General features: G+C 38.6%; 5 protein-coding genes and 4 non-coding genes across 9 annotated transcripts; 8 read left to right on the forward strand and 1 right to left on the reverse strand.

Annotated features, from left to right (window-relative positions):
- The first annotated feature begins 458 nt into the window (after nt 1–458).
- On the forward strand, nt 459–17,483 carry mfsd14a2 (major facilitator superfamily domain containing 14A2). The gene is made up of 12 exons (XM_062428956.1): nt 459–666; nt 4,200–4,295; nt 6,750–6,812; nt 8,203–8,330; nt 8,412–8,526; nt 9,227–9,445; nt 10,196–10,309; nt 11,961–12,032; nt 12,286–12,398; nt 14,184–14,281; nt 14,517–14,674; nt 14,851–17,483. Exons 1-12 carry the CDS (start codon nt 583–585, stop codon nt 15,061–15,063), a joined length of 1,473 nt encoding a protein of 490 aa, XP_062284940.1. The 5' UTR covers nt 459–582; the 3' UTR covers nt 15,064–17,483.
- A 12,056-nt stretch (nt 17,484–29,539) lies between these two features.
- On the forward strand, nt 29,540–89,017 carry LOC133990449 (insulin receptor-like). The gene is made up of 21 exons (XM_062428772.1): nt 29,540–30,851; nt 42,183–42,731; nt 61,652–61,988; nt 66,242–66,381; nt 66,750–66,894; nt 67,255–67,469; nt 68,958–69,084; nt 69,639–69,892; nt 75,540–75,707; nt 76,940–77,138; nt 77,770–78,056; nt 79,391–79,530; nt 80,179–80,338; nt 80,760–80,859; nt 80,981–81,048; nt 81,837–82,066; nt 82,173–82,283; nt 83,968–84,127; nt 84,843–84,972; nt 85,563–85,697; nt 86,880–89,017. Exons 1-21 carry the CDS (start codon nt 30,749–30,751, stop codon nt 87,235–87,237), a joined length of 4,116 nt encoding a protein of 1,371 aa, XP_062284756.1. The 5' UTR covers nt 29,540–30,748; the 3' UTR covers nt 87,238–89,017.
- Nucleotides 89,018–96,497: 7,480 nt separating this feature from the next.
- On the forward strand, nt 96,498–100,903 carry LOC133990923 (small ribosomal subunit protein eS8). The gene is made up of 6 exons (XM_062429348.1): nt 96,498–96,547; nt 98,054–98,160; nt 98,426–98,525; nt 98,782–98,957; nt 99,664–99,793; nt 100,749–100,903. The coding sequence occupies exons 1-6, from the start codon at nt 96,544–96,546 to the stop codon at nt 100,856–100,858; spliced, it is 627 nt and encodes a 208-aa protein (XP_062285332.1). The 5' UTR covers nt 96,498–96,543; the 3' UTR covers nt 100,859–100,903.
- Nucleotides 98,206–98,314, forward strand: LOC133991294 (small nucleolar RNA SNORD46). The gene has a single exon (XR_009926998.1). It is a non-coding gene; the product is annotated as a small nucleolar RNA SNORD46 (small nucleolar RNA).
- LOC133991292 (small nucleolar RNA SNORD38) lies at nt 98,590–98,658 on the forward strand. The gene has a single exon (XR_009926996.1). It is a non-coding gene; the product is annotated as a small nucleolar RNA SNORD38 (small nucleolar RNA).
- Nucleotides 99,443–99,511, forward strand: LOC133991293 (small nucleolar RNA SNORD38). The gene has a single exon (XR_009926997.1). It is a non-coding gene; the product is annotated as a small nucleolar RNA SNORD38 (small nucleolar RNA).
- Nucleotides 100,363–100,431, forward strand: LOC133991285 (small nucleolar RNA SNORD38). The gene has a single exon (XR_009926989.1). It is a non-coding gene; the product is annotated as a small nucleolar RNA SNORD38 (small nucleolar RNA).
- A 4,554-nt stretch (nt 100,904–105,457) lies between the features above and the next one.
- Nucleotides 105,458–113,190, reverse strand: acadm (acyl-CoA dehydrogenase medium chain). The gene is made up of 12 exons (XM_062429289.1): nt 113,089–113,190; nt 111,728–111,836; nt 111,273–111,370; nt 110,670–110,739; nt 109,632–109,732; nt 109,053–109,133; nt 108,709–108,839; nt 108,477–108,585; nt 107,695–107,835; nt 106,921–107,016; nt 106,460–106,708; nt 105,458–106,365 (listed from the first exon to the last, which is right to left on the reverse strand). Exons 1-12 carry the CDS (start codon nt 113,101–113,103, stop codon nt 106,294–106,296), a joined length of 1,272 nt encoding a protein of 423 aa, XP_062285273.1. The 5' UTR covers nt 113,104–113,190; the 3' UTR covers nt 105,458–106,293.
- Nucleotides 113,191–114,834: 1,644 nt separating this feature from the next.
- rabggtb (Rab geranylgeranyltransferase subunit beta) lies at nt 114,835–121,551 on the forward strand. Its single transcript, XM_062428774.1, has 9 exons — nt 114,835–114,872; nt 115,209–115,316; nt 116,335–116,532; nt 116,958–117,063; nt 117,747–117,799; nt 117,897–118,007; nt 118,191–118,316; nt 119,078–119,227; nt 119,312–121,551. Exons 1-9 carry the CDS (start codon nt 114,870–114,872, stop codon nt 119,450–119,452), a joined length of 996 nt encoding a protein of 331 aa, XP_062284758.1. The 5' UTR covers nt 114,835–114,869; the 3' UTR covers nt 119,453–121,551.
- Nucleotides 121,552–144,179: the final 22,628 nt, after the last annotated feature.

The raw sequence follows: 144,179 nt of genomic DNA on the forward strand, positions 1-144,179 counted from the left end.
TATTGTTAGATTAGATCTTTGTTAATAAGTTAATTTTGGAATATTATGAAGCTTTTAAGCCAGCTGTTAGAAATAAACCAGAACTTCTGGCATGAATAAGCATATAGAAGATACTCTATCAAACCATACAGTACAGTCTATTGTTGAATTGTATTAATATTAGTTATTGGAGATAGCAGTACATCATGTACATTTCGTTCGTAAACATTGTCATCGCCAAATAAGGGATTTCCTCTTTGTTACACCGAACCCGCGGTGTGGCGTTAACCAATCACATTCTCAGGATCTATGTCATCGCCTTTTTTCTAAACCAATCAGACGCAGAGTTAGGACTTGCTTTTTGCTCAACCGACCAATCGTTAATCGATGTCGGTCGGTAAGGGCGGGACAATGTTTTGGTTCAGGAAGACGGGTTGAAGTGAGGTGGGGATGAGAAATCATCATTTGGTTAGCTCGCTGCTGGCTACCTGGAGCCGACTGGCGAGGTGTTGTGAGATTAATAGCAGGAATCTGTAGGTTATATTTACTTTTTAGTAGGCGCGACGATGACCCTCTGACACCAAGGATGGACATAAGTTAACAATGACGGGGGAGAAAAAGAAGAAAAAGCGGCTGAACCGCAGCATTCTTCTAGCAAAGAAAATTATAATAAAAGATGGAGGAAGTGTGAGTTAAATATTTATTTGTCTTCGTTAAACTGGCTCTCGTCCGCTTGAAGTTAGCCAGTAGACTTTTTTTTTATTGTGTATAATCGTTGGTAGTCGAAGCGGCGTTTTGTGTGTGTTTGATGGCTGATTAAATGTTGCCCCGATAGCTGGATGTTGATGCTAACGCGGCTAGCCTCGGCTAATGTTAGCGGCCTAGGCGTTTACACGTCAGCTCAGGTAACCTCAGCCATAATATGTCTAATAGGTGGATTTTTATTAATACAACACCTTTCTACCCTTTTCCAACAACTCAATTAACCTCACCGAGTATATTAGCTCATTTAAAACCAGCACTAAATATTCGCGTTATCTCACGTTTGTCCCTAAAAAAACATATTTACGTGTTACTGTGCATCACTGACGATGTTAGCCTGATGTGTGTTTAATTGGGGTTATTTGACACAGTAGCAAAACCCCTCCTTAATGTTTTAAGCTAATTTACATTTAAGCCAATTGTCTACCGTCTGGATAATTGTTGAAGAGGCAAAGTCAGATGAATTGTCAGACAATGTTAGCTTAAGTCGTAGTAGAGTTTTTTTTTGGGGGGTTTTATCATTCACGGGGTTTGCTCACGTTGGTTAAAAACAAGCATCGCGTTTAAAGTCAACATCCCCGGCAAGTAAAGTCAAGACTGCCTCTGTTAAAAGCCAACATCAACATTACTTATGATTTATACGACGGGGTTGACACTTTCTGGAAAGAAAGGTCTGTCTTAAAAACAACAGTACAGGTGCCCACTTGAACATTTAAACAGGTTTTTCATGTTATTATAATATCATCTTTTCCCCACGGACCATTAGAAGATCCCTTCATAATGCATTTAACAGTGTAAGTGATGGAGGCCAAAGTCCACAACCCTCATTATGTGCAAAAATGTATCTAAAAGTTTATTTGCAACTAATTTAAAGCTTTAACCATCCAAATTAGTAAAATCCGAGGATTTTGATGGAAATTATTTATTAACAATGTAAAAGACATGTAAATAACATGCCCAGCTTCAACCAGGAGGCATCATATGTTTGTAATGTATTAGTCAACACAATAAAGCCCAAGAGCTTATTTCCATTGTGGTCTTTAGTTACAGTCATTTTAGTGCCAAAGTCCATCTTTTTGTTACTGTTCCTCCATAGCAGCTTAACAGGGATACAGAACAATAAAGACTTTAAATTTGACAGATATCCACTTGATATGACTAAATGCATTTTTGCACAATATGACTGCTTTTTGTCCCCCATCACTTACATTGAAAGTACATTTGAAGTGGATCTTTTAATAGCCAGTAAATGGAGGAATTATTACAGTGAGGAAAACCTTGTTCACTGTTCATTTGGACATTTTGGTGTTTTAAGACACACTTGATGGGGAAAAATGGTGAACCTGCCCTTTAACTATTAGAGAGGACCTATGTTCCTGACACATTTAAACAAATTTCTCTGCTTCATTCACACCTGTAGCCCAGCTTTGATGGAGCTAATGTGATAATGTGATGCCCTTAGCTGGAAGCAGCACACTTCCTCAATAGAAAGATCAAAGAGGTCGCTAACTGACAGATCAGGGATACTGGGTATTTGGATAATTTAGATTTTTTTTCCTATCAAAATTAAGCTGTTGGCAAGACTTGAGTATGACAGGGCGGTTATAAATTAGAGTGAGGCATCAGTGTTTGGTTATGTAATCGACAGGACAGCTATGCCAAACATCAAACATACTAGAAACCACACAAAGACCCACAGAGTTGTAAACATAATGAAGACTGTTGTTTTGTTAGCGTGATGCTCTCGTCTTCCTGATGCAAATATCTCAAAACACCTGACATCACGTGGCTCTGCTCCAGCGAGGTTCCCTTTTTAGTTCAGATAATTCAGATAATTGTTATGGTTTTTAATGTGTTACTGCAGTCTCGATCTGACCACTCAGCCATCAGGATTTCATTGTCGACATCCAACCCCCTCCCTCCCCTCCCATCTAACAGGCTCCGATGCTCAGTGGTCAATAGCAAAATGTGTTTTCAAAATATGTGGTTGGTAGTGATCTCAGTAGAGAGGATATTGCAACATTCATATAGTGAGACAGTTACAGATTGTTCCTCATTTTCTCAATGAAGAAGCAGATGGTGTGATAGTAGACGTTATTAAGGGGAAAAGGGAGTGTGAGAGTTTATCAGAAAATTTGCTGTGTGCACACCCTAAGCGGTCAAACCCAAGTGTACTGATTTCCTGTAATGTTTTTCCTTCTCCACGTGGGGAAACATGATCGAGTAAAGTAGCCGCTAGTGTCTTTTGTTAAGTTAACCCTGGCCTACTTTTACAGCCTCCACGATTAATCTCACCGTGCTTCATTTCCTCCTAAAGATCTTGCTCAGCATTTACGCTCACTCCATCACACTTTCTCTTTACCTCTCAGACTCGTATAGATTTTTTACTGTGCTGCAGTGGAGTGACTTCCTGTCTTGGAAGCTCAATCTATGAGAGATACAAAAAAAGGATGTTTGTTTGGGGTTAAGAGTGATCTAGTAAACTATAGCACGTAATTATTTGGCTATTTTACCTGTTACATTAAACAGCTGGGTTCCTGCTGTATGTTAAAGTTAAATGAAGAAAATATTGGCTACACAGTATCACTGGCGTCTGGTTAAAATTATCCTCTTCTCTCACTTTAATCTGTGATTTTACCTGCAATTACCAACATTTGTTTAAATCAGAGTAAAGTAGTAATACCAGATACAGCAGATGTCATGCAAACACCTTAAATGCATTAATGTCATAATTACAGTAATTGTGACTGGATTAATAGAGCCATGATGTTTACTATGCTTTGAAAAGACTCGTCATGTATACAGTTTAGTTACTTTTTATGTTGCAAAGTGATGGGAAAAAAATTCAACGATTTCATGTTACAGCCGATCTCCTATCTATCCGCAGGATAAAATCAAGCTTTTGTGATTATTAAGCAGCTTGTAAACTCAGTTCAAAGGGGGCTAATCCAAATCATGAACATTTCCTAGTCAAAAATGTCCCCTTATAGTCATCAAACTATTTGTTTTTTTTGAGCATTTAAATCTATCAATTAGATTGTTGTGCACTCAGAGTGATTATTTGTCAACAAGTTTCAGTAGATATACACAGGAAATGTGAATTTCAGCTAAAAAGAGAAACATAAGTCACAGTAAAAATAATCTGATCAGTGTCATGCTACATTCAAATTTCAGGTTTTCCCTCATTTTACTTTATTCTTCCATAAATCCACCAGAAAACATTAATTTTCACGTCTTCTTATTCACTCTTACCGAACTGTGGGCTGTCTCACGCGATCAGTTGACGCACAGTAATCATTATGCGAATGCTGCCTTTTAAAGTAGACTACAGTTTAATGTTGGATCTGTTAATATGTTACTGTTAACATCATCATTGCTCCTCAGCTGACGTCCTCTCTGTCTCTGTCTGTGTGTGTCTGTGTGTCTGTGTCTCTCTCTCTCTCCCTCCTTCTCTACAGCCTCAGGGAATCGGTGAGCCCAGTGTTTACCATGCTGTGGTGGTCATCTTCCTGGAGTTTTTTGCATGGGGTCTGCTCACCACCCCGATGCTCTCGGTAAGCCCCGACTGATACAAAAACTCTTTTCACGTAGACGCACACTGTTATGCAAACCGACACAACAGTTTGCAATATATTCACACGTCGCCTACAACTCCGATCCCTAGAAACCTGGCCAAAAGAGGGGCATTTCCCATTGATGGGAATCATACAAGGCCCATCACTGTCTATGAATAATTGAATCCCTAATCAACCGAGCGCGGCCCTGGGTGAAGCAGTTTTGTTTTTTGTTCTTGCGTGCGCGTGTGTTGGCAAACGCTTTGCCAGGTGCTAATGTACTGAGAAATATGAAAAGGGCATCAAAACGGTTGTATTGTCTGAGTGCCAGTTCTTTGTTGAAAAGGCTTATCGTTGGAGGAGGAGGGGGTGGGGGTGGGGTCACTGGTTTGTGTTGTCAGGCCACACAGCACGGATGCCGGGCCAGGCGAACCATGCCACACATTCACCTCAGCAGAGAGGTGAGTTTCAAGTATTTGCTACAGGCAGTAGGAGCGGCGTTATTCACAAGATTTTCACTCCGAAATGCAACACGTTCGTTTGAAAAGTGACGCCACTAGAAAATCACCCTACTGGTCAATATTTTAAAAAACACAGATTATTGTTTCCTCACTGTTTTGTTAGTGAAATGCTAAGGTGACTCACAACATTCATACCCTTCATTTCAAAACAGCAGGGATTGTGTATTAATAGTTTTTCTTTATCTGACAGGAGCTTTTCATTTTTCAGCCAAGCTCTGCATTTATTGAATTCCTATCCAGGTTGTTTTTTTCTTCTTTTTTTTTTGCTAACCAGTTTTCCCTTTCTAACACAAAGTACGTTTAGTAGAAGCTGTTATCTCAAACATATGATGAGTAAACATCTGTGAGCCACATGATGTGAACCAGACAGGCTTATGCAATGCCTGCTTTTCAGCAGTGTCTTGTTTGAAGAGGTGGTTGTATGTGTAACTGTTAAGCATTAATTACCGAGTGGGGGGGGGGGGGGGGGTAGTTGCCCTGAAGATCCCTGGGCGGAGGCAGGATTTGCATTTTGGACTAATCAGAGGACGCGTGAAGATGAGAGGGGACTGCTTCACTGCTCCCAATGAGCGCCCTGCTTCATTAGTATCCAGCAGCAACAGCCTTCACTGAGCATTCACAGCCTGTGTGTTGGGTAACTGAGTCCCAGAGGAAAAGAGGGGATTCTTAGCCATGCCACAAGCTTTCCCTCCCGCACCCCAGAACACTAACCAGATCTTGCTGTTCAATCTCAGCCGAGCTCCTCTTGTCCTAAAGTAAACTAAGATTCTTATTCCCACACCAGTGTCAATGACACCGGTGAACCATATTTGCTGCACACTGACATTTAGACTTTGAACTGATAATTTCAGGGATTTTTAACCATCTGAACACCCGTTTCCTTCCTGCATTCCCATCCAGATAGATTAGGTATTAGGAGTACAGAGCCTGGCTGCACTTAACCATGTTACTGAGTATTGTCACCAACAGAAAAGTTCCCTAAATATTAGTTTGAATGTGTTCAAAATAAGAATAAAAAAAAGACCCCTCCTAATGCCATTATTTTTGGAAGTAAATTTCAAGAGCAACTTTTCATGTTTAAAATAATATTTGGTGCAGTTTTAAATGTGAAGTTTAATAACAAAACATTTCCCCAGCAAAACTGTTGGCCATCTAAAAACCAAAGAACAGATGTCACTGTGCCAAGTCAAATGTTGTAACATGAAGTTATATCAACAGATTTTTTTTTCTCTCTGAAATGACCCATCTCGTAGCTCATATTACCAGATCCTGATATCATGGTTGGATGAAGCCATAAAGTCTCTGTGGCAGTTTTACAGTCGTATTTACTAAACAATTAAATGTCTGCTTTCAGCTGAGCAGGTAAAAGTACTCAGTCAGACCTTTGCCTTTCTAGCATAAAACATGAATAATGCTTGTAACTTTGCAACATTTAGTACGTACCAAAACTGACCACTTTATCAGCACTTTTACTTAGTGTGGACTATTAGTATTGACGTAAGACCGTAAAACAGGTCAGGGAAGAGGTGGGGAGGGACTCAAGTTTGTGAGTGGTTACCTAAAACATTTAGGTAGTCTGTTGATTGTCACCTTTATGACCAAAGCGCACATGTGAAAATTACAGGATTTAGCACTCCCATGAGGAATGACAACCATTAGCTGCTGAGTGATTGTTGCATGTAACTCACTTTAATGGATCTCAACATGTGTGTCATGGCCCTGTGGACAGTCTGAGAAAATACAGAAAATATTTAAATATATCTAAACAATTTTATTTACAATCCTTCATAACTTAAAACATTTGATGTTTTTGATTAACTGTTTGATTAAAACTGCTGAGAAAAAACCCTGTAGGTGAAAAGCTTGAAAATGTGATGCCACTTAAGTGGATAATGTGTTATTCATCCAGTGTTATCTGTGTTTGTTCTTGCAGGTCTTACACCAGACATTCCCCCAGCACACATTCCTGATGAATGGGCTAATTCATGGTGTCAAGGTAAGAGACAACAGCACACACACAAACAGAATTAACTAGATTCAGTGTTAAGGCGCTTATAATAGCAACATAACGGTCACAGACACAGGCAAATTACCTAAAAGCAGTCCCACATGTTATGGAGGTTATCTCCTGTCTTTATTGTTCACAGTATCTCAACAGTGAGTAAAATCTATGTGTTATGTAAAAGGTAATGAACCGTGGAGTTAATCTGCATTTATCCACAAGAAAGAAATAAGCAATATTATAGATTATCTTTATCTGACAGTACAGAAGTCCTAATATATTTAAGTTTATTTGTTTTTTCTGGTCACACAAAGCCGTTAAACACACATAGAGCCTCTAACTTTTTGTGTTTTTAGTACTGCAGCTGTTGTCCGCTGACATCCTCCTTCAGCATTACAATTTTGACTTGTTCTTTGTTTGTTTTTTTGCCCATTGGAAGATTTGCTGAGCGTGTGTGCTCTTGTTCAGCGACGCCCTGCTTGACACTAATTCAGCTACATGTTAACACCTGCAAGCTGTCCAGTAACCACAGCAGGTCGCCCAGCTGGCCACAGAATAGCCCACCGAAGCTCTTTTTTGAGGGTGAAGTACCTCAAGTGCACCACGATGAAGAGATTGTCTAAAGATAGTTGAGGTGGACATGCTGTTAAGTGTATAGAGGATTTTTATTTTTTTAACTTGTCGTGATGTTGAGGACAAACTTTGTTGTTCTTTGATATTAATATTAACTTTGCGATCAAGAAAAGAACATAATGTAGAAATAATGTATAGATTATTTGACCGTCAAGATGGAAAAACACGTCATTATTTCAAAAACCAATAACAACATTTTAAGGATTATACGTTCTGACCTTTCATATTTGTCATATACTTTATTTTAAACCAGCAGCCCTCCACTAAGATCTATTGTTTTGTAACCAGCTGACAACAGATGCTTTGTTATTTTCGTGTTTCCTCAGGTTTCATGTCTTAAGTGGTTTGGTCATGTCAGACTTCATAACCTGTATCCAGGACTTGTTTTGACCAAACAATAAAGTAGTTGTTAAATTGACGGTTGCCTTTGTGTCACTGTGGCTTTAGAGCACAAACACAGCAGCCGCAGCTCATATGGTGAGCTTTAGGTGTGTGACTGGACTGGTGTTAATTTGACACTGTAGCGCCGGCTGTAAGGACAGTGTCATGCTTATATTATAGTTAGATTTACTACATGGCTCTCTACCAACCCTGCAGGATTTAAAACCAGCTGTGTTGGCTGTATGTGTCTACTTGAACCATTAGAGTGGAAACTTCACTCAAGTTATCAATTTTACAGCACTCTCTTTGATAACTACACTTTAACATTTTATCCCTCTCGTGCTTTTTTCTCTACTTTTTTTCCCTACAGGGCCTATTATCATTTCTGAGTGCTCCGCTGATCGGAGCTTTGTCAGACGTATGGGGACGCAAGTCTTTCCTGCTGCTAACAGTCTTCTTCACGTGTGCGCCCATACCACTGATGAAGATCAGCCCATGGTGAGTGTGCGGTTCTCAGTTGCATTACGACCTAAAGAGGTTTAGTTTCATTTCTGAAAATTGTAACTTTTCTTCTTTCAGGTGGTACTTCGCAGTCATCTCCATGTCCGGTGTCTTTGCCGTCACCTTCTCTGTGATCTTTGCCTACGTGGCGGACATCACGCAGGAGCATGAGAGGAGCACAGCATACGGTTTGGTAAGGAGATGGTTTACGAAAACATATTTTTAGTCTTTAAATACCACTTCAATGATTATGTAATCCCAGGAAGCTAATTAGTAGTGAAAAAATGATGCTTCTATTTTTAGATAGATTGACAGATAGATCAGTTCACAGCAGACAATTTGACAGAAATACTGCAACAACAATATTATAACTAACACACAAACTGACAAATATACCAAGAGGTCATTAATGTAGCTCAGGACTAAATTAAAAACAGCATATTAATACAGTTAATCAGTTATGAATAAAGATTCAACCATAATTCATAAACCTAATCTAACCTATTAAAGGCAATAAATATGAATTAACCAAGGCAAACAGGATGCATGTAAAATATGACCTCACTTATTATTTCACTCTAACCATTTCTCAGGAAATGGGGCCCAAATGAAAGAAAACTGCGAGCACCAGTTGCATACAGATCTCAGATGATACAAGCATCCTGTTTCACAATCGATTTTCACTTGCAAATTACGACAAATGGGACAGTCCTACATGCTCACGTCATTCAGAAGTTTCACAGTTGTGGTCACGGAAGTAATGTTAATATCACAATTATTTACTCAGTGGAGAATAAAAATAACAACCAACAGAGGCTTAAAGCCATTATTAAAAGATAAAAGCGTGAAAAGAATGATTAATGACTTCTCGCTCTGCTTCATCCTCCCTTCAGGTATCGGCCACCTTTGCGGCCAGCCTGGTTACCAGCCCGGCCATCGGAGCCTACCTATCTGTGACCTATGGGGACACTTTGGTGGTGATCTTGGCCACAGCCATCGCTCTGCTCGACATCTGCTTCATCCTGGTGGCCGTACCGGAGTCGCTGCCGGAGAAGATGAGGCCAGCGTCGTGGGGAGCGCCTATCTCCTGGGAGCAGGCGGATCCCTTCGCTGTGAGTAACAATGCAGCTCTATATTGATAATTCTTCCACGTGAACTCACAGTATGACCCAGTTTTATGCACAGCTTGACAGCAGTGTTTGTCAAAATCCGCTTTTAGTGTTTGCCTTGCATCATAACATATTAGTCTAGCTGACACTTTAAATTTAAGCCATTGAGAGGAACCTTTTACTTCACCTCATTTATAGCTAAGAGCCTCATGCTGTGAACACTCTTAACAATTCTGTAAATTATAAGCAAGATCAGGTTACAGACAGATTCTTTCAATCTTAAGAAACATCTCACTTAATCATTTCTTTCATTCATTTATCAGTTCCTGCATAGAAACTCAATGATGCATAACCAGCCCTCATTCACAGTTAAAGAGTAATGTTTAAGCTACAGATGACTGGAAAATAAGGAAAAGCAGCTGTTTTAACCTACGTTGTAGTGATCAGTGTGAATGTTTAGAATTTGGTCCTCCTCGTTGCTTAAATATCCATATTTACAAGTTAAATTAGAATGGTTAAAATCTTTTAATGTACAGATTATATCATTACTAGCCACATGATAGGAATACAGTAATATTGTCACAAACATACAGTAAAGCTTTGATTTGCTTACTTAAATGTATAAGCAAGACCGTTTCAATATTGACAGTGGTTACGGCAGGACTTTGAGTTTCACAGACGCTGTTCATGTTTTGTTTTCTTTACCCATGCAACAAGTTAAAGTTGCTGTTGCTGTTTTTTTTTCTTGGCCAGTCTCTGCGTAAAGTGGGTCAGGACTCCACGGTGCTCCTCATCTGCATCACAGTGTTTCTCTCCTACCTCCCCGAGGCCGGCCAGTACTCCAGCTTCTTCCTCTATCTCAGACAGGTAACAACACTCTGCTCTCCTCACTCTTGTGTTTCTCTTCACTCTGTGGGGTTACAGGGAGTGTTATTAAATGTAAAAATAGATAAAGGCTGAATTCGAAAAACCATCTGCCAAAATGTAGCATGTAAGATGCAAACAGAAGCAGAAATCTGCAGTATGCCAAAAATATCCGGATGTCGTATTAATTCAGGAAAAATACAAGTATATATCCAACTATTTTAGCTGTCCTACTGTGTCCCACAATGCAAAGTGCTGGAGCAGCTTTAAAATGGCGGACAGCAACACAGCAGAGATTTTGAGCCGGGCTAAAAACTGTTGTAATTTTTGCTTTATGACTGTAAATATGTCACTTGAGTAAGTTTTAATATTTTTCAGGCAAGACAGTAACATTTAGATTCCCAATATATGGTCACTTTATCTAAATATAACCTGTCTGGAAATTTGTTCAGACCTTTTTGGAGATGTGAGGAGCCTCTGAGTGGATTAGACCGGCTGGTCATCTCGACTGTTGCTATTAGCCGAGCTATTGTTTACTTCCACTTTCCAAACCTGGAAAAAGCCTAAGCCTGGCCTAGCATACTGCAAATTCAAATAGATTTAACAGTTTCCTACTGCATACTGCTATGAAAAGTACAGTATGTAGTACTTAATGTATACTGCATTGGTTGGTAATATGTAGTAGGCAGTTTTGAATACATCTAAGACATCGATTTATGAGATGTTGTTGTTTTTGAAAGTATTAATATGTGCATGTTGTATTTTGACACCTTCATACTTTTACCATCTGTGTTGCAAATGAGAAGCCGAAATTGCTTCTGGAAAGCTGAGGCGAATTATTTCAGTAGAGATGGAAGGGGGGGGGGTTTGCCGACCACACACTGCGACATTAGCTTTGGAAAGATTGGAAAAGCAGGTTTGCTGAGCGGCTTGTTTCAGCTTGTGAATAACTAAAGCAAATTCATTAGGTGTCTCAGCAAAAATGCTACCACAGCTGCAAGCAGCAGCCAAAAAAAAGCAATGCATTTTAAAACACAGGCAGCCAGAAATGGACAGCTTTAGATACATTATATGCTATGGTAGCAGCTGGTAGCTTTGAGATGAACTGAAAAGGCGTGTTCTCCTTTCCCAGCCTTCTTAGACTGATGGTTGTTTAGTCTGTGTAAACAGTCTCAAATGAACCAGTCGAGCAAGTCTGACACACACAGAACCTCATACTCTTTTCTGCCTCCTTGTGAAAGTAGTTTTTGAACATTGGGGCTAACATGACTCACCACTTCTCATGTCCTCTTTGTGCCAAAAGTGCTTTTATCATATATCTCTGTGTCCATTGTCATAACTTCTTGTCATATATCTCTGTGTCCATTGTCATACACACCTTGCAGCTGCTGCACTACTGCTGCTGCCTCTATTGAAGAAGATAAATGGCAGCATATTTGACCTGAAAAACAGCAGAAAAGACAAAATGAAAATCAGTTCTTATTGTTCTAAGAAGGAGTAGTAAACAGTGCATGTTTACAAAAGGCCACAAACAAAACTCCACTCTTCCATTGTGCTGTCAGGTTTTTGAGAGTGAGTAATGGGCGGTGTCTGGCTTCGCTCGTTGTTACCTGAATGTCCTAACCCGGTTATCTGATTGCTGTTTCACCCTCAGGTCATCGGCTTCACATCAGAGACAGTGGCTGCCTTCATCGCTGTTGTTGGGATCCTTTCAATACTAGCTCAGGTACTGGAAAAATACAATTACATTTAATATTTTAATTAGAATTATTTTATTTAGATTTTTTTTTTTTTGGGAATATTTTCTCAGTTAGTCAATCCATTGTTTTGTCTATAAATTGTCTGACAATTGTGAATAAAAAGCTTTCTTTGTTTGCCACAATACAAAACGTTTACTACATCATAACACAAAACAGCAGCAATTTATCATGTATGACAAGGTGAAACTTAGGAATTATTTTGCATTATTTTGTTCTCAGACGGTGGTGTTGGGCATCCTGATGCGTTCAATAGGGAACAAAAACACAATCCTGCTGGGCCTCGGTTTCCAGATCCTCCAGCTGGCGTGGTACGGGTTCGGCTCTCAGCCCTGGTCAGTAACACCTGCACGCAAACACCCTCACATTTTCATTACATTAATTCAACAGGATTTAAATGCTCCGGTGGGAGAACCAGAGATTAAGGGGAGATTAAAGGGACAGTTCAGATTTTTTTGAAAGTGCTCTGCTACTGTGGCGTATACATTGCCTGGCATGTGTAGGAATACAGAAGTTCTTAGGTTGAGAAAATGTAGTGACGATGGAAAAAGCTGTCTTGGCTAAAATACATTTTTCTTCTGGCCTTGTCCACATCAGCACATTTCTCAGCTTCCATGTTGGCACTCCTAAATCTACTGCAGTTAATACGCTTACTATGGAAAGCTACCTCATATAACCCCAGTTCCAAAAATCTGAACTATCCCTTTAAGAAATAGGCTTTTTGATTCCTGTGGGATCAAAGGTTTGGATCCTTCGTGAAATGTTATCAATGAGCAAACATGATTTTAAGTGAGGGAACCTAACAAAGCATTTTCTGCAGGAAGCTTCAAAACAAAAGTCATCGTAATTGTGCCTCTGACTCAAGTCAAACAGCCAATGCTTAACGTGTGCATGACAAGATTGATAATATATTACAAACTTTCTTTTAATTTAATAGAAATGTTTATGACAGCTATATCTGGTGAAAATTTTTGTTTTTTTGCTTTCATTTTATTTTTTCATTCAAAAAATATGAGAATTTGGAAAACATTTTTAAAATAGATAAATAAAATCTAGATTATACCAAACTTAATGTGGTTCAGGCCTCATTGTTTAGTCAATACATCAGAAACAGCCACTATATACTATTTCTCAGTTTTTAATTCATTTTTTAAGTTGAAATACTGTTCTGCAGTCTTGTCCTCTGTTGTTGTAATGCCCTTATAGACCACCAGAGGGGAGCATAGCCTAACACTGTAATCAGATAACCAACTCTTCAAAGGGTGATGATGACGACTAATATAGAAACTGATATTATTTCTTGTGAGGAGTTATAACATAAGAATAGGCATTGTAATTACTTTGGAATTTGAAATGTGAGATTTAATACATTGGAAAACATTAGTTTTTAAAAAAGAAAAGCTTTTTTTCAGCAGTACAGGTATTGTTTTTAAAAATGTTTATTCACTTAAAACCTGTAAAAATGAATGGTGTATAAGCACCATCCATAAACCTTAATTAAACTTTCAGTTTAATTTTTCTTTTAAGTGTGATCATAACAGCTTCTTGTGTTTCTCTTGTTGTTCAGGCCTGAAGGGAAAACGCAGTGCAACCATAATATCTATTGATTCTGTTAGAAACCATTCACAACGTGTTTGCTTGTTCCTCCTCTCTGCTGTGGTCAATACCCTCCAAATAAGGTTAAATAAAGGCCAAACAGGCCGTGTTTTATATTTAGGTGACTCTGTTCCAAGTTCACAAAAGGGGGAAAAACAGTGTCTCTGTCTTTCATTGACATAACATGATTTGAACTCTAAAGGAGTCACATGATGGTAAAAAAAAAAACATACAGCCTGGTCATTATTATTGTTATATTAACTTGGTTGCCAACAGATAATTTTATAAGCTGTGGTTTGATTACTCAAGTACTTTTTCACATTGTTTTAAGCCACACGTGGTTAAGATAACTCATGAAGTTGAAGCTAGAAGTCAGTTTGATTTGTAGCTTTATTAGTTTAGATGTTTACACATTTATATCTACTTGTGTTGTGATCACAAGAGAATACATTTTTGAGATAGCCTTTAATTCTTAAGTCTGAGTGTATAAATCAATTTTTCGAATTATGTGATGCTTGTTGCAGGATGATGTGGGCAGCTGGAGCCGTCGCAGCCATGTCCAGCATCACTTTCCCCGCCATCAGCGCCATCGTGTCCCGTAACGCAGACCCAGACCAACAAGGTGTGTTTCTCTTGATTAATGTGCAGATCATTTTCTTGATTGATTGTTTAGTCGATGCGATGCCAAAAAGTATCGAAAGGTCTTTAATTTGCATGTTTTGCCTGATTAAGTCCAAAACCTGAAGATATTCCAATTTATTTTCATTATATGACAAAGAAAATGGCAAATTGTGACATTTGTGAATCTGGAATCTTTTTTCCTGACCCTGTTAACGGTTGTATCTGTGTGTCTGTAGGTGTGGTCCAGGGGATGATTACTGGAATTCGGGGCCTCTGTAACGGTTTGGGTCCCGCTCTTTACGGTTTCGTCTTCTACTTGTTCCACGTGGAGCTGACCGACACGGACGGCTCTGATAAAGGTGCCAAACCCAACATGGTTAACCCCACTGATGAGGTGAGTATTAACACACAAAAAAAAATCACATTTAAGGAATTTGCACCGTACAAAAAATGGAATAATGATGCATTTAGTTTTTACAATACTTTTCATTCACTGTTATAAGACAGAAAATAAGAGTTATGATATTAAAGCCGTCCTTTGTCCCCCCCCTTCTCTCTATCTCTCTTCAGAGTGCCATCATCCCAGGACCTCCCTTCCTGTTTGGTGCATGTTCAGTGCTGTTGTCTCTGCTTGTGGCCCTGTTCATCCCGGAGCACACGGGGCCCGGCATGCGGCCCGGCGCCTATAAGAAGCACAGCAACGGGGCACAGAGCCACTCCCACAGTCCCCAAGGCAGCGGAGCGGAGGGCAAGGAGCCGCTGCTGGAGGACAGCAGCGTATAACCTAAGCTAAGGGGGGCAGACACCCTTCGCTCCACCCCATGACCCCCGCACACACGGACAGATACACACTTTTTTTTTTTTTTTTTACCACACGGACACACTTGCACCTCAGGCACACATCAGACTCGAGTGCAGCCAAAAGGTGTTTGTTTCCGTGTGTTTGTGTCCACGGCACAAAAGTGGGCGCTCCTTCCTCTGCAGCCCCCTTTTCTGTTTTAAACCAGGGTTTTGTGAGGACTCTTTAAAAGACCCTGTATGATGAGAGTGTGTTGAGTATTTTTTCGGGCTGCAGTGGAAAGGGGTGTGTGTATATGTGTGTGTTCAGGGAGTGACTCGGCTGAGCTGGACTCTAATCCTTGGTTTCTGTAAAGTGGCAACAGAGTGGCATACAACAGCTTGCCCCCCTCCTGGTGCAAACCGAAGTGATTCTGGTTTAGAGTGTGAGTGGGGTAAATCCTCATTGTTACTAAATCCCTTTGTGATTCTTCATATTCCTCTGTAGACAGTGAAGTGGCAACTTTTGTCTGTTTGTCCAGCAGGAGTGTAACAAACAGTTAGTTGCGCACTTGTTTAATGGTCTTTCACAAGCTAACTTCTGTTTTGATGCTTTTCATTGAGACTTGAGCTCCTGTTAAAGCATCCAAGAAGGGAACACAGTTCTTCCTCTGTATGCACAGCAACTGTATGCCTGTGAGAGGAGTCTCTGCAAACCAGTCTTGGAGACGTGCTGCCTAATTAAGGTTAGGATGGGTCAACCGGATCAGATCGAAACAAAATAACAGTTGGACTTTTGTCTGCCTGAGTATAATTTCTTTAAATGTCACACTTCTTACAGAGAGGAGTGTACGAGAGAGACCACTTTATTAGCTGAAACTGTTTTTCAATGTTTACTTGCCATTCTCTAGATTAGTAGTACAGTTTGGGTTGTATATTTTTCTCTGTTCCAACTGAAGGCTAGTTGTGCTTCAAGTTTTTATTCAAGAAACAAATGTTGCCTTGAAGTGACTTAATATAAACATATAAATAAATATATACATATACATATATATAGATATATCTATATATATACAGTATATATATATATGTATAGACATTACGTAACCTGTATGAAGACCAAGGTCTGAGAAGGCTGTAATCTTACACTATCGCTCCCATCGGAGCCGTTACAAACTTTTTATTCCTTTAGTTTTCATACCCTTCCTGTTACTTTGTTTCCTGACATTTATCACCATCAGGTTTTAAGGCTTATAGAACCATGGTTTTATTTTAAAAGCCTCTGGACCACTTCAAGCTAGAGTGTTGCTATCAGCACGGAGTCTTTGAATTAATATCATTAGGTTAAAACTAAATATCAGTCACACTGCGGTAGAAAACTCAAAGGTTAAGTGTGATGTAATGTGGTGGATGAAGATTTCTACAGTAGTAATTGGATATTTAGTAGAAAACGGTTTCCCTTATGTTTAAGCTGCCACGCAAATAGTTAACAGACACCAACGCGATTCACAAGAGATGGCAGAGACGTTTTTAGATGTGAAGCACCTCATCGAGCTGGCTTGTAACTCAAAAACTCACGTTTAGCAGGCTGCAGATTCTCCACCAGGCCAGTTTTACACACGTCAGCCTGTGGGCCACCTTTTGGAAGGAAAGTGACAGAAGTGTTTCAGACATGCAGATGTTGAGATGTTTATTTTACCAGCAAGGAGCAAGGAGCAAAGAAATATGAAGCTGCTACAATTTTAACAGATGCCCTAAATACAGGCAGTGTCACAGTTATTACAGCTGCAGTTTTATTGTTTTCAAAAGCAGATGTTTTTACATTTTGCGCCTGATGGCTAAAGTAACAAACAAATGAAGCATCATGATATCACAGTAACACCCAGTAGAAATTAAATCTAAAGCAACCAATAAAATCTTAATGACACTCAGAGCATTGTGTAGTTGTCCCAGCAGCAGTCATCAGTTAAGATTATCAGGTTAATTAAATGAGACAAAAATTAAATGCAAACTCTGAGAAGAAACATCTGTCACATTTGTCTGAAAGTCTGTAATTGAAGTTGCAGCTGCTGTTGCTTTTCTTGCCAGAAGGTGGCGCAGGTTGACCTGTTGGAGCTGCAGCGTCCTAACTAGAAGATTTTGGCTGCACCTTTTTTTTTTTGTCTTATTTTTTTTGTGGTGCTTCGCATCAGTGACACTGTGTTCCCTTATTCACATACTGTGTGTTCAGCAGCTGGTAAATTATTCATGTCGCAATTTGTTTGAAACAGTGGATTTCTAAAATGTCTGAAGTGCATTTAAATAACCAAATTACAACCTGATATGGATTAGTAGCTAACAGTGGGTTTTCATGCTGTTTGACATGTATTGGAACTGAAGTGTATGTCAGATATTTTGTGCCAATTATTATTATTATTTTCTTTTTTTTTTGGTTTGCTTTTTTGTACTCTGTGTGTGTGTGTGTGTGTGTGTGTGTATGTTTTGCTTGCGCACTTGATTGATTTGGATATTTTTTTTGTGTGTGTCATTTTCTCTTGTCTTAATTTCTTTGGCTGAAGATTTAAGTTTTAATGCTATTTTTTTATAGCCTTTTAAAACTTCATCCAGTCATTTTTAGGAATCTTTTCAACTTTTTTGTGGCTAGATCGAATGTCCATCTGTCTATATTCAGTCTCTTCATTTAACAAGCATTTCACAGTGGTTAGTTACATTTTGATGAGCTTCCCCCCCCCCCCCCCCAAGACTTGTCAGTACATCATAACAAAAAGTCACTGAATGTTCCAAGCCAAGCTGTAAATGTTGACCAAACCTTACCCTCAACATTTTGACTTAACCTGTCATAGCGTTTTTATTATTACAGAGGGGGTGTAACCCGACAGGAGGCCGTTGGTGTTGATTAAGTCTCTGAATATCATTCTGTTTTCTTTTTTATATATATCATTTATTGGACCAACACACACACACACAGGTGAACCCATGAATTCAGACCCTACATAAACTGGTAAGATTCTTCACCAGCCCCCATGTGCACTCGTACAGCTTCCAAGCAAACGACTGTAAATGTACAATCACCTGTACGTACAGAAAATGTATATATTTATTGCTCAAGGGAGACGGCCACCTCTTTGGTCTATTTGGTTGTATGGTGCGATTCTATATTTCTCAAGACTTACCTGCTAGCCACTCCTGTTTTTAGTACGATGTGGTTTGTGGCCTGAACCCCCTCTTTGTGTGCCTAAAATTAGCCAAGAAATGAGTATGGCAACATAAGTAAATGGTGGTTATTATGTAAATATGGGAAACTAATGACAAACTATTTATTAAAGGTTTATTGTACAATGCAATGTTTGAGTTTGCCTTCTGTTCATGACTTTTTTTCCCCCTAGTTTTTACCAAAGCTAATTAAGAGAGTGTAATTATAAGTGTTTAACCCGGGGTAACTTAAATCGAGTGGCTGCTAAATGAATTATAAACATCTAGTAGCTGTTAGCTTTTACACACTGTTCATAATACCGGACTAACTTAGTTAGCTGTTTTCTTAGTAATCCTGCCCTTCAGAGTTCAAAGGCAGCTCTTGTGATTTCCTCCACCCTACATACTGTATAAACCTAACTGTTATTAATGCAGACCTAAGCTCATTTTCTTTTTTTTTATTCTGAGCCCTTCTTTATTAAAGCCATATGGAGGCAGTAGTAAAGAAAAAAATCCTTTACAAGGCCTTCGCCCTGGCTTACAATGATGACCACAGATATGCATCATAAGCCTTTACTTTTGTATCAGGATGAAAATATTAATCAAGTTGAGAGGTTTATCTTAACGGTATTAAACTTTATTTATTTGGAGATTATCAAAACCAGATATTATAAAGGTTAGAATGCACATGCAATCATGTACATATGTGCAGTGAAAAAATTAAGCTATGATAATTGACGAAAAGTCTATATTTCTGAAGTGATCTACAGATGACACCGATTATACAAGTCTGAGTTTGTTGGGCAGGTTGTTCCAGACTTGAGGTGAACGAACAATGAAAACTCTTGCACCTGGACGTGGGAACAGCGGACCGGTTCCTGCCTGAAGACCTCAGACTGTGTGCAGCTTGGTGAGGACACGCAATTCAGAGATTTAATCTGGAGAGGGACCCTGAACTGATTAAAAGGTAATGGGGAAAATCTTCTGTGGTGGCCTGTGTGAAGAACATAAAAGGGGAGTAATGTCTTTTCTTTTTTTTATCAGTCTGGCTGATTTTATCTGTGTGGGTTTGTATCTACAGGATGAGACTGACAAAAACACACATCACTCACAGCAGCAGTTGTGTACTTTAAATATCCAGCAGTGTGAATTTCTGCACAGAAATGAAACAAATGGAAAATAATCAAAGCACAGCTGAATATGCAGAAGTGCAACATGGGAACAATCAGAAAACTCAATGAGCACACCATCTCACTTACTGCTGTAAAATGTCTCTCACACTCAATGTTTTCAAGTTGCACAGAAAAGCACAAATGTTCAGATACAAGACAAACATTTACATTTACATTTACATTTACAAATTAAATAAAACAACTTTCGCTGCACAGAAGACATTACAGTCATCCAAGCATGAGGAAATGAAAGCATGTATGAAGCATTCAGTGTCATTAAAGCTTGGAAACATGGATTCTGGTAATAACCCTGACCCTTTTTGATCGATGGCTTAACTGTTCTCTTTGAAATGTTGCTTTAGAAACTGTTGATTCATTTATGTTTTACTTTAAGTAACTTTACTACAATTTAAAACACTTTCATGTTTTCACATCAGTTTTTCTTCATCCAGTTTCCAGCTGCCTTCACATTTTTCCAACATGTGTGACTGATAAGTGAGTTGGTCTATTATTAGAGAATAATTAAATATATGACATGAGAGAGTATGAAGCAAGCATATTGCATCAACTGGGCCATTAAACTCCACTTCCTGATGAATTTGGGCTTTTGGAGCCTCAGTGCACGTGTGATTTACTCCCTGTCGTAAAGATCCCCTACTTTTTGAATGTTGTAGAGGATCAGACTTATAAAACATTAATAAAACATGCATTTTATTACTTTGTTTGCTGTTTATGCTTTTGCTTGAATTTACCCTGCAACCACGTGTGAATCATTGATGCCAGATGTCTGTTTCCAGACAGAAATCAACAGCACAGTATGAATGATGAGTGAATGAATGATGAGTATGGATTGTGGACTAAATGTATCAACTTGACAGTGTTAACATTGGGATTCATTTTTATATTTTTATATCATGGGCAGAAGGCGAGATTTCCAAGCACATAACATCTCGCTCGTCACACTTTTCACATGTGCTTACATGTTCCTACATGAGGTTTAATGGAGCGTTAACATCACTTTCGCTCGTACATTTGGAAAATGAGTCTGCCTGAACAAACACTTGTCAGCTACTGTCTATATAATGGGACATTTCCCACTACATGCGAACAACAATCTTTGCATGTCTGGGCTGTCTGCCGAACTGTTGTTCCCTGCTGCTGGAATATGATGATGTAGGCAAAGTGTCCAAGTGGAGCAGCAGGTGTTATGTGGTCTTAACCTAGGATAGAAGAGATAATAATAAGACTCTTAACCATAATCCATGCCCATTGTTTCCTGACAAACCCTCTAACAGCGCTGGGCACTGAGGTGGATTTAGTTACGATGGACTCATCAGCACAATGGGGTCTCTTATCGAGCATCGATAATCACTGACTACTGTGCATATGCTGGCATGTGGGCTTCGGTAATCCAACAGATAGAGGAAAAAAACCGACGACCGACATGCCGCCGTTTTATACACATCGTGTTTTTCAATTTGCTCCACACATTTGAGACTTGCAGACACATGTTTGACAGATAGCTTTTTTCCATGTGAAACGCTCACAACCTCTTGAAAGAGAAGAAGAAGGTGGATGCTTTCACTTGCAGCCTCCTGTGCTTGTAGCTACACAACACATCAACAAACGGCAGGTTCCAGCTTTCAGGGAATTAGGGCCGTGCAGCCTTGTCAGGATTAACAGCTCTCTGGCAGGGAAAGGATCGGGCATGTTTTAACAAGAGCAACTTTACTGAGCGCTTTAGATGAGGTAGCTTCTCAGATCACTTCCAAGGCACAAGTGTGAGTGCAAGAGCCCCTCTAGTGTTTCCCTGTAGTTTATTCATGCTTGTGTCGGGGGATGAAAAGAGGCCATGTGACTATTTGGGGAGCTGCTGGAATGTATTGTGATGCAGAGTCGCTGTCATAGCACATTTACTTTCCAGGCTTCAATTAGGTGCATGAGAGTGGAAGAGTGCTTACATGTTTGAAAACTGGCCTCCTGGACTTGGCTAGAGGCCATACGCAGGCCACAGCAGCGTTACTATAAATGTGAGTGCCCATTAACCTCAAAGAAGCAGTGCATCCATCAAGCCCTGCCTCAAAACCTGAAGTATTGTCTTTACAAACACTGGAAATGGCAGCAGGAAGAAATCTTTCTTTAGAGACGTACACCTCGAGTCCCACAGACGCACTGGGAAGGGGAAGTGGGCCCAGTGGTGGATGTCCCAGTCGGCCCTGTGACACGGCAGCATCTTTTCCTGCGGTGGAGAAACGTAGCGTACTGGCGTCTAGGAAGAGCCCTGGGATGAATCATGTGTGAACCTCATTGTTCTTCCAGTCAAACAGGTCTGTGTGAACTTGGGTTTGTCACTAACCCCTGCCACATTGCCTGTGTTCCCATGTTATATATGTGCTCCTCATATGACTTCCTGGCACATGTGGTTGACGATTAACCCACGGATAGGTGTGGGCCTCTCGGTACTGAATGTCACACACACAAGACCTCTCAGGACACAACACAAGACTTTTTTTCCACTGAGGTCACACTTTGGGAAACATTACTCATTTAAAACTCCTTGTATTTACGCCTCTGATATCTCTTTTACTTCTTTCAGATACAGCCGACTGACAAAAATAACAACATAATAAGTGAATCTCGTAAGAGTGAGTCAGGCCTTTGCAACAGCCTTATCACTCTGAACCCTGACCCTCTTGTTTTTGCTGTCATATTCAAACAGGGTGCTACCTACATACCTATTTACGCTGGAATAAGCTAAAGGTTACACTGTGACGTGTGATCATGATTAATACTGCTGCACGAAGCAGAAGCCTGGAGAATGGCAGAAATTGTAGCTTCAGGCTTTTATGTGAGAGCACTTAAATATCTCCCTGCAGTGAGCTGATCATTTTAAGCACATTTATGTCATTACTCGGAGAGACACACCATAACTAACACACCAGTGCTGTGCCTGTGAGTGACAGTACAGTTTTAATCACAAATCACATCTTTATTTTACTTCCAGCCACTTTATACAGGTAATAACTTCTGTCAAAAGTTATACTGAACAGTTTTGAATTCTCTATGTGCCTCAACATAAGCTGATATCCTCAGGCAGAGCACCTGTAGTTGTACCCTGGTCAAATTTTTTAAAAGGATAAGCTGGTGCTGTTTTTGTCACTGTCAACCAATCCTATTAAAAGATACAAACCAATGTGTTATTCAGTCTCTCAATCCTTCCCTGTTTACGGCACTCAATTACAAGCCCATTAAAGATGTAAATCTTCAAAAACTTGTCACGAATGAATAATTTTCATAAAAGTAATGTAACATATGAATACAGTAATATCTAAATGTAGCAGTTTATTCTTTCTATTTATATAAAAGTGTACACATTTTTTATTACACCTCTGTTGTCAGTCTTGATTGTTTTACTTCGTTGTTGTCGTGTAAACCACTTAGGAAAGAGCTTCGAACTGTAATCCTTTTTGATGTCAGTGCCAAATTCTAAGTCCCTTTTCAGGACATGCATGTCTGCTTATTGTTTGTCTTCCTGGTCTGATTTCCTGATAACATTGCTTGTAAAAGAAGTGTTTTTGACAGCCAACATATAAATATTGGATGCCTAAGCTTCCGTGAAGGCACCACAAAGGAAGAGCATTACAACATAACGACAGCTTTGAAAGGAAATCAAATGTCTGGGAATTGTAAACTGTGCTGGTCTGAACAAGTTTCCAGTCTCACCAGTACTGCTTTGGGAACAGTGTTGGTGTAATAAGGTATGCATTAGTGTTTGATTTGTTGATGGGTTGAAAAATGGATGACCATACAGCTCATTAACTGCAAATCATGTATATTTTAAAGATTTTCTGACCATTTTTTGATGCAAAATGCATGTAAATGCTTCTGATTTACCTGAATTTGCTGTACAGTGTGATATAGCATATTGTTCAAACTTCTTCAAGCCAAGTTGTATCCATCACACTGAATATCAAGTCTATATCAATTTTTTTTGGTCAATGTTACATGATTGCTGTGCAGTAATTAGATTTTGATGAAGAAATTTGCAGGAAAAACTCACAGCATGTTGCAAAATGGTCAGCTGTAGTTAGGTGTGCATTGTAAAAAAACAAAACAGGTTAAAACATACAAATTACTGGTATGTTTGAAAGGAATTAACATTTATCCTAAAATCAGATATCTAATAAACTCTCCTTGTAGCTGGAGTTGATTCCAAAAACCATATTGATGGATGCTGTCCGATCTGGCTGGTTGATTTCAGCAGCCACCTTGACCCCGATGCCATGCCTTTCACCTTAACCACAGACACTATGGCCATGTTGCAAACGTTTCAGTGGGTCTGCTCCACCTTCAAGTGTTCCAACAGTCTGCCGTGACCCCAGCAGAGGTCAGGATTAGGAGGTCGACAGGATTAGGAGTCACATTTCAAAAACAACCCCTTTTTTAGTCCTTGGCAACAGCCTACACTGTCAGCAATCAGATCATGTGTGCATGAGTCATTTGTTTTTTGTTGATCTTAGCCTCAATAACACATCAATAGTTCTCAGCCATAATGACCCTAATCTGATCACAATAGCTCGGAGAGAACATACCTTACGTAGCGGGGTGCGTAACTGTTTTGGCTGTACTGGTACTGCACTAAATTGCAATAAAAATGACTTCATCCTGTAAAAGTACGTTAGAAGTAAAAGAAGTAAGGTGCCATAATGTCCAAACAGTCAGATGAGGATTTACAACACAAAACACAAACATTTTGGATGTCTAAGGAAACATCATCTTGTACAGGATATGCATTATAAGCACAAAGTACTAAAGAAAGAGAATAAGACAAACATCTCACTGATGATTTTCATGACAAAAATAAGACTATTTGTGTAAATCTGTGGGCAGCTCAAGAATGGGATGTGGGACATAGCTTTATGCAGACACTCACTTGGCGTTAATCTCATTACAGCACCTCACACCTACAGACTGCACACTCCATATGGGATTACGTTTTAAGATATAAATTTCACAGCGGTGCAATTTAGCTCTGCTTCCTCTATAATGCAAGATGTTCCTGCACTGCGCGACACCCCAATCGGCTCAGTAGATAATAACCATTGTGCCGTTGTTAACCTTTCTCTCTCTTGCTGCCCTTTAAGTGGCGCTTGTTGAAAGGCGTTGGCGAGCATCACCTCTTGACCCTGTTGCTTCAGGTCTTCCTTCCACTGTTTCAGACGTGTTGTTTTGAACACGTGAGAGCCTCTCTGAGTTTTCCTCTCTTTAGCCGTTGTGGTAAATAACTCTAATTGCCAGATGCTGATATTGCTAATGAGCTCCTCTCCTGTTTCTTGTTACTCTCAGTGGTCACTTCCCTCTGAATCAATGCGTGCGTCAACAGCAGATAGCGGCTGCTGGTCATTCACGCTAGATGTTTTTTCACAGATAAATCTCAGGCGGAGATTATTCCACACATAATGGATGATTAAGAGTATCGGGAAACGCAAACGCAACAGAAATCCCATAAGAGCAGCTTTTTACTATTCCAGTAAAACTATATTATTTTTTTAGTACAATAAACAGGACATGATCATCTTGGACAAAACACGCTTTGATGGAGGATGTAAACAGGTAGTAAATTAGCAGTGGTGATGGAGATGGCTTTGTTGCACAAACATAGCAGGAAGAACCGTCTCAGATATTTTCAGCCCCAGAGAGCTCAGTTGTGAGCACAGTGTGAATTGTGTAATCCTCGTGTTTTTTCCCCATTTGCCTGTCTGAGTGCACTGCAGGATCAAAAGGACAATCAAGTTCTGTTTTTAGAGAATAGTGGGATTGCACAAGGATTTCCTCCCTCATCTGATTCCTGTAGCTTCTCAGAATAACAGATGATCTTCACTTTCAAACGTCTAGAGAGCAGTGTAACTGGATACAGTCACTTTTTAGTATTTGCTTGGATTTGGATTAGATCAGTGAAAAGAAATCTTCCTTAGTAGCAGGTGATGTTGAACTGAATTGGATGGAAGCATGATTCAAATTAGCCAAATTGGCAAATGTACAAAAGAACAACATACCCAAAAAAGTTAGATATTTGTTCCAATTTCACCTCCAATTACAAACTCTTCACCAGATATATGTGTGTGTGCATGCAAGACACAACTTGAGCATGCAAGCTGTATGGAAGAAATTTAACAGAAAGTTCATATGTATATCATGATTGTTTTGACCTTTTTTTTTTTTTTAAAAACATCATTTAAAAACTCTTTTAAGTTTCAAACATTAAATTGTGCAGACACTTCACAATGCTCAAATGCTTATTATTAGACATACAGACCTCACGTGCAGCAGACTTGTTTACTTGTGGAACATTTGGTTGACTTGCAACATAACAAGTATCACTTTATAAATACATTAAAGGCTGATAGAAAACCTGGTCCATGTCCTGTATCCAGCCTTCTTTCTTTATTTTGTAAATGTGTCATTTCAGTATATTTGATTATTATCTTATATTTGCACATATTGTAATACTTTCTGACGGATGATTAAGAGTAAGTTAAAACACAAGTAGCTGATTCAGAAATGAAACCATAAATTGACTTAAAAATACTCACGTTAACCTAATTCACAAACACATTTACAGTATATTTGATTATTATCTTATATTTGCACATATTGTAATACTTTCTGACGGATGATTAAGAGTAAGTTAAAACACAAGTAGCTGATTCAGAAATGAAACCATAAATTGACTTAAAAATACTCACGTTAACCTAATTCACAAACACATTTACTTTGACAGTGTGAAGAAGGAAGGTGGCAACTTTACCACTGACGCCCACCACCCAAACAGCCACGTCTTCACCAAATCTCCATCTCACATATGTTTAAAAACAAGAAGCACGACCACGCCTACAGTCACACTATGGACAGTTATCCATTTACTTGTTTTAACACTAAAACACTGCATACTTGCACTGTACTTAGACAACATCACATAATTGTAGATGGAGTATATCTACATTATACTATACACATTATAAGACTGTTTTAATTCACCACTACTTACATCTTTTCACTGTATCACAGGTTGGTCTACAGATGGAAACGAGTAGATGACAACTGAACTATCAATTAAGATTTAAGATAGGTGTTAAGATTTTATTTATCAATATATTGTTTCCAAGGCAAGAATAAACTGTCATGGTCAAATCATCATTATCATGATTAAGATTTTTACTCTGCTATACACAAGGCGTTTCCCAGTCTGTGTTCTTGTCTGTTCTTGTGAGGCGTCGTCTGTCGCAGCCCAAGAACTGTTCCAATTCAAATTCCACATCCAGTCAAGTACAGTCCAAATGCCCTGATGTATACTTGCTTTACCCACTTTATCGAGGATGCATCGTGAGCTGACTTGAGTGTTAAAGGTCCAGTGTGTAAGATTTAGTGGTGCTTTAGGGCCACCAACTGAATACCCATCCCCTCTCCCTCCCCTCCCAAGCGTGTAGGAGAACCTAAGGTGGCCGCAAAACTCACGAAAAAAGCGAAAGACCCTCTCTAGAGCCAGTGTAGGGTTTGTCTGCTCTGGGCTACTGTAGAAACATGGTGGTGCAACATGGCGGCCTCTGTGGAAGAGGACCCACTCCCTATGTAGATATGAAGGACTCATTCTCAGGTGACGATAACACAACAATTCTTATTTTCATGGGATTATACACTAATTAAAACATATTTATGAATATTATATTCAATTTCTGCCAAGTCTGTTCTACTAGATGCCACTTCATTCTACACACTGCACCTTTAATGTGTCACTTTATTAGTATTATCAGTATAGCAAATAAAGTATGGAAATTTGCTTCAACGTTTTCGGAGATGTTTCGGAGCTGCTGGCTGGGTGAGACCGGCCCGTCATGTCAGCCGCTGGCAGCCCGACTCCTGAGATGATTGGCCGTATCATCCCGGGGAGAACATGATCTGATTTACTGATGTGTGCAGCTCCTTGCTGATTTACCGCTGGCTCTAATGTCTCTGCAGCATTTTGATATATGATATAATTCCTTTTGAAAGATAAATGATGGTCTCACAGATGAAATATAACAATTGTAGCTGCCGCATCAGTTTGTCTGAATGTAAAGTGAAGCTTTACTGGACAGAACTACAGCGTTGCCTCTGGGGCTCTATATGTACAGATGTCACCACATTTACGTAAATGTAACTGTATTAAAATGAACAGATCAAGTTTCGTTTTATTTAATTAAGCTATAACAGGTTAGATTTTGATTCTAGCTACATTACAGACTGAATTACACAACTTACTGCAGCTCTCTGTCAATGAGATCATTTATGAGAATAACAGTGTTAGTGAAGCTTTCAGCGGAGATTATTTTGTCACAGTTCAGTCATGTAGTTGTGTTGAAGCTGAGCTGCTTCTGTCAACAAGTACACTAATGTTTCAATTTCAGATTGATTGTACTGCATCTTCCCGCCCTCGGAAGTTTGTACTCCTGATTCCAACTTGCCAAGTCCGAACTAGTAAGTACACAAGTCTAAACTTGGCACACTTGGTATGGGGCACTTGATTCTGTCTGATGGGGTGGGGGTGGGGAACAAGCCCAGGCTGTTATCCAATTCGAGTAGTAGGCCATGAATAACAGTATTATTATGCTAATGATCCCCAGACAGCCTGTTTCAATTCAATCAATTTTAACTGAAACTGGACCAAAAGACCCAGATTTCGTTAGACCAGCGTTTTGGGAAAATATCCTTTTTAAGTTTAAGATGACAAAATACTATTAACAGTTGTATTATTATTATTATTATTATTATTATTATTGGTAGTAGTAGTAGTAGTAGTATTACTAGCTACTAATTATTATTAATGTAATAATAATAATAATAATAATAATAGTAAGAGCAATATACTAGTGTTTTTAGAAATAATAATAGTATTTCTTTAAAAAGCATGTAGAGGTGCAACGAATAGTCGATTATTCAATTAGTTGCCAACTATCAGTGTAATTCTCAACTATTTTGATGGTTGATAATTGTTTAAAATAATTTTTAAGGAAGAATCATCTAAAATATTCTGTGATTTTGTTTCTGGTCTCTTTAGTCCTCTATGAGATAATGTTTAATATATTTAGACTGGAGTGTTGGATAGAACAAAACTTTATTAAATTTTAAGATGCCACCTCTGGCTTTTTTTTTTTTTAAACAATTTTTTTAAACCAAACAACTAAACTGTTAATTGAGAAATTAATCAACAGATTAAAGGATTGGTTCACAATCTTTCATGTCTACCCCACAACAGTCCAAATGAACACTGAAAGAGTTTTCATCGCTGTAATCATTCCTCCTGTTCATACTGGCTAATAAAAGATCCTCTTTAAATGCACTTTCAATGGTAGTGATGGGGGCCAAAATCTACAGTGTGTCCACGCAGTCATTTTGTGCAAAAATGCATTTAAAGGTTTATCTGAAGCTTATTTTAGGCTTCAGAAGTCTGAAATAGTCATATTAAGTGGATTTTTGCCACATTTACAGTCTTTTTAGCATCAATTTCCCTCTTTGTGTTTCCCTGCTGTGCTGTGGGGGAAGTATAGTAACACAAAGAGAAACCTTGGCCCTAAAAAGACTGTAACTTCGAAAGATATCTACTTGATTTGACACATTTGGGCTGCTGGAGCTTTATATGAGCTTCATAAACTTTTAAATACATTTTTGCACAAACGGCCTCGTCGATCGGCCTCCCCTTATCACTTTCATTGCTAATGCATTATGAATAAATCTTCAAATCGCCAGTATGAACAGCAGGAATGATAATGGAAAGAAAAACCTATTATATGTTCATTTGAGCACGAGTGATTGTTTTAAGACGGTCTTGAACAATTGTGAACCTATCCTTTAACCTATAATTAAACTAATTGTTTTAGAGCCCCACATAGCAAGAAATCAATAACAGTATGGGGAAATTAAATTACAAATACACTTCACACTGTAAGCTACTGGTGGAAGTAACTTGATTACTTTTTTGCCGCCTGACAGTAGGATCAGTTTGTTTCTGTAATCCAATAAGCTCCAGTCCGTATTTCCCCTCAAGCCCATCTGGCTCACTGGCAGGGTTTGTTTACTGGCGGAGAGGCTGGGAAGAAGGGGGATCCTACAGGACCTGGGAGACTGTACAATCTACCTCTGTCTGTGGAAAGAAGAAGAAAAAGAAGAAGAAAGGAGAATATACTCAAACTTTATCCCACCTACTTTTTTTTTTTCCTTCTCTCATCCAGATAAATGGCTGTGTTGTGATATCAGACAGCTGTGTGTGGAGCATGAGCACAACCTGGATTTTTTTTTATGTGTGTTTGTGTTTTTTTTGTAATGTTAAATAATTCCTGAACAGCAACACACAGACACGCACACAGCAAAAACAACAACCAAACAAACAGGAGAGAGCTGCTTTCTGCTGCTGCTGAGCCACGACGGACTGTGTCTGTCACTGAAATCTCTGCAGGGACTGTGGAGGAGCCAGGAGAGAAAGAAAAACAGCGTTATTTCACAAGCAAACGACACTAATGTTTTCTGCTCGCTAGAGGACTGTACAGAGGGGGGGGGGTTTCTTTTCTTCTGTCTCTTTTTTAAACGAAAAGACACGCTAACGTTACGCCACGCATGCCACAACCATCGAGTCAGCAGCAGCAAACGCCTCCAAAAAAAGAAAAAAACCCTCTGAATTAAGTCAAAGGTCGCGTCCACATAACATTTTAACGCATGCAACTTTTTCAGTCCAAAACGAGGGTGTTTTTTTTTTGCAGCTGCGTGCCCAAGCGTGAGATTTGCTCGACTTTAAATTTAACGGAGAGATTTTGAAGTGTGAGCAGCAGAAAACTTCACTTGTGGCCTGGACTGAAGCTACACAGCTAACTAGCCTCTCTGTGCTAGCTCCTGCTCGGCCAGCTAAAGTGTTTCATTTTTTGTTTGTGTTTTGTTTTATTTCTCCGTTTTTTAAAAAATTTATCGACAAGGACAAACTGAACTGGACCAGCTTGACTTGACAAAGACACGCACACACAGAATAAGGAAGCACTCATGCACAGTGCTGGGGTTTGTTAGCTTTGTTTCCATGAGGTGGCTAACTTTAGCAGCAGGGTTAGCTTGTGTTTGACTGAACACGTTGGACTCCTTCCTCCGCCCATCTTCCGGGATGTCGTTTATTTATTTGTGTTTACCTGTTGGCCCATGCCGCAAAATAAAAACAATTTCCTGAAGGCATTTCTCCTCCAGTCTGAGCTCTCCTCCTCCTCCTCCAAGCCCAAAGGATTATTCAGTATTTGAGCAGGAGTAGTTGCTGCATGGTGACTTATTGTCCAGACTCAGTTATGTGTCTCCGGACTGTGGGTTTTGTTTTGGCCGCTGTCTGCTTAATGATGAGCTGTCATCGAGCCAGTGCAGAGAGTAAGTAACATTATTTATTTATACCTTGTTTTTTAAAATGTATCTGTGTTAATGTAGTGCTTTTGTGTGTGTGTGTGTGTGTGTGTGTGTGTTGTGTAAAATTGGGGGCTGGTTGGTTGCACAGTTCACCTGCAAGTGTGTACACAGAAATTATGCAACATACTAAAGGCTCACATTTAATTTAACAAAAAAAGGTTAAAAAAACTCCTTTTCTTTTGCAGATGAGGGGATTAATAAATTAACTGAATTATTCCTCATTTTAAGTTAATTCACGTGGATTCCCTTTATATATATTTAAGACCTAAATAAATGTGATTATAATTATAATGGGACACTTAAGGAAATAGTTGAGCTTTAAAGTCATTATTTTATACATATCAATCATACTGAATAGCCCAGTGTTTATTAACTCAGAAAAGTGCATTTAAATTAACTACAGAGGAGCTTTAAAGTATTATTCTACAGCAAATTAATTTATCTCTCATGCAGCAGTCTGTCACCAATTTTTATCAATATTTTTTCAATGAATTTCACGATATACAATTCAAAACAATGTAATGACAGATGGATTGAACACAAGTTTAAGTTCTTGCCAGTCAGTTATGAAGCATAAGCAGCAGATGAAACACATGAAAAGTTGATTTAGACAAATACGTTTGGAAATGTTTCATCAAAACTTGTATTGCTAGTAGGGCTGTGGTGATGATTTTCATTATTGATTATTTTTTTCAAGTAATTGATCAGTTTGCTCCATAAAAATGTCAGATCAGTCCATCACTGTTTCCCAAAGCCCAAGATGACATCTTCAATTTTCTTCTTTTGTCCACAACACAAAGATATTCAGTTTACTGTCATAGAAAAACTATAGAAACCAGAAAATATTCACATTTGAGATGGCATTTTTGTCTTTGAAAAAGACTATTTATCCATTATCAAAATAGTTGGTAGTTGTTGGCAACTAATCAATTAATCGACTACTTCTTGCAGCTTTAATATACATATTATAAAGTGTATACAAAACATTGTAACAATTATATTAAACAGACACAATACAAAGTGTTTTATAATCTGCTGAGAAACGCCATGAGTATACTACTTAAAAGTACCTCCTGCAATATTGTCATACAGATTTCTTTTTGTTTTGTTAGTGATTGTGATTTGATAAAGGCACGTAGGCAGCAACAGTGATGTTGTAGACAGTCACTTCATTGAAGGGACAAAGGTTAACACTTATCGGCTATTTGAGTCTGCACGAACTGTAAACAAAATGTTTTGTCCCAAATAAGTAGTCTGAGAATTTTTTAGGAGAATTAATTGGCTGTTTATTGTAGGATGGAAAGCATTGGTTTGTTGCTGTGACCAGTGTAGGAATTTAACAATAACCCCTCTTTACAACTCCTGACAGCTCCTTTATATTCACCAGCCAACAAGCTTGGCTGATAAGAATGAATGAACACATTTGCAATCACTCTGAGGCATTTTCCTCACAATGACTGCACACACTCACTGTTTCACTCTGCTGGAATCTGTTGCTTTAAGTAAATATTACTTATACTTGTGTGGAAATGTATATCAAACCTGTGGGACTACTTGCTTGTTTAAACTGAAGTACTTGAGTATGTCTTGTCAAAGAGCGGTGTGGTAAACATAACATTACACACAGTTCAGTCAGTGTGCTGTGAAGAGCTGCAACGATTGCTCGATTAATTGATTAGCTGCCAACTATCTTGATGATTGCTTAGAGTAAGAGCTTCTTACGTGTGAATATTTTCTGGCCTATTTAATCTTTTATGATGTTACACTGAATATCTTTGGGTTGTTGGTCATTGTGAGACGTCACAATCTTGGGCTTTGGGAAAAAGTGATGAACATTTTCTGACATTTTATGGACCAAACAACACTTTGATTAATCAACTAATACACAGATTAATTGATAATGGAAATGATCGTTAGTTGCAGCCTTAGTACACCAGGAAATAGCCGATCTAAGCTGATGATTCAGTGTATTTTACTGATGATTGATAAGTGTGATGAAACATTTACAGACATACTGGCCTAAAAACATCTCTTCATGTTGTTCAGGCTTTATAACCAATTGGGAAGAACTTAAGCTTTTCCATCTTTCATTACTCTGTTTTAAATTGTATACTGTGCAACGTATTGAAAAGATATTGGTAAAAATTGCTGTCAGGCAGCTGCATGAAAGATACATTTATTTTATGTAGAATAATGCTTAAAATCTCTACTTTAGGGAAGTTGAAATGTATTTTGGTGTGTTAATTAACCTTATTTAGTGTGATTGACATTATAAAAAATTATGTTTTTTTATGATTTAAAGCTTTCTTTAAAATGTTTGCCTACAACGAGAGTACATGTCCAGATACCTGATTAGTTTTGGTGCACAATTACAGTAAATCACAGGCTTTGGGAGATGCTTTTATCAAGATTATCACTCAGTAAATACTGTTAAGTTACTTTAAATGTGGTAATCCATTCATTTTTTTTCTTGTATGCTCAAGGTTTGTTTTGTTTTACAGTAATTTTGACAGTAGCACATATTCACAGTAAACAGTGTTTGTTTCAAAGGTGGATGATCAGGAGCTCCTCCTCCTCTGAATAGTGTAAGATATAAGGAGTTTGTCCGCTGTATGTACACACAGTATGTCGCCTCAGGTAGCTTTGAAACTCCTTTGTTTAGTGGTGGGGGGTAGAGCTCGCAGGAGGAAGGACATCACACAAAAAGTATGCGCGCATGGTCATGTAGCCGGTTCGTGTTTTGTTCATAAACAACAGAAGTTCCAGAATCTCACCGTCTCTCCAGTTAAACTTTGTCATTAGCGTTTTTGAGTAAAGTCCCGTCATCTCCACCCTCGAATGTTTGCAGTTTTGAGCCAGTCGCATGATAAAAACGTCATCAACACGCCAACTCGCTCGCTGTGAATTCTCCATACAATGACCTGCAGTATTCACACATGGGCTCAATCGGACATTACACTGACTTTGTACTACACAAGCTGGCGGGGAAAAGTTCGTTTTAATGTTTGGCCTGACTGATTTGGACATTTGCATTCTCACATGCAGCTCCTCCGGATAATGTCCGGGATATTCAAGGGCTGCAGTGCATGTGTTTAAAAAAAAAAGGGGGGGGGGGGGGCTTATGTGTCGGGAGCTCAATTTAAGAGGCCCTCCAAAGAAAAGAAAAGCACAAGCTCTCTCACCTTTCATCAGATTTTTTGCGAGGGGCCAAGGGAGCGATGACATCAAACCAGTTTGAACTAGACTTTTAAGACATAAATCAAAAGCAAGTTGTGTAATTGCACTGCAGCACCACCACCCCTCACCCCTCACCCACCTCCCCGTCCCCTCCTGCTCCTCAGACTTGAGCGTGAACCACAGAGGGGAAGAGTGGAACCTGGGCCTCACACTGGTGGATTTCATAAGCTGGACTAACCAGTGTCGAAGTCAGGAAATCTTCTGAGCTACTTGTTGGTCGCTGTCCAGCTCAGCTTGATGGAAAGATTCACTTAATAATGGGAGCTTATATTTAACAGTGGCAGTGTGAATTGATATAATTTATTTAGCATCTGATTACAGCTCAAAGTTTGGAGCCAAATTGGTCCATGTTTTGTTATATATGTCACACTTCCAGATAGTCCCAGTTTATGTCTCTCATGTATTACATATTGCATAAGAGTCAAAGAGCTGAGTATCGTTCTTTTTGGCTCAAAAAACCCACAGTGATCTTTGAAAAATCAGCGGGTCGTTTAACAACACCTACCGCTGCTCTGAATGTATTTCCAGAATCTTCAAGTTTCACATTTTTCCCTCTTTTTCCTTATTCGAATTGAGGGTCGAGCACAAAGAATGCTGTGCAGATTGCAAAGCAGCACATTTTTTTTAGTTGTATGAATAAAAGTGGACTTGACTCATTTGCTCAATGAAAAAGATTTTTAACAGATTACGCGAGTTGTGCCATTGTTTACTAATAAAAAGTGTTTGCCTCAAATGACAATGTCCATACTCAATTTGTACAATGTGAAACGAATTTAAAAAGCTTTGCTATTAGTTAGTTATAGTTTGTTATATTGATGTCACATTGTATTGTAGTGTCTGTTATTTCACAAGCAAATTTTATATGTATTGTATATGTTTTTTTTGTCTTTCTCTTTGCAGCTACCTTGATAGGAAATATACTCAGGAAACTGATTAAAAGTCATTCTTGTGTTTGTGTAGCTTCATTCAGATTGTTTTTTATGATTCTGGAAATAACATCAGAAGAGCCGTTATTGTTGTTTTTATCAAGCTTCTCACGAGCCTGTTATTTGTTTGAAAAACGGATGCGCAGCTCTGTCGCTGGTTTGTTTTTGTTTGTTCTTATTTTTATTTGTATGTCATCCAAACATTTGGCCCGTCCCACTTGGGGTTACACGACAACACTATTTTACTAAACATACATCTTCCGGCACATACAGAGCATGTGGAACAAGGAAGAGAAAAGAAACACAAACAAGATAAAAAACTAAACTAAACAAAAAAAACCCAAATGAACTGTTCACATAAAGAACGGTTACATATCTACTGATTATCTCGATAAAGACCCCCCCCCCCCCCCATTTTCTGCCTCTCAGGCTTTCTCCACATAACTGACTTGTTTAAATGTTTCACATGTGAACATCCAACTCAGTCTTTGTGCATCATCCATATTTAATAAAATCAATATCTTAGTAACACATGACAGGTACAAACTGTGATTGCATGTGGAGCTCTCAGGTTGGTCGGTGTGTCAACAGAAACAACAATAGGACATTTCATTTGTCGCACAGTTTTCATTCATAGTGAAACTCAGACTCTATAAAGAGTGTCAAACAGCAGGGGCTCGCCATGAAACCACCAACCAGCTTTTGTGGAGTATCACTCTGGTCAGAGCAGGTCTCTTAGGTGGGCAGCGGGCCAGAAACCCAGCACCCTTGATTTACGGCCCCCGATGGGAGAGCAATTGTAGGTGATGAAACTGGCATCCTTCCACCTCTCCAAAAACACTCAGACAAAAACACTACATGCAAACTGCCTCTGGTGTCTCAAGTACCAAAGTCATGAGTGTGTGAGACATGGACACAAAAGAACGACTATTGTCTCCTTCAACAAACGTACGTCTAATCCAGACTGGCAGGCTCACGTTTGGCAATTATGTGCAGCTTGAAAATATAGTAATGTGGCGCACCTGCACGCCTTCGCTTCTACCACACAGATATCTGAAAAGGAAGGCTTGTCATGTTAGATCTTTACCCTTGGCACAGTGCCCCTGTCAAGAGGAAATGTTCTTGTTATTGTGTACTGACACTTCAGAGGTAATAATTACCTCAAAGCCAGCGTTGGCCTTAATGCCCATGACAACAAGCAGATATGAGTCCTGATACAGCTCATCAATGTACTTTCAGTTTGTTGTTGTTTCAGCGTGACTCTTGACATTAGTGTTAAATTACTGTATTGTCTCACAGAGTTTCCAAAGTAACAGATTGTCTTTTTGGACAATTGGTTTGAAAGTTTGAAGATGTCAAACATCGAGACAAAACAATGAAACAGTCGGTTGAAAAAAGTAATCAACAGAAGAACCAACAATGAAAATAATTGTTAGTTGCAGCCCTACAAATCAAACAAACCCCAGAGGGAACTTGTGGTTTTGTAGGCTCTCTCTCTCTCTTTTACTCCATTTCACTCAGTTTAGAGACTCTGGGCCTGGATTACATTCGGTTTAATTGTATTCCCTGGACTGTTATGTACTGTATTGTATTATTAATGTGCGGCACTCGTGATGTTGCTCCTACCAAACAGCCGGAAATTTGATAAGCTCTTTTACCCCCTGCACCTGCTTGCAAGACATTTATAGGAGAGCCTATACTGTGCAGGATGGCCTTGACTCTTGAGCAATTTCGCAAAGAGGTTGTATCTCTTAAGAGTTGTAGTAATGTCAACTTCTAACTGCAGTAATGTCTAATCCTATGCGGATGAAGACAGGAAACTTTGTCTTAATTAACTATAATTGCTGTGTAGAGCTATTCAAAGTGACATGGTTGTGTACTAACTTATTAAAAAGGTCCTTGAGGCAAAACAATTGTGACAGTTTCAAGGATACAGTATGTACTGTATGTTCTGATAAAGGCAAAGTTATTTTTAGTAAGCTGTTTTCATTGTTTACAGTATACGTTGAATCTGACGGGCGATTAAGTTTCACAACCGTTCTTAAAGTTGATTACATCACACGTCATTTTGGGAAACGTTGAAAAACAAACAGTATATCTGTGACCTCTGCGTTGTTTGGGGGGGTGGGGTTTCACCTCGGTCAGAAAACAACAGAACAGCGAAACCTTGAAAAGGGAAGTGTTGCAATCGCTGAGTGTTTGTGTTCTTGCATGAATATGGGGCCTCAGTTCTCTCTGAGGCCCAGCGATAATAATATACACCATCAGTCTAACAACCTGAAGCAGCGCCCCCCCCCCCCCCCCCCCCCCTCCTCACTTCCCTCCTACCCCCCCTCCCTTCCTCCTCTCCCCATCAACCTCTGTCGCAAGATTCCTGTAACTTACACACAGTTTACATCAGGCATTCACAGCGACATCAGGCTGATTTATTATCAAGAAAACACGGCCTGTGCATTTACACGCGATGTTCATGTTCACGTGTTGCAGTCTTGTTTTGCGACTCGTCTGCGTTATGGTTTAAGAGCTTGCGATATGAAAATAGCATAAGCAGGGTCACAGAAGTCAGCTGTCAACAAACTGACATTTTCTACTCACGTCCAGATTTTTTTCTCCCCAAATGTGATCAAGTTGTATGGATTTACTTTACGCATGACCGACTTTGACTCGGGTCTGACCTCCACCAGACAGATGTCGCTTGATCAGATCAGAACATATTCAAATTGTGCTCCACACTGCATTCGTTTATATTAAGCAATAAAATGCCTTTTCTCTTTCCTGATATCCAGATTATTATAGATTATATTCTAACAATATGTTTTAAATGGGCCCTAAAAGTTAATTGATAATGCTTATGTGTTATTTATCCCTTAGTAATAATAATTAATTACCAGAAGAGTATAAAAATCAACAATTTATCTGACTAGCATGTATTGTTAGTTGGTAGTGGTCAATATAATTCAATAGAGATGTGATCATAAAGAGAATAATCAATTAGTTGATTGATGGGAAATTAATCTGCAGCTATTTTTATAACTGAATAATGGTTTTATCTTTGCAAAAAAAAAAGCCAAATATTTTGGGTTTGCAGAATATCAAATGTGAGAAATGTGATTTTGACAAAACAATTCAAGCTCAAGGTCCACTTACTAGCTTTTCTGGCGCTTTCAACCACATCACATAGTCTTCATCAGTGGGTTGAGTTTAATTAGTTGTCATGGAGATGGATCTGGATGTGTTGATGTGATTTTCCATACACAGCACTGTTCAATGCTTTAAGTTAAACATTACTGCTGATGAAGACTGTGTGATAACAGTTGAAAGATCCAGCAAAAAAGAGTAAGTAGAAAAATAATATGTTCCAAATAAACTTAAGTGCTGTACGTAGATTTATTCAACTTTCCTCTCCTTTGTGTTTGTTCTGAGCTTCATGTAGTTTAATTTGCTTTGTGTCTAAAAAGTGCCTCCTCTTGTTAAGATAGATTGATTGTTGTTTTTGGTCTTTTCATGGTTGTTGCAAATAAAAAAAGACAACACCAACTACAACCTTTAAAAGCTCTCATCAGTCTGGTTATCGTCCCTGTTGTTCTTATTAACAGGTTGTTTCTTGCTCACAGTGGTGTTGAAATAGGGAGCCGTTGCACCACTTCGTCTTCATTAACATTAAAAGTTTATCTGTCTGATGAGAGCCGACATGTCTGATGGCATCGGTCAATGGAAATCTGCCCCTCTAATAACTGATTAATGATTCAGAGCACCACTGCTGTGCTTTCAGTCTTGTCTGGCTCAAAGTAGGTGATGTATGGAGAGCTGGAGCTGGCCCAGTCACCATGGTAACCTTTGTGATGTCTCCCTTTTTTTTCTCCTTCTCCTTTCTCAACAATACTGAGAGCATTTACATTCTGGGATGCACCTGGTTTGTTTTGCTCGAGTTGTGTCACGGCAGAGTTGGAGCCGAGATTCAGTGGTCGTCTCTTAAAAAAAAAAAAAAAAAATGCTGTAAAAACAAAAAGTTTAGTATCTCTGCCAAAGTTTTGTTCTTAAACTAAGTGTTCACACATGGAGAAGTCAGCTCAGCCAGTTCTTTCTCTGCTGCCGCTCTAAAATTCCTGACTTACAAACCAGGGCTGCCATGTTCCAGTTTCCAATGTGAGCCACTATCGGTACGGCCGGAGTGTATTAGATTCTCTATTGGGAATGCGGTGCTAAAAATACTGGCCTGGCTGAAAGTGTACACTGTGATAGGAGCCTGGACTCGCCGCCCTGTGATTATTCGCCTTCTGGGGGTCACTCAGTACTCTGCTCGTTGTTGTTTTTTTTGAGATTACAGAACCACTGGTCCTCGTTTTGTTCATTTCTGGCATCTTCGTCCATTAAATTGAGTGTTTGTATGTGTGTTTGTGTTGGTGTTTGTGTGGTTGTGTGAGAAGGATGTAAGCTTGTTTGTAGTTGTAAATGTGTTTCGGTAAATCTCCAGCAGTAGTGTAGATCTGTTGCACTCTCCTCTGGATGTTAAATAGGAAATGTTTCATTTGGAGGTGGATGTGTTGAAATTACAGGTTTGTGGCCATGCTATTCATGCGTGAAATTCGGCAACGCTCCCAAGACCACAACGAGAGCTGCAGATCTAAACGCAGTTTAAAAAGAGAAATGTCCTTTTTTTAATGAGCCGAGTTGCTTTTAATAGCCTGCAGTTGAAAACCCATGTTAGGACATTTTGCTTGTATTTTAAACAAGCCACAAAGTTGTAGGCTGAACCCTGGATAATTGCTGCAGCGTGAGCTTTCTGGTTAAGGTCACGTACTGAAAAGCTTGTTGTTTGGACACTCAGTGATTGGACACTCTGTGAGTGTGTGTGTGTGCCGGTTGTCTTGTACTGTTATGCAACAGAAGGTGTAAAACGAGCTGCTGCCATAAAGAGGTGCACGCCTAACTGTTATACCTCTTCCCCACATGGCTGACCAGTCGGCCTGATGTGCCTGGCTCAATGGTGGGTAGTAAACAAATACAGCCCCTCTCACCAGGCAGCACACCTCCAGCTGCACCCAAGACCTGTGAACTGTAAAATTGGGCCTGGAATGTCCCACGTTGCACCTGTAAAGGAAAAAAAAAACATCTTTATGGCCGTCATTACTTTACTGTTATGTAACACAAAGCATATAGATACCTGTTGGCTGATTTCCAGAAGTTAACAGAGAGTTGAGGATGTCCTCGTTACTGTCGTCTGTCTTCATAGAGATTCCCCCTCAGTGTAATCATGTTTGATTTAGCGGTAGTGTGAGTTTAATCTACTGCATCAATCTAATGCTGAAATTATTACTCAATTAATAGATTAGTTGATTGACAGAATATTCATTATTACATAGTTGATTATTTGCTGCAGAAAAACAAGTTGAAATAAGTCATTCACCAAAGAAAAATGTCCAAAGTTTGCTGTTTTTCTCTCAGTGCACAAAATTAGCTCCAGCCACCAGCCAAAAAATGTTAAAATACACAAGAGGCTGGGAGATTTGCTTCAGTCACCAGCCAAAAAAAACAATGGTAATCTACTGAGCGGCTGGTAAAATTTAAACATTCACTAGTTATTTGGCTGGTGGACAGAAAACTTCATTTTGAAGCCTGTTTTCTCTCCTTCATATTATTGAGTTTTGGACTGTAGGTAAAACAATAATGTAATTCAGAGACCTCAAAATATGCTCTTAAAATTAAGATGTTCATAGTTTTTCACTTTTTTTCTGTTCAATAAACTAAATGATCAATCAATAGTATGAAAATATAATTGACACATTAAAGCTGCAGTTGGTAACTTTGAGGAGAGAGCGAGGACTTAGCATCAAATTTGAAGAAGTACAACTTTCAGATCCCTCCCCCTCCCTCTCCACTGCCCTGCCTCCAAAGTCCCTCCCCCAGAGGAGGCTGACGTGCGCACGACGGCACGCAACCGTGTATGCTGTTGTAGATAACGGAGGTATCGGTAGTTTTGTCCTAGCTGATGGTTGTTGCCTCGCCATTACTTTCTCTACGCTCCTGAAGCCGCTCTCGGAGATATGAGCTTGACCGAGCTGAGGAGGAAGGAGGAGGGGGCTGTGTGCTTGAGCAGTGATTGACAGCTGTCAGACACTCCATCAGACACAATCCTGGCTCTGATTGGTTCTTTTTGTCCTTTTTGGTGGATTCTGGCAATTTGCAGTAGGTGGGGCTAAATAGGCCTGTTTTTTTTTACAGATGAATAGTTTCATGTAATTCTGTCTTTACATATGACAAAAAGTTACTTTTATAAGACTTTGTCTGTTAGTTGCAACCCTACGTTCATTCTTATTGTGTAATTGTGATACAGTAGAAACGACAGAATTGGAAACGATTGAGACAGAAAAAAAACAAAGCCTGTCTGCACAATAACACAGTGAAGGAATTCCTCATCGAACAGTATCGTGTGTCTGGGTGAGGGCTGACAGAAGCCACAAATCTACTACTGCTGCAATACTTGACCGTTAGTACTTAAATTCCCCTCACAGACAAATATTTTCAACGCATTAGCTAATGTTTTTAATGGTCTTCAGTTACAGAAGCAACTCCACAAATCAACTTGGCGTAACTAAGGATGAGCACAGCTTCACTCTGATGACAGCACTCCCTATTTGACAGTGGCTTACTGCCAGAAATGTGGTTGCTAAACAAAATGTCAGCAAAGATGGTCTGGTCTTCATCAAAGCCAGGGACATAACCACATATTTTTCAGTAAAATATCCCCTCTAATTACCAAGAGATCTATTTTTTTCTCCTCCTTGAGACCGTGTCTGACTTCTTCGACCCTGTTTTTCCAGTTTGCAGAGCACAGACGTCTTGCCTAACGGATCAGTCATGTTCAGCAGTTGGAATCCTCTGACAAATGCACAAGATACATTTGTCTTTGGGAATTTTTTGTTGTTGTTCATGCCTGAGCTTCACAACATTTCCTTTCCATAATTCAGTGCTATTTTTAGTTACCGTTGAGCTGCAAAGTTCAGTGGTTGATGGAAAAATAGTTTTTACAGAAATAAAATTAGTTAGCTAGAGTTTGATTTATTCTGTGTGACATCTTTTCAAAGTATCTGGTTTCTAAAGAACTTGTGTCATCTCTTTTATTTCTCCTCAGTTTGTTCAAACAAGGATATCCGGAACAATGTGACCAACCTGCAAACTCTCGAGAACTGCACTGTGATCGAAGGCCACCTGAAGATCTTACTTATGTTTAGGACCAAGCCAGAGGATTTTCGAGGCATCAGTTTCCCCAAGCTGACAGTGGTCACCGACTACTTGTTGCTCTTCAGGGTTTATGGCTTGGAGAGCCTCAGTGATCTCTTCCCCAACCTGACTGTCATCAGAGGCAACAACCTGTTCTTCAACTATGCCCTGGTGATGTTCGAGATGCTCCAGCTGCGAGAGATCGGCCTCCATAGCTTGATGAATATCACCCGAGGAGCCGTGAGAATCGAGAAGAACCCTGATCTCTGCTATCTCGCCACTCTGGACTGGTCCAAGGTCCTGGACTCAGTGGAGGACAACTATATCGTGGCCAACAAGAATGACAGAGAGTGCGGGGATGTGTGCCCGGGGGTGGCCATCGGAAAGACCACCTGCCAGACGACAACCATCAATGGACACTTCAGTGAGCGCTGCTGGACGCAGAAACACTGTCAAAGAAGTAAGCAACCTTTTGTTTTAATTCTCTCACTTCTCAAATCTGGCATTTAACATCTGTGTCGTACAATCAGCAAACAAACAGCACAACTACCGAGTCCTGATCCAGGACCCTAACAGTCCTGAATCAGGAGTGAACTTTGATTTCAGTTACTCATTATGGGAAGAATGTAGAAAATACAAACTCGCTGGATGGAAAACAATCTTCTTAGTGACTTAAAAGGTTAATTAAGTTTACATTAAAATCTGTGTAATGTTTTTGCACCAAATCATGGAGAGTAGTATCAATAAGCAGTATCGGTATCAATAGAATCCTAGAAGCTTTTTGTTACTTTGCACCAGCTGACATTGTTTTTTATCCGTATTATAAGTTACTAAGAAGATTCTCCTTTATATCTGATGAGCTAATATTTACAGCCTTTTTCCTGTTACATATTTTACTTATACCTGATAACCTAACCTTCCTCTGAAAGCAACTGTGATACATTGTGAGACAGTCCTGGATCAGGGCTTAATACTGTACAGTGCTGAAACAATTAATAACCAAGAAATCTGATTATGGATTAATCATTTAAGTCATTTGTTAAACAAAAATGCCAAAATATTTTGAGGGTTCAACTTCTGAAATGTGAGGATTAGCTGTTTTTCTCTGTTTTTCTATTATTGTGATTGAAATATTGTAGTTTTGGACCAGTAGTCAATCAAAATGAGCACCTTCTAGGTCTCTTGTTGGGTCTTTTGTCATTTTGTCTTCTAAATGATTAATCAGTTAATCAGAAAAATAATCAACACTCGCTTTTTAAGGAGCTTTCTACCAAGATTTTGCAGGGTTGGTCCCATATTTGTTTCTTTTATTATGCTATTTTAGTATGGTTCTAATGCTAAAACCAAAATTTCTAAAACATTTGTACTACACTTGTTTTAAATAATGAACGGTATCTGTAACACGTAGAGTTTAATAATTACCGCCATTACAACATCATCATATTAATTTTTGCTAGCGACCAGCAGCAGCTCCTTGTGTAGCTCTACTCAGCTACTTTCCATCAACACATCAGTATTTCCATTCCCCGCTGCTTTTGCCACACGTCTAACCAGTCTAACGTTTACAGAATTCAACTCTCCATTTGGACCAAATAAAAGCTGATGAGGGTTGCTGTTTGAAACAAAAATAGTACCTTATTCATGTCAGAATGAGTGATGATCTGCAGCTGTTTTACCGAAAGAAAGTTGTGCTCCCTATTTTTTTATGTGCTGAAATGTCAGAGCCGTGTCATGTGCTCAGGTTTAGTAAAGTAGGCCAAGTTCTGTGTCAATGCAGCTTGAACCGTACTCTAACGTGACGCAACCCCTCACCAGTTAGTCCAGGAAAGTTTACTCCCAAAAAGACTGTAGTGTTGTCATGGCTCGTGTTGTGTGGAGGAGGTAAAGACCCCCCCCCCCCCCCCCCCCAACCCTATAAGCTCAGCTCCTGCATGGTGGGCCATTCCCTCTGTTCTGGCGTTCACTGTAAAATGACAAGCCCACCCATTTCACACTGAAGAATTTTGCACATGGGTGCTGTCTGAACACCTTGGCTCGCACCATTACGCAACACTGCGTACAGTAGTTTAACAACTCTTTTGAACCAGTTTCCCTGCACATGTCAAGCTCTTATTAATGCTTGTTTGGTATGGCGGCTGCATGCAGCTTCTGTAGAGCTGAGTAAGGCCCATGATTATACTCTTCAGTCTCCTTGCCCACTGACAAGTGGTTTTTAGTTTTTCCATTAATGATTGTTTTTTTGTTTTTTTTGTTTTGTCATTTTCTTAATCTAATTTCTGAGTCATCAAAAAATTATTGAAGGCATCTGCAGAAAAGGCCCTAAAGGCTTATTGTCAACTTGTGGTGATGTGGTGAAGGTCAAAGCGGAGTCTCAGAGAAAGAAAGAAAGAAAGAAAGAAAGAAAGAAAGAAAGAAAGAAAGAAAGAAAGAAAGAAAGAAAGAAAAAAAAAAAAAACAAGATTTCCTAATTGTGTGCCATTCTCTGACAATGAATCAAGACCAGAGGCTGACTGCCAAGTACTGATCTCCAGTCATGGGCCTGCATTCGGCATGGGCAGGGCCTGTGGTCTTGTGGTCTGGGACCTGCGGTTTTTTGCCTACTTTCACTAAAGCATGAAAAGACCCGTTAAGCCCCAGCTTGAACCACAGGACAGAGTGCGAGGCATTCGGTGTCCTCTTCAAATGTACCCTCTTAATGTTTTTTATAACCCTGCTGTAGTTCCCAAGTAAGCTACTTTTTCCAAAATTGTTGGATTCTTTATTTCTGGTCTCTTCTGGTCTCAGATCTGCTGTGATGTTGTGACTCAGATCGCTTTGAACATACAGTAGATGTATCAGCAATATAAATCATGGGTCTGATACCAAAAGTAGTAGTTTTGGAATAATCGTAAAATAACTTCCTTTTTTATATATATGGATGACAGATCTCAATCAAATAGAGAACTATGACTTGAGGCTAAAATTGCTCTGTTCCATCTCTGTTTAAAATACTACAACGGGGAGGGGGGGGTGACATTGCCGCATTAAAAGGTTTTGTACTGAGAAGAATAGGCAGTGGATAAGTAGTGTAAGTGCCAGAGGTGACTGTGGGTCACCTCTGGTTTCTGTAGTCTGTACACCAGCAGAAAACAAAGCTGCAGAACCACGAGGCTTGGCTTAGCTCCCATGTTTGGAGTCACAACCCATTTCCCTTCCCTGCCTCTAGAACGGGTGTAATTTTAGCTTCTACCAGAGCAGCCACTGCTAATTGGGTGGATCCGTTTAGCAAAGTGGCAATGCAAGGTTTCAGGAGATGCTCATTACCAAAGCATATTAGATTTGACTATATGCGCTCACACACAAACACACACCATGTCAAAGCTCTAATAGTGGCAAATACAAGACATTTGAACAACTTATCACCCAAGAGATGGTAAAGCATCTTTATCATCTTTGCAATTAACTCTTTGAAATTCTGCACAAATTATGTTTGATATGTTTGATTTGTGATATGAAGTTTTAATAAAAATAATTGCCATATTACTCAAATTGGGGGAAATCATTAGTTGACTACTAAAACTGGTTGTCAGCTGGTGGTAGACGATGTGACTTAAACCAGATTCTCCAGATTGGCAAAAAGTGGGAAAACATGAATTCCTATTTTCTTCAGCTTTGTAGTACAGGATTTACTCCTCAGAAAACCTGTTAGCAAAGGTGTTAAAGGATAAGTCGGCAATTTTTTAAGTCTGTCTTAAAACAACAAGTTTTCCCCTTCTTTTCTTACTGGCTATTAAAGGATCTCCTTCAAATGCGCTTTCAATGTAATCCACAGTTTCATTGTGTTTCAGTGTTATTTTATGCAAAAATGCATTTTAAAGTTAATCTGAAGCTTATATGTGGCTTCAGCAGTCTGAGGCAGTCGTATCAAGTGGATATCTGCAACATTTACAGTCTTTTTGGCATCAGATTCCCTCTTTGTGTTTCCTCAGACAGTGTTTCCCTGTTGAGCTGTGGTGGAAGTATAGTAACAATTGGCTAACCTATAATGGTCAGTATAAACAGGAGGAATGATTATGTCAAGAAGAACGTGTTTTAATGTTCATTTGGACACCTGAATATTGTTTTAAGACCCATCCATCAAATGCTTCTATTTCTCCTGAGATTGCAACATGCTGCTCTGATCAATTGCTATGAAGTGAACACACAATTTGATCAATCAATCACCTGGTGAGTTGAAGCAGACATATTTGACTCGTCACATCTCATTATCGGTGTAGTCACTGTTTAAATAAACGCCTGACTCAGTGAACATGCAGTCTACATTGCGATGTAGTACCAATGCTCTTTATTTCCCCTGAAGCTTAATAAACCTAATATTATATTTCATGAAAATGTAATAAGCGCTTTGATGTTAGTGGAAGTCTCTTTAGCTCTCCCTCCATTTTACTTCATTAATGTCGAATGCATGCCACAGAGCCACAATAGCTTGATTCAGACAGCGACCCTTTGATGCGTGTCGTTTCCTCTTCTTTCCCCTCTCGTCATCTCTCTACTGTTAAATGATAATTGATAAAGGCATAAAAATCCCCCATATATATCAGGCTTAAATCATAGTTCCTCTGTCAGTGTTGTGAACATAGACCGCATGCGTCATCTGTGTTAGTTTTGACTGCACTTGTGAAAACACCCACATATGCATATACGTCACCCAGTGTACTGTTTTTTTTGTTTTTTGGGGGGGGGGGGGGTTTCAGGCACAGACACCTTTATTTGATAGTTGACAGACAGGAAATAATGGGAGAGAGAGGGGGGTGTGACATGCAGTACAGGTCCGCCGGCCGGGATTCGAACCGGGGTCCACTGCGTACATGGCATGCGCACTAACCACCCGACCACCTGCGCGCCCACCCAGTGTACTGTTAACAGAAATTTTGTGTCCACCGTGCTGGAGTAAACCAGGCCCTTTAATGTTAATCCAAAAAAATATCAAGAAATACTTGGAAAAACACTGTTAGTGGTAATAACAAATGGTGGTGAGACATCTAATTCTGTGTCTTTGTAATGTCTCAATTCTTTTACAAACTCAGGCTTTTTAAATCTGTTGCAAAACAAAGTGGGCCTTCATTTCCTCTTTAATAATTGAATTGAAATTATGGCGTGAAGGGAAATGTTACTGTCGTATATTTTCTTTTAATGAAGTGCTTTTCCTTGCCAGCACTCATTTGAAAATAATGGGCATTTGATTGTGCCATGGTAATTATTTATAAACATGTGGCACAGCTTGTTTGGCTGGTAATGGTGGTTAAGCTAAGCTTGAGCCCTGAAAGGGGCTGGCAGCTGGAAATATTGGCTGTGACTCAATAAGAAATCAGGGGCTTCCCCTCAAGACCAGATTTTTTGTAAACTGCAAAACTGAACTGAAAATGTGGGCCTGACTGATGCAGGAGCTTTTTTTTGAGCCGATACTAACATTAAGGAGTGAAAGAAAATTAAAAAACATCAATATTTGGATATATCGTTATAACAGTAAACTTCAAATTAATAATTATAAATAACTATATAAAAAACTGAACAAAAAATAAAAGGTACATATACATTAAACTTAACTCAAGAAAAAGGGTCAAATATACATAAAGTGCTGCCGATAAAACTTTAAAAACTATTGGTAATATATATCATATCGTCTCTAGAAAGTGTCCATCTGTCGTCAAAATATTCTAAAATTGTACACCTGGAGGTCAACTTTTTATTAAAATGTGGAGAAAAAAAACATCAGTAGAAGTATGTGGCAGTTTCTTTATCATGTCAAAAATCCAACTTTATTTTTTATTTTACATGTACAGCAAATTCTGAGTTCAAGATTAAAGCATTTTGCAGCAACTCTTCAACGTTGTTCTGGATGCAGGAGTGCTTCAAATGATTCAGATGAAGGAAAATCGGTGCTTGATTCCTGTAAAACTGACTTTAAATGACTTAATGAATATTTAAATTTGATCAACCCTGGAAAAGGTGTGAATTAGGGAGCCACAGGAATGCACTTATCTGTTGAATTGGACAGTTATTGGAGTTAATACTGACCTGATTGAGTAAATAAGGTAACTCCCATGATGTGGACATTACACATTGCTACAATGACATGATGAAAAACTGTATTTACTCAGTGTTTCCACTCAGTTAAATTCAATTAATCAGCTTTGTGTGGCACCAAAACTTAAGAATTCCTGACTTCATTTTACCTAAATAATAAAAACAGTGAGGTAAACAGATGTTACATGGTTCTCCTCTGTGTCATAGAGTGCGAAAAGAGTATGAAAAACATGCCAATGAGTCTCACTGCAGCACTATGTTTCTTGACCCTGAAGGCAACAACTTCGAGGAATTATTATAACAGCAACAACATTTCCAAGTTCTTTCAGCCTTGAGAGGTTTGCAATTTCGTGCAAAGCTGTTCCTGAAAAGTAGCTTTGGGGAAAAGTAAAGTGTGCAAAAGTGTGACTCATTGACTTGTTTTTAATAGTTTCTGGACAAGAATGGTGGTCTACGACGCAGACGAATAAGATATATCAAGCTTTGGGACACACACACACACAAAACACCTCTAAGTAGGACCAGTTCATAGTTGGTTTGCATCTGCAGAAAATCACCAGCCATATCCATTAAATTAAGGTATCAGTAAAAAAGTTTTTTTGGGAGAGAAAATGTTGGATCGGTGCATCACTAGTCACAGGTAAAATTGGAATATTAGGTTACACTTGACTCTTTTGGCTGCAATAATTAAAAGCGTGCCATCTTCACTTACGGGCATTGTAAAATCTCATTGTAATCAAATGCAGCGTGTGTTTGTTCTCTTTTCCGGAGCAGTTTTTGTTGCAGGCCCTTTACCAAGAGAGACATAAATGAGCATGTATTTCCCAGGTGGCTAGTATTTTACACACATTATTATAACTGATCTTAATTATCTACCGTCTGCCGGAGATTAGACACCCGTGGGGGGGTGTTTGCCCGTGCATGAGTTCAGAAGATCTGTTACATATTTAATAAGCTACCCATACGGTGGAGAGCGACTCTTAGCAGACGCCTCAACCTCTGATTGGTTTGGCACTGTACGCACTTGTAGCATGTGTGCCTCGATAGCCTGCAGGCCGAGGAAGACTACCATTCATGCAGTGTGTCACAACTGGAGCTTTTTCCGGGGAAACATATGAGCCAGGTCAGGTGAGGACCCGATGCTGGACCTTTCTTGATATGGAGGTTCCAAATTTACCCTTGGCTGACATCATGCGTACGTGTATCTACCAATCACATGACAGAATTGGAGATTTGTCAGGGTCAGTGTGTGCGTGTGTGCGTGTGCGCGTGTTTGTTTGTGTGTGTTTGTGTGTGTTTGTGTGTGTGCGTGCGTGTGTGTGTGTAAAGCCAACACAGACATGGGTTATAAATCACATAGGGACATAATCTGTGTTTGTGTGTGTGTGTGTGCAGGCAGAGTGGACGGCTATTGTTTAGTCTTGCTGCTAGGAAACAGGAGAGTAACACTGTGGTGTAATCGTGGATATGAACACATCAGTCATTCACCCGGGCTGTATCTGAAGGAAAAGTGAGGTCACTGGTCACTACCGGGGATGAAGACGGGTGAATGGGTGGTGGTCCCACCTTACTGTTGACCTCAGCTCTCTTCGCTGCCGACCTTGCCGCAGCTCCCACACGCAACTGTTAACGCTGGCGCCACGATCCTTTTCCATTCTGAACAATGGTGGTCGTAGAAGTTCACGAAACGTTCTTCCCAATTGTTTCCTGTCTTTGTTGCTCTGCTTCCTCTCCGGGTTATGAATGGGGGGCCTGTAGCACCACCTCGGTAGCGGCAGACACTTTTATGAGCCCAAAATACTGATGGCTGACCCATGGAGGTCAGCAAGGCAGGAAATAGGACAAACTTAGCTGCTAGTAAAAGCTGTCTGTGGGGAAAAAGGAGGATATTGTTGCTAGGCTTTATTATTTTTGGATGGAAGTGACCCCTGGTGTGACAAAACCCTGACGAAACTACAGCTTTACTATATTGTCTTGACTTGTGTTCATTATTGAAAACTATGACTGTGTGTCAGTTTTTTTACCTTCCCGTGGTGTAAAGACACTCTTTGATATCTCTTGGACATGTTGAGGGCTGCTGCTAGCCAATTTCAACAGCCTGATGGGACTTACGTAATAATCGCCTGTAGAATTGTCTGGAAAACATGAACTGTGAACTGTGTGAAAGCCAATTCAGTCTCGTCGTCCTGCTAGGGCTGGGCGGTACAACCGAAATCTCATATCATGATATAGGTCAATGATACACATCCCGATATAGCACATTTTCTGTAGATTCAATGAATAAATAGTTTCTGGTCCATCCCAGTTTTGCTGTCGTCACGATATATATCATATTGCACAGCCCTGCGTCCTTCCGTCACATGAACCAGTTCTGTTTCTATTTTTGTTGTGACCCCCATTCATTCATCCTGTAGCCTCTATACAATATTAAACGTTAATGCTTAAATCTGCAGCTTTGTGAATGTTGTTGCCATTCAAAGCAAGTAAATTAAACTCTGCACAGTATGAAATATAATCCAGAGTTACGCTTGTGACGTTCTGTCCTTGCCGAGTATTAAACAGCTTCTCCACTCAATGAAAATGTCCGTAACTCACCAGCTAATACAGATTTGATTTACCTTTCCACACAATGTGTAAAATAAGTCCTCAGTACAGACTGCTGTGATTTTATTGTAGGACTGCAGTTTCTTTTCCAGGATCTGACACAGTGTCAGGTCAAACATCATCCAAACACAATTTATACTATACGTGCACACATGGTTAGCGAGTGTATTACAAGGTAAGGGCTATAGATTTTCTTATTAGCTCGTAGATTACCTGTCCAAAAGAAGCATTACAATCCCTGCACCAGGTTTAAATTGTTTTTCTTTCTTTCTTTGTTTCCTCTGTGCAAAGACGTCTGAACCAATAGTCAAACTGGTCTGTGATACTTTGTTTTTTCTTTTCTTACTTGATGTAGATGCTCGTTTTTTTATATAGTTTGTGCAGGTTTTAAATTGTCAAAGTAAGTGAAACTTTATTCAATCAGTGCTCAAAACCAGGGTTAAAAGTGTTAAAAAACATTTGAATAGATTTTTTTTTTTTAAACTAAAACTTAAAGAATGAGAACACAAGGCAAATGAGGGGCTGTTTGCACACTCACATCTGCAAGTTCCCAGATCTTTATTAATGCTTTCCACCTGCAAGGAAGAACAAAAAATAAGGGCAAGGAAGCTTCAATAAAATATTGAAAATAAACGGGTCAGTAGATGAGATTTAAACAATAAACAGAGTCGTGGTGAAGCAAAACAGAAGCTGCTGTTTATTGAAATTGGCCACAGCAAAGTGGATGTAAATGTAATGTGTAATGTGTCCTTCTGTATCAGGACATTTTTATAACCCATTTAGTAGAATTAAAAAAGTACTTGATATCTTTTGCAAAACTTTGTTTTGTAATCGAGAAGCGTTTATGAAAAGGAATGAGAAAAGATCAGACAGACGCTTAAAAGTCATAAAAATCTGTCATGTTTTTTTCACAGCCTCAGCAGTCCCTCTCTTCATAGTTCAGTATTTAGAGGGCTTTTCTACTACCCTAAATCCCCCCCCCCCCCCCCCCCCACACACACACACACACACACACACAGACAGACACACACACACGTACACACACACAAACTCCTTTTCCTTTGAGCTGACTTAACTGCTCTGGCACTCAGGCTTGTGGAGCTGCACCCTGCGAACCCTCGCCGTTCAGCTACTGGAGCCATTCCCATGGAATCCCAGACATTTCAGGCATTTGTTAAAGCTGGGCCGACAGGCGTTTCTTCACCGCTGTACGCGCTCACATTAACCATAGCCATTCGATTTACAACAGCTCACTGCTGTTTTACTGCTCATTTAATCAGACCCACAGGATTTCTTTTTTTAATCTACTCTCACACAACTTTGATCCAGATGGGGTTTTTTTGTTTCTTTTGTCATTTTTGTATTAAATGAGACAGCTTGAGTGGCAATGTATTAATCATCATGTCATTGTATCAGATGTTTTATTTATTTTCTTGAGTGGTTAGAGATGTGTGTGTGTGCAGAATATTACATATAATATCACACTTCACTCCAATAAAATAACACTGATCCTTAATATTTGACTTTGTAATCAATGCTGCAAATGAATGAAGAGGTGAAAAAACATCATCTAACGGTGCTCTTTGAAATTGTATTTTGCGAAAAGAAGTTGATGCGGGGACACACGTGTAACTGATTTTGGCATCTTAGTGCCTTGAAGGCTCCAAGTAGTGTTTTACTGCAGTCCAAAAGAAAAATCAGATGTGGAGCATTGAAGAGGGAGAAGGCAGTGAATTTGCAGTATCTCTCCTATCATACTAATTAATTAAGAGGCTACTATCTTGATTTATTGATCCATTCGGTCCTATAACATTTGGAAAGTCTAGCTGCATGATTTAAGTTATTTTATCCCTATTCAAGTTAGCAGAGAGCTAACTGGAAGTTAACCAGCTTGGCCAGTGTGGATTACCGTAATTACCTGTAATCCAGAAACAAAAAATAACAGAGCAAGTGGAAGTAGATCAGAAAACAAAAGAAAGTTTGTTCTTACATATAAGAAAATATAGACAGAATTAGAAATAAAGACCTCTCTCTAATATATGTCTGCTTCTAATAAATAATAAATACATTTATTAAGATGTTTTTTTTTTCATCCTTGATATTCCAAATTGTTGTTGATTAAATAAAAGGCATGAACGAGGGCTTGACATTCCTACTAATTAGTAATGTAACATTTTTTTCCTTAGAGTTTCTCTGAATAGTGTTCACCTTTCAGATTTTCTTTTTATTTATACCACCCAGTTAGCGCTTGTGACTGCCATAAATGTAAAATACAAGCCCTCCAAAGTCGTAATGTCGTAAATAAAGATCCTCTTCTCTCTAAGAGCAGCAGTCACTGTGAATAAAAAAACAAGTTAATGATTGAAAACTTGTAGCCAAACTTTGCCTAGTACACATTCTTCTAGATTCAAGAAATTCATTAAGTTCTCATAAAGTTGATGAAGGCGATGAAGGCAACTCTGGTTTGTTTTCTTCCTGCTAACATTTTTAAATTATTTCCACTGTGGCACTCTTAGTAAGAACAGTAATTGCATTAAAATTATTATTAAAAAAAAAAAGACAACGGATGTTTTGATGTGGCATTAATGACATAAATATAACCTAAATGCTTTTGATGTCATAACAGTTGGTCAAAGTCAACCATAGCGATAGCCATTATTTCAGCCTGACACTGAACCCTGGAAGGAAATGAAGATTCAAGGCCATACCGTGCGTCATTTGCCTGTCAAACAGGCAGTGTAATTGCCCATCAATGAGTGCACAGTGTTTATCATTTCTATTCCAGTCACGGACAAACTGGATATCCTGCCTTCAGATGACAGTGGCGGCAGGGCAACATTAAAAACAAAAAGTGCTTTTCCATGTTGTTTGTGTGTTTTTGTTCTATTAAAGAAGGACAAGGCCAGTTAATGAAATTGTTTACGGTTCCTGTTGTTACCCCAGTCATCTCAGCCGGAGCCCTGCTGCTGCTGCTGCTGCTGCTGCTGCTGCTGCTGCTACTGCTGAGTCAGACCAGGTGACAAGTGGTTACTAGGAAAAAATGAGACAAATAAACCCCGGTCATTAGCTTTCGCTTTTTATAAATTCACGTTCAGGCTGTAATTTCGCTGACGTACTGAGCTCCTTTGTGTTTTCATTATGGCGCGCAATTAATTAGGCTTCAATCTGAATTAGATTGATGGCAGATTGTTGTTGTGTCTTAATCTTCCTGATCTGTAGTTTGATGCATGATTGAATGTTTTGACGACAATTATTATGAGAATTATTATCAGTCCCCCACAGACATCTGACACAGACGTACGGGTTTAAATGTGAGACTGTTTCATGTTGTTTTTTATGCTCATGCTGTCCTTTTTTTTAAAAATGATTTTTGTTTTTTGTAACTCAGATTAGGTGAAGCTCATTTCCTGCTATTCTGTCTTTATTATTTATTTTGGACTGGAACTGACTGTTATTTTCATTATTAATCTGTCTGTTACTTTTTTCAATTCCCTTGTCAGTTGTTTTATACATAAAATGTCTAAAACCAGTTATACATTCTCATTACAGTGTCCCACAATCTGAGGTGGCATCTTCTACAAATAGCTTGTTAAATGTGAATTAAAGCCCAAAAATATTCAGTTTTAAATGAAATAAAAGAAAAGAAAAAAATAAAGAGGAAGCAGCAAAACCTCACATTTGAGGAGGTGGTAATGTTTGGCATTTTCGGTTGATTAATGACTGAATTGTTGATTTATTTTGTGTCAGTGAACTAATCAATTGATTGATTTGTTTAATAGCCTGTTCTCACCCCTATAAGGGGTTATAAAAGCTTCCAATGTCTGCAGGCAGTCCAGACAACACTGTCCAGACAATTTGGTCATTATCACTGATGAATATTTGATGATAGATAATTATTTTAACTTCCTTAACTCATTTAAAGCTTAAACACAGCAATGAAAGACGTTTATCTGAATTGTGTTCAGTCAAGAAGGCCTGTGGTTGTTTTCATGATAATGAAGTAATTAATCAATTGTGTAATCAAATGTAATTGTCTACATTTTCCCCAGTCACTGGTTTGCTTTTATAGAAAATATTACATTTTAATAAGCATTTGCTTGTTTCTCTTTTTCAAAGTCAACTTCTAGACTCAAATCTCTCACACTTGATTGATATATTTATTGTTTATTTATATTTAATGTCTCACTATCCATCCATTTTCACTCCTCACTCTCATTCTTATTAATGTTACAGAAGAGCTTTGGAAAGCAGAGACATGTTTGGAAATGAAAGTAGGGACTATATAACATCTGTTCGTCACTAGTAGAGAGGAAATCAGGCCGCTGTAGACGTCTGCGTGTGTGCTGTGCGTGTGTGTGTGTGCGTGTGTGCATCAGGGCAGAGATATCAGTCATCACCAAAAGCAGATCATCCAGGATGGTAAGTTTGCATCTAAATTTGATGCGCTAAGGTTGCTGTCGGGGATTTTGGAAATTTGTTTGGGAGCTACAAATGTTAAATATGGCGATACTATTTAATCACATTGGATAAAGAGACAAAGGCGAAAGGCTCAGACATCTGGCTCATATTTGCATCCATTGTTTGTCTGACATGTTGTGTTCTTACCGTCTGTTTTTCTGATACTATACAGTTATTAAGTTGTCTGCCAGTATCATCTGTCTGCCTGCTGTATATAGACAGAGCTGTAGGTTATGGACCTGACAGTACTCAACAAACATCTCTAGAGGCCTTCTGTCATATTTAATTACTAAAAGCAGCCTCATGTGCCATCCTGATGAAGACTCACATTTTTTTTATATTCGAGAAGAGTTGTTGGCCTGCAGTCTTATACTGTGCAGTCAGAGACAACATTACGCACTATCCATTCACCTTTACACACCTTTAATTAACCTAAGAACCTTTGACATATTGTAAAGGTCTAACCGTTAATTCATTATCAAAAAATTAGACTAAGAATAAGGTTCAGTATATAATTGTCTGCTTGAAAAATATAGTTTGGATTGTTTTAGCAAACAGAATAAAGGACATTCAATCATCATTTGTGTTAAAGCACAGGTTCAGCCTCACATACTGCCTGGTAAACTTGAACCAGCAAGTAATGAAACCTTTGTGTCGCAAAGAGTAACAAATGAACAGGAACGGCCATCAGAAGGCAGAAAAACATTACAATTTATATTAAAAGCTTGAACTTGGCTGCCTAACCTAATTGGGTATACTGGCTAGATTTAGAGGAGACTAGTGACCATTGTTGTTTCATTTGTTTGTTATCACATTGGATGTTAAAGCTGAAACAATTAGTTAAATCAAGAGCTCAAGTGGTTGACAGAAAAATTTGAATCTTTTATCAAGAAAAAGTCCCAACATTTTGTCTTATATTGCTTTGGGTTTTGGGTTTGAGAAAGAGTTGAGAGAACTTGTGATTGGTGTTATAAAAGTTTAGAATTAAAATGTTGTAGCTCTACAGTATAACTAGAAACTAGAAAAACTACTTAATTATTTTTCTTTTCATATTTTTGCACGACCTCATCGTCCTTAAATATCCAGTCAACTATTGCGCTGTGCTGAAGTATTAGGCAAGCTGTTTGAAACATTAATCAATCTTAAATGTTACATTTTGACATTTTATCCAGCATTAAAGCTGCTGGCCTGTCAAGTTGTCAGTTGGTTTAAATTGTCGAAATTGTGGAAAGAGAAAGAATATCAGCATATTCAATAGCACTATGTTTGTTCTTGCTTAGGTACCTCTCCTCTGGGCTTTCAGCAAAAACTTCTTTCATAAGACACTAAATACTGCCCTTGTCATGGCCATGGAATTTTAATTACCAACCAGCGCACCACTGTGCTCCGCTTGGCATTTTCTGGGGTCTAATATGATCCGAACGCAAAACGTCTGAATCTGCTGTCAAATAAAAAGAACACCACAAAATGATTTTACAGGTGATTGTGGTCGTTGGCAAGTTACAGAGGTTGTTAAATTTAGGCAGAAATCCCAGAGTTTTAGGATACAGTGAAGTTTCATACAACCCTCCTTTGCTTATATAAATACATTTCTAATTTATTACTGGTGTGTTCTCTTATGTTAACAGAAACAATATATAGGGAACTCTGGTGACTCTTCATGCAGCACGTGCATTGGTTGCAAAACCGTCTGATTCAGCGGACAGGGAACTGTTTTGTATGAGTCATTCCTCGCCAGCGATGTGGATTCTTTCTGCCTTTCGACACCCCACGTTGTTGAAGCTCGCTATTGGCTGGCAGCCTGGGCAAATCTGTTTCTTCACCTCCCGTTACCAAGTTGGCATCGTCCTGACAGGCTGTATTCATCTCTGTCAAACAGGGGCCGCAGTTGTGTTGGTTTGTTGTTGTTGTCCATTTTGGGGCCTCGGGGATTGAGCGTCTCATTGTGTGGCTCGGCTCCCCTCGTCCAAGTGAAACCTCTACTAATGAGATAAAGAGTTGGGTATTTCTGCCGCATTATTCGCCGGTTTTCATGTGATCCAAGCTGCACTTTGCACAAACCGCATGTCAAGAGATCAGACAGGCCCAGGCCAGCATGCCAGAGGAACCAGCGTAATAAGAATAAGAAGGAGTTCAGAGATGAGAGGAGACACACTCACTCAAGACTCTCCTTTTCTTAAATACATTGCCAGCTGTAAACAGACCTAAGTCCAACTGCAGACCCAGCATTTGCCTCCCCAAATAACCCATTGATTTATTGTTGTCAAGTGATTTTACTCTGTTTAAATGGAAGATAAGTAGAGAAGATGCTGACAAGACCGAACTCAAGCTGAGCATAACTAATTGACACAGACGAAACTGAGAAAAGGCCGTTGATCTTCGTGAATGTTGCTAGCTGCCGGACCCATTATGAAAAAGAAACTGGCCCCAGTATTGAGAGATTTGCATGTTTTAAGGAAAGAATGACAGTCTCCTCAGCGTCCTTCTCGCTCAGGGAGATCAAAGACAGCTTGGGGTGGCCCCACTCTCAAAGGTCCTCAGGGTCCTGACCTTGAAAACTTTTTTGACAAGCACAAGAAACAAGTCTATCTGCTTCAGTGTGGTCACCGTTGTTGCCTCTATGATAATCGTGAACAATACCGCTAATTTAGCCAGAAGCATTTCTTTCAGCTCTGCAGATATGGCCAAGTCAGCTGCTAGCGAAGTGAACTGTGCAAATCTTTTGGACAGTGAGTGGTTTGTTTTTGGTTCTTCATGAAAGTGGTTGCCCGCTAGTTCTCTCAGGTGGCACTCAGCGCATGTCTGCAGCTAGACGTCAGTCACTGAAATGGACTGACCCACATTAACCTCTTCTTTTTTTCTTTCTTTTTTCTAAAACTCTGTCCACTGGTGCCTCTGTGATTAAAAAAAAATCATACATGTGACCTTTAAACCTTAAGAAGTTTTTATTATTATTATTAGTTAAATCACAACTTTTTTTTACTTACTTTGTCTATAAATATTAAAACAAGAATGTCTGAAAATGTTTTTTAAACGCTTCGTTTTGTCCAAAAAACGGTCTGTATCTGGCATATGCTCAATTTAAAAAAATAAAAATAAAAAAAATAAAAAATGAAATTCTTACTTTATTTATTATTTAATCAATTTGTTCATATTACTGCTGAGTAATTATATGTTGACTGAATAATCAATCCCTAATTAGTTAGAGCTCTAATGCAGTGTTTTATACTCACTTAATCACTTTTTTCTCTGCATTGTAAATATGTATATAAATATGTATATATGTATACATACGACAAAACACAAAACAAATTTTCAGGAATTTCTTAATCTTAAATTTCTGATTTTAATCATCAGAGCAGTTGTCAGTTACTCAAACATGTGTCTCGGTTTGGAAGGAATTCTTTCCCAGTTGTTCGGAGTCGTTGAGGTCTGTAAAAACTCTAATGACTTGTGGACATGATGAGGCATGATTCACCACCCGAGGCACCGAGATGTTGAGCACAATACCAACATTACATGAGTGTGAACCCATTAGTGCTGAATGCACCACCTTTCTCTCATCAACAGACCTCTGAATAAAAAGATTTTGCAGGAGCTTTCTCTATTTTCTTCTGTCCAAGATTTATGTGCATTAAAAACAATTCAAAAGCTCTTCAGAATAATTTGTACTTCTGATGAGCACAAAAGAAGCCAGTGAGACTTAAAGAGTAGAGGAGTGCAGCTCACTTTAGTTCAGCCCCAGTCTGGCTCTCGTGGTGGGTTTTTTTTCACCTTCTTTTTTTCCCTGAATACCTCCCACTGCTGCTGCCGCTGTCTGACTGGCTGAGAGGGAAGAGAGAGGGACACAAAGGGTTAAACAGTGCGCCTGTCTTCCTTGGAGATGGGAGAGGCCATTTGAATGGCTAGCCAACACATTGGCTAAGGCTGAGGGTGGATCTGCTGCAGGGTCTGTGCTACGGCATGGAGCCCTGCTAGAGGATCAGGAGTCATTGAAAGCAGACTGTGTGTGTGTGTGTGTGTGTGTGTGTGTGTGTGTGTGTGTGTGTGTGTGTGTGTGTGTGTGTGTGTGTGTGTGTGTGTGTGTGTGTGTGTGTGTGTGTGTGTGTGTGTAATAGGCATATGAGGCAAAGTTGAAGGGCAGTTTTTGAAGCAAACTTTGGAGACTGAATACTCCTATCGAAAAGAAAGTTTTATTATTTTTCAGTTTGCAAATCATCCTCAGGACTCTGCAAATCCCTCTGTGGAGTTGATTATTTCAACTGACGCAGATAAAAGGTGGTTATATCATTTGTTTTTCTAGCACCGTGCCCCCTTGTGCTTCCCCCTTTCACTGCCTTTCTCATATTGCTGCAGCCTTACGCACGCACACACACTCTCTCACACACACACACACACACACACACACACACACACACACACACACACACACACACACACACACACACACACACACACACACAAACACACACACTCTCTTCAGGTGTTTCAAGAGCTTACTTCTGTGAATGCAAGAGGACAGGGGTCTGTGATGTTTTGTTCGTTTAAGGGCTGACTTCATGACACTAATGAAACCCAGCAGTTCTGGACAAATCCCCCATGAATCAGGCTCAAAAACAGAGTTAGTGGAGAAAACAATTGCAAAAAAAAAAATGTACAGAGTATTAAGACATGCTGTCTTAAACTGGAAGTAAAGCACTTAAATGTCCCTACCTCTTAGTGCTTTTAATGTCTTTGGCTGCGTGTTTGTTCAGACCCATAAAAGACATGCATGCTTACATGTTTACGGTCTGACCTCTAACCTGCCCCTAATCTCAGCGACTCATTACCTCCCCCACTGCTGAACGGTTTTAATCTGGCTCTCCTGGATGAGAAGCTAATCTCGGTGGGCAGGTCGTTCAGCTGCTTTTACCTCTGAGAAGCGTCCATCTTTGTGCACTTGTCCTCGTGCTTAAGCTACACAACAATACACACGCACAGTGACACACTCACTCACTCACTCACTCACTCCTGCATCCTGGTAGCCTAATGTTACGTAACGTGCTGATTTACAGGCACACACATGTGCTGATGTATACACAAACACCCAACGTACAGACTTGCTTCTCTGTCTGTAGAAGATCGTGTTTACGCCAGAGAAACATCACTGAACTTCAGTGTGTTTGTGTGACTGTCAGAACTCTGTATCTTTCTGTCACTGTTTATTTCTTCAGCTTACTCACAAGGAGCTTGTGTAGTTCATGTTCCTAGAAAGAAGCCAGTGTGTTCAGCTACCTCAGACGATTTGGGGGGTTTGTTGATATTATGATTATTGCAGCCAATACCGAGCAAATACGTGGGTATTTATCAGTTATTATTTGTCTTTGTAGTGACGCACAAGGTTTATTATTATATCGTCACTTGTGACACTGTGTTGTTGTCAGAATTAAGTCGACAACAACTGTGTCAACTGTTTTGGGATTCAGCTGAGGACTATTTATCAATTAATTAAGAATATAAATATAATTTCCCATTACTGATGTCTTGAAATTGCTTGTTTTGTCCGTGCTACATAAAAAAACAACAAAATATGTTAAGACATGAAACAGAAAAGTTTAAATCCTCATATTTGAATGAAGTCGTGATTGATCAATTATCAAAATGGTTCTCTATTAACTTCTTGTCAATCAGTCTTATCATGATTTTTTTCCCCCATGTATCTGAGTCATTACAGTCTGCAGAGCCTCCATATGAGTTCAAAAAAGGAGCCGAGCAAAGACAGTTTGTCTCACTTACAAAATACCTTATGCTTGGAATGCCAGTTTTTTTATTTTGTTAACTCCTTCTGTATCACTTTCAACAAGCCCTCTGGATAAGTGTCTGTCTTTTGTCAAATAATGTTGCATCCCTGCTGTTTGTATTGAGTCTGCTTGCTGACCAATGGCAGATGGTCGTTCCTCTGGGCTGCTGGCTCGTGCAGCGAGGAGGGATTTCACTCCTGCTGACACACAGATATGACTGTTGAGATTTCTGTGGAGTTAAAGATGTAAAGCTATACCGTCACTTGGGACTGATTAAAATCCCACTGTGTCATCTGGGGAACTGAAATGAAACATTGTCTGGATGATGATAAGCTCCTGTTTCCTGTGTTTCTCTTTTTGAAAATCACAATAAGCCTTTAACACGTTGAAATTGACGTTAACCTTTACCTTTTACCTCATCTCATGAACACCCTCCAGCCTCTAACCTGACTTTGTTCTTTTCGCCCCGCAGTGTGTCCTGTTCAGTGTAAACACCGAGCTTGCACCAAGGACAACCAGTGCTGTCACGACCAGTGCCTGGGTGGCTGCCTGAAGCCCAACTCAGCCGGTCACTGCGTGGCCTGCCGCAGCCTCCAGGCACAGGGCACCTGTGTGGAGCGCTGTCCTGAAAACCACTACACTTTCAAGGGATGGCGCTGCATCTCTTTCGCCTTCTGCCAGGAGCTCCACAACAGATGCAAGCGTGAAAAGGAGCACAGCAAGAACCCCGACTGCCACGAGTACGTCATCCACAACGGTGCCTGCATCCCTGAGTGTCCCTCTGGCTACACGACCGTCAACTCCTCCGCGTAAGTGGACACTCATGCCGGTCTGATGGGTTCTTGATGGTCTGAAGGAACAATGTGTGATTAGTGGAGTTGGCTGAATATTCAGTATGGAGACATACTAACGTACATTCATAAACACGTCAGGGTTTAATCCTGGGCCTTTACGTAGGAGCTTGTCAACTTGTTGATATGATTTGTGTAATGCACAGTGCTAAAAATAAACACGGCTTCAGTTTACAAATGCATCTTTGCTTACTACAGTCTGAGCAATATTAAAAAGACTCACGTGTATTGAGCAGTGATTATTTTGACCTAGAAAAGGCTGTGATAGGTAACACAAAAGTTAGGACGAAGAAGCAGAAATTTTACAAACAAAAAAATCTCAAAAGTCTCATGTGTGGAAAAATACTGAAACCTTGCATAGATTCCTGCCTCTGTTTTTCTCCTGTCATCGTGTTTTGTAACACAGTGTGACATTGCAGGAACTGAAGGTTCTCTTGCTAAGCTCCCACAGCGCTCTGTGTACTATATGTGCACACACACACCTTCTTTGTGTGTGCGTGTGTGTATGTGTGTGAGACTGCAGACAGCTAGGTCAAAGTAGTGCTGTGGGAAGCTTGGCACATCTGTGTTTCTGATTTTGACTCAGTATTCATCTGCTACTTTTTTTTTTTGCCACTCACTCGCTGCAAAAAATTGATGGTTGTTTACCAGCTGCTGGTGTCTCTGCATTGCAGCGTTCGAGCTAATGCAGACATGTGAATGTGTTTTTCCCCCCTCTTATCTCGACATCTGTAATTGACAACCTGTTGTGCATTTATCTCTGTTGCATCCAAACACACTTACCTCTTTTAAAGAAGGGAGTTGTACTTGTGCTGACCTGCCGCTGACCTTCACAGCCTCCCTCTTTGACACCTTCATTGACCGTGACAGGGTTGTTGATTAGTGTGGGTGTGCCTGCGAGCACAGACGCTGCAGACACCCCCTCCGATCGTTCTGCTCGCAGAGGTTTAAAACACAGCTGGATCTTTCATGACTTCTTGTCTTTTGTTACAATGTGATGGGCTAGTTTTTCAACTGGCTAGCTGGTTGAATACGAGAGGAGGCAGAGAGGCGTTCAGGACCGGCTGTCAGTGCCCCTGGGGCTGCGTGGCCTTGCCTCTCTTTAGTGTGTGTGTGTGTGTGTGGGGGGGGGGGGGGGTCTGTCTGGCAAGCAACTGCAGCAGGGTAGTCCATTCAGCCTGTCACTGACAACTGCGATGACAAGGAAAAGTGGTGGTGGTGGTGCTGCTGCGTTTGTGTCGTCATGTGTATTTAACCTTTATTTATCCACTGAGGGTTTACAGGGCACACTGATCTCCATTAGACCAACATGCACCTTTACATTCATGCACTTACATACTGTACATTCACAGCTTTGTGTGCAGATGAGTGTGAAGTGCCTTGCTCAAGTGCACATCGGCCATTGTTGACAGAAAAGAGGAAAAAGAGTGATACTGATATTCTTTTAAAATCAGGAAAAGGAAGGCAAGTATACCAATACTCCGGTGATAAGGAGCTAATAAAACAAGCAGTGAGAAGTTGCTCTATTAGCTTGATTGACTTTATCTCCTACATAAACACTATGAGTCGTGCAGCTTTTCGTCAGACATGAAATACGTCTGATACATTTTGGTGTTTGGACGATGACGATCCTGAAGAAGGCAGTTTGTAGTAGAGTTACGAATGTGTGCATTGTTTTGTGGTGTTTTGTCATCATCTGGGATCAGTTGATCGATAATGGTTGATAACTTTTTTTAGTCTGAACAAAACGAGGTCAGATAATTTTCAATAAAGTGGCATTTTTAGGATACTGTCCTCAGTTATTTTTATTCAGTAGCCAGAAAGTGAATTACTGACAGATGCCGTTACGTGTTATGTGTTTCTTGGAAATTCAAAACATCATAACATCACTCTCACCGGCCACTTTATTAGAAACACCTGCGCTAACTAATGCGATACAATACAACAGCCCTGCTATAAATTCAACTTTTACGAAGCTCATACATTTTCAGTTTTTGTTCACATTGTCGGAAAAAATGATAAGGGTTAGGGTTATGTATGTTTATGTATTATTTTGGTCGTAGTGGGTGGTGCTGGTGGTGGTGTACTGGAGTGCATTATAATGAAAGGTGTTCCTAATATTCTGCTCCCTTCATGTATGTTGATGGAGCGGACAAAATATTAGGAACACCAGAGCTAAATTGCACAGGTGTGAGTGTATTTTCATAGTTTTTTAGATATTAAAAAGTTGAAGCAAGTTTTATTAAAGGTGGCATTGTCAGATGAAAAGCTCAACCGCTCACATCTTCAAAATGACGCTACAATAATTTATTCAAAGGCAGCCTCTCAGCTCGCAGATTTGATCGCTTCTTGAATTTGAATCAACAGTCCTGCTCGACTAAACCAAGCTACCGTTGACCTGTGGCGAACCCTCTTGTACTCATATCTCTTTTCTTTTTTGACTCCCTTTATGTTCCCCTGATGGCTCATCTCTTCTCTCTGGCATCGCTCTCTGTCTTTGGCTTTAAACTAAGCTGTGGAAATGAAAGTGCTTTAAGCGAGTGTCTCGGTTGAAAGTGCAGATGTGGCACTGGAGAGGGAAAAAGGTCAAGATAGATTAGGGAAGTTATGAGCCAGCTTTTTATTGTGATACAAACTTCTCTTCCTTTTCATTTGTTTGTGTCACTTAGTTGGTTTGTTTTGTTGCTGAAAGCTGTGAATAATCTCATTTATAAGTATAACATGGCTGCAGCCCACAATGCTCGTCTCTGTTATATATTCATCATGTATTTATACGTCAGAGATTAGACAGTGCCATGAAAACCAGAGCACATTAGCTGCCACCCAGCTCCATTATTTGCCTCACACAAAGGAAAACCACATTCTTCTGTAATTGTCCTGTCAGCTTACTCAACTGTTGCTAAACAAAGCCATTCTCACCTCATAAACCAGCCAGCGGCACAAAAAAATACTTTAGCACACCGCAGGACAATGACCTCCGAGCTTAGATCCCATCAATGTGTAATCTTCACTTTAATCACTCTGAAAATGTTCTCTGCTGTGTGAATGTGAGAGGCTGCAGAGGTTACTGTTATACTTATTGGATTTCACCTCATCAAAGATTGCACTTTGCAGCGTTTTGAGTGTTGGGGATTGCACAGATGGCTTTTCAGGAAATAGGTTAACATAGCAAAGCTGCGTCCATATATCTGTTATGAGAAGAGACATGTTACGAAAACATTATGTAAGCCAGGTTGTTCCGCTCAGTCGTGGAGGTGAAAGGTTGGGATCAGTTCATTTTTAGTTAATACAAAACAAAAGTTCAAGCTGATGGGTTTCAGTGATTTGTGTTGTGCGTACAGTGCAGGCAGCACACTGTAAACCGTAATACATTTTTAAATGAATTATGGATCACATGATCACTTGTTTGTAGAAGGTGTCACTCGTAGTAAACCCACAGAGAATTATCACCCAACTCAAGAGCTTTAAAGCATGTTTCAGCTCGTTGTTTTGATTTTATGACTCACACTTTTACTGTTCCCTGTCACTAGTGTTCAGCAGTGGCTGGTCTTTTTTTTCATTGAAAACAGTGACCAAAAACACTTTTTTTTTATGCTCAGTGTTTTTATGGTCAACAGTAACAGAAAGTTACAGTAAAGTCTACAATTAAGACGAGATATAACGAAAACCACAACAAACAAACACATTTAAAACAAACAGTGGTAGTCACAATCCGGTGAATTACAAAAGCAGTTTGTACTTATAGGCTACTGTTATATTGTTATTGCAGACCAGTCTCTTATAAACTCCTCAACAGTAGCTCTTAACACATGAGATAGTCTTTCCAAATGCAAAATGGAGATTTTTTATATAGAATTTTTATACCACGTTAAAAAAAAAACCTACTTTTTGTTACTGTTAAATTTATCAGCGAGAGAGCCAGATCTTTTACACAAGAGTTGCTGTAGAAGCAAAAACAGCTAAAAGGAGAACGAATGTTGGATTTACATTCAACAGGTGGACAGAAAAAGTCAATGCTAATGTTGATCTGTGTATGCTGGATGTGTAGAAAGACAACTGTTTGCTGTTAAGTTTGTAAAATCAAATGTAATAATATGTCTGTCTTGGGTTTAGATCTTTCATTCAAACACCACCAGTATTGTTACTATGCAGTCATACTGTATTTTCTTGGATGACATTGAGTATTAATGTATTTTTCCTTCATTCTGTAGGCTGAACTGCACTCCATGTGCAGGACTCTGTCCCAAAGTGTGTATGGGCCTAAAAACAGTGGACTCTGTAACAGCAGCGCAGGCTTTGAGAGGCTGCACCATTCTCAACGGGAGTCTGGTCATCAACCTGCGTGGAGGAAGTGAGTATTCATGGTTTGTTTAGTTGAATTAAAATATAGTTTACAACAGATTTATAGATTAATTAGTTCATCTATAAAATGTCAGAAAACAGTGAAATATGCTACACTTTCTTAAAGGACAGTCAAAAAAAAAGTTGACAATATACTGAAAACAATAATTTTTGTGATAGAAATTATGTTATATAGCTGTTGCTTAAAAAGAAATGAGTGCTGACACAATCTATGATTTAGAGGGATAAAAAAGGTGAGAACAAAATCACATCACACACTCTTCAGAGTAGAGTTTGTTGCCAAAGAGCGGCTGCCTGCGAGCTTAATGCTGAGAATCAGAAATCACTTCAAAGCTTGTCTCTTTTGGTTTTCTGTAGACAACATAGCAGCTGAACTGGAGGCCAGCCTGGGCCAGCTGGAGGAGATCACTGGCTACCTGACAGTGCGACGTTCCTACGCCCTCGTATCCCTCTCGTTTTTCCGCAAGCTTCGTGTTATTCGTGGAGAGGAAACGGAAATCGGGTGAGACTCTGTCTTCTGAGCCCATCTCATCCTCGCCATGTCAGAGCCTCCTCCTGTAATTATGAGTTAAAAGCGGAAGGAGTGACCTTTTCAAAATGTCTCTCTGTGGTAGCTGTTTTTGGTTAGACTTTCCAAAATCATATATGAGGCTTATTCAGACGCTTGCAGCACAATAGACTGCAGTTACAGTAGAAATAAAAAAAACAAAGAAAAGGCTTAAGTTGCAGATTGAAAGCTAACCAAATGCTGAAATAATTCTCTTCTCATGTTACTCAAGAAGATTTTCCATAACAAGCCTCAGCCAAATGTCATTTTTATCATGAAAAATATGTTAATGCAATCTTCTCTGTTCTTTCCCAGGAATTACTCCTTCTATGCCCTTGACAACCAGAACCTGCGCCAGCTCTGGGACTGGTCCAAACACAACCTGACGATCCTGCAAGGACGCTTGTTTTTCCACTATAACTCCAAACTCTGCATGTCTGAGATCCGCAAGATGGAGGAGGTCACGGGAACCAAAGAGCGAATGGTCAAGAACGAAATCGCCTCCAAGACAAACGGAGACCAGGCCTCATGTAAGAACCTCGGCTCTGGAAGCAGACACGGTTACCACGGCAACGTAAACACAGGATCAGCCCTGGCGCACATGCAAACATAGTCACTGTTACTGTTATGATGGTCATTTCCTCCCCTCCTCTGTTTGCAGATGTCTTTCTGCAGTTCTTTTACGGACACAGTTTATCTAGGAACAACGAGCACAGCAAAGCTCTAAAGATTAAGTGTTAAACAGTGACATGGTGATATGTGCTGTTTTTGTTCTTTAGATTTTAAATTACATGAATGATTCAAGAGATAATAACAGTGTAGCTCATAGATGTGCCCATTGCTTGTTTAAAAAAAAGAAAAAAAAGAATTGAAAACAGGCTCTTATCTTTTTTTAATTTGACATAAGAAAGATTCAGTAAAGAGGAAGAGAAGGAGGGGAGTATGACGCTGTAAATGTCTCTTAGTTCCCAGTAATCAAAACCTGACCCAGGACCTGAGTCGCATCAGATCCAGATTTTATTCAATCTAATCACTTCTGATAGTATCCAGTCCTGTAGCTCCAGATTTGGGGTTTTTCTGATGTTGTTTTATTCCCCGGTGGATATCTGCAGAATCACAAGCAGCTCTGATCATGTGTTGTGTCATAATCATCACAGGAGAAGAAAAAATGAGGCAAAATGTGGAGTGTGAATTGTGAAGTTCAGGGAAAATGGTCATGGCTCGCTCATTAATCGGTGGCGCATCAGTCTGCCCTCAGTGTCGCTCACTATCAGGGTTGACTAACCCTGAAACTTATTTCTGACTGGTCCTGGCAATCTTCAGGTCCCTCTTTTAATATGATATATTTTTCAAATAATTTTTCTGTATTGGGTTTAGATTTTTTTAATCCACTGGTCCTTTTTGTATCATAAAAACGTCTTCTACACAAACTCCAGGTCAGATTTGATGGTCAGGACATTGCAGCCTTTTGAGCAAATTGAGCCACTGATACCAAACCAGGATAATATTTTAGTTAATTTTCCTTCATAAAGTATTTTGACAAATTTGCAGAACGCTGGGTCAGCTATTCAAAGAATTTTATGTGATCCCCTCATCTTCTCTTCAGATAGTTTTTGTCAGTTACCCTCTCAGAGAGCTTTGAAACGTTGCTTTGCATCTAAGTTATGTAATTCTGTCCTCTCCAATCTTACTGAAAGCAAAGACAGACTCAAATGTGCAAAATAACATAAATAAAATATGTTTTGATATGTTAGCTGAAGACCAAAGCACACCCATTCTGCCTTTGATTTTAAACTTAGGAAGGTAGCTCACAGTCTTATCTAACTCTTATCTACCCAGAAATGATTGAGTGGATGAAGAAAGGCGATTCCTTCAGGCATCAGATTATTTTCATACTAAATCAGCAAAAACATGTGTTTCTCCACTGATATCTCCCCATAACAGAGATTTAAAAACGTACACGGTGACCTCTGTCCTTATCCATTTATTGCTTTTCATTGACTAATGTCTTTCCTCAGGTGAGAACCATGTGTTGAAGTTCACCCAGATCCGAACCATGAGCGATAAAATAATGGTCAAGTGGGAAGCCTTCTGGCCTCCAGACTTCAGAGACCTGCTGGGCTTCATGGTGCTCTACAAAGAAGCGTAAGTTAATGTTCAGTCATGAGGTCACAGTCCCAAGCAGACTTGGATCCCTGCCAAAAAAAATATTGTTTTCAGTTGCTTAAGTACTTTATAGATAAGAAAAGGCTGAATACAACAGATCAGTTAGATCAGCTGGATAATGATAAAGTAAGTTCCTGATTCACTGACTCATTTACGACATTTAGAGAAAATTGTGGCAACTTTGGAACATCTGAAACGCATCGCTGATCAGATAAGTTATGCAAAATGTATGAAAAACATAAAATTTGCTGTTTGTTCTGATTCAAAACTTAAAACAACCTGGGCAAATCTTCAGTGAAATGATTTGCCTTTGAGAAAGTTTCAGTTTGTGGAAAGTCACACAGATCCTGCTCAGGTAGATCAAGTCCAGTTGTGTCTGTTGCCCCCCAGCTCTCTGGTCAAATAAATATGATAAAGTGCTGGATAACATCAAACTGAAACCAGTGTGTGCTCTTCAATAAAACACAATTTTACACCCCAGCAACACATTTTTCATTCATATTCTCTTATTGTGTTTTTTTTCTCCTCGATAGACCTTTTCAGAACGTAACCGAGTTTGACGGGCAGGACGCCTGCGGCTCCAACAGCTGGGTGATTGCTGACGTGGACCCTCCGCCTCGAGCCACCGAGGCGGACAAAGAGCATTTTGAGCCAGGTCATCTCATCCTGCCGCTGAAGCCCTGGACGCAGTACGCTATAATGGTGAAGACCCAACTCTCAGCTTCTGATGAACACCAGGTCCACGGAGCCAAGAGCGAGATCATCTATGTGCGCACCAACGCCACCAGTAAGACTGATTCAGATTTATTCACTGGTCCTTTAGTAAGAAATACATCCATGACTCCTGCAGGGATTAAAGTTCTCCGTCGCTATGACGGATTTCCGTCAGTTTGACTGCCGAAAGGTCATATATGAGATCAATGCCGATCCGATGACAATTACAAATGTATGTTAATAATATATAACGTGATACCCTACATTATTATCACAACACAGAGCAGGCGTGGGCAGCCCGCGAGTCAATTTCCAAATATCAATAAATTGTTAAAATGATGTTGAAAGGAAACAGATCATTACTGCATCTAAATGACTGAGTTAAGTTGTCACAACTCTCCACCGCTGTGTGTGTGTCTGCTGCTCCTCCCCCAAGACGGAGCAGCCAACATTAGCCTCTGCAGCTGTTAGCTGTCATCATGCTGCTCTCCTTTGAGAGTCTGTTCACGGCAGGAATACAACTACTTTATTCCTCCTCACTGTTCTGTATAAAAGGTCCGGACACTGAATGAGGGACAGAGTTGCTCCACCAATAAGCGGCTACAGAGGTAGCGGCTGTAGGACGCTGTTGTGTTAGCTGTTAGCGTCCCCACACACCTCCACTCAACCCTGCAAACTCAGCCTCAAACACCTGCGTGCTGTTTAAATATACACGACAGCTACATTATGCTGGTTTTGGTTGGTTCAATGTAAGAAAGCAAAGTCTTAATAGAGATCTTCTTCATGGAATCATGGCTATGATGATAATCTGTTTCACCTGGTGGAGCTGAGCCCCCAGTGTGTGTGCTGCTCACACAGACAGTGAACCAGGTGGAAACTGGAGGTGACAGCTACACTCCCTACGTTACTGAAAGAGCAATAAAATCTACCAAAGTTTAAAAAAAAAGAAGAGTAATTTAATTTAATCCACACAAAAAACGAGTGGTTACTTGATTTGTGTTTTAAAATACAAAATGTTAAATTGAAATATAATTTTTCTTTTTCCTGGTCAAACAGTGATGAACAGAAATTTAAAAATGGTTTGATTTTCTTTTCATATTTAGAATAATAAAAGATAAAATCACTGGCAAACCAACGAAAAAATGACCTGTTTTCTCATATTCTGAGACTGGATGTTGTCATCAAGGCAAGAGAGCAATAAACATAAATAAAAAATAAAAATCCTCTCTTTGTCACTGAAACGGTCTGATGGACCGTTTGACTTTTTATAATGTTAATAACTAATTTCTGAAGCCGATAAGGTGCTTAAATAAAATACAAACCATTCCTGAACATTTATACCTCTGACCCTCACTGTGGTTATACAGAGTATGGCTTATTTTATGGCTTAGTATGGCCTGTAAGTTTTTCCATTTAATTTAGAAAAGAGCAGCAGTGGTTAGTGGATCAAATATAATCTTGTTTTCTCAGCTGTTTCCACCTTGGTTTACCTTAAATCCTAGGAAGCGACTGTAAAAGGGTTTCTGTGACAAGGTAGATGGTGAACAGTTTGACTTGGTCGGAAAAAAAAATTCAGTCAGAAGATTTTTTTTTGCTTTAATCCCTGCTCCTGATTAAATATTTATATTATGTTTAAGGTTTGGTTGAATTTGGGATCAGTCTGTAATAACTGGGCAATGGGGACAAAATCAAATATGATGAAATATTTTAACAAATGATGTAGATATTGCAACAGTATTAGTGGGGATGACTATTAGAGCTTTCACATAATATTTACATAATGAGATTTTTTGATAATCATCAGTAATGTGGATATAATGACTTAAGTGTGTAAAAGCAAAGAACAGTTAGATCAGTCTCAGAAAATAACATCGCTTTAAAACTAGGGAAAGACAAAACTTGAGACATCCAGTCTCATATCATAATACTGACATAACGTTGCTATATTGCCCAGCCCCCGTCTAGAACACCTCTACCATTAGGGGAACTTAACGAGCTGTAACCCAATCATCTCTAGCCAACATGCTCGTTGTTTGTCCGTATAAACTGTAGATTGTTTGCATGCTGTTGGGAGTAGGCTACTCACTTAAATTAAATTTCCCAGTAATGTTAAGGTTGCATAAATATTTTCCAAAGCATGCAACATTTCTAGTAGGCCTGGATGACCGTCGTCCACATAAACCTACGTGCAGCTCTGAGAAGCTTGTTGATCCTGAGTAGTGCAATAAAGCATCCAAATGCTATAATATTTTATTTTCTCTTGCAGAAGAAAAAAAAATAGACACTGCTGCATGTTGCCGTCATTTCTCTACCAGATTTTTCACCCGCACCTCTTCTCATTCAAAAGAGAATCAAGCAGTGTTCTGGTTTTGCGATACGGCTGCTGTCAACTGCCAGCGCGTCATTTGGAGCCATCCTGTCTCGAGGGTCGCTCTGAGTCTGCTGCCCGTCTCGTTCACTCTCTGCTTCACTCTTGTCGACCTCCTGGGGCCCCTCCAGTAATTTAATGATAGCGATGTTTAAAAGTCATTACATGTACAGCACCAGTCAAAATTTTGGACACCTCTTCCTGTTCACTTGAATGAGATGGTGTGTCCAAACTTTTGACTGGTGCTGTACATGAAAGAAAATGAATAATTGCGCCACTAATTTCATTCCCAGAGCAACGCTCGCTTTACCAAACAGCACAAGATAAAAATGGTGCCACCTTTTCATACACGTATATATAAAACAGCTAAGCACAACTGAGGACTGAAGACATACACGCTCAGGGAAGCTCCAGGTCACAGGTCGTTAAATGCTCCTAATAAAAACCAGACCGCTACATTATAATTAATTTATCTGTTTTAAGGGCCATCTTGAATCCACAGTTCCTGCAGTGTTACTATCATTGACTAGTGGATTCAGTGTTGTGTTTGTCAGTCTGGCTGCTGCCAAAATGTCCTTGGCACCAGAACAGGGAAGAGGAAGGCAGATGTCACGATTCGCCCGAGGTGCCACCGACCTACAGGGTGCTACACAGTGTAAGGTGTCTGCATCAGTCAGTCACGCAGCAATCATAAATCTCTTCCCTAGTACTTAATTGTACTCTGCCACCCACAGAGTGTGTCGTGTGCAGTTTGGGTTTGTCGTACTCATAATGGCCCGTCTAACTGGCTTCCTTTTACACATTGTGCGCTTCCATCCTGATAAACCGCATCAAACATGACATCCCTCACTCGCACGAAAAAAACAGGCTTCCAGCGGAGACGCATCATTCAGTCAACCAGCCGTTTCAAGGGAGGGTTGTTTTCTACCCGTCTGGCAACCGCTCCGGGTTCCTGGTCTGTGTCGTGTCTAACCAGCATAGCTCGTCGGAAGGGCAAAGCTGTCATTACCAATAAGCTGCTGCCGGTGAAACTTTGTCTGACAATGCAGTCGGACCAGTGTGTTGCACCGTCATAAAACAGGGACAACATAATCACACCGTGACAGCAACGCTCGGGTCTTTGCGTGTCACCTTAGGGTTCAGTCTGACATCCTCTCACACCGCTCCTTCCTCTCATAAATTCACCTGCTGACACACTCCTCATGATGTACAGTTGGCAACAAGTAAACCTTTTGTTAGATGATATTTTTGTTATTTCCATCTCATAACTCTAAGATGTGAAGTGTCTCTTATTTTTACCGCCCACTCAGAAATCTGATTCATATGTCTACTCAAAAAGGCGTCTCGCTGAACAATCAGAACACGGTGAAGCCAGTCAGTGTGGATGCCACATGTAGCTGGTAACCTCTTTTTCTACTTTCAACGCAGCAGTTTGTTGTCCGCTTGACACAGTTGATGCAAATCAGAGCCCGCAAAACACATTCCGATGTACAATAGAAGAAAAAACAATCTGTCCCTGAGAAGAGCGGTTAACTGCCAAAGACATTTTTAGTTTTATTAAATCTCACCAACAGCAACATGCAGTAGAGGCTGGTGCCAGTCTCCGTCCTGCTTTTGCAAATCACAGGCTGAGTCATGTTTATTATGCCGCTTGCATTAGCGCCGTTAATCTTTATTCACTAAGAAGGATCAAATTAAGAATAGAAAAAATATACGTCACATTGCACTTTGTTTTGCAGCTCAGAAATACAAGTCGCTCTACAGTCACAGTGTGTCCTACATGAACGATACTGAAATTTCACTCATGCACTGCATACCACGTAGGATGCGTATCATGCGAGCAAAACAAAGTGATGGGAAACTGTTGTGATTACCAGAGTTATGAAAGTAAACTAGATAAACGCTGTCAACAACTTGCCTTAAAAAAGATTTATGAAAGCATAAATCGGAAGTATTACTACTAACCACAACTACTTTGTGTTTGTTGTAATAAAAAGATACATCTAAGATAAGGGTAAGAAAAGAAAGCACAATCATTTTTTAAATCTCCAACGAGCACGTTAAACCAGCTGGTTGCGTGTAAAGTAAATATTTGAGGTTTATGATATAATACCACACCCAAAAAGACTGGAAACAGGAACTGAAACTAAAAATCTAAACCACAGGTAAATACTAAACTATAAATACTACAAAAAGAACTAAACTACAACGAAAAACTGATATATGATTTTACACCAATGATGAATGAAAAGCTGTAAGTTCTGGTTCAGAAGACATGAAAGTGTGTGTAGTTTTTGTCTTAAGTTTGTATGTTTTAAAATGTCTCTAATATTTAGTCTTCATTGCCTTGTTAAATATGGACATTTGAAAATGAGTTGAAACTGTCACACTACCATGAGAGCAACACTTACATCAAGTACTGCCAAGTGATGGGGAATACCCAACGCGAGCAGATTTTGGTTCCACAGCAGCTCGGTGCCAGTAAGCCAACATCATGAGCTGTACTGTAACATGAGATGCAAATAAGACTGAAACAACTTCTGCTCTGTTATCTTTGATAAATACTTTGATTTAAAAAAAGATTCATTTGTAGATACAAGCAAAGTGGAACATCAATGTACCAGATGAACACAATGGAGAGATATACTTTAAAATATATATATATATATATATATATATATATATATATATATATATATATATACTTTCCCTATTTATACTTGATATATTTAAAGAATGACATAACCTGCTAAATCCCACTAAGATCAAATTAGATTTTTCCCGCATTTACAACTAAAACATTTTATCATATTATCACATAGTCACACATAAACATAATAAAAAAAGGTGTACTTTTTAAAAATTACACTTCATATGCTTTATTTATTACCACTAAGATCAAATTCAATCTTTTACTTCTCATATTACATTTTTACTGAATGTCCCAAAGACTAATACAGTGATTGATTTGTTTGGTATAATTGTCATGACAATCCTTTTTACATTTTAGAAACAGGTTATTTTGAAGACATTCAGAACACATATCGTATACTCAGAGTAATTTAGAATAAAGACTTTTTTGAGACAGTTTAGTGTTATTATTGTAATGTAAGTGCTTCCACTGATACTTAATTTAAAAACATGTCATGATTTATTGTTTAATTCATAATTTACGTTACAGTTTAACAAGCATAGGTAACACATGTTTCTTCCCATTTATGTTTTAATCCACATTTATCTTTCAGGTCATTCATTCATATTGTCACATTTTAAATAACACCGTTGCTCACCAAACTTAGCAGCAACCATTTCTATTTTTTCAACTTCCCTTTGTACTTCTGTGTTTCCCCAGAGCCCTCGGTCCCGCTGGATCCCATTTCCTCATCCAACTCTTCCTCCCAGATCATCCTCAAGTGGAAATCTCCCAATGACCCCAACGGCAACATCACTCACTACCTGGTGTTCTGCCAGCGCCAGCCTGAGGCCAGCGAGCTCTACAAGTTTGACTACTGTCAGAAGGGTGAGCCACATTGTTTGTGGTTGTCTGCGTTTCTGTGGTCGGCGGTTATGTGTTTTGATTGAGAGTGAAAAGATGTCTTTTGTCAGCTTTCAATTAGTCAAATTAGTCATTTATTGGTTGAGAGCACTTCCCACCCAAAAGCTGTTGTTGTGGTTTTATTTTTGACATTTGTATGTAAGGTTTAATTTGTCCTAGAAGGTCTGACATCTCAACCCACAGTTATCCATGTGAGTTTTAAAGGAATTTTTGGGGTATTTGTTTTATCCCTTTTTAATTGAGATTTTCACAGTAGAGATGACAGGCCGCAGCCGCACCCAAACCGCAAGACATTTGCTCATGATCAGCACCTCAAACTTTAAACCACTGTATCGCCCCGTCCAAGCCATTTTCAATCAAAATGAAAACATTGAAACATCAAAACTACTGGCAAGACGTCTTCAGACAACAGCAGAAAAATGTTGAACACGTCGTGTCTCAGCAGCAGGAGGATACAGACGGAAATGTGAAGTAGAATTGGAAGTTTGAAGAAACTTTATTGTGTGTCACGTTGGTAACAGAAATTTCTTGTTGGCACAGCACAAAGACAAAGGCACACAAATGTCACAGTAACAAAGCAGAAACAGTAAAAACATTGAATAAGTTATGAATGCTAACACCGCAACTGTTATTCAATAATAAATAACGTAAACAAAGTGGCGTCTATGCTAAGTGAACCTTGTCCCTTAGAGGGAAGTTGCTGCTCTGTACTAACTGAGCAAGAAAATAAGGTGCAGGAATCTTGTTCGGGTGGCATTAAACTGAAACCTGGCACGAGGACAATCAGGATCTGCCTCTCACTCAAGCGCGAGGTCAGGCTAAGTTCAGACATTTATCTCGGTTGAATTTTTCCTGTCACAGCCTGACCTACGTCGATGCTCTGCCATCAGTGCCCCTCCATGTTAGCACACAGCCTAGCCCAAACTTTCCTCTTTTGAACTCCCATAACTCCCACGCGTCCAGGGAAATGGGAGTCCGCGGGGAGGTCGTGTCACTGGTAATTTATCTCCACTAGGAAGGGCGAGGACCTGGGGATGACAATGACAGACGTGGCCCTCAGGCATGTGTGTGTGGGAGGGTGTGTGTATGGATATTTGTGCATAAGACTGCATAGCACGTGTGTGTTTATGTCACCTGTCATCTCATTGTCTGCTTCCCCCCCCCCTGTGTGGCCATGTCTATCTCCATTTCACCAGGGATGAAGTTGCCGTCAAGGGTGCCCACTCAGGTGGACAGTGATGATGAGCAGAAGTGGAACCAGACAGAGGAGCAGGGCCAGGGGACACGATGCTGCGCCTGCCCCAAAACGGACAAGGAGCTCAAGAAAGAGAAAGAGGACTCAGAATACCGCAAAACATTTGAGAATTACCTCCACAATGAAGTTTTTGAGATCAAGTAAGACAGCTGACAACACGATTGTCTTTTAGCTATTAAATGTACTGCAGTTTCTTTGCTTTATGATTCATGAACGTTGGCCTCAGGAGGATTATTTTTCAAGGTTTGAGTTACACTCATGCTTTTAAATCCACTGTCTTATAGATTTTCTTTGTCTTCATGTTGTCAAACTCAATCCAGTTCAACATTGTTTTCATTTTAGCTTCCCACACAACAAATTAAAGCTCTCATGCACTATCTTGTGTTTAGTATTCTGATCATGTTCATCACTATCATTCAAGAACAGAATCAGAAGTCAAATATAAGTCAAAAATACTTTAAGTGCACTGGAGCACTAGGGATGCAATTAAAACTTTCTTTCACCCTATTCACCTGTCAGTTACGCTGACTGACAAACCAAAACAGAATACATTTGTAAATACATCCCAGCGCATTTTGATTTTACAGTACAAAAAAGTTGTATAGCACTGTATGAATTAAAGACTCCAAATACTGTAGAAATCGTAATTTCTGCAGTATTTGGAGTCTTTATTTTAAATACATTTTGAGTTTTCCTTCTCTCCTGTAAACATCTTGCTGCTGTAAATTTAATTGAAGGTAAAGCACTTTAAACTTTCTCTGCCTTGTACAGACGCACAAGACAGAGACGCTCTGTGATGGGCATCGCCAACCGAACCCACCCTTTCCTCACCACGGCCCCCAGCCCGCCCGGGGGCACACACGTCCCGGACGATGAGGACGAAGAGGCTTTTGAAAGCACCAAGACTGTTGTCACTGTGCACACCAAGGAGTCCACTGTTGTCTCCAATCTGCGCCACTTCACCAGCTACCAGATCGAGATCCACGCCTGCAACCACCCGACCGACCCGTCCCGATGCAGCATGGCGGCATATGTCAGCGCCCGCACAATGCCTGAAGGTAATGAGGCACTAACAGGTATTTTACTGTTAATGTTATTCTGTGGGTCAGCGTAATGAAATCACATCATCATCAAGATTAGGTAAGACTTTATTGATTCACGGAGGGGGAATTCATGTTACAACAGCACAACAAATTTATAAAGAGCTTTTTTTTTTTAAACAATAAAATGAAATAAATGCCATCAGAACAATATAAGAAAACTGTAAACTGGTTGTAGAAATCTGAAAGAATTTTTTCTTAAGTGTTTATTGTTGAGGCAGTGTGCACTTTATCCTCAAATCTACTGTTAAAGACCCCATGAAATGGACACTCGAGCTTCCTGGAAAACAGCCATCTCTTGGAAAACAGCATGATTGGCGACCTCATGCTGCACCAGTTGGCACATCAAAAAAATCCAACTAATAAAGTCATCACCCATGCTTAAACAATCCCAGATTTCTGCCCGTCGTATCAAATCAAACTTCCTTTCTTTCCATTACTGTTCATTAACTTATGTTTGAACTTGAGTAAAGGTTTAAACTTAAATGAATCTGTCACCATCATCGTCACTGTTGTGTGTTACACTGTTAAAACATCCTGTTTTTAGACTTTTATTAATGATGTTTTTTGAGACATCTCTGTAAAGATAGAAAAGGCGCCTGGGAAGAGAGAGAGGTATAACATCCACGGCCAGAATCAAATCACATGGCATCTTGTTACTCCATACAAACATGAGTTCAAAGGGTATAGCTTGTGATTTTCGAGCTATATCTTCATTTCAAGAGCAAAACAATACCAAAATATAACAATGCCCATAATAAACAATAAGTCTCCCTCCGTTGTTGTCCAAAAACTATAAAACAAGTCAGTGAACCACAGTGTTGCACTGGGTCATGTGTTCGATTGCCATGAAGGCGATGGTTACCGTAGTTTGTTTAGAAAAGATCCAAAGACTAATGACAATCATAATATTTTCAGTCTCTGGAGAATAGTTCTCTGTGAAGCAGATGCCACTGTGCATGCACAAGAACATGTTTCTGTTTACAGTGCTTCAACTTTGGAGCCATTTCTCAACAAACTACTGTAACCATTAGCTTCAGGGCGAAGGAACAAGTAACCCAGTGCAGCAGTGTGGCTCATCAATGTGTTTTTAATATCTTTTAGACAACAATGGCACAGAGGGATACAATAAGCTTCAGATACACACACGATACTCATAAGTAGGATGAGTCCATTGTTTATTTGGCTTTGCACATGAGATTTGTTGACAACAAGAAAAAATATGGAAAATCGCCAGTGTTACCCTTTAATAGATTAAGATTTGCCAAACTTTGTGACCTTGTTCTCCGCAGATAAAGCTGATGACATAGTGGGTCCCATCAAATACGAGGTGTCAGAGATGGCGGTGCAAATCACATGGCAGGAGCCCGCATCTCCCAATGGCATGATCATCCTGTACGAGGTCAACTACAAAAGACTGGGAGACAGTGAGGTGAAGAAACACACACACACACACACCGCTGTCTGAACTTACATTTGTCATGCCTTTATTACTCTCATGTATGCTGTGATTTGAATCATTGGGTCACTGAGTTCACAGGTTCACTGTTAGTTCACCACAACATATGAACACGTATACTTCTTACTCAGAAAGCCTTTTTAATAATCACTTTCTCATTAAAGACGATAGCTCCGACTAGTCATAAAACATAGTTTCTAATTAAATTTATACATCTAAAACTGGCCATGCAAGCACAGACAAATTGAGAGGCAATACTTATTACTAAGCCCATTTTTGAAATCTGGCTTTGTGGTCTCTCTAATGTCATTTGGTTGATAACCTTAATGGACAAGTAATTTCAACATTGGACTATGTTTTAGTTGCTATGGAGACACATCTACAAAACATTTGGCTGTTGCTGAGGACTATTATTTGCTGTGGAAAACACTAAGAAATAAAAAAATAAATGAAAAAAACAAGGCAGATGTTTCCACAGTGGAAACATAAAAAACATAACACAGAGATGAAAAAGTATCCTGTAGACTCAACAAGCCAAATTTAAACCCTGGAAATAATGAAGCTGTTGTTTGTTGTTCAGCGATGTTCCTCGCTCCTTAACCTTGGTGTTGTTCTCCACAGGAGCTGCACCACTGTGTGTCCAGGAACATTTACAGAATAACCCGTGGCTGCAAGCTGAGAGTGATGCATTCTGGGAACTACACGGTGAGGATCCGGGCCACCTCGCTTGCTGGGAACGGATCCTGGACCGAGCCCACGTACTTCTACATCCAGGACGCAAGTAAGTCTCCATCTGTCATGAAGGCAGAGCCAGAGCAAGACTTAGTTCAATGGGAAAATAATTTAATAATTTTATATCAAGAAAAAGTACTTAAACAGTTATGTTGATTTTGAGTCCTGCCGTTTAATATTATACGTTTATATCTTATCAATAAAGTGATTTCCCTTTCCAAAAATCTTTAAATCAAGTGTTATTCTGTGTAAAAAAGCAGAATATTAAAATGTGAACCTTGCAGCGCCCTCACTTGTTCCTCTTAGCCAAAATCAACAAGATGAAAAGCTCCCATCGACTGTACTTGAAGCATATTATGTTCACAGAGCAGCACTTTGCTCCTTGCTGCAGTTTCATTTGTGGGTTTAATAAGAGCTTGTTTTCCATTGCTTTAACCTGACTCTTGACTCGCTGTCTGCTTGTTCAACAGGAGATCCTCTCAACATCGTGAAGATCGTGATTGGACCGGTCATTTGCTTCGTCCTGCTGCTGTTCGTGGCCGGGGCCGGATTCGTCATGTTCAAGAAGAAGTACGACAATTTTTCACATTCTATCAAAAATGTCTTATTAAATTTTTTATTTTCTATTTTGTCAGTGTTATTATCAAATGATTATTAAATGAATTTTCTCTTTTTCTCTTTTTATTTTCAGTCAAACTCAAGGACCCAGTGGTCCCATCTACGCCTCCTCAAACCCAGAGTACCTCAGTGCCAATGATGGTAAGCAGTGGGTTTTAGACATTTATCAATAATAAAGAAGCAGATTGGGGTTTTTTGTTCACCTTGGTTTAAATAATTAATTTGAAATTAAAACACTTTTGTATTCCCATGGCTATTGTATATAATTACTTTGCATCCTGAATTTAGTCAGAACAAAGGTTAATATTTCAGTATTGAAGCCTTTGTTATTGCAGCCTTAGCATAGATTTTAAATATATAGTTTTCTATTTTATGGTATTTCTGTATTGTTTTTAATCTGATTTAGACTTCTTTACATGGACAAGAAATTAGATTTTTGATATTTTGTAGTCTCACAATATCAAACAGTCAAAAATCTCCACCTACTGAAGTCTGGGGATTTTTAAATGCATAGTAGTTGCTTGAAAAGCAGCAAGAACAACCACTAACAAGCCCCCTTACATTTAGTCAAGGACACGCCTTACCAGAAATGATGCCATTCAGCATGTTATTTGTGCAGTAAACACGATGATAAGCAGTTGACAAAGTAAAGGAAAATGACAAATAAAAGTAAGTCTTCAAACAACAAAAAGCATGTGCCTTTAGGCTGGAGCATCCCATGTATATTTTACATAAATTAACATTTAAATATGCAAGCCCTGGTTCAAAAACAGGTGGTGAAGAGGTGAGAAACCTGATAACCGGACAAACCTGTTACTAAAGTTTGTTGTTTTAACCTGTTTTCCCCCTCTGACCTGGTTTCTTGTGTGCATGTAAACTCAGTCCTGATAAGCTTCATTTGTCACATGATCATGGAAATGTGCCCACAGTGTACGAGGAGGACGAGTGGGAGGTGGCCAGGGATAAGATCATTATTTTGAGGGAGCTGGGTCAGGGCTCCTTCGGCATGGTCTACGAAGGCATCTCCAAGGACATCATCAAGGGCGAGGGAGACACACGCGTGGCGGTGAAGACGGTCAACGAATCGGCCAGCCTGAGGGAGCGAATCGAGTTCCTGAACGAGGCCTCGGTCATGAAGGCCTTCAGCTGTCACCATGTGGTAAGGAGACAAGACATCTTCTGAAAGAGAAATCCGACCCTTGTGATCTTAGAGTCATGTTTGCATATTATAATGAAATGAAATCCCCCTCGTTCTTGTCTTCCAGGTGCGTCTGCTGGGTGTGGTGTCTAAGGGTCAGCCCACCCTGGTAGTGATGGAGCTGATGACCCACGGAGACCTGAAGAGCTTCCTGCGTTCTCTCCGACCTGACGCTGAGGTAAACACACTCACAAACTGAATTTGAAGTGTTTGAACGTTGCTCATGTTAGTTTTAGGTTCAATTGAATGTCTCCTTTGGTAAAGTTACAACAGTATACATGCAGATATATCTTCTGTCATACACTTCTTTCAGTAGATTAATGTCCTTAAGTATTTTTCTTTCTGATATGCAAGTTCTTTACAGCTTCTTTTCATCTCTTATTTGTACAATCAAGGACATAAAACAGGACTAAAGAACAGTCAGAAGTTTACATCTTTTTTTTGGTATAATTCTGTCCCCTGCTGGCCCGCACTCACATTACCTCAAACCCAAGTGTACTCAAGCACGCCTCCGACACATATGTTGCGCAAAAACATAGGCAGACAGTTTACTCTCATACAACATGCACAGTTCGCGTGCTGTGCGCCGGTAAAACACAACACAGCCAATCAATTAACACAACGCACTATGATTAAAAAGTGCAAGCTTGTTCTTCTGAGTCATGCCTGTATGTAGTACTACAGATGTGTAAAAAAGACTCTAGTAAAAGCAGACGTACTGATTCAACTCTTTATGCCAATAAAAGTAAGACTTAGTTTAACTGAATGACTTAAAAGTCGCCAAATGTCTTACTTTAACGAATTTCGTTAGTTTATATAATGCAGATTTGTAAAATATTACTTTTATGAGGGTTACAGTCACAGACAATAAACTTAGCATTTCATAATTGTGGTAGCAGCGGTGCAGCAGATGTAATGAAGTCAACACAGCACGCTGGATGAAAACTAATATTAAGCCTATAGCCTATTCATTACAATGTCAATGCACATAAATTGAGTTCTTTTGTCTTGATAATGATAAAACAATACACAAAAAATGGTCGGATTGGGAACTCATATAATGTATCCACGTTGCATTTAGTGTTGCTTGAAATGACCAGGGCTCAGCTAATTTTGCCTTTTAAAAATCGTTGATTTTAGAAGAAGCCAATTTTCCCGGGGAATCCAGGGAAATCAACGATTTAAAATGTCTTATTTTCGGGGAAAATATTAATCCCTAGTGCACATGCGTGACTAAGTGTACCGTGCTCAAGCACACCTCTTCCAACCGTACTGGGCCAGGGAAGTGTACCGTACTCAAGCACGGTACACTTGCACTCACACTAGCCAAATAATCTTGGATTTTAGGGGGCAAACGTGATTTTAGGGGGCAAACGTGATTTTAGGGGGCAAACGTGCTTGGGCATGGTACGATTGCCTAGTGTGAGTGCACCCTTAGGTTGTAATAGTGGTTTTAAATAAGGATCTGAGCTGAAGACTCACCACATTTCACCAATTTCAGTGACATTTATGTAAAGTTTATTAACTACTCGAACAAGTTGATAATGCATTTCAGCGTCACCTCCCAAGTGTGCAAATATGCAGATTGCAGTTAGATTTCAGTGTGAACATGGAGGATGGCATTGAGTTATTTGATGGTGACAGACAGTACCATCTTATTTGGAGCGGAATAGCGGTCCACCAAACTGACTGAAAGAACTGTTCCTACTGAGCACTAATCAACTTTTGGTTTTAGTAAATGTGATTATTTTTCTTCATGATGTGGCATCTGAGAAATGATAAAAACAGATAAGGAGAAAAAAAGAAGATTATTCTCTATGTTAGCAGAACACAAAAATGAAAATCTGTCTTATGTCCATCAGAACAACCCTGGACGTCCACCACCCACACTGAAGGAGATGATCCAAATGTCCGCTGAGATCGCAGACGGCATGGCTTACCTTAACGCCAAGAAGTTTGTCCACAGAGACTTGGCTGCCAGAAACTGCATGGTAGCTCACGATCTCACCGTCAAAATAGGAGGTACGTTTATATTTAGCACAACAGGCACGAAAGAGTCTCTGATTTGGTAAAAGTCACTATGCGCCCCCTAGTGGAAATTTAAAAAAAGACACTGTCACTCAAGAAAGTGAGATGCTGTTTTCACCTCTGTGACAGTAGATTGACTTTGAAATTCTATTTAACCATGTAGGAGCTCATTTTGAGCTAGAGGTCCATTAAATCTTGTTAATTGTGAGCTGCTATAATGAGCATTTGCATTAATAACTTAAAAAGCTCGTAGGGCAAGCGTTCAATAAGCTACATAAAACTGAAGAAGTAAAATCTGGACTGTGTGTATTTCACTAGCTGTGCAGTATGCTTTATTTACTGCAGGTATACGTTACTGCTCCTGTCCATCTACGCAGTTTAGACCTAGTCACTATCACACATATATTTATTTTAGATATTTAACAGTATGTTTCATGAAGACCATAAATAACAGACACACTAACTAAACTGAGCTAAACCTCAGTAAAAGCTTTCCAATCTAATGAGCTGTATATATTTAGCTTATCTTAAACACAATACATGTTGATATGGAGCATTTCATGAGGATAAAAATATAACATAACAGCTGCAGTTGGAATGAAGAAGACTGAATATATTTTAAAAGCAGATAAAAGACACCAGTGACACTGAACAACTGAAAATCTATGGCATTAACTCATTTATAAATGAAATCCCCTCCTCTTTGTAGACTTTGGCATGACCAGAGATATCTACGAGACCGACTACTACAGGAAAGGAGGGAAGGGCCTGCTGCCCGTCAGGTGGATGGCACCTGAGTCTCTGAAGGACGGAGTCTTCACCGCACATTCAGACTGCTGGTGAGTAATACTTTGTGTTTTATCAGTAGGGCGTGCCCATAGCACAGCACAGTGTTAGTGATAGTCATATTATCTAAAAAGTGAGAAAATAAACCTGGAGAAAAAAATTCAATGTTTGGAAATCTAGTTTTTAGCAGGTGACTCTTAAACATGAGTAGCAGTTTTCTTTCTAATAAAATATTCTTTTCATGTTTTTTGTATCGTGTTGTATATTTCATTTTATTCCTCTTGTTTTTGATACATTTATCAACCAACAACAAGATCTTGCAGCAGCGTTACCTGTTGGGTAACATTTTTATAGAGCATGTCCACAGAGCGACACAGGTCATAAAACAGACCAGAATAACAAGCTGTAAACACATTACAAATATTAAAAGATGAGACTCGAGCACACTCGTGTAGCTTAAGCTGCTCCCATCTGATCTTTTTCATCTGGCTCTGTTTACCAAGATCGCAGCCTCCGCCTCTGCCCTCGGTCTATCTGCTCACCACATCAAGTGTTTACAGACAGATTTACTCTCTCAGGTGTCTATTCGGCCGGTCCTCATTCACACTGTGTCATTGTTGTGTCTTCTCCGCCCGTGTGCCAGGTCATTTGGGGTCGTGCTATGGGAAATCAGTACGCTGGCCGAGCAGCCGTACCAGGGTCTGTCCAACGAACAGGTCCTCAAGTTTGTCATGGACGGAGGCTACTTGGACCGGCCGGACAACTGCGCAGACAGGCTGTAAGTACAAGAGAAGAACCGTTCAATAAGACTGAGAAAAATAAGTTGTATGGTAATATCTACTTTTCTGCTGCTTGGGTCAAGTAATTTTATTCATGATAGCCCAAAACCACACACGTGCCTCAGAGGACTTTACCATCTGACAAACGGACTGCAAAAAAGAAAGAGACTTCATGGGATGCAACAGACATTAATGCAATAGATGTCTTGCATACAGTCTATAGAAGGAAGAGTAAAATTACAATAATGAGAAATAGAATGACAATATTATTGAAATAAAGTACAAAGATGTAGCCTTAAATAAAATAGTGTATTCAAGTATTCATCTTATGTATTTTTAATTATCAAGAAATCCCATTAAGAAACCAAAACCAACAAAGTGTTAGTCCATCTGTCAGTACTCAATACACAGATCCTAAATAAGATCCTTACTGAAGACATACACCTTAAAAACAGGCCAAAAATATATGGCTGTATTTTTAGAAATGGTAAAATGGTTCCCTAAACAGCTGGACAAGGTAGTTTTAACAATGTTTACTCACGGAGGAGGAAATTGTATTTTTTTTTAGCTGCAACTTGATCCACATTTGATTTGCTAGTTAATATTTATGCCAACAAGACAGTGTATGTAGGACTGACTCAAATTAACTAAAGTGCCTATTTTAATAGTAATAAAGGACCAAGTGGTTTTAATCTCCTTTAGACAAAAGAGGAATAAGAGTTTTGGCCACACAGACAATATTTATGTTACAGTTAAGTTATATTAAGTAGAAGATTCTTACCCACACTGGACAGAAAACTGTTTAAGCCTCTGGAAATCTGGATTAAAATAGTAAAAATGCATATATGATATCAAAGCACAGATTTCCGAATGATAATGAACATTCATGACTATTAAAAAGCCTAGTTAAAAAAAACCTAAAACAGCTCATTTGGCTACTCAAACCATTTCTCAGGATTGTTGGGGCGTGATCAGATAACACTTGATTGACAGCTCCCTTTCAGCTCAAGTACCATTTTATTTTCCATTCAGTCACTAAAACGTTTTGTTGCCATGGAGTAAACTACCAAATCTATCAAACTGACCCTACTTGGTTAGAAATGAGAACATTGTAAAGAAAAATAGTTGGCAACATTCTTCGAAAATAATCCCGATCTCACACTCTCTGCATCCTCATCCAGACACAACCTGATGCAGATGTGTTGGCAGTACAACCCCAAGATGCGCCCGGCCTTCCAGGAGATCATCGAGATGCTGCGCGAGGACCTGCATCCATCCTTCCAGGAGTTATCCTTCTTCTACAGCGAGGAGAACAAGCCGCCCGAGACCGAAGACTTTGACCTGGACATGGAGAACATGGAGAGCATCCCGCTGGACCCATCGTCCTACTCGCAGAGGGAGCAGTGTTCGGACAGGGACGAGGCCTCCTCCATGGGCCTGAGGGGCAGTTACGAGGAGCACCACATCCCCTTCACACACATGAACGGGGGAAAGACCAATGGACGAATATTGGCCCTACCGCGGTCAAGTCCCTCCTAACATACTGTACACATCCATCACAAACACACACACACACACATTGATGCTATAGATTTAAATATATTTTTCTGTTTTTTTGTTGTCATTTTATATAGATCACACTTTTATCACTCTCTCTCCAGATGCCCATCAATATCTCAGGACCTTATTTTTTTCTCCTCAGATGCCACAAACACACACTACAGTACGTCCACACACGGATGCCAGAAGACACTTTTTTTGTATTTAAGGATGAACGTCACGTGTCTCTCGTTCATGATTGTAGTTCATATACTGTAAATATATATTGCCAAGTTTGTGCTAGACTGGGTGGAAAATAATGGATTCAACTGTGAAACAAACTCTCGACAAAACAAGAAGGCTGCTAAACCCACTTTCCCCCCCTCCCGAGTCCAGACTGTGTCCCTCTCCCCTCTAAAGGCTGATTTATGCTTCTATGTTCGGTCGACGTCAAGCCGACGGCGTACCTACGCAGAGTTCTCTGCGTCGCCGTGAACCCCTACGCCGTCCCCTGACGTGCACCTCCCCAAATGTAACTATGCGTTGAGGCAATGCAGACTACCATAAAAGGGTTAATCTCCCTGGGTTGCTTAGTTTTTGGAAGAAGAAAAAAAAAAGTGCCCTTCTATTTTGTCTGTGGCCTACACCAGTTGTCATGGAACTGTGTCTGAATCTTTGTATGCTTCGCGGTAAGCAGATGATGAACTGATAAATGAAAGACTTTTGGGAACTCTTCTCTCTCTTTGTCAGATGGTCGAAGACGGTCCATCCTTGAACAAAACTCTTATCCACTGGAGAAGCTGGTTGAAGTGGCTTACCTCCTCACACTCTGCAGTATTCCAAAATGGCACACAGGATAAACACAGGATTTTTGGCCGGGTTATATTTTTTTAATTTATTTACATGGGTTTTTTTTCCTTCCTTTTTTTTCTCTTTTTTTTGAGTTTTCACATTTACAGCTGAAGGATATTTAAACTGTTTTTTTTTTTTTTTTTAAATGGCGAACGAGTTCCTCAGATTGACCAATAGCTGCTTCTTTGGTATATTTTAGTGGGTATAGAAGATAAAATATATAAATATATATAAATATATTATTGATGTTTTTGTACATAGCTGATATGTTGTCATTCTTGAGGTATTTCTGGTCATAGAAAATGTTTTTACATGTTAGTCTATTATGTTTATTTTTTCTAATCCAGAAAAATCATACTAATTAGCATTTTGGACTCATGATCAACGAACAGCACTTGGTCTTTTTTGCAATGCGATGCCCGCGAGGAGTGTTTGGCGTCTTCAGCTTAAGATGTCTGCTCATCATATCAAGATCAAATAAAATGTAAATAATGCAGCAAGGTGCATCCAAGAAGAGGCTCTGGCAGTGCTTCTGTTATTTCTCATGACGTCATTTCTCATGCGTGTGTGTGTTATTTTCCAGACAGTGTTGAGTTTGTTTAGTGAATTTTAAGACTGCCATGTGTATAACAAGGGAAAAAATGTGGGATAATCAGTGAGTAGAGGATGGCAGGAAAAGTATTCAACAGAACCATTGATGCAAAAATATAACACATTGGCAGATATTTATTTTTTAAACAACCAATTTACATATATTTGACATTAAAGCTGTAACTAACAATTATTTTCACTATCAATTAATCTATTCTTTTCTGGATTGATTGATTAGTTGTCTGGTGAGAAAATGCTGATCACTGTTTCCCAAAACCCAAGGTGACTTCCTTGTCCTCCTGTCATAAAAGTACAAAGATATAAGAACATATTCACATTTAAGAAGCTGGAAAAAGAGAATGTTATTTCTCTTCATGAATTACTCAAGACTAATAATCAATTATCAAAATAGTTGGTGATTAAGTGTTCTGTTGATCAGCTAATCGATTAATCACTGTGGCTCTGTTTTACATGCAGATATCCCAGGTTTTTAAAAGACACTTAGGTGAACAGTTTATACTTCTATGTGGAGTCATGATTAATGTACTTAAGTGAACTATTGTCCGCATACTAACAATACACTTAATTTACTAATGATATATAATTAGTGCAATTAGAGTATATTGAATTACACTGTAGTGCACTTTATAGTGCTGTTTTGAGGCACAATGAAGGTACACTTGAGTGAGCTAAGTACATCTTTGTGTACTAAGCCTTTAAATGTACTACTTGTACAGTGTATTTTTTGCAGTGTAGTGAAGGAGAGTCCTCTAACACTTGAGGTTGTTTTGCTTATCAGTATATTTATTTCAAGTACACTTAAGTACTATGAGAGCAATAATAGACCTCAGAGTAGTTCAGTGAAACACAACTTCAATATGTTTTTCTAGCGCTTATATTTAGCACCAACAATAATGTGCTTCAAATATACTTCATATTTTTGTATATTTTATTTTTTATCTGGGATTTTACACATGATAATGATGGTAAATTCTGAATGAACTTCATCAGAGGTGCAATTATGAAAATTATAAAGAGGTGATTTAAGAAGCATAAGGGTTAAAACACATGCTGACATTAACATCGCTGTAATAAGTTTCTATCAGGCTGTCAGTGGTTATCCGTCACACATCGGTTGGTTTCTTTATAAAGGAATTAATGAATGGCATGTTTTGAATGCTATGTGCGTCATGAGAGATCATGCGAGATATGTTATGATGTTGGATGGCTGTCCTGCAGTTCAGGCTCCAGTGTGTTGCTGTAGGTGTGACTCAGTGACTGAAGATTAACACAATTTTCATACGATGACTCCATCTGCTGGACAAAAAGTGAGCTGTGGCGAAGAGGGAGAAGGGAGAAAAAAAAGCTCAAGTTCTAAACTTTTGACATCAGTCTTACATCTGCATGATATTAAATATATAAACATTTTGGTTACAAAGCCTGATGAGAAAATAAAATGATTAACCATCCCATGAAGGCAGTTTAATTAAGGTCATGCAGGTGTACTCATCCCTAAAACAATGTAACTCCACCATAATGTCTTAGATCTTCCCATATGAGTTTAGTTTATTAGATTACACATATACAAATGATACAGATTATACACATAGACAACATGAAATGTGTTGGAGATTTGCAAAAAACCCTCAAAGGGGCTTATTCAAGGCACTCTCCAGTGTGAGAGTTACATTAATCAAAGGAAAAAACAGAAAACTAAGATTGTTAAAAGGAAGGTCAAAAGACAGATTAAGTTTTCACAAGAGATACAAATACATTTACATATATGCTGTACAGTTGCACAAAGAAAACTTAAATTAGGATATGTGGATTGTTTACAGAGATAATCCATAAGGATAATATTGCAACGATAAAAACATTATCAAACATTAGTATGACAAACTATATTATTTAAACTCCACAAAAACTTGAGGATCTTGCAAATGGTATATATATTAGTTAAAAGGACCAGTTCACAATTTTTCAGTCTGTCTTAAAACATCAGTCAGGTGCCTGAATGAAACAGGTTTTTCTTGCCATAATCCTGGTAATTAGAAGATCCCTTCATAACAATGTAAGTGATGTGGGTCAAAATCCACAGTCCTCCTTCTGTGCTTAAATGTATTTAAAAGTTTTATCTGAAGCGGATATGACGCTTCAATCGTACAAATAAGTCAAATGAAGTAGATTTAGTCATTTTAATTAGTCCAAAGTCTCTCTTTTTGTTACTATACTCCACCACAGCTCAACAGGGAAACACAAAGAGGGAATTTGATGCTAAAAAAGATGCATATAAATCTCTGTTAGTAATATAGGTGTAAAACTGACTGGCTAAACTGACCAGACTGACCGTTGCTGTAGGTGTGACTCAGTGACTGAAGATTAACACAATTTTCATACGATGACTCCATCTGCTGGACAAAAAGTGAGCTGTGGCGAAGAGGGAGAAGGGAGAAAAAAAGCTCAAGTTCTAAATTTTTGACATCAGTCTTACATCTGCATGATATTAAATATATAAACATTTTCCTCATGTCTCTTAATGGATGTTTCCTCGCTCCTCGCCATCCGGATTCTTCCTCAAAAACAAAGGTAGACCTCGGAAAGCTGTAGATTTTCTGTGGACAAGCACATCAATTCCCTGAAAGATCCCAGAGGAACATTTTAGTGCTCAAAGCTTGCTCCTCTACAGCTCGGGGAGACAAAATTGAGATTCTTATTTTAGCCTCGTTTAAGTCTCTATTTGGTCTCATATGTTTCTCCTAAAATTCACTGGGAGAAATAGGTGAGATAAGACAATAGCAACAGGAGTATTACTTGAGTCTTCCTTTATTTCTCCTTTGGAAACAAAAATGAGCAATACTGGAGTTATCTTGTAGCCATATATATCAACGACACTTTTAAAAATGTTGAAAAAGGACTGTAGAGGACAATAACGTAATAATATACCAATTTCACTTTATGACTGAGTGAGTCTTCAAAATCAACCAATCACGATGCAAAGTCTGTGATTGACATCGCTGCTGTCCAATGAGATTGTCTAATGCTGACGCATGCGCACATCATCCAGGGTTCACAGGTCACATTGTTTTACGCCACGTGTGTGCAGCTTCTGCGTGTTGTGATGAGTGTCAGAAACAAGACTATTTTAAAGTAAAAGTCATTAGGAGATCAAAAAAATAAATACTTTATATATATATACATATATATAAATATAAGAAAGTGTTTTATTTTGATATAACACTGCATTGAAATAGTATCTTTATTGCCCTCGAGCCACCAATAAATATTTTTTGTTTTCATTTGACAATGTAAAATTAATAGACCTAATAGCCTACATGACAAAACAATTTTAAAGGTTTGTTTTATTATGTGGTCTATGAAACAAAGTAAAGTAATAATATGAATTAATTAATAATGAATAAATAATATGGCTACATCAATTAATCAATTAATCTATCAAACTTTATTTTTATAGCATTTTTCATACATTGCAATGTAACACAAGTGCTTCACATATGCAGAACAAAAACAAACAAACGGAAATCGTTAAGCATTGGAACGTATTAAAAACAGGAACTCAGGAAACGCTATCATAACTCTCAGAAATCTGTGATGAGGAAACACCAGAGATAAGATGAAAATTGAAAAATAAATACATAACAATAAATAAGTAGAAAGAAAAAAAAGCTAATAAAACATTAAGAAAATATATTTTAAAAAAGGAATACTATAGAATAAAGTGAATAAAACTGAGATCTTAGGAGTAAAATATTACAATTAAAGTAGGAAAACAGACATAAAAGGTAGAAACAATACAATAGAATAATAAATAAATAAAAGACAGAATAAATAAATAAAATTCAATTGAAAGCCAAATTAAAAAGGTAGGTCTTAAGTTTGCTTTTAAAAATATCAACACTCTGTGCTGCTCTCAGGTCTTCAGGAAGGCTGTTCCAGATACGAGGACCATAGTAATAAAAAGATTCCTCTCTATGGGTTTTTGTCTGGACTTTGGGGATAATTAAAAGGCCAATAACAGAAGACCTGAGGGTTCTAGGGTTCATAGGATAAAAGCAAATCTCATAAATAGAAAGGATTAAGACCATTAAGAGCTTTATAAACCAATAAAAGGATCTTAAAATCAATTCTAAAACAAACAGGTAAACAGTGCAGAGACTTGGTGTAATGTGTGCTCTCTTTCTGGTCTTCGTCATTACGCATGCGGCTGGGTTCTGAAATAATTGTAAATGAGAAATATTACTTTTTTGGGAGACCAGAAAGTAGAGCATTAGTCTAGTCTGCAGTAGGGCTTCGTATTGTTAAGAACCTCACGATTCGATTCAATTTTGATTCGATATTGAATTAAATGCTTCGATATTGATTCAGTAATAAGTAAAAAATTCACAAATAATTCATTACCTGTTGATAATTTTAAAATAATTATTTATTTTCATGCCCATATGAACAGCCATGGTATAACTCATAACATTTTTGAGCAATAAAACATCTGAAAATAAAGCTTTATATTAAAGCTTTTTATTTATTTCATTGTGCTATAGACAAAACGAATACCCAAAGATTAAAACTACTTCTAATGGGGGAAGTTACAGCAGAAAGAGAGACAGTATTAAGCGTAAGGGAATAAACAACTGAAACCTTTTGGATTTTTCCAAAACAAGGCAAAGGGTAAGAATTCATATTTGGAAACTTCAATATTGGTCCATAAACTCTGATTATCAATCATCATCTAGCTTCCATACTTGAATCTGTTGAAGGTTATTCTCGCATTTTTAAGTCTCAATTTGTCGATTAGTGACCACAACAATCATCAGAAGTCATTATTTAAGAAGTTATTTTTTAAAGACTTTCCTCCAGGGGAGCATGTCCCCGGACCCCCTACCATTGCTGTGTCACTGGGCTAAGCCCTGGATGTTTACAATGTCTGGCTACGCCCCTGATCGTATCCCACCCTAATTCACAAAAGTCCAACCTTTTTAAAAATTCTGCCTTCGCCACTGGTTTGAATAAATAAACTAAACTAAAATTAACTTGTTATTGTTATTTATTAAGTCTCTGTGGGCACACACAAACATTCACAAAATATTATTCACAAAGCTGTAGAAGTTGACTCCACTTGAATGGAGCTTGCTATATGTCTGAGAAAGTTACCTCTTTTTTCAATGGATAAAAGGCGTGTCTTAATTTTGATGCCTATAAGGCTTGGAGATCGCCACTACATAAGGGCCAAGCCTCTAAAAAGCTGTGTGTTTTCATGACAGTTTTTAAGCCAGAAAAGAACAAGTTGGTGGAGCTGTTAACAACTCATAGACATTTGAAATGCCTGAGTTGTTCTGATGCTGAAAAGCTGATCCACACCTTTGTCTCCTCCAGACTGGATTACTGTAATGCACCTCTCATTGGGATCCCTAGCAAGAGTCTTCAGGGACCACAATATGTTCAGAACAGCACTGCAAGGATCCTGATGACAGTGTGAAAGTATGAACACATCACTACTATTCTGCATTCACTTCATTGGCTCCCTGTGTCCACCGGGATTGAATACAAGATCTCCCTCCTGACTCACCAGTGCCAATTATTATCATTATTATTACTATTATTATTATTATTAGTAGTAGTAGTTGTAGTATTACTATTATTATTATTAAAGCATGTTTGGAGATCTTTAACAGATGGCATCACCATGTGGCCCATTCCATGCACATTCCGCCATTTATGACATATCTCGTGACATCACATTGATGTCACAGAGACACATCAAAGCTTATAGCATATTCATACAGAAGTGTTATTCTCCACTCATTACTGAAAACCAGTCCCAATAGACAGAACCAGTCGTTTTGTATGATCTATACAATCCCTTAGAGAATTTAGATTGAGTCGCTTATTCTTAACTTGAACAAACTCCCTCTGATAGACATGCCATTCTTTCCCCTCGGTTTCCTCGTTGGTTACTTAGTCACTAAGACAGTACGGTCTTTAGTGGACCCAGATCTGCCAGCCCCCTCTCCTCCTAACAACCCAGAACCTTCCAGACCTGAACATGAGTCGGATTCGCCTTTGCTGATCCAACAAATGGAGGCTAGTTCAACACACTGTCACCAGCCAGCCACAACACAGGCAGTCACTAAGACAGTGCAGCCTTTAGTGGACCCTCATCCGCGAGCACCCTTTCCTCCTAACAACCCAGAACCTGCCAGACTTGAACATGAGTCAGACGTGCCTTTGCCGATACAAGAGATGGAGGCCAGTTTGACACACTTTCACCAACAATCCACAACACAGACTCTTCCCAGTGCTGCCATTGCCCCACCCTTTATGAGTGAGGCAACACAGAATCAGCGAAGACTGCGTAGGAGTGTCAGGAGGCTTATAATACCTGCAACACACCAGCCCCCAACTGGACCTATAGAAGTTTACGTTATGCATTTTGAACGGATGGGAACATGGTTTAATAGAAACATAATGCAAAATCATTATGTTATAGGGGGAGCTACTGCTTTTGGACTTGTGGGTTTCCCCATTATCCGAGCAACACATACTGGTAGTAGTGTTTTGATAGAAATAGCATTTTCCACCCTTTATCAGTTGACACATGCAGGACTTGTAGCTGCTGCTCCCACCGCGCACAGAACACTTCCAGTTGTGTATTGTAATGTACGGAGAGGGATTGTCTCTGCTGCTTTCAGAGCATGAACAGCTCTATTCTACACCAGAAGAGCCGGGACTGCAGCTATTATTTCTGCACAGCTACATGTTGTTAGTGGGATTAGGTGGACATTTAACTTGAGCTGCATACTAATAATACGTATTGTACTTGTGTGCATGCTTTTTTTTGTATTTATTTGCCGTTCGATCTGCAGTGGACTCATTGTGCCTACTGCCAGGGCTGATGCTTCACTCGTAGCTGAGAACATAATCAGATATCACAATCTGGGCAGCACACAGTAAGATCCTGAGCACAGATGACCACCGTTAAGTGAGCCCACCCAGGTCCCACAATTCACCCAGACTCAGACTTAAACTGAAATGCCAGGAAGGATAGCTTACCTAGAAAGTTAATTTGACTACAAAAAAAATAATATATATATATATATATATATATATATATATATATGAATAAACTATATTCATGTGGCACTTTTCTTAACAATATTACAAAGTGCTTTACAGAAGAAATAAAACCAAACAAGGCAGATAATAAATAAGGCAACAAGGACCACAGAGATAAAGACAGAGAGACAGAAGTAATAGTACATGATGTATGTATGTTAGAGTTATCTTCTGATGTGTCAAACTGTACATGTGTCCTAAATACTATAACATGTTCATCAGTATGTCTGTTGATAAAGATATGTAATGTTATTCCAAAAGAGCAGCTCCATCATCAGTGAACAGCAGTCTGAATTATTCCTCTACCACTAATGGACAATGTTGGGCAATAACTAGTTACATGTAACAAAAAACACACGTGCTGGTGAGGTAGAAACCCACTATAGGCTTATCTTAAAACCTCACCTATAAGAGATAAAACACAATAACAATGGAAAGAAAAATATCAAAATAAACATAGATATCAATTACCTAATTTTATTACGTACAAACATTGCAAAATAAAATAAAGTTAAATCACGTATTACATTTTAAATAGGGTAACTAGTTATCTGTAACCTATAACATTTCCTCCCAACCCTGTTTATAATGTATAAAAATAATCATTTGGATGTAAAGCGTAATCTCGTCCGGAGAAAGTATCGTTCGGCTTCCACCGTGTATTCTCGCGAGAGCACGCGGCTTCAAACCTTCCCATGAACCACTGCGGTTCCTCTTTCTAGCCGGCGCCTGAGAATGGGTACGTGTTTTCATGCTCGGGTCGGAGGAACAATCCGTGTCCATCTGGTGTTTTTAAGCAGGAATATTCCCATCATGGTTTGCTATGTTAAATATAAACGTCAACTGAATAGATTAATCTGTAACTTTCATGTCTGTAGACGGTTGATTTTATTTTAATGTAGTAAATTTCTCCGATGTGTCTGAAATGCTCCAAGATGGCTGCCCTTCGTCGGCCTTATAGTTAGCTGCTGGTGCTCTAAATGTGCTCGATAACGTAAAGATTCAGGCGTTTGTGAGACTTCGTGTTAAGCAGGAATATTTCTGGTTGTGTGCTGAACATTTTTAGACAGTTTTGGGCTATTTAAGCTCTTGTATTAACAGTTGTAGGAGTGAGAGTTAGCATTAGCAACAGCCTGGTCGTGTTCATGTCATGCTGCTACCTGCACGGAGAAACACCTTTTTTGGGTAGTTTGGGTGAATTCAGCTTAATTTATATGGACTTGATGGCTGTAAGCAAGGTAGTAAAACTGTTTGTTAGCTATTCTAAGTGTTGGAGTAACTGTAAGAAATCAAGAAGGCTTAAAGTTGCTAGCATAGCCTTTTCATCTTGTCACATGTTAACACGTTTTGGATGGGTAAGGTGATGATTACTGCACGCACTACTTGCTGCATTTATTGTTACTATTCAGATATTTAATCCTAAATAGCTTAGGTTCATGCAGGTGAGAAATTTGATTTTTCTGGTTTCAAAATATCAACATGGCTGTAAAAATGTAAATGGCCAAAAAAAAGCTTTTAATTTATGGTGAAATATTGGATAATTTGAACACTTACTGAAAAGAAACCATGTAACAAGTTTACAGGGAACAATCTCATTAATCGAGGCAATTCAAACTTCGACTACATGCTGATTTTTTTGTAGTCAAAAGGATAAAGTTTAACCACTGGTTTCATCTTAACAATGTTCTAAAAGCTTGTTACATTCCCTTTTGTGTCAAATCTTCATCTGAAAAGTAACAGCTTCAGAAAGTATAGTTTTGCTGCTTCTGCATTTCCTTATTCAGGTATTAAAGTTGTATTTGGGATAGCTGAAGTTCATGCTGGCTTAGAAAAGGTGTTTTTTTCCTTATGTGTCTATAAAAACTGCTGTCATTGTAACATTGGCACATGGTCATTGTAGTTCAGCTCAGGGTTGGAAGCACACATTTATTCTTAACTCAGTTAAAGTGGACATTAGGGACCTGCTATAAATTGCAGATTTTGGTTTTATGATATGTTTTAGGTCTAAATTAGTTTACTTTGTGTACCAAAAAGGTCGAGCACAGTGTAGTTGGCTACATTAAGTCATGATGGGAACTCCTAATTGCTTGAGTGACATGATGAAGCTTTTAAGCGGATCCAAATTCATTATGTGGACAACCTACCTTGGAGAACTGATTACTCAAGCCAAAATTTAAAAATCACTTGTGTATATTCTGTGAAGTGTCCATCAGTTTAACTTTGCTCCCTTTTTACATTTTCCCAGGTATCTCAAGGGACAACTGGCATAAACGCCGCAAGACCGGCGGTAAACGCAAGCCCTACCATAAGAAGAGAAAGTATGAGCTCGGTCGCCCACCTGCAAACACAAAGGTAAAACATTTACTACCTTCTGAAAAACTGGGTTGAATGTGAGGTTGCGTGGGTGATGAAAACATGACCTTAGGTAAGTCTGTTTTTGAGCCGTTTTGGTTCAAAGCTTTGGACTTATCAATGTTAGGACTTGTCATAGTTACTCTGACACGCTTTAATACTACTAAATACAACCAATGTTTATTTCTTTGAGCCATCAGTACACACGTTACACATGAATCAGACACATTATCACAGCGCTAATATAAAATGTCCTTTTCTATAGATTGGACCTCGTCGCATCCACACGGTGAGGGTTCGCGGTGGGAACAAGAAGTACCGTGCTCTCAGACTTGATGTTGGTAACTTCTCCTGGGGCTCTGAGTGTAAGTTTATCTGGAAAACACTTAAATTTCATTTCATTCACATTTGATTCCTGTGGTGCATATCTTTCAATGAGGATAACTTTGTCCAGTTCTGCTACTGAATGAAAGTGGTGATAATGAAGACTCTGAGAAAGACCTGTCACCTGCACTCATCTATTGAAATGTTAACAATTAATTTCATTAATGTGGTGTTAGTTTGCAAACGAGAAGAGAAGTGTTTTTTTTTTACCAATCAGGCTTGCATTTGTGTACACAGGCTGCACACGCAAGACCAGGATTATTGATGTGGTCTACAATGCCTCCAACAACGAGCTGGTCAGAACCAAGACCTTGGTGAAGAACTGCATCGTCCTCGTTGACAGCCTTCCCTACAGGCAGTGGTATGAGGCTCACTACGCTACCCCTCTGGGACGTAAGAAGGGAGCCAAACTGGTATGCTATAAATGTTTCATCTAACATCTGTTATATAAAATATTGTTAGGACACAAACTTGGGTTTGCACAGATAGTGGTGCTGCAATGATGACTTTCAATTTTAAAAGGCTAAAATTGAAAGCAAAGAGATATGGGGTAAAAACAAGACCATGTGCACCTAATTTGGAAAATCAATCACTATTTTTCCTTCCTCCTACACAAATGTGGTATTTTTCTCCCTGTAGTTCCATAAGTTAAAACAAATGGTGCAAACATTTGAAGAAGCTGCAACTACAGGTCGAAGTTTAGGACAATGGTCGATTTATAAGAACATTTGATACATGCAGTGTAATGTTAGTCTTTGGGGAAAGACACATTTTGGTTTGACGGTTTTAAAAATCATTTTTAATTAAATATGAATTTATCTTGTCACTGTGAGCATAAGATGGTGAAATTAGGGAATGCTTAATTTTTTGCATAGTGGTGTGTGACTAGGTCCATGTCTTTCCATGAAGATAACTTTGTCCAGTTCTGCTACTGAATGAAAGTGGTGATAATGACGACTCTGAGAAAGACATGCTGCCCATACTGACTTGCATTTCAGTGTTTAAATATGTAAGAATAAAATAATTAGTAAAGCTACACTTAACCTCGCCTGTATTAGCTCTAAACTGTATGAGCATGTGTCGGATGTCTAATGAGCCTTGTTCCCTCTCCTGCTGTAGACTCCTGAGGAGGAAGAGGTTCTGAATAAAAAGAGATCAAAGAGGACCCAGAAGAAGTACGATGAGCGTAAAAAGACGGCCAAGATCAGCACCCTCCTTGAGGAGCAGTTCACGCAGGGAAAACTGCTTGGTGAGTCTCAACAATGTGCAGTGTTCTACGGTCATAGCTCTGCGTTATAGCAAAGTACAGAATGAAGTTTAGAATAGTATTAGGTGGTCAAAGGTCACTGACCTCACAAAACACATATTTGACCATATATCCCAAAGGTCAGCTGTATTATGACAAAATATTAAGAGTTAGGAACAGGGAGGGGGGATTTTGTTCATATTTGACCACAAAGAGTAAATTAGCAACACTGATCTTGGGTCTCCACCTTGAAATTGAGTGTCTGCAGCATCCACATTTAATTATTTGCAGCAACAACGTATCTGAAGGAATCACTATTGTTCAAACATGTGAACACGTACAAACAAAACACTAATACATCTTCATTCACTTTAAATATTATGGCTCTGAAAAGGCAAAGATGTAAACTGCATCTTGACTGACCTACAAAGTGCATTCACATCGAGAGTCTTTGGGGAAAGGTACATTTTGATTTGAGTGTTTTAAGAATAGTTATTAAATTAGCTTTTCTTGGCACAATGAGAGCAAGATGATAAAGTTAGTTTTTTGCATTGTCTGATATGGTGCAAGTCTTTCCATGAAGATAACTTTGTCCAGTTCTGCTACTGAATGAAAGTGATGATAATGACGACTCTGAGAAAGACATGCTGCCCATAATGACTTACATTTCAGTGTTAAATACACTTGCATAAGAAAAATGTTAATTAGTGAAACTACGCTTAACCCTCCCCTTTATTAGCTCTAAAATGAAGTGTGAACTCTTTGAACAAGTGTTTCATATTGAATGAGCAATGTTGCACACTATCCTTTGTCCACTACTTGAGACAATGTTTGACAAATTTAACTGACTAACTCAAGTTGACACGATTCTCCCTGAGTTTGACTGCACGTTTGTTTGCATTTTGAGACAGTTTTATCCACCTTTTCTAATCATGTCCGTCTTTCTCTCCTCCCGCAGCTTGCATCGCCTCCAGACCCGGCCAGTGTGGCAGGGCAGACGGATACATCCTGGAAGGCAAGGAGCTCGAGTTCTATCTGAGGAAGATCAAGGCCAAGAAAGGCAAATAGATCTACAGCTGTTTGATACGTCAATAAACTCCATATGTCCCACAACTGTCTGCTGTTACTGCTTTTTCTTATTGTTTTGCCACTGTGAAAGTTCGCACAATGAAAACACATTTCCCTGTCAGGTTACCTGTGTTGGAAGAAGTATTACAATATTAAACTCAACAGAGCAGCACCATAATATTGCAATTTGTTTTTCCCCCCTTACCTCATGGTTAGAAATATCAGCTTAAAGTAGTTTAAAGATCAGGTTGAATATTAACTGAATTTACAGTTTATGTATCATGAAAATCTTCCTGTAAATGTATGATTTTAGTTTAAGACAAAATATAGACTAAAGTTGGTTTAAACACTTTCGTCACAAAAGGTAGTCGCTCTCTGGCCCAGCTACAGTGCATTGTTACTTGTGCAGATGGGTGAATGACTTACTGGTCAGCAGAATAGTTTCAGTCCATGGTGTAAATTTATACTATTGATAAAACTGCATAAGATGTAGTGGTTGAAGTAGAGCTAAATGTAGCTTCTTTTTTTTTGGTGGTCTCATCCACTATGCAAGATCTTGTGAGCTGACCGTATGTTGATACATTTTAATTTTAAAGTCTGTTCTAAAACAATTGTGCTCATATGAACACTAACTGAGAAACCTCACTTTAATCCTGGCTGTTTCAATGTAAGTGATGGGGCTGAAATTCAGTGTTTCCACAGTCATCTTGTGCACAAATGCATTTGAAATATTATGAAGCTTATCTGAGGCTTCAGCAGTCATGAAGTTGAATCTGCCACATTTACAGTTTATTTTAGCATCAAATTCCCTCTGTTTTTGTGTTACAATTGAATAGTAACAAAAGGAGGGACATCGGCACTAAAAAGACTAATGTTGAAAGATATCTACTTGATTTGGAAAATAATTACATTAGGAGTGGGGTTTGTCCGTCATCACTTACATTGTAAGTGCATTATGAAGGAATCTTCTAATGGTCAGTATGAACAGGAGTGATTACAAAACAAAGACAAAAGTCAGTGTTCATTTGGACTGTTAGACAGATTGCAGTAAAAAAAAAAGGAAAGAAGCATCTTTTCTGTAATTTAGACATTTAAAGTAGCAAAAAATTACAATATTCCAATAATTACAACTTTACGCCTCAAAACTTTCTTAAGAGCAGTGCTGACTTATTTTCCACCACTGCAGTTTATACAATTACATGTAACAAAAAGCAAGGGTGGTTTATTTCTTGAAGGTGGACTATCAATTATTAAATTATTTTGGCTTTTTTGGTCTGAGGATGACCACATTTTCCTGGAGACAATCAGTTAAACACATAAAACAGTTCTATCATTCACATGACATGGCAATACTGATGTTCACAGTTTAAAATGAAACTGCATACCAGTATAATTACTTTATTAATAGCTTTAAAAGGAATGTATTGATGGTCTAAAACTCATCATTGACAGAGCAGGAAAACATCAGCAGACATCTCGTAGCTGTCAACATCTTGAAATGTCTTCATTCATCACAGTGAGTCCATCATTGCAGTTTAGGAGAAGATCAATCAATCAATCTTTTTTTATATAGCGCCAAATCACAACAAAAGTAATCTCAAGGCACTTTTCACATAGAGCAGGTCTAGACTGTACTCTTTAATTTAATTTTAAGAGATCCAACATTCACCCATGAGCAAGCACTCGGTGACAGTGTCAAGGAAAAACTCCCCTTTAACAGGAAGAAACCTCAGGCTGAACCGGGCTCTAGGTGGTCGGCCATCTGGTTGGGCATGAAATAGAGAGAGAGAATGGGAGAGACGAAGAGGAGGGAGAAAAAAATATAAATAAAGAGTAGAGGGAGAAAGGAGGAGAGGAGAGAGTGGCACAGTGACAAACAATCAATCAACATTGAAAATAATGATAACTGCAGTCATGGGCTCTGGACAGATTTTCACTAATACACAAATGATGGTGCATATTACTGAATCAGAATCAACAGTATTGAACAAGAGTGTTTAAATTAAAGGAAGTTAACTCTCAATCAATACTCAACTTCAGCTTTATTTATATACCACTTAAAACACAACATAGTTGACCCAAAACACAGACACAAAAATGAATAATGAATAAAAAGAAATACTACAATAACTTCAATAATAAAAGTAAATCGTCATATAGAGCATAGAGCACATGGCCAGAACTGCACAAACCTACCGAGACTTCACATGAAACACGTGAACTGTTTTTTTATTCATGTATTTGTTTTTGTTTGGCGTATGAAGTATGGTTTTAGAGGATTCTTTAAAGTCCTTAGTCCTGTATCTGTGGATCACATTAGACCAGAGATACATACAGATTTGTCGGATCACTGTTTTAATGAGTCTCTTGAGTCTCCTTGTTAATCTAGTCCAGATTTGACTAATCTAAATATAGTGGTTTTTGAAAAAGGTTTCACAAATCTGAAAGTGGGTTTAAACAGCATTAAGGCTTGTAGGAGCCAAAATATGTTTTCTTTATGTTTATATTTGCTTCAGCTGCACGTATTGCGTCACATGCATTGATTGACACATGAGTGTGGTTTCCCCTTATTTTACCTGTTCACTTGGTTGGCGGCGGGAGATTTGGACAAAGGGAGTTAATAGAGCTCCGATATTTTCTGTTGACCGTCACCATTGTCATCATCATCACCATCGTCTTTCATCACTTTATTCTTACAGTCGGATCACATCAGGGTTTTTATATGTTTGTGGAACAGCTGCTTGTCGGTACTTGTCGATTTTTTCCTTCAAATAAACTGCAGTAAAAACGTCATCTGGACTTCAGTATGATTTTGTTGACGTGTCACAGATAAGAGCCTACTACAGCGGCCTTTTGGAAAAGTAGTCGCTACAAGGCTTTTTCTGCAATGTCTAACACTTGTTCATAAGTTTAAGTGGTGAAAAGCTGGAGTTTAGGTTATTTGCTCATCATTTTTAATTGTATTATTTATTGTTAAATTTGGAATGACCAATCAGCAGCATGATTGTGAAGTGAAACCAGAGAAGCTGGCCTGCTAACCCCTGCGCTTCATGTCTGGTGTGTTCTGGGTTGTGAGGAGAGGGTCCACTAAAGAGGATCTTTTTTTTGTTGTGTACCATGTAACCTCGCAGCTAAAAACTGAATCCTCACTGAAACATGTTTTTCTGTCATTTAAATAATTGCAAATTTGAATATGCATCACTAAAGCTAAATATCTCCTCAATTGATGAGGCCTCATGTATATTTATTAGGCTACCTGTCTTGTCTTTCTGTAGAGAGGAGTCATTAAATACATTGTAGTTTACATGACTTGAAATAAGTGTTTCAACCACAGGGAATACTGTACAGTTCGTATTGCAACTGCAAATAAAATCCTTACTTCAGGATTTGCAGGATATGCAGATCAAGTTAAATGTCCACATAATGCCACAAACAACATGTGGCCGTGCAGAAATAATAGCTGCAGTCCCGGCTCTTTGGCTGGCATTTACTGCCACCTACTGGACTGGAGTGTGGGTCAAAAGATGAGCAGAATTAAAACAAAAAGGTCAATGTCCTATTCCCTATACCCGTGCCCTTTCAATATTTAATTAAAACACCCAACCCTTTCTGTGAAATATTCCATAACAAACTAACTCTTATTACCAATTTAACTAACTCCTGGCGCTCTTCTCTGTATTCTTTATACTCCAGCAACACATGCTCAACTGATTCTGGTTGTCTGCATTGTGAAAAAAGTTCTGTTGGATGACCTTTTTATTTAGTGTTTGATTGAGTCCTGTGTCTCCTAACCTAAACCTAGTCTACAATAATTCCTTCCCTCTGATTCCTGCCCTGTATTTCACTATTCCCACACTTGTCTAATTATCTTATAAAGGTGTCTTCCTATGTCCCAAATCTCCTGCCAGATTTTATGCATGTGTTTTTTGATAATTGATTTAACCTCATCCTTGCTTAACAGTATTTCTATGTTGACTGTATTTGACTTTATTGATTGCTTGGCCAATATGTCTACTGCCTCATTTCCCTCAACACCTACATGGGGAGGAACCCAGAGGAAAGAAACATCCACACCTTTGTTGTGCAGTCTGTATAAATGATGAAATATTTCAAGTAATATATCCTGAAAAAGGAATCTTTATGTATCATTGTAATTGTGTCCATCTGTAGAATAACTTCCTTTTAATGTGTGTTGGTATATATGACTCAACTGCCTATTGTTATTGATTACACTGATCTAATACTGAGGGGGAGTTTGTGGACAATGAGATGAGGTGGACAAAGTAGTAGAAACACTCATATAATCATATACAACATAGAAAATTAGCATAAACCTTAAAAACTGAAAATATCTAAGCTTCCTAAATGTAGAATGTATGGCAGAGCTGTTGTATTGGATTGCACAGGTGTATATATACAATTCAACCAACTTCAAGATTTAAATCCAATTTTTTAAACTTTTTCATTACTAACATCCACAAAAAATTACAACCACTATATATTACAATTACCCATAGTTTCTGCTGTATATCTGCAGAGGTTTTCATGGTGAGTTGTAGAGCTGACACCTCTCGGTCATGGTAAAGCAGGACTGAGAGCAGTTGTTCAGGACTTTATTGATCACAGGGCTGAAGCAGGCAGAAAGACATTTTCTGACACCATGCAATTTTTAATTTTTAAAACTGTTTAATAAACCATTTAATACTAATTTCTATGTCTCTTTAGATGTTCTGGTGAAAATGGATTTATATGATTTGATATTACATGCTCAATTTAAACACATTTAGGGCAAAAAACATGACTAATAATATGCGTTTGGGTAGCCACCATCAACGTTTCAAGTCCATCATTTCCACCTTTACTGCACTTATGACATTCATTGTTATGATACGGCAAATGGACAACTAGCAAAAAGTAAATCAGTTGACATATTTAATTTAAAAATACATTTTAAATTAAAAACACATCCTGCCAACAGCAGTTTACTTTATATCTGTCTTGCATTGAAGTTGCTTTTTCTCTGGTCTAATTACATATCTACCAAAGACTCATGATCATCTGAACGCAAATATTACATCACAATATTTGCTGATTTAATGAGTTGACTAGAAATATGCTAACTTAATGGATTATGGCATTATGGAGGGCGGTAAAGGTTGTGACCCTGAATTCAGGGAAAATAAGGCTGCTGTTCATAGCTGCATCTGGAATAAGTTACAAGATCTCTGTAGCAAGGTGGACCACAGTCCACAAATTCAGTCTGGATTAGTCTGAATAAGCAAGGCAGGATGAAATGATGTTAAGGCAAACAACATTCTGCATCTGTATACTGAGTTGAAGTGATGGATATTCTTTTTCCCAGAAACTGTGTTTATATAGAAAAGTTATAACAAAGTACGTTAGAATAAGGACGAGTTTTCTCAGGTTTGCAGCGCTCATTTCTTGAACCTGCCCAGGTGTTCACGGGCAACGATGAGTCTTTGGATTTGGGCAGTGCCCTCGTAGATCTACAAAGCAAAAAAGAAATAAAAGGATGTTAGGTTTCCTCGAATACTTTAAAATGTTGCCAGCAGTGATTAAATGTGCAATATCTCCACCCACCTGGTAAATCTTAGCATCTCTCATCAGTTTCTCCACTGGGTATTCGCTGTTGAAGCCGTTGCCTCCGAATACCTGAACAGCATCAGAGGCCACCTGGTTGGCGATGTCTCCGGCGAAGGCCTTGGCAATGGAGGCGTAGTAGGTGTTTCTACGACCCTGGTCCACTTCCCAAGCGGCCCGCTGGTATGCCAACCTGGCCAGCTCCACCTTCATCGCCATCTCAGCGAGGAGGAATGACACGGCTTGGTGCTGCGAGACAGGAGGAAACAGGCAACTGTTAATCCTGTTTTTATCTTTGTACTTCGAACACTGAACAAGTGGTCACCTGGCAGTAGGTAATCATGACTGTTAGTTATGAACAGGTATTGTGGCTGTTATTTCTATTTTTGAACATCAGATTAAATCAACTTATATTTCTGTTGACAACTTGTAGAAAGAAACGAGGATGTGTGTGAACAAACCTCAGCAATAGCTTTGCCGAAGGTCTTCCTCTCCAGTGCATAATGGGTAGCTTCCTCAAGTGCTCTCTGCGCCAGGCCAGTGGCTCCTGCTGCAACCTGTAGTACATCAGTTACATCAGTTTGGTGAGGTTTTTGGTGCAATGCAGTTATTTCTGTGGCATTTTTCACCTTTATACATATGACAAGTAATACAAATATTGTGGTGAAGTACATTAGCTCATATAAAACCATTAATGAGCTCTGTAAAAAGGTGAAATTGCAGCAAGAAGACATTGTTAACTACAGCTCACAGAAACCAAAGTCCTGTTGTGACAAGGCAAAAAGAAGCACTGTAATTGAGAAATGATATTATATTAAGAATATTTGAGCGAAAACACTACTGAGCTGTTCATTTTGTTAATGAATCACTAAAAGTGATTTAAAAGAAGGACAAATTGCTGTGTTTTTCACTGTAAAAAAAAGGTATTTTCTAATATAGATCAAGACTTTCATACTGTGGATTTTTTCAAACTTTCCAATAAAACTCATGACCATTTTTACATGTCATGATTTATTTATGATTATTAAGTCTGAGTCCACTGCACTTTCTGGCATTTTCTTCTTCTTGACCCAAACTTTTCCACCTCAGCTGAGCGCTATTTAAACTTTTTCTAAGAATAGTCAGCATTTCCACTCAGCTTTTAATACTCAAACTTAAAATGTACCTTAAAAAAACATGAATAGAAACATATGTACAGATATTCAGTCCAATGGAGTTGAAGGTCTAGGACTTACTGGTGGCCTAGTCTTGTCGAAGGCGCCCATGGCGATTTTGAAGCCAGCTCCCTCTCCGATCAGGACGTTCTCCTTCGGTATCCTCATTTCCTCAAAAGTGATGCCTCTTGTATCAGAACACCTCTGGCCCATGTTCATCTCCTACAGCCACAAGATACAAGACAATAATTTATTCACTTATTTAAAAGTAGTGTTTATAATGTACTTCAGGAGACAAATGATATTCCTCTGAACTACGATGTTTAAAAAAAGTTTGAAAAGATCGCAGTTGGCGCTTGGTCAGCCATAAAAAAATACCCCAACATATTAAAAAACAATACATGAGAGGAATAAAAGGAATATTTTCTTTTAGCTTCAACACATGTATCGTGTGTCCATTTTAAAACAATCACTGCCTGTTCCAAAAGCATGTTAATCATGTTATCTGATATGTTTGCAAACTTAACCTATTTCAACAAAGGTGCATGGAGAAGAGAAAAGGCCAGAAGGGGTCAGAACTCAACCAATAGTTCTAGTATAAAAAAAACATGTGGCCTTCATCAGGGTCCTACTGGGATGGAGGAGATATTCCATTACTAACAAACCCATTTTGCAGAACAGGTTTAACATCACATCAATGTTTGAGTGATATTTTCTCAACTTCAAGATCAATTTCTCACAGAAGAAAGAAAAAGTCTTCCATTAATACTCTAAGCTCCAAGAAAAATATAGATTATAATACAGAGCCAGTTCATGGTTTAGAGAAAGAGACAGAAAAAAAAACAATTTCAGCAGCATCTTACCTTCCTTCCTACTAGAATTCCTGGAGTGTCTGCGTCCACAATGAAGCCAGTAAAAGCTTTGCCGGTTGGACATTTAGGATCTGGATTAGTTCGGGCCAGGAGGAAGTACCTAGGAACACGACAACACGTACAAATGGTCAATTACTAACAGAACAGATGGATACATAGTTTACAGTAAAGTATTTACAATCATGTTAGTTTGATATGTGTACAAAGCAGTATGCATACACACCAGTTAGCTTTACCACCGTTGGTGATCCACATCTTCTGGCCGTTAACAACATACTCATCACCCTTCTTCTCAGCTCGGGTCTTGAGCCCTGCAACGTCAGAGCCCGCCCCCGGCTCTGTGACACAGTACGCCTACCAAAAAGAAACCACACAGTAATTAACAGTCTGCTATGTTTTTTTTAATTCTTCTTGCTGGACTTATGTATCTTCCTTAACAACTGGTTAAAAATAACTTCCATAACGAGAGATAAAACAGCAGCACTGTGTGGCAAGACTCACCATTATTTTGGTAGTTAAGTAATCTTTGTAGCATCTATATTTAATCAACTAGAATGAAATACTTACACACATCAGAGGCTCCTCAGTCATTCTTCCCAGGTATTTCCTCTTTTGCGCTTCATTGCCAGCAAGAATAACAGGCATTTGCTGTGTGGAACAAACAGGCGTATGTTAACTTAATGACTGATGTGGCAGTATTGAAAGCATCGCGATTTGTACATCTTGGAAATTTGGATTGTATACAAATTATATCCAGAATATTTAGTATCAACAGTGTTTTAATCTATTGACTTGAATTGACCCTAAATAACAATCTGCCAGTTATGTATTATCTAAAAAAAGGAGAAAGTTGATCCCTCTTCTTTGGTACTTTTGAATAAAACTGCAATATCACAGCACACCTCCAGCTGAAAAGCATAATTCATGCTGCTGGTGGATCCCAACATCACACTTTCACAATATTCAGTGATGTTATATATAAAACTGTTTGTGTGACGCTCTTCTTGTGTTTTAGAGCCGCACATGTGATCTGTGTTGCTTCTTGGTGTGCTGAAATATGTTTTCTTTGATGCGTGACTCATTTTCTCAGTGGGGGGAAAACAAAAACAAAACATTTGCCTCAAACCGACACAATGAACAACTTACTCCGAGAGAGTTTGCCTCAATAGCCGTCTGTACTCCTGTGCAGCCAAAAGCCAACTCTTCTGTGATGAGGCAGGTGTCGAAGATTGACAAGCCCATTCCACCTGAATAAAAAATGGCAAACATGGCAGAGTTTCTCACAATGTGTTAAAGTGGAAATGTGCAAACTCTCCCAGCACACATCTGATACAATTTCAACATTTCAGCAGAGGTCCTATCTCACACAGTAATGATGTTATCAGCCTCTCCATATATGTTTTAATATATCAAAAGACATCAAGGTTTTAAAGGATTTCTCTGATACAGTTTTGAAACCAAGAAAAGTTCAATAAACTACTAAAAGATTCTTAAAATCACATCTACTCAGTCTCCCTCATTGAAAAACCCAAAATGAATAAATATGCTAATTAGTCTCATTTCAAAAGTTTAAATGCTGGAAGCACAATGTTCCCCAAGTTTCCACACCACAAATGTGTAAAGCCAAGCAGACACTGTACAGATTAGGCCAAAATGATTTCAGTTTAAAATTTCTGCCTGACTAGTTGTTGATAATTTGGACTTTGGAGGTCATGACGCCTGATTAATTGCCTTATTGATCAACAATCTGGCTCTTAGATGATCATTGGATTTCTGGCATGTCAGGAGTATTTGTGGATTGTCTTGCAGTTTGAGCAGTTTAACAGCCCAATTTTCCTTAGCTGCTCTCAAACGATATGTACTACTTTACATGTTGCAGCCAAAACTGTAGTCTTGAATAAAAAATGTTTTACTTCACTGCAAAACAGACACATTGTATGTTGTTTGCTGTGGCTCCATCTTGTCTGCCCCACTTCTGACTTTCAAAATAGTATCATGCTTGTGAGTGCACACCTGAAGTGAGCACAGAAAAACTTTCCAGTTTCAGCAAATTATTGAAAAAACATCTGTCCAGTGTCAAACAGCACATACGTCATTCTGCACAGTTTAGTAACAACTAGCAAACACACATTTTTGAGTGGAAGGGGACTTAACATGCACAGGAGGAAGAGGAAAATAACATACCGTACTCCTCTGCGATGTGACCGTTTAACAGACCAAGCTCCCATGCTTTCTTGATGACGGGGACAGGATACTGCAGAATGACAACACATGTCAGAGTTATATTAGACAAAATAAAAAGGTAAAACTACAATTACCCAAATCTGAAAAGCAAACTTTGGTTTGTTTACACGCTTGCTGGACAGTGGCAATGTCCCTTAAACCCCCATCCACAAGCACCTTTCCAACATTTGATAAGGGGGGTGGGGGGGTGGCTATTCCTGTAACTTTCCGAAACAGACAAGCTGTCATTCACACCCACACCAGAGGTGAGATAGGAGTCAGGGTTTGAACTTCTTTCTACCACTTTATATGTGAACAATAAAGTGCAACACTATGACTGACTTACAGCCCAGTCTGAAAAATGTGCCATTATCTCCTTAATTAAATAATCAATTAAAATGGTTTCAAGTTTCCCAGCTCCCTCCCCCGTTCAGACGTGGTCGCAAAGCACAGTCCTGAGTAGCTTGAGGCTCTGAAGATTCACTGAGTATACACAGATTTAACTATTTATTTACCTGCAGTCAAGCCACATTCCCTGCAGGAAAATCTTTTCTCTTTACTTACTTCACCACTTTTGTCATAAGCCGCTGCAACAGGGACAATTTCTTCACGTGCAAACTTCCTCGCCAGCTCCTGGAACTCTTTCTGCTGCTCTGTCAGCTCTGTGGGCCAAAACAACAAGATCACCCACCATGAACAGCTTCAACAGACACTTAAAACAAAAAGACTTGTTCACCTGACCGTATGTACACTGAAAGAGTTACTGGTCAATGTGATCATTCCTTCACTCCATACTGGCTATGAAGATATCCCTTCCTAAAATGATTTCAGTGTAAGAAATGAGGGAGTGTCCTTCTACTGATTAATCAATTATGAAAACAATTATTAGCTGCAGCCATAGCAACCAGTCACTCGTTCAATATATAAGTACATGGGCAGGTGAGGGTTGTTTTAAGACACATATGAAAAAAGGTTCATATATCCTTTAAAGTGAGGGAGATATTCTACATTCTGCTCACCGAATGAGTAGCCGGGAGATGCCGAGTGGTCGCTGGATGGTGCTTTAGCATTGGCTGCGGTACTGGAACTCTGCAGCCGGATCCCAGACCGCACAGTGGCTCTGAGCACCTGTGTGCAGCGGTGGAAGAAGTATTCAGGAAAAGTATCAATACAGCAATGTAAGCCAGAAAAAGCACTTAACAAAGCAGATAAATCTGATAGGTACTGAGATGATTAATGGCATAAATTGATTGTTGGTCACTGTGCTTCTATCTCCCTTTCTCCCTCTCCTCTTTATTTATCCTTCCGCTCTCTTCTCCTTCTCTCTCACTCCATCAACCCCAACTGGTCAAGGCAGATTGCCGCCCAGCCCAATTCAACCTGAGGTGTCTTCCTGTTTAACGGGAATTTTTCCTGGCTGCTGTCGCCAAATGCCTGCACATGTGGGAATGTTGGGTCTCTTTGAATTAAATTAAAGAGTACGGTCTAGACCTGCTCTATGTGAAAATCGCCTTGAGATTACTTTTGTTGTGATTTGGCACTATATAAGTAACAATTGATTGATTGATTGATTGATTGATTGATTGAAGAAAGAAAGAAGAAAAAAAAAGTTTTCTCTAATCTTTTTTTGTGTGTGAAATATTAGATCACTTGTACATTTATTTACAATAAACCATGTGAGACTTTTAGAGGGGAAACAAACTTATAGACATCTGACATGTTACCTGGACTACACATTTGCTTTTTTGTAAGATATCAAAAAGGGTAAGAAACCACTTGGGTCATCTTTAACAATATGTTGTATTTTAAGAACTTGTTATATTATCCAGTATGTCAAATCATCACCTGAAAAATACCTAAAAGGCAGTCATTAAATGTAGTGGTGTAGAAAAGTGCAATATTTCCCTCTGAAATGTAGTGGTTGTATAAAGTACCGTCACATGGAAATACTCAACTCCTCAAAATTGTACTTTAGTGCAGTATGTGAGTAAATGCGTTTGTGTTAATTTCCACTACCGCCTTTGAGTACGTGGAAGAGCAGATAGCTATGTTTATTATTCATATGAAACCTCTACGTCATAATGTTGTTTTACCCCATAAGACTTATGTCTACCTTGAGACGGTAAAGTAGGTGAGCTAGTCGAAACTAAAGAGAAAGCATCTAAAAACATGTCTCACACACATTAATAGCAATGTAACCGAGCTATGTGCTAAAACCATTGCTAATGCTAGCCAGTGACGTAACTAGCATACCTTTGTCTTTGTTGACCTAAAAAGGGGTAAAAATGTAAATGTACGGCAACGAGCCGTATGTAAGCAATCTTTATTAGTCACCCCCCCCCCCAAAAAAAATATAAGTAAATAATATTAAGAGACTCACCTTATTGAGCAGCATTGTTATGACAGCAGAGCAGTTTGACCACTACCTCTGACCTAGATATAAATGAACGTCGTCTCAGCCAATCACAGCAGCGGGTTTTGGTCATGTGATATCGCCAGGCATGGGGGTATATGACTTTTACCCTAGTTTGTTACCCAACCTCACCTCTGTGTTTTACAACCACACAGTATAACTCAACAGTACCTCCAATGACACACCTTTACTCATCTCTACGAGTAACATAAAGGTGCCAAATAAAAAACACATGCAAATATCACTAAGGTGCATTGTGAGTTAACATTTAAAGATACATCTATTAGTATATTAGAGTATCCACTATTGCAGCATATACATATTTAGGATGGTAGAAAAAGTATTCAGTGAACCTATCCATAAAGTACAGGTTTTACAATGTTTTAAAGTGTGCCCTAAAACAATAATCAGGTGCCCATATAAACACAGAAATTGTGCTTAAAATGTTCTTCAGTCATTTTGTGCAAAATGCAATTTAACATCATCTAAAGCAGGGGTGTCAAACATACTGCTCGCGGGCCAGAACCAACTCAATAGATAACTTTGTAAAGTATGAAAATTGAAGAAATTTTCCTGCTGCTTCAGAGGTTTTTTTCCACCCTGACCAGAATACAATCCTCTGAGATATCAAATCATACATATTGTAGTCATATTTAAACCATTCATATATTGAACATTGTGCAAACGTTGTCAATCAGCAGCTTCTGTACATAATAATCTGTAAAAAAAAACAAAAAAAACCAAAAAAAAATTGCACTCATTTCCCCCAGCAATATATATATTACATATTTTTTGTATGTTATTATGCAATGGTTTTACTGGTCTGGTCTGGAACTTCAACAGCTGATAACTGTAGTAATACAGCTGTGAATTAGGAAGGGTTATCATACCAAAATATTATCTACAGACATGGATCCTTGTTCCATTATAACTAACCTTCACCACCTTGAGTGGTACCGACAACTGAAACATTGACCTCTGGCCCATGGACTCAGTGCTTTCACAAAATATTTACACAATGCGATTTTTGATAAATAATCATCATTCATGTGGATATAATGACAAAGTGGGTAAAAGGCAAATAATACAACAGCTAGAACAATCTGGTAAGTTCAGAAAATTACATCATTTTACTGTAACGCTGCCTTTAAAACCAGCAAAAGAATCATGCCATATCACCATATTATAATATGCCAAACAAGCCAGTCAGTTATACCCAGGGTGGGCAGAATAATGACAAAGTTGGTAAAAGGCAAATAATAGAACAACAGGAACACCAGGAAAAAACACCTATGCTATATCACGATATTACAATATCCAAATTGTGGGACGATATCTATAAAATATTAGGATATCCATATAATATCGACATATTGCCCAGCCATACATATAAATAATATATTATATATATAAAGCCTACTATGACTTTTTCCTTTAAATCTGAATTATGTTAATTATCAAGCTGGAGGTCCATGAAGATCAGATGCTTTGACTGTGAATAACGTGTGAAAAAAGGTAATACGTGTGTGTTTTATTTTCTGCAATTTTCACACTTTGCAAATGTATCCAGTGGGGCCCAATTTGCACCCCTTGATGGACATGTTTTAGGAGCCGATGGTCGTTTCTAGAAGATTAAACTCCAGGACACCAGGTGGTGCTCATGACCCTTCAGGACGACAGTCAGTCTCCAGCCGCCATTAAAACAAACACAGAGGAAGAAGAAGTCTGATCATGCGACAACATTCAGGATGGTAACTAGCATATTGTTGATTATTTAATGGCCTGTCAGTGTGGTTTATGACAACTTTATAGCCGTATCAGGTGAAACTGTCCGCTTGGCTCCATTATATCCAAGTTTAGCTTCATATTGAGGCATAATCAGTGTCCAGCAGCTAGTTTGGTGTAGCATCAGTGTTAGCATGTAGCACAACCTGTGTTTGATATTCAGCCAATAACTTTCATCATATGGCTGATGTAACCTGAGCAGTGAAATGATGAAGGCGGTAGTTTAACCACATGTGAAATGAATAAAACAAGTTCAGTCAGAAATGTTTTTATTGAAATGTCTGATGTGTGTTTTTAATCAGGGTACCCAAGTGAAAGATGTCATCATCAAGCCTGATGCTCCCAACTCTCTGCTGCTGGACAAACATGCAGACTACATCGCTGCCTACGGCTCCAAAAAGGATGACTATGTAAGTAAGAGATGAATAAATGTTTTCTCAACCTTTACATACTGTTCAGGATCAAATTTGACCTTTTTTTTAAACATTTGAGAGCTGTAATAACTATACTCTATACACATTTCTTTTAGCTGGACTTTTCCTAATGTGACCCACAGTATATAAATATGGAAAGACAATGCATCGTTTCTCACATTTTTGTGCAGCTGATATACAATTTTAAATATGCAAATGTACAAGTTTGACTTGTGTTTATTTAAAAAATCAAAAATCAGCATTCAAACATATTGCTTTCATCATGTTCTTCTGGACTATAAAATAGTGATTGTGAATGCCTTTTTTTCCCCACAAGATTAATCAAACATTTATTAATGACTGATCGGGAATTTATGAATGGGAAATGGTGTAGGGAGTAATTATGAGTCAGATTACGAACGGTATGTGAGGGTTAAGTAATACTGGACTTCATTGGTTCTCAGAGGGGAAATATGCGTGTTATAGCAGTGCAGGACACGGTGAGAGCTAGCTTATTTTTCTTATTTATTTAAATTTTCTAAACATTTTAATCATCTGTACTTTCTGCTATATAAATAAAGTGTGACCTGAAAAAGTTCTGCTGTAGTAATGTATGTTATATACCTTCTGTATACTGTGTACTTATGCATTTATTAAGGAAATGATTTTTTACATCTCATTATTACACAGGTTTAAAAAAAAAAAAAAAAGCGAGAGTAAGACTCTTATGTCTCCACTTTCCTTGACAGTGCAGTATTAACAACATCACAGAATAACAGCACAAAATAAAAAACCGGCAGTGCTCTCCTTGAGGTAGTGATTTTTCCAGAAAATGAGGGGTAATACAGTCCAGTGAAGTGTGTGTGTGGTGTCTTGGCAGGCAGCTGGCTATTATGTTTGAGTTCAAAACATACATATTATTGTGTGTATGTATGATAAAGAACTTATCCACGGGTTGTACAGTAAACCGATCCTGTATTCAAGTTGATTTTATGTCCTCTCTGTGTTTGTCCAGGAGTACACGCTCTCAGAGTACCTGCGGATGAGCGGCATCTACTGGGGCCTGACGGTCATGGACCTGATGGATCAGCTACCCAGAATGAACCGGCAGGAGATCATTGACTTCATCAAATCCTGTCAGCATGAGTGCGGAGGCATTAGCGCCAGCATTGGACACGACCCCCACCTGCTCTACACCCTCAGCGCTGTGCAGGTGACTGCTAAGACAACATAAGATTTGACAAGATTCGATACTTTGCTGCAATTTGAGGCTGATGATGTGTCGTCCCCTATACAAAATTGGGCAGAGAACGTAGAAGAAAGAAATCCAAATATATTTTAAACCTAAATGACACACAGAACTATAAAATCAATTAGGTGCTTATTGTTCTGTATTCATTAATTTCACTGGAATCTCTTTGTGTCATTTTCATTTTCTAGCAGTTTTGGTGATTCATTCATTTCACTCTCTTTAGCTGCCTAATTATCTATGCTTTTTTAGAATAATTTTCTCCTGTAGGATCTTTATTATTAAGTTGATGTTTTTATTTATTCAGCTCCCTGAAAAACTTCTGTTAATCAACTTGATTGCTCTGCTTTTTGTTTAATCACAGTATTTATTTAAAATCTCTTCCCCAGATCCTGTCCTTGTATGACGACGTGGATGCGATCGACGTTGATAAAGTTGTAGAATACGTCAAGGGCCTGCAGCAGGAAGACGGCTCATTTGCAGGAGACAAATGGGGTGAGCAGTGTTTGTTACCTCAAGAAACATTTACTTTTCAAATTTGATTTAAAAAAATGAAATAAAAGAAAAGCACACATGGATTTTATCCTCAGTTTTTAGGATTGTCACACTTAATAGTGCGTATATTCTTTTCAAATATACGCATATCTGCAACTTGCATATTATCTCATAAGAAACAAGTATGGTGTTGAGTCATCTGTGAATTTAACCAAAGTTCAGACAGTACTATTAGGTACTATTATAAGTTAAATGATATCATCAAGAAGAAACACTTTTTTTCATTGTGTCATTTCGATAAGACTGAAGATGAAGTCCATTTCATGTTTCAATGCACATTATATGATGATTTAAGGGCTGTAAGTTTTAGTACATGAAAAGTTAAAGTAAATGAAAAGGTGTGTCCAAACTGGTGCTGTGTGTAAAAAGTTATGTTTATGTCTGACAGATGTTTTTTTTTCACTACTGACATTGTATATTTGTTATAAGAGAAACGTGTTAAAATGTTAAAAAAACTACATAGAAATAACAACACAATTCTTTAACATAGTTCTTGTTAGTAAAAACCTTGTGAATTAATCACATGACTCATTTATCTGAATTATAGCCTGCTTTAAAAATCTGAAATAGAAAATGAATATATAATGCTATATTATAACAATGACCTTTTTTTGTCCTTACAGGAGAAATAGACACAAGGTTTTCCTTCTGTGCTGTTGCTACACTTGCATTACTGGTATGTGTATGAGACTTTAATACAAGGATGTTATTATTAGGTTTATATAACAATATATGACTTGAAGATGACTCTCGGTCCTCTGTTCTTCCCAAAGGGCAAGATGGACGCAATAAATGTCGACAAAGCTGTAGAGTTCGTCTTGTCCTGTATGAACTTTGACGGAGGTTTCGGCTGCAGACCTGGTTCAGAGTCTCATGCTGGACAGGTGAGTGTCACCTGTTATTAAATGTGACACATTGACACATATCAGACTGCAGGCTGAGTTTACAGTGACAGGATAAAATGCTCTCAGTCTGACATGTGGCTGATATAATATCAAACACCCGTGTCATGAATTGAAATCCTCCTCAGATAAAACCAGTGTGCCCTTTTCCTTTTTATCCTTCAGATTTACTGCTGCACTGGCTTCCTGTCTCTCACCGGCCAGCTGCACCAGGTGAATGCTGACCTGCTGGGCTGGTGGCTTTGTGAGAGACAGTTGCCATCTGGAGGTCTCAATGGACGACCGGAGAAGGTTTGTGCTCCGACTGACAAATGACATCCAGCCCCATCTAGTCTTGGGGGAAATTTAGTCTGTTAAATTAGCAGAACTACTCAACATTTGTAAATAAAACATTGTATCAACATTTGCAGTGTCAGTAATATTTTAGCAGCGCTAGCAGTGTGGTTCTAAGGATTGCACACTCGACGCCCAAACTGAATTATCAACAACGATTAGATTTATTGGGAATTTTGATTTAACTGGAATTCCAGTGATTTGTCGATTGATTAGTTGATGGACAGAAATTTAATCTGCACCTGCTTTGATGATCAATTAATCACTTTGTGACATTTCTTAAGTAAAAATGCTAAAAGTCTTATAACAGCTCCTCAAATGTATAATTTTCAGATTTTCTGGATTTTCCTCTATGACAGTTAACTGAATATCTTTGACTGTTTGTTGACTGTTGGTCGGGACAAAACATGACATTTTTACATTGAATCATGAGCTTTGGGAAGCAGTGAATGTCATTTTTCACCATTTCACATTTTAAAGACCAAATGACTAATCAGCTAATTGAGTTGTTCAGGTGTAGAATTGATAAAGAATGAAAAAAACTTCTTTTAAAATAGTTTTACAATCAAACAAAGGTGGTAGCTGTCGATACCATAATATTAAAAAAATGTTGAAGCTAAAATAACATGGAAACATTAATTTAGCTGAACTCCCACCAAGCAACCACTTCAGAATGTTTTGTAAATAACAACTATTTTTATTTTCTCTTTCTCACTCAGCTTCCAGATGTGTGCTACTCATGGTGGGTTTTGGCCTCACTGAAAATCATCGGCAGGATCCACTGGATCGACAAAGCCAAGCTGCGACTGTTCATTCTGGCCTGTCAGGACGAGGAGACGGGAGGTTTTGCTGATAGACCAGGAGACATGGTGAGCTGTCAAACACAGTTCCTGTATTTTTTGCTTTTTTGCATGACTATGACTCTTATTAACTGTCACCAAACTCTTCCGCAGGTGGATCCTTTCCACACACTGTTCGGAATTGCAGGTCTCTCCCTGCTCGGAGACGAAACGATCAAGGGGGTGAATCCTGTGCTGTGCATGCCAGAGGACGTCCTGCAGAGGGTCAGCCTGCAGCCGGAGCTCCTGAGCTAGCCCCCCTGACACGTTACGCACTCATCACCACACACTCATACACACATCCACTCAGCAACACCCCCTACCACCACGGCAGGATGTCTGGAGCATAGAGAGGACCACAACACATCTTAGTGTTAGCTGAAGTCTACAGTCAGCGTTTGATCACCGCTCAGTGACTATTTCGAGGACAGATGGAGCCGCGCAGCTCTGGCAGGATTCCTCTGAGCCATTCAGTTTTATTCCCTCTGCCACTCAGTTTATTATCAAGTCTGTTTTGTTGGTTCGGCTGCAGCAGGAGTGAGTTTGAGTAGTGAAATCATCGTTGCTAAAGGCCAGAAACCATTAAGTAACATTCCTGAACTTTTCAACTTTTCAGTGTCACTTTGAGGACAAACATCTAAACGCATAGGGAACTGTTGTTTTCAACACTTCCTCAGCTCCTCCTCTTGCCAAGAAAGTTATTATCTTAATTAGTTTCTTTTGCCAGGAACTTGTTTTCCTCTGCTTTCTAATCATGTTTGTTACACGAATGGCTGAGGGATATTCAGATTTAGTTGACAGCTTGGTGCATTTGACCGTGAAAGAGTAGACGGATTATGTGCGGAAGAGATGAGCTGAGGTAGAGGAAACATAATGAAGTTAGGTTTGCCCCTTTCATTATGTTTAAACACTTGACTTACTTTTTCTTGTTTCTCGGTTCTGCCCTGTTAATGCACGTTTTCAGATCAAATAACTTATGTATTTAAAAAGTAAGACTATCCTGTTAACACTAGAGCAATCGTATGGACACTGTGATAATAGGCCCCATAACTGGAAATGCAACCTGACAACAGGACAAAGATAGTTTTGATCGTGTTGTTGCATTAAAGGTATAGTTGACAATTCTGGAGGAAGATCGTACAATACGCTTTTTGTCAAATTCAGCAAATATCTCCAAGTGGTCTGCCAGATGTGTGTGTGTGTGTGTGTGTGTGTGTGTGTGTGTGTGTGTGTGTGTGTGTGTGTGTGTGTGTGTGTGTGTGTGTGTGTGTGTGTGTGTGTGTGTGTGTGTGTGTGTGTGTGTGTGTGTGTGTGTGTGTGTGTGTGTGTGTGTGTGTTAAAAAATAAACCGGGTGTTCATACGCAGCGTTGGATCTTAAATGAGATATACAAAGAAAGTGGCTCAGACCAAGGCATATAACACTAGTCCAGCCAATCAGCAGTCTCCTTTCTCCACCACCCATTGAACGGTAGCGAAGGCTGATGAGACTCTTCTATTTTTTCCCACTTTTGATAAAAGTGTGAGAACAGAAGCGACCGCCAGTGCACATCCATGAATTTGTAGGAGCCTCTGAAGGAGCAGCGTAATTGGGCGTTAGTTCAAATATCATCAATCTTTCTCCAGAATGACCAACTCTACCTTTTAAACAAAACCTCAGTTTACAGTTTTCAGTACAGGCAGGCAGGCAGGCAGGCAATTAATTTTTTGGCAGGATTTGGAAGAAGCAGCAAGGTTTGGTGACTGGAGACACCCAGAGGTAGAACACATGGCAGGTGTCGTAGTAGTATATTTAACGTCTTATCTTCAGTCTCAGCTACACTAGTTGTTTAAATCTTGTTACTCAGTCCAGTGTTTGTAACACAGCTGTCGGCAGAGGGGTTAGATTTGCCCCCACACACTGCGTGTCATGACACATTTCCAGTCTTAAGTTTTAATTATTCACAAAACATTCTGTGTGATGGCTCTTAGACAATTTCAGACTTATTTTTATTAAATCTATCAGATACCTTTTCTTTTAACTAATATTAATGTTGCTGCATTGACGTCTTACTGAATGCAAATGTCCCCAATTTAAGGCATTCTTGTTAACTTGAGTGGCTTATTAACAGCATTACAATGAAAGCTGATGTCGACCAGGTTTTAAACTTTGGTTCCAAAGGATTTGTGCAACTTTTAAGATGATTGAAATCTATAAAAAAACCTGAACTCTAACTTGAACTCGGACCTGAACAACTTGTCTTTTTGGCGTGGGGGCAAACCTAATCTGAGAAGCTACGTACTGTTAGAAAACTGGATGTGTGAATATTAATGTAACTTATTTGTTGTTTTGTCTGGTTTGGCAATAAATGTACAATTTTCCCCTCAAGTTTGGTACAGTTTTTTGTCGCACTCTAAAAGCTTAAGGAGCATTTTACAAACACTTTATTTTTAAGATGCAGAGACGTGTATCATTCAGTATGTGAGTGAAGTGAGCTCTAACTCAGCCTGTTTATTTGGTCACTCAGATAAAGGATCATAAGTCTGTTAGCATGGTGGATGTAGCAGTTTATTGGCTGCTCATGCTTGCTTATATGTTATATTAATAGAATCAAATGGGTTTATTAGCTAGGTTTTTTTTTTTTATCTGTCGAAATTTAAGTGTGGTAAATAATCAAAATCTGCCAGTTTCATAGAAGATATCTACACCTGACCAAGACTTATCAAAGTGATCAGTGTTATATGTTAGTTTGTTCTGGTTTTGACTACAGCTGCAAAATTAGTCAATCCACACACACAATTCCAAGTCAAGTGTTTTGATTATCGATTTATCATTTTGAGCTATGTTTTGATGGAATAAAATGCTAAATTCTGTGATTCCAGCTTCTTAAATGTGAATATTGTCAGATATCTTTAGTCCTCCGTGACTTAAAATACTGAATATCTTTAGGTTGTGAACTGTTGGTCAGGACAAAGTAAGACATTTTAAGTTGCATTTTGGGGTAATCAACATTTTTCACCATTTTCTGATGTTTTATAAACCAAACACATATTCAATTGATAGAGACAATGATCCAAAGATTATTCCATGGCTAATAACTATTGAATAATGACCAGTTAATTCACTTATCTTTTTCTTCTTTGTTTTGTACAATATTTGACCAAAACAAATCTATCAGCATGAAAAAATAACACTTTTTATTTTTCTCCGCTTATTAATACTATCACTCCACTAGCAGACAGATAACCCTTAAATCATCACGTATCTTTCTCTGTCTGTGGTTTCTACGCCTGATGAAGTTTGAGAGTCTGTAGAGTAAGTAGGCACCACTAGATGGCAGCCTCACCTTTCAAAATGCATCAATGGTGCAACTAAACTACAATATAAGAGGAGTTTTCATGAAGTGCTCCGATAAGAAACTCATCAAGTTGTGGATTTATTTATGGATTTCAGACAAAATTCAATATAGGTTTAATTCAATAAAGAAATGTCTATTATGAAGCCATCACAGTGAGATGGAGTCAATGAAGTCCTATAGTTGTATCTTTAATATATGTTGGGAGTCCTTTAAGTATTTAAGTATTGTGTCGATTATCTGCCAATTATTTTCTTTTCTATTAATCTCCTCGTCTGTAAAAAGCCACAAAAATGTGAAAGAATGTCTATTATACGTTCCTAAAGCCCAAGCTGACATATTCTAACTTCTTGTTTTGTTTGACTAACAATTCAAAACCCAAAAATATAAATTTTCATTTCTGTAGAAGACAAAGAAAAACAGCAAATAAACCAGAAACTAGATCCAGTTCATTTAAAGCATTTCGTAAAATGACTGAAAATGATTAATTGACATATATAACATATTACATATTTAGACATTGAATGAAACACTTTCACCTTTTCTCATGCATTTTACATCCTAACATCTCATCCATATTGAGTGTTTCCAGAGAGGGTGTGGTAATAATGCTGGCTCCCCAGAAATGCTACACCTGATCCTGTATGAGAAATGATGTTTTATAGTGGTGGCAGCCTGTAATAATGGAGCAGTGCAAAGATTGATGCACTCTGCTTGAATAATTAAAGGGAGGTAATTCTCTCCTACTGTTTTCTACCATGTAATAAAGATAAGAACTTCCCCTGCAATGTACAGCCTGAAGAGAAAATTACACTTTACCTGGAACAATTTCCAACAATGGCTTTCATAAAATGTCAGACTAATGATAAAGTGATAACGGTCTATGTGGGACACTTTTATCTACGTACACTAATTACAGCATTGTGATAGCGAAAGACTTGGTTTGTTTTAATATTCTGATGCACGTCTGGTTTCCTACTACATGCATTTTTCATCAAACAATGTTCTGAGTGTCAAAATGTGCAACAAAACCAAAAAAAAACAGCAACCCTGTGAGTTTTGTATTTATTTGTCTATTTATTTAGTCGACGGGGGAGCAGTAATCTGTGGGCCCCTGGTGTCTGGACAGAGACAAACATGCTGGTTGTTAGGCTGCTGAGAAACCCCACCGGCTCTCATTAGTGAGGAAGAGAAAGATGGAGAGGGAGACAGAAGGTGGGAGCGAGTAAAAAGAAAGTCTGAATGATAGATAGAAGCAGAGACCGAAGAAACATAAAAACTCATGGATGGATCAGAGCATTCAGCTCTGTGTTCTGTTTGTTTGCAACGAAAACTGCAACCCATTTTAACTCCCTTTCCTCTACGCTTCTCTCCTCTCCTCACTCCTGTCACCTTCTTGTTATCTCTATGCACAAAATACTGCGGATTAGTCCAGGCCCCGGGGGCTGCAGCCAAAAGCTGCTGAACTACAGACACAGCAGACAATCACTTAATAAATGTTTAATTAAACCACAGCAGGGTTATGTGCGGATGCTGCGATGACTCATGAGTTGGTTGGAAAATGGAAATGCTTTAAAATTTAAAAGCATTTCACCCAAATCTTTCACCCAGTTTGTGGTTGTCATCAGGGACATAATGTGACATGTATTTGTTATTCAGCTCCAGGTCTGATTCTGCACAGCACTCCGACCTTTGTTTGGAGACTGTTTGTTTGCACTGAATTCATAATTTACTTTGTGTCTATGTGGAGTTTTCTACCTATCAAGTTTCTGCTGATGGAGCTGGTTGCTGGTTGCTTTGTTATAGTTCTGCTGTCCTCCGACAAACAAAAATAAAGATTCAAAAAAAAGAATATCAGATGTGGTCCAAAATTTCACAATTAAACACATCTATGGAGCAGCAGACATTTTACTTCAGTTTTTTGCAGTGTTGGTTAGGGTTGTTGTTTTGATCCAACTGAAATATCACAACTATTGAATAGATTGCCATCAAAATGTATGCTGACATTTGTGATTCCCAGAGGATGAAACCTAGTTACTGGTGATCCCTCAACTTTCCTTGAGTGCCACCATGAGGTTGTCATTTTGGTTTTTAATGAAATGTCTGAAGAACTGTTGGATGGACTGTGATGAACTTCGGTACAGACGTTCATGCCCCCCTCAGGAGGAATTTCGTTGATCCCTTAACAAGTCAAAATGTTATTTTTCCATTACTTACTGCAGAATTCCTGCATCATTACACCATCTTTTCCAGCTATATTTTGTGTTTAGTGCTAATTGGCAAAGTTCAGCATACTACATATTGCAAACATATTATTAATAATAATAATAATAATAATAATAATAATAATGATATATAATAATAGCATGCTGACATTAGCATTTAACACAGAGTACTTCTGTGATTAAAGCACAGCCGCATAAGCCACTAGCATGGCTGTAGACACTTAATCTTTTTAATCGTTTTTCAGCTATTTTACCAGGGATGGATTATCGAAAAAGGCCTACCGGGTACATGGCCAGTGGGTCATGGTGTACCGTCAAAAGTAGGATGTCCCAAAACACATGATTTTGTTCCTAATCCTTCAAGTATTGTCAATGAGTTGATACAAAATCTGATCCAGTATTTTTATTGTAATCAAACTTTGAGCACAAGTTCAAGCAGGACGGCAACTGTCAGCCTATTACGTCACACTGAGCTCCACTTTTCAATTATTATCCAGTTATTTCACTAGTCTCTGCATGCAGGCTTTCCTATCATCCAATGATCATCTTAGCTGAGGAATATTTAAACCACCTTACTTGTCTGTATGCCATATCTGACCCCCCTCCACCACCCCGCCACCACCTTGTCCCTGGCTCCCCTTGCATATTGGATGTTATCCACAGGGGTGTATCCTTATCTATTTAATTGATTGGGCCGATGTCAAAGACTATCAAATAACATTTTAAAATTCATGTCAACTTGTGTCTTCCCTGATTGAACTTTGGTTACTTTTCTTTTTAATACATCTGGATATTGCACACTTAAATGAACAAAGTCATATTTAATAGGCTACAATATAGTGTTGTGTATAATGTGCAAATTCAAGGCTTTAGGAAGCATCTATTTTTCAACAAACAGCAGCAATTTAGAGTTCTGGTTATCCTGTAAAAAGGTGTAAAATGACTGCAAACATTAGTATGTCAACAGCTTCTTTAAAAGTGGAGTAATATAAACCCAAATATCACATAAGAATCTATCCTGTGCTATTATGAATACTGTAGCTATAGTGAGCATGCTTTCAGCTATGTGTAACTGTAGCCTTTCCATCAGCTTATTTGTTGAAAATCAATAGTGAGTTTGGAAATAATAGTATTACACTGGAAACATGATGAGGCAGCACATGCACAGAGATAGAGTTGATGAGTTTTGAGAGCTATTTACTGTAACTGTTGAAAAGATCACTGCAGGGTGTTCAGGAGATGTTAAACCAACTTCGACCAATCTTAATAAGGGGAGGACTCTCTGATTGTCCCTAACTATAGATTTAACTGTAGGTTTAGATTTGTGCACTAGCCTACAAATGTAGGGGGTAACAGGGTTGGTTGTCACATTCAATAGATCTCGGTTCCTAGAGGGCACTGTTAAGAAGTGTTGGTAATGAAAGTTTCAGAATTTGGTTGAGATGTTACTTCCAAAATCATTTCTGGAGTAAACCACTTGACATTCAGTTGAGAGGACGTTTATTGTTTTTCATGTGATAATGTAAATATCCAACTCTCTTCCAGGCTTTTACACAATGAGTTCATAATAAAACAATCATTACCATTAAAAAGTATGAAGAGAGGATGATAGTCTAGATAGGGTTTTTCTTAGCTATGCTACAACATGTGGTTGTTAGCTTGGCTGTTTTCTAAGGTTGCCTCCATTTTTGATTAACCCTCCCTTTAAAATAACATCAGGGTCAACCAACCCCACAGTGTGTGACTACCAACCCCGTGATGAAGACGGTTGTGCACAAGACGTATTTTATGGTCCACATCTTTTGAACAGAATCAGCTTAAGGAGAGTAAAACTACTCCATTTCTACTTGACACCTAAGGCTTCCATTACCCATTGAAAGGAAATCTATTCAGGTTACGGTTTATGAGAAATTTAAAGGAAAGTAAAAGATGACCAACTCTGTTCTCCCCTATTATTTGAAAGTACTACTATATATTTTTTGTTTGATAAACAGGGATGTCCTCTAATTCCATTTGGGATGTGCCATGATATGCATGACACAAAGATAACAATACTGACTGACTAACTAACTAACTAACTAACTAACTAACTAACTAACTAACTAACTAACTGACTGACTGACTGACTGACTGACTGGCCGACTGACTGACTGACTGACTGACTGACTAACTGACTGACTAACTAGTACTAGTTGCAGTTATCAATTCAAAATCTTTTTCTGGAGAAAGGGTTTGAAATGCACACAGTAAGATTTAGGCACAGGTTTCCCAGTGATAAAATTCACAAATTGACACAAGCATATAGCACTGATTTATATATTTTAAACAGGACTCGAAAAATATTCATTATTAAACCACTCCATGTTCATGGCACATAATTATATTTTATTCACTAATCAAGGGTTGTTCAAGGTGTTTGCTGCTGTTGTCCATTGAGCAGCACCACTGAAGCTGTGGGAGGTAAACTGATTTGCACAAAGGCACCACGAAAGTCTCCAGCTTGAATTTCTGGTTTAAAGGTTTTGTTGAATGTACAAGACATATTTTTGACAGTTATTGATACATATTTTGTGCAGACATTTGATGAAAAGTTCATTATTGACCTTGGAACTAGCTGTTCAGCTGTATTTAAAACCCTCTTGTCCACGTTTGGCTTAAAGCAGTGGTAAGCCAATAGCAGCTTTATGAGTTTTCTCTTTGATAGATTGCATCCAATCTTCTACATTATTCTTCATAAATCTACAATACATAACTTCTATTGTACGACGTAAGTACAAGGCTCATGTAAATACCAATAAATATGACCTCATTTTTAACTTATGAGATGAATAACACAAGTACATGACATACCAGTAATTTGCGTTAATAATTGTACTTAGCTTCAACTATAAACAAATCAGGCCACAGTTTATTATGTGTGGATAAAATGTCAACTACACTTCTAGTTTCATATGTGCTCATATTTATTATGAATTTTTGCCAAATGAGTATTAAAGTTAAGCAGCTGTAACTCTGTTAGTCCTCATTTATTAATGGGAATTATGACATCTGTCCTGAGATACAACGCTTAAACTGTTTAATGAATCAGTTTAATTAATTGAATGGATTAAAATAGATAGAAAATTAAACATTAAAAACTGGGCTGCAGTGTTACCTCATTGCTCTGTGACTGTGACTCTTAAAAAAGCTGAAAAGATAATAAAATGTTGCTCAAACTTAAAATTTGAACTTCCAAATAGATTACTTTGGTGAAATTATTACGAATGACACAGATACCAATGCAAATGGAGTTGAAAGTCAGTTTTTATCGTTTTGCATGGTAAATAAAAATGTGGTAGGATTTTGATATTACATATTTAGAGTACATTAAGAGTTTTTTTTAAGAGCCATTTTGTCCAATAAAAGGACTACTGTGTATCAGTTTTGCTACCTAGGATGTCAAAACTTTGAACCTCAATATTTCAAAACCAGTCAATTAATTTTATATTGTACATGTCATTCATGTCATGAGGAAAAACTAAATAAAATATTATCACAAAAATGAACATAAATGGACATAAATGCAATACTTTCTGGTTTTGTGAAGTTTTTCTCTTCAACCAACATACCTGATGATCAGCAGGAGGCAGTAAAGCACAAAGGCTGGACTGACAGACTATACAGTACATGATGATGGTGAAATGGACCTGACATTGGGCTCAGTATAGAAATAAAGTGGCCTTAAAGCTACTTAAGAGGGAAATTTGATTTTCACCCTAGAATCAACAGCCATCAGGTGATTCATTACTTTCAATATGAATATAAATGAATCTTGTGTTCAAAGATGAACCATTACCAAAATGACACAGTGTGCAAAAGAACACGTCGTAATTAGATTTCAATGTACGCTTCTTTTCAGCGGCAGGAGAGACAAATCTGTCATATTGAGTTAAAATGATTCATCCTCGTAAGCCTTCTTGGAAGGAGAGAGGAACATGGGATGGGAGCTTATCCGCTGTTTCTGTAGCTGGAGGCGATCTAATGTGCAAGTCGAATCTCAGCCGCTGCACTGAAATACTTCACTTGTGTGAAAGTCCTGCTTGAGTTGCACTTTATATTCAGGTCGAAGTGAAACTAAACCAGTACAGAGAGCGACTATTAGATTACAAACACGTTCATTTATTTTGAATGCAAAATAAGAGCACACACGCACGCACGCACACACGCACACGCACACGCACACACACACACACACACACACACACACACACACACACACACACACACACACACACACACACACACACACACACACACACACACATAAGTGTATGTCTAACAAATCAATTTCCATTTTGTCCATTTAGTGTCACTATCTTCCTTTGGGTTTATGTTCATTTATCTTAATTTTTCTCCATTTGAGTTTCTTGTAGTTTTACAATGTGGGTCAGTCTTTACTCAACTATCTGTATCCACTTATCCAGAGTCACTGGGTTAACTTTGCATTTCCTTGTTATAGCTCTTCTACAAGCAACCATATATTCATCCTTTCGCTGTATAGAACCATTTGTAAAATTACAAAAAAACTAATCGAAATACCCATTAGAAATATTATATCTTAATATTTTTTTCATTGCTGTACTTAGTTAAAAAGTTAATTAAAAGTAAATAAAGAACTTATTTACATTACAATGAAAATGAAAACTGAAACTTGTAGATAATCTTTAAACAAGCTCATGTAGATCATTTGATCATCTTTCTTTTTTCAGTTTTTTACGAACATTTTTTCACTTAGTAAAGAAGCACTGTAAAATACCGTAAATATGGAGAAAGTAGAAATAACTGAGATGCCACTCTGCTCATTAACTGTTTCTCTACATTTGCATTTCACTCAAGTAGATTTTTTAGCTGTTGAATAGCTTTAGGATGATGACTATGCAACTGCATCATCTCTGGTTTGAGGAGCATTTGTCATCTCTCCAACTGTCATAGTCCATTAAAGTCAATAGTACCAAAAATGTGTCTTAAAAAATAGTTGATAAATGAATATTCACTGTTTCAAGATTGTAAAACAAATCATAAATGACCCGTAACATCTACTAGCACTATGTCATTATTCACGGCCAATTCAACATTACATTTTGAATCAAATAATTGTACTGAGCCTCGAGAGGGAACTTAATTTAATTTATATTTGTGTCATTTAGGACATATTTGTATTCAATGTGGCATAGTCAAGCTTTAGCTAAAAAAATGCACATACAAAAAAAACTAAACTGTGTCTCACAATTCAGGGTAATCCCATAGAGCGGGTGATGGAAACTAAGCTCCTGGGTTTTACACTTGATGAGAAAATGTCTTTGTCTAGTCATACTGACAAAATAAGCCCACATCTAAAATGTGCAGAACAATATCTACTATTGAAAGGTCATGTGTGCCTTCAAGCAGATTAAAACGGGTTATACAATGTTTGGTTTTAGCATGACTATTGTCAGGACTATTGTCCTGCGATATGGTCCAGTACAGCTAAAAAATGACTGCAGAGGCTTCAGATGGTTCAGAATCGAGCAGTTTCTGGTCCTGAACTGTTTATTCAAATTGGAGGTTGAGGGAATGCATGATGAAGGTGGAAGTAAGGCTGTTGCGTAGTCTTTTTACCTTCTTCTGTTGTTTCATTCTCTAACCCAGAACCAACACTTTAAAGGGGACGTATCATGCACTTATACAGGTCTATGTTTTTAATCTGGGGCTCTACTGGAATATCTTTGTATGATATTCAGCTCAAAAAACTCTACTGGCCCTTAATGCAGTGACTCAGTTCAGCCTCTGTCTGAAACAAGTCGTTTTAGCTCCTGTCTCTTTAAAGCTCCCCATCCTGATGAGCCGGGTGCGGAGGCTACACCAACAACTATCCAACAAACTATAGTAGTGGAAGAAATGTCAACCTTTTAAACAAATCAGTATATGTTAAAGCTGAAATCCAATCTGAAATATATTTAAATAGTAAAAGCAATAGTAATAGATAAGTATAAACAGCCAGAATAGTATAAAACCTATGATTGTATGTATGTGAAGTGCAGTGTGTATGTACTTATATAACTGAATAAATATCTGTTAATTTTATGTATGTACGTGTGTATGTATGCGTGACCTTTAAACAAAATGTATGTAATGCACATTTGTGTATTTAATAATCACTTTTGATTCACATTATGAAATTGAAACAAGCTTTGATCTACAAACTTCCAGTTACTTTTCATCTTCTCTATCTCTAATGCCTCATACAGACTGACAGGCTGTGAAGAACGGCTATTCTCCATCAGCTGGGAACCTCCACTGGCGGCTTTGTACATGTCTGTCAGCAGAGGAGGAGGATTTCAGTTAGCAAAGGAGGCATCATCACTCAGGCATCCTCTCACTGGGCTCACTGGACCTTGAAACCTGACCATTCTCATCAGGCAAATGGACCTGTGTAGTCCGAACCTGAAATCAGAGCACTGCTTCTCAGCTTGATGTCTTTTATTTTTAGACAAAAGCTCGGAGAGAAAAAGTTGGTGCTGAGTTGTCTCTTCTGTCAGCGTTTGTACATACAGTACATTTTGCACTGATGAGAGAAAAATCCTTCAATCCGATGATGAAAGCTGTTTTTTTTGGTGGCATTTTTCTCCTCATTATACAGTTTTGACTAATATTTATCCAGTCCACCTGTCTCTATGTTATTCAGCATTTCACACTTTTACCTTGTTAATTAGACATTACATAAAAAACAGAACTATTCTTGTCATATATATGTATATTTATGCAGATATTTCTCTCAATCTTAACTATTGTGTTTTCATGACAATGGCTTTACTTCCTCTTTGTTTTGGATCACGTGTAAAAAAAAAATAAAAAAATATTTGCCAGATCAAAATCAAACATGTACAAAAATACTGGAGTTTTAACCTTTCCCTTTGCTACAAACTAGGCTTGCACATTTGGTAAATCTAACAACAGAAGTTATCTCAGGGCTCTTTTCACATAGAGCAGGTCTAGACTGTATCCTTTATTTTTCAGAGAACTAACATACCCGAGGAGCAGCACTTGATAACACTAGCAAGGAAAAAACTCTTTAATGGGGAGAAACCTTGTGCAGTACCAGGCTATAGGTGGGTGGCTATCTGCCTTGAATTTTTGGGTTTAGAAAGAGAGAGGGAGGAGGGGAGAGACATCGAGACACACAGGGTCCACAACCATGACCTACAGAAGCTCGCCACCCATAACCAGGCAGTCCACGTCCACGATCCATAGAGATCTGTAAGATGAGAAATCACAAAAAACTAGGTGAAGAAGCCAAGTGAGTAACATGCATTAATGGTGCATGATTGTGTACAGATGGAGAAGGTGAGGAGGAAAGAGGAGAGAGGAGAGAGGAGCTCAGTGCGTCATGGGAAGTCCCCTGGCAGTCCAGGCTTACAGCAGCATAACTCAGGGCTGGTTCATAGCAAGTCTGGGCCTACCAGGCCTGGGCTGGCTTCAACCCTGTCTCCTATAATTAAATTCATGTACAACTAAATTGCTCTCCCAATGACATTTCGCCAACAAACTGTATTAGACCAACACTACGTTCTTTCCTAACCTTAACCGAGTGCCGCCAGTGCCTAAATATAACCATTAATACTGTTTCTACTGGGGGATTTTGCGCTGCAAGATCAGATAGTTTAATGGAATAAAAGCAACCAGGTACATTATCGTTGAACATTTCACTCCTACATGTAGTATAATCATTTTTTGCAACTTGCCAAATACGTTAACTAACATCATACTCTCATTATCTTGAAAGAACACATGAATTAGCAGCATTATGTTTCTAGCAAGACATATTTGTTTATGCAATTTAGTTATATATGAATGTAATTTCTAGGAAACAGGGCTGGCAGCTTCATATTAACATACAGTTAATATGACAGATGGTTAAAAACAGTCTCCAGAATATAGTGCGAGGGTTAAGAAATACAAAGAGTACAGTTGCACATTGTGAAGCAAATAGTTGCACGTGAAAAGTTTTTCAAGTGTGCTTTAGTGAAAATGTCTTACCAGCTGTTTGACGTCTGATTTTAAAAGGAAACTGCACTCTGTGACCATGTGATGCTTGATGGGTAAACCTGTCTGTCATTAAATGTGCTGCACAAAGCCAAGACAGCCATCTGAGACCCAAGACTGAAAAAAAGAGAGTTTTTATCTTGACGGCTTTGTGTTACCTTCCTCAGCTTCCCTGTGCCTGATAGCTTCTTATCACATCCAAAAAGGTGACAGAGTATCATCCACAGTCTCTTAATCATCCAGAGGTAATTTCAGATGCGCTGTCTGCAGATGACCTTGACTTTCTCTTTTCGAACGGGGTGTGCACTCTGGAGAATTTAATCCGTGATGTGGCACTCTCAGAGTTTGAGGATTACTTTTTTCATGGTCTGTTTGAAAAGCTTTAAAGAGGAGAGGCAACGAGAGAGAGAGAGAGAGAGAGAGAGAGAGAGAGAGAGAGAGAGAGAGAGAGAGAGAGAGAGAGAAAGAGAGAGAGAGAAAGAGGGAGATTTGGTGATAACCCCGATAGAGCTATTGATTTAGTGAGAGGACCTGCTTCACACCTGGTGAGATTCAAGAGAAAATAACTGAGAAGTTTAATCAATGCACCGACAGCTAATCAAAAGAAGTGAGGTGTACCAGCAGCATGTACTTGCTTTGAGGGTTTATATAAGTGTGTGTGTGTTTTTCTTTTCAACCTGCCAGTGTTTGTACTTCGGTGGATTCATAGTTGTTTGTGTCTCAGTAATTACAGTTGGTGTATATCAAATATTTTCTGTGCTATAAAAAAACTGAAAAACTCAGATTGGTTTTTTCATTTGCAAACAAGACTGACATCTTGGAAAATTTCTATTTACTCAGGGTGTCATGTCATCTGGCAGGGAGGACGGCTGCAGCTGAACTCAATTACAGCCTCCCATACAGGCAACACAAACACAAAGGCGGCATATGAATAACATGATGGAGAAGACAGACAGGATGTTTGCCAGGTTTCTATCTCTTTCTCTGATAAGTCCAACATTTTCTTTAAAAATATCCAGAAAATCAATATTGTAAACCAAATAAATTTAGAGAGATGTCCTGTCAAAGAAAATAAAATTGAACTATCTTGTCTGGTCAGTTTTTCCATTGTTGCCAGCCCTTTTGTTGGTGCTCTTGATGGCTGAAAATGGGATTTATACAATTCATTCAAATGTTCTTCTCTCAATAAAGGAATGTGATAAATGCTTTTATGTGACGACACTATCAAACTTGAACTTTGTGGCCCCATTTTTCCATTTTCACATTATAACTGGATTGGTTTTCTCTTTAATAACATTTTAAAATCATCGGTGAGGATTTACAGTGTTTGAATTGAAACTTCATATTTCAGCATGCACACAGTTTGAACTGACTTTGAAGTGTCAACAGATCAGGGTCTCTAACTGTAACTGTGCAGCTTATAAAATATTTTTATTTTATGTGGCTGACAGTGAAACACGACTGGAAGCAGGACAAGAGGACAACATGAAACGAGAGGAAATGAAAGGTTCTAGACTATAACTGAATGTCACATCTGGTGTTCAAAGCAATAAAAACACAACAAAAGGTTTGGGGAAAAAAAAGAAAATATGGTGCATCATTTATTCTAGAAAGTTTTAACTAGAATGTTGGTCATTTTCAGCCAATTACACCAATTTTGTGACTCAGAGGGAAATTTTTTTATTAATTCTATTCCCCTTTCTTTGTGCACACAATACAAAGATCCATCAGCTGCTCTTGGAAAACAGCTGAAAATGTTTTAATTTAACATAAATATTTTTTAAATACCGGAACTAATACTAATACTAACACTGGAGAAACAAAACGGTATTTAAATCTGCTAAATAAGAATTTGAAACACATAACAAACTTTCCTAGGTTACTCGTTTTCTTATTAAAGGCAACATATGCTTTTTGTGATTTTCTGTTATTTTTATACTGTTATGATGTCAGATGTCGATGTTAACCATGGTCAGATTTACAAAACTTGAGGTAAACGCATGTAAAACTGCTCCTTGCAAGGCAAAAACCATGGCTTCAACCTGTTCTGAGCAAAGTTAGTGCTACTTCCCCATCCAACTGATGTCAGATCATTGCACACGCCCAGAAATGGATTGGATTTAGGCGTCAACATATTCAGATGTATTTAAGAAGTGTGTGTGTGTGTTTTGAATCACAATGTTGTAAAGGAGCCACTCTATATGACCAAGACCCCAAAGTCATTGCACTAAGTTAACCTGTACACATGTTTAGGTTTGTATAAAGAGACAATAACAGTGAGAGAAAGTGAGGGACACTTTCTCAAATCATACCCATCTTTTTCCACATAAAACACAAATACTCTTTTTAAGTGTTTACTTCTTCCTGTCACTGCCAGTCTAAATAACTATTAACTACTAATTTAACTATGCAAATATTGACAGAAACTTTTAATGGCACAATACTGGATTTTAACAAATTAACTCACTTAAGAATTCATCAGTTAATTTAGTGCGATACAGCCTCTCTACTGCGGCAGAGGCAATTAGCCGAGCAGGAACATTAGATTTAAAACAAGATTAGTTTCTTTCTGCAGGAAGTTGTTAAGTGTGCTTGAAAAAAAAAAGTCTGGATGAGAGTTGTAGGCAATTATTCCTCACAAAAACAACTTTTTTTCAACTCAAGAAGGGCACAGAACTGCCACAAGAAGGTATAACTACACGAAGAGTAGTAAAGGAGTATTGTTGGAATATAATAGTCATACCATATTATTAAATGTTGTGAAGAAATCACAAGGTCATTAGATGTAAGTGGACTGCATTTATATAGCTCCTTTAAGTCTTACAACCACTTTAAGCACTTCACATTACACATCAAGATTCATTCATTCAAACACACATTCATACATTTATGGCAGAAGCTGCTATGCAAGGTGCCAAACTGCTCACCAGGAGGAGTTTTATTTTTCTAATGCTCATTCACACAAAATCACACACAGATGGCACAGCCTTCAGGGGCAATTTGAGGTTCAGTATCTTGCCCAAGAACTGCCGATCTTCCGATTAGTGGTAGATCCACTTTACCTCTGAGCCACAGCTGCCCTAAGGATCCCACACAGTAGTGATCTTTTGGCTCAGTGGGTATTTTGTCATTTAACATGTTTGAATCTGATCCTATCAGCAGGATTCTTCTGGCATGTTCTCACTGTGTCGGCTCCTGTTTCCTCCAGTTGCTCAGGCCACAGCCCAAAGACATATGGAACTGGTGAACTGGATACTCTCAATCACCTGGAGCATTAATGTTTGTCTCTCTTCCACTTTTTGTGCCACACCTCTCACCTAGGGGCCTTTTGTGAATAGACCCTGAACAGAATAAGGAGATATAAAACAGAGGAATGATCATAAACACGTCTCTTTTCTGGGATTTTATAATGACTCGTTTTCAACATTATAACTGAGATGTAAGAAGAAAATTAGAAAATGTAATTTGACTCACTATTTCTAATTATAACAGTGCACGGAAACCTTGAACCTGTAACCTCTACTCACAGGTATTGAGTGTGCATCCAAAGCCTGATATATGTTATTCCTCTGGGCTGTAGACGTCTGTTGTTGACCAAAAAGTATTAAAAACCCATCGATCACACCGGTACACTGGGGGACACGTTCTTAGATCACAAGGAGTTTGGGCACCTCCAAAGACTAATAACAGCGATCAAGTTTTCAGTTTCCAGAGAGTAGTTAAGTGTAATCCTCTAACTACTCTCCAGAGACTGAAAATATGGTCCATGTTATTAGTCTTTGGAGCCGTTTCCAAACAAATTATCGAGCTGAAACACTTTGTGGTGAAGGAACATGTCATCAAGTGCAACGGTGTGGCTCACTAACGGGTTTATAATGGTTTTGGGAGAACAGACCAAACAATACTGCACACTCATGATCCTGTACTTGATTGTTTGTTATAGTCCTCAGACTTTCATCAGGAAATGTTCATGGTAGATTTTGTACAACAACAGAGGCACAGAGGAATAAGATATTATCAGGGTTTGGATACGCACACTCAATACTTATAAGTAGATCAGTTCATTGTTGTTTTTTCTCTACACATAAGATTTGTTGACAATAAGAAAAATACTGAAAATTGTCATGTACTTTAACAGTTCCTTCATAGCAGGATCCCTGAAGGGTTTCCAAAACATCCACTGAATTCAATGCAACACTTTTGCATTCAGGTGATTTCAGCACTTGAAGAAAGCATTTAAACTGCAGAGCAGAGTTTATCTCTCTCAATGCAGCCGCCCCACATAAATATTCTCAGATAGGACTCCCTACAAAAAAGAATAAAAACCCAATAAACAGAGCAGACATCCTGTCAGCAGAGCAGCCTTAATGCAGCCATGAGGATACATATCTGACCAAATCACTATGTTTTATATATGAATATATTTTGCACATTATGGTAGTTTAATACCTTTTTTTTCTTGTATGAATTGAATCTTGTGTACAAAACACTGATTAAGATGTTGTTATTTAGAGATATATGATGTTTATTTAATGTTGTATCAAGCAAGACAACTTTAATTAGTATAGCACATTACGTACAACATAAAAAGCATCAAGACAGAATATAAGAGCAACACAAGGCAATATAAAAAGACATTTCAATACAATTAAAAAAGTATACAGAAGTAGACAGATAAAACGGGAAAATAAAAGTTACAGCGCAGTGTGAGATAATTACCCCCCATTTCAGTTTAATAGCATCCATTTGAAAGTGGTCATAATCATGTCAATATATGAAGATAATATATGTTCAAAGCAAAAACTGGGTACTGTTTTACATTGGTAAAAGTGTTTAATTAGTTTACTAAGTTTAATAATTTCTAAAAAAAATTAGGTAATATAATAGGAGCAAAGAAAAGAAAATGATATGAGGTATTTGTCACATTCTTTATTGTGTTGTGAATTGAACTTGCCGTCTGGGAGGCTCTGGATCTTTGTGGGTTTTTGTTGTTGTTGTTGTTTTATTCCCAAAGCACAAAGAAACCAACATCAGTTCTGCACCACACAGAAAGGAGGAAAAAATTGTAAGCGGTGCAGCTGCATCCCAACAGACTTGCATTATTAGAGTCAAAGAGTGAGACACTTGTCAAATTGAATTATTCTGCAATTTCCTGGCACCCCCTGCCATTCATGTAAGGAGCCCTGCTCATCCCTAGACCCCAATTTGGGAACCATCTATCAGGAAAAGTATTTAGCACTGAAAATATCAGCACAGAGCCAGTACAAACTTTACTTACATGCTTTCATGTTTGCATTACCAGATGTACTATATTGTTTTCCACATGAAAACAGTTTTGTTTCCAAAGTATAAAATCTTGTTTCCATAAGTTAACATCTTCATATTAGCGGCTGTGTGAGGTTGCACTGTGAGGTTTGAGCTAAATGCTAACATCAGTATGCTACCATGTTCAAAATGATGAACATGCAGATGATATTTACTATTTTAGTTTAGCGTGTTTGCATGCTAACATTTGTTAATTAGCACCAAACACAAAGAACTGAGTCTGGTGTGGATGAGGCTGGTGTGGATGTCATTACTTTTACAGGTATTTTTAAAGCAAAGTATTGGACAAACTACAGATTTGACCGGAATGGAGAGATGAGAACTCAAGGGATCATTGAAAAATATTACAATTCATCCTGAGGGGAACATGAATGTCTGTACCAAATTCATGGCAATCCAGCAGACAGACTAACATTGATGTCTATTGAGCTGATCTTCTTTTTATGGACCAAAACTGTGGAGCAGCCAACACAAAGCTACTTGAAACCTCTGTGAATTCCTTTAGGAAACATGTAATCATGTAAAGTCTTCCTTTTAAATGTTACTTTTTCTAATTTATTGACTCCTCCTCCACTCAAAAATATGTTTTTCTTCTTGTTTTCTTCTTGTTACCTCACTTGGATATTTGGTCCTCATGGTGCAGAATGACATATGAGCAGGATTTTACCAAGATAATTGAACTTTTTTTGTGGAAAAACTTCAGGTTCTCATTTTTTCAAGTCTAGATTAAAACATCAGTGAGGTGCCCAAATGAACATTGAAATGTTTTTTCTTACTAAGCCATCTGTCATTAGTCAAATCAAGTAGATATCTTTCAACAGTTTATAGTGGATGACAGGTGCTCTTTAGTGTGGTGGGTGAAAGTATATAAAATAAAATCCACAAAGCTTGATATTTGTCCTAAAGTGATGCAGAGACAACCATGAGAAAAAAAATTAGCACTCTGTCTTCAGCAGACCAACGCATATCGACTCTAAGTCTTAATCAGGGTCTGACAAATACATCATCAGCCTGAATTATATACCTGCCGTGGGTATACATGTCAGGTCTTGTTTATAATCAATAGAGGGCGCTAACACAATAGCATGGGCCACATAAATGCATACACGCCAAAGAAATGTGAATCCAGAATAAGGAATAGTATGAATCAGTGATTAACATAAAGTGAAAAAATATTACAGACTGAAATCGCCTAAAAAAATACAAATAAAAAATAAAACACAATAAATAATGCCTCAAAATGTATGAAACCAAAAATCCAAATTCACCAGATCGAAGAATATTACTCACATTATTCCTAATTGAGACACAATAAAATGTTGAAGTATAAAAACACTATACGTGTTCATCATAGTCACTGGACATCTGATGTACATAAAGTTTAAATGAGCAAATATTGGAGTTTTTATGATAGTTTTCAACCACTAGGGGGGATAATATGAGCTCAGAGAGTCAAAGGATATTAGAGAAACGGCAGAAAGTTGACCTCAACATTCAGTCCTGGAGATTGTTTCTTGTTGGAAGAGTTTTCTTAATCTATCACCACTTCTTACATGGTTAGGTATTCACTTCAAGGGTAACAGCTTTCAAGGAAGAGGGGCTCGTTCTTGATTGTAATAAAAAGCCACAGGATAGTTTGGATTTTCAGTGTAGCAGTTCTTTTCTTCCCCAAATCTGCCTTTAAATCTCCTTTTTGTTCTTTCCACATAGTAAAGTCCACAAGGTCATTCAAGGCGATACACCAGGAAGGAAGTGTTGCAGTTGGCAAAGTGATTTATTTTATATGTCTTATTAGTAAACACATCTACAAATCTGTCCATTTTAGATATACTGCTTCAATGGCAACAATTACCACAGGGGAAGTTGCTCTCAGGGTTGTGAAGCCAAGGAGTGTTTGGCAATAGATGGCTGTGGGCCAGCTGGTCTTGTAGGGTTGGAGCCCTGCTAGAGACTAATACTGGGAGGTTCAGGGAACAGTTTGTGTAAAGATGATTCACGGTGTAATATATTCCAGTCCATTTTAAGAGTGTTTACTGTAAGCCAAAACGATAGATATATTTGAATTATGCAATAACTTTTGGCATAAGAGACTCTTCTTGTCCATAGATTTAACTTTAAGGTATGATGGACTGATGCACTGAAAACACTGAAATGGTCCAAATGGGATGTTATTGTTAAGGTGAGGGGGATGGAAACTGTTAGCAAGCAGAACAGTATTATGGTCTGTATTATTGAAAAAAAAAGAAGAAAAGTTTATTTCCCTCTGGCTTCTCCACACTGCCACTGGTAGAGTTTCTTATGGTCTTGTAGGTCACCGATGTAATAGATTATTGAATGATCACTGAGTTAACATCTCAGACAAGATTTAATATATCTCCACTTAATGAAAAATCACATATTCGTACTTATGCCATACTGTGGATTCAAATTTCTTTGGCATGGGGCTCATGCTATTGTGTTAGCACCCTCTATTAATTATACTAGAATGATATACTAGATCGGCTAGTATATAATTCAGACTGATGGTGTGTTTGTCAGACCCTGGTGAAGACTTGGAGTCAATATCCGTCTGTCTGCTTGGTTTCCTATACTCAAAGAATAAATTAATAATATTATTTCACCTGAGGATGAAGTGTGTTCGTTTTTCCATGGTTGTCTGCATCATTTCAAATATCAAGCACGACTACTGGATTTTGTTCTTGGATATATTTTCAATGTGACAGTCTTTTTAAAGCCAAAAACCCTCTTTTTGTTACTTCACCACAACTCCAGGGAAACACTGTCTGATGAAACACAAAGAGGGAATTTGGAGCTAAAACTGTAAATGTGACAGATAACCACTTGATATGACTAACTCAGACTTCTGAAGCGTAAGATAAACTATTAAATGCATTTTTGCACAAGATGACTGTGTGGACACACTGTGAATTTCAGCCTCCATCACTTAGACTGAAGCTAAAAAAAATGGCTGTAGGTGGATAAAATATTTAATATTTATCATTCATTTGTGGTTACACACCATATGACATTTTCAAGAGCATTCAGTCTTACGTTTGGTTTAAAAAACTGTGCAAATGTCATTTCAAACTACATAATTACAAAATGTACATTTTAACAAACCTAATGCATACTTTTAAAACATTCGTAAGATATTTTTGAATTGCTCATCTTGCCAACCCTTATTTGTCACTGACCTTTTTTATTTTTTTTATTATAGAAGCCAGTCAGTCCAGATGAGTTTCAAATTGCAGTGATTGAAGAAAATGTAAACTAGAAGTGGACACAAGTAAATGAGCTGTAATGAACTTTAATTAAAAGAAGTTTCAAGTAAAAAAAATGGATGCTCCACTACTGAACACTAAGCTACAGGTTCTCCTCACACTAACACGTTTTTTTAATTTTTTAATTTTTAATTTTTTTTTATCCTATTCATGTTCTTTTTTATTCACACTTGTGTCTTTATATGTATAAAAGCAGCAGTCAGGATATCAGCTGCGGTCATGTGATGCATGTGAGGCGGGGCTCTGCGTCTGTGCCGGCCAGTAGCAGCGCAGCGTCGGTCCAGGTCCCAGCAGCTCCATGGGACAAAAAAAAAAAAAAGCCGAGAGAGAGAGAGGAATCGAATAACGGTACACTGCAATATTTATGGATCCCCGCATTTTAACCACACTGCATCTGCCCCGCATCTATGCGTGATGCGTACGTGAATAGATGTGCTGGGAAACGGTGACGACGAAAACAAGCGCTCCACCATTGTCTGCGTAGAAATAAGAATGGCCTGGATGTGGAAGGTAAGAGGGGGTTTCTCTCTCATACATTACAGTCAAAAAAAGGGGGAAGAAGAAGGAGGAAAAAACACACACATACACACAGATACACGGAGCTCCTGGCGTGGTTGTCTGTATGCAGTGTGCGTTTGGACAGATGTGAGATGAAATGCGAGCCGGTGATGCTCCGTGGAGGTAATTACCCTCCTCTGGTTTCTGTCTGATCGCCTCTGAATGTGTAATTTTATTGAAATGTTCGTGTGCACATGAGAGGAAATTAGCAAGGCCCTCTTGTTTGTGTTTTGTATTCTGTTCATGTTTGTGTTTATTGCAGCCAGAAGCAGGCCAGGCAGCTGTGCACACAAACACACACAAACACACAGCATCCTTCCTCACATGATTTTCAGGTGTCAACAGGATGTAAGGAGGGTTTTTTTTAATTAAAGAAGACACACACACACACTCTCTCTCTCTCACACACACACACACACACACACACACACACACACACACACACACACACACACACACACACACACACACACACACACACACACACACACACACAAGTTCAAATTTACCAAAAACTTCTTCTCTGACTTCCTCTCTCCCCCTCTGTCTCTTTCAGTTTAATTCAGTTCATGTTCAAATGTTAACACTTGAAGAGCTTGTGTGATCCATATAACAAGGCCTGCAACTAATGACTGTCTTCATTATCAATTAATATACAAGTCACTCAGTGTCAGGGAAAAGTGAAAAATGTCGTTCACGGTTTCCCAAAGCTCAAGGTGCAACCTCAGATGTCTTCTGTCACAACCAACAGTCCACACACCAAAAAATATTCAGTGTGATTAATATAGTAACTTTGTTACACAGAACCATCAGAGTAGTTGTCCATAGAAACTGGAAATGGGCAACCACTTTCAAAAAGTACTTGGCATTTGATTGGATGAACAATTTGTCTGTTACTGTCTTACCTTGCAAAACAGCTGGATTTGAAACGCTGATCGGTCCGAACCACTTTTGGTTCAGACACAAGCGCGTAACTTAAACCTCGACAAGATGGATTCTCACATTATATTGTGATCTTATGAATCCAGCTACCTTGCAAGGCAAATATATTATTATTATTATTATTGTTATTGTTATTATCATTATTATTATAGTTACTATTATTATTATTGTTAACCTTTATTTTACCTTCGAAGGACCATTGAGGACATCTTGACAATGTTGTAAAGAAACATTAACAGCAACACAACACACAAAACAATATTATGTAAAATAATAGCAAAGAAAAGAAATAAATAAAAAGAAAATATTAGGAAAAATAAAATAATGTAAAATAAATCATGAATAAATAATATTTTCTGTCAATCGACTAATCGATTAACAGCCTATTCTTTCTTTCTTTTACATAGAGTACTTGCTCACGCACTCACATCGTGTCACTAACATGCCACTTGATATCCAACGTGCGCACACACACACACACACACACGCACGCACGCACGCACGCACGCACGCACACACACACACACACACACACACACACACACACACACACACACACACACACACACACACACACACACACACACACACACACACACACCCAGCTGTAGAGACCTACAACCACTACTTTCCCTACCACTAACACTTTCTTTACCTTGACCTTAAACCAAGCTTACTATACAGCTGGTTTCAGTCTGTAAGTTTGTTATCAGACTGAACAAAATGGAAGCAGAGCTCATTATCAAGATATTGATAAGGATATTTTCTGATCATGATATTAGTTATGTCATGATCTAGGTCAGATGTCAAACTAAAAATACTTGTTGGTTGCAAACTGAAATTTGTTGTATAATCGTCAACTACAGGAATGTTTTTTTGGTAAGGTTTTTGTACAATATTGGACACACTCATTTTGTTGAGGTTATAAAAAAAGTTTGGTGGATTAGTTTGTTTTTGTACATAGGCTACAACTAATGATTTTCATTATTAGATAATCTGCCAATTATTTACTTGATTGATCAGTTAATTGTTTGGTCTATGAGATGTAAAGTCCAGGTTGATGTAATTAAATGTTCAACCTGTCACTAAAGACAAAGTGGCAAATATCACAAATGGTAAATGTTTTACACTTAAGCTGCCACGGTCAATTATCAAAATAATTGCAAATGATTCCACACATGGAAAATCCCATAACACAAAAGATGTTGAAAGTGAGCCGGCTTTCACTTTCCCCATCCCTAAAATCTTTGTAAAAAC

The sequence above is a fragment of the Scomber scombrus genome, chromosome 11 (assembly GCF_963691925.1).
Source record: "Scomber scombrus chromosome 11, fScoSco1.1, whole genome shotgun sequence".
In the NCBI taxonomy this organism is placed as follows: Eukaryota; Metazoa; Chordata; class Actinopteri; order Scombriformes; family Scombridae; genus Scomber; species Scomber scombrus.

Excerpts from the sequence above, each read along its gene's own strand:
- mfsd14a2 (XM_062428956.1), top strand. The coding sequence starts at position 583 with ATGACGGGGGAGAAAAAGAAGAAAAAGCGGCTGAACCGCAGCATTCTT. Across the intron at positions 4,296-6,749 it reads TCACCACCCCGATGCTCTCG|GTCTTACACCAGACATTCCC; the intron begins GTAAGCCCCGAC and ends TTGTTCTTGCAG. Across the intron at positions 8,331-8,411 it reads CTGATGAAGATCAGCCCATG|GTGGTACTTCGCAGTCATCT; the intron begins GTGAGTGTGCGG and ends TTCTTCTTTCAG.
- LOC133990449 (XM_062428772.1), top strand. The coding sequence starts at position 30,749 with ATGGTGACTTATTGTCCAGACTCAGTTATGTGTCTCCGGACTGTGGGT. Across the intron at positions 61,989-66,241 it reads ACGACCGTCAACTCCTCCGC|GCTGAACTGCACTCCATGTG; the intron begins GTAAGTGGACAC and ends TTCATTCTGTAG. Across the intron at positions 66,895-67,254 it reads GGAGAGGAAACGGAAATCGG|GAATTACTCCTTCTATGCCC; the intron begins GTGAGACTCTGT and ends GTTCTTTCCCAG.
- LOC133990923 (XM_062429348.1), top strand. Across the intron at positions 98,526-98,781 it reads CTTCTCCTGGGGCTCTGAGT|GCTGCACACGCAAGACCAGG; the intron begins GTAAGTTTATCT and ends TTGTGTACACAG. Across the intron at positions 98,958-99,663 it reads GTAAGAAGGGAGCCAAACTG|ACTCCTGAGGAGGAAGAGGT; the intron begins GTATGCTATAAA and ends CTCCTGCTGTAG.
- acadm (XM_062429289.1), bottom strand. Across the intron at positions 111,371-111,727 it reads ATCTCCCGGCTACTCATTCG|AGCTGACAGAGCAGCAGAAA; the intron begins GTGAGCAGAATG and ends TTTGGCCCACAG. Across the intron at positions 106,709-106,920 it reads TCGGCAAAGCTATTGCTGAG|CACCAAGCCGTGTCATTCCT; the intron begins GTTTGTTCACAC and ends CCTGTCTCGCAG.
- rabggtb (XM_062428774.1), top strand. Across the intron at positions 116,533-116,957 it reads ACACCCTCAGCGCTGTGCAG|ATCCTGTCCTTGTATGACGA; the intron begins GTGACTGCTAAG and ends TCTCTTCCCCAG. Across the intron at positions 117,064-117,746 it reads ATTTGCAGGAGACAAATGGG|GAGAAATAGACACAAGGTTT; the intron begins GTGAGCAGTGTT and ends TTGTCCTTACAG.